The 123,025-nt window shown below is 40.6% G+C and overlaps 1 protein-coding gene across 4 annotated transcripts; it reads left to right on the top strand.

Moving 5' to 3' along the window:
• Positions 1 to 3,273: 3,273 nt before the first annotated feature.
• On the top strand, positions 3,274 to 81,168 carry OPA1 (OPA1 mitochondrial dynamin like GTPase). 4 transcript variants are annotated; one of them, XM_058662102.1, is made up of 31 exons: positions 3,274 to 3,510; positions 9,966 to 10,284; positions 10,846 to 10,942; positions 11,675 to 11,782; positions 12,219 to 12,272; positions 12,958 to 13,025; positions 21,575 to 21,685; positions 26,299 to 26,352; positions 29,727 to 29,831; positions 31,960 to 32,046; positions 33,102 to 33,215; positions 34,817 to 34,897; positions 35,028 to 35,102; positions 35,417 to 35,488; positions 35,575 to 35,674; positions 35,995 to 36,125; positions 37,686 to 37,758; positions 37,865 to 37,937; positions 38,916 to 39,031; positions 40,041 to 40,105; positions 40,858 to 40,934; positions 44,635 to 44,800; positions 46,610 to 46,762; positions 47,970 to 48,078; positions 48,528 to 48,607; positions 50,777 to 50,917; positions 53,690 to 53,806; positions 55,992 to 56,085; positions 59,354 to 59,464; positions 79,335 to 79,409; positions 80,784 to 81,168. In XM_058662102.1, the coding sequence occupies exons 1-30, from the start codon at positions 3,479 to 3,481 to the stop codon at positions 79,397 to 79,399; spliced, it is 3,048 nt and encodes a 1,015-aa protein (XP_058518085.1). In that variant the 5' UTR covers positions 3,274 to 3,478; the 3' UTR covers positions 79,400 to 79,409; positions 80,784 to 81,168. The 4 variants fall into 4 exon arrangements, with proteins under 4 accessions (XP_058518085.1, XP_058518086.1, XP_058518087.1 ...); XM_058662103.1 differs by lacking the exon at positions 12,219 to 12,272; XM_058662104.1 differs by lacking the exon at positions 21,575 to 21,685.
• The last annotated feature ends 41,857 nt before the right edge of the window (positions 81,169 to 123,025 follow it).

Genomic DNA, 123,025 nt, shown 5'->3' with positions numbered 1-123,025 from the left:
GGCAGGAAAGAAAGGCCTGTGAACTGGGGTTTCTTTGAACAAAGGTCATTTACGTTTTTTTCTCTACTTGGCAGATATGTTCCTTCCCCATAAATATAATCCAAGTCAAAACACATTCAAGTTATTATATGATCATCCTAATTGGTCTCTCTGCTTTTAGTTTCCCTCCTTTGACCAACATTATATCCACAGGTACATTAACCTCCCTAGAACAGCATTCCAATCATGGTGTCTGCCTACAAGCTAAGCCTACGTGATGGGATTCTTCCAAATAAAAAGTGTTCACACATAATTAGACGTGATTTAAACCCATCTCTAATCTGTGTTTACCTTTTCTGCAGTCTTCTTTTTCTTACCCAGGAATTGATTTTATTACTGAGCCCTAAAAGTACTGGGCAATGGTTTTCCTTTCTCTTCACCTGTTTTCCCAGCGTGCTCTTTTGAAGTATTTTGTTTTGTTTTGTTTTGTTTCTCATCTTTGCCTGTCTAAATTCCACATCTATCCTTTAAGGTCAAACTCAGAGATCATCTAACAACAGCACAATTGAAAAACTGCTCCCGAATTCATAAAAGTACAAGATAGAAATCACGGCATCTTGACCAAGAGCTCTCGCCATTGCTCCGAAATACCTAAAAGATGAGTTCTACAGCCACTGTTCACATGACTCCTTTGCCGGTGCAGGAGGATTCAAGTTCCTCCTTGATCCCACAGATCAGCATGTTGTAACTTAGCATCCTGAAGCCTCCAAACCCAACTCATGCTGCCAGGATTGATGGGTACTCAGGCATTGTTCAAACGAATGATTGGTATTTTTGAACTAAGGTAAAGTTAAAAAATATTTCTTTTATACAGATTTTCCTTATTTATTTGAAAATCAGATTTACAAAGACGACAGACACAGAGAGAGACTCTTCCATGTGCTGGTTTGTTTCCCAAGTGGCCACAACAGCCAGAGCTGGAACAGGCTGAATCCAGGAACCTGGAGCCTCCTCCGTCTCCCATGTTTGTACATGGACCACACCCACATACTTACGGTATCTTTCCCTGCTTTTCCCAGGTGCATTATCAGGATGCTGGATTGGAAATGGAGCAGCTGGGTCTAAAACTGACATTCATTTGGGATGCATGTATTGCTAAAAGAGTCTTAACTTGCTATTACACAACATTGGGTCTTAAAAATCATTAAGTTGCATCTTTGTAGTTTTGGACAATGTTTTTGTCAGGGCATACAGAGATTACAAAAAGATTTTCATGGAAAGTATGAATATAATTTATTTAAATAACTCCCATCTGTGGATAAGTATGTGATTTAACCTTTTACTATTTTGTACAATAATAGAAATAAATTTCATCATGTATGCCTTTTTGCACATGTAGAAATTATTCAACAGGATAAACACCTTCATATCACGTAAAGGTCACCCATATAAGAAAGGTGTTGTTATTTGGCCTCTAGTTTTAATTTATGCATATATTTGAAAGAGAGAGAAACAAAGAGGTTTTTTCATTTGCTGGCTCTCTTCCCCAAATGCCCATAACATTTAGGGCTGTGCCAGGAAAACAGTTTAGAAGTAACGGTAACAAATCTTTGTGAGGCCAGTGTTGGGGACAGCTGGCTAAGCTGTGTCCTGTGACATCCACACAGCCTGTAAGAGCCAGCTGCTGTCTTTGACGCACTCCTTCCAATCCAGCTCTCTGCTAATACTTCTGGGACAGCAGAGGAGAACAGCCCAAATGTTTGGGCCCTTGCAAATAAAATGGCAGGCCAAATAGAATTCCAGGCTGCTGGCTTTGGCCTAGCTGTCCTAGAACCAGTGGATAGAAATTCAGATAAACACTTTTTTTTTTTTCCAAAAAAAGAAAGAGATGTTTGTGTACACCAACAATCCCAGAAAGGTGAGTGGTCTTCAAAGAAAATGATCACTTTCTTGCCTTTGGGAATTTTACCAACAGTGTCTGGGATCATACTTGGTGTTACCAAGTGGATGGATCCAGACTTGTCATTCTGACAGCTATGGGAAACACAGTTCTGTTTAGGCCGTTAGGTGTCTCTGGAGTGAAGCACTCTTTGAGTTTAGTCCTAGCTATGCCACCATTTGGTTCCATAATCATTTTCAGGTCACATCCCTTCCACGGCCTACAGCCTCCTCACAAAACACACAATGACTGGGTTAGAATGTTACAAGGGTGTTTAAAGTCAAGGAACTGACAGAGGATCTGGAGACAGAAGAAAGCAGAGCGCTGGGACTCTTCTGCAGGAGACCAGCCAGTAGAATTGGGTGGTGAGAGCTGGAGCAATGGCAGAGACTGTGCAGTTCTCAAGAGGGCTGAGGAGGAACGCAGATGGAGTGTGGGGCTCAGCTGAATGCCCCTGTGAGGCTCAGCCACCGCCGGCTGTGCCGGAGCAGCCACAAGGGCTGATCCAACAGCGGGGTAGGATTAAAAACCAGATGAAAGTTGGTGAGGAGCAGACAACCAAAATCATTTTTTAAAGGTCTTATTATTTCTGTTCAGAAGTCAGATTTACAGAAAGAAGGAGAGACAGAGAGAAACACCTTCCATCTGCTGGTGCACTCCCCAAGTGGCCTCAACAGCCAGTGTTGGAACAGGCTAAAGCCAGGAGCCAGGGGCTCCTCCAAGTCTCCCTCGTGGGTACAGGGCCCCAAGGTTTTGGACCATAATCAACTGCTTTCCCAGGCCACAGGCTTGGAGCTGATGGGAAATTGGCTGCCGGGATGTGAACCGGATCCCTTGTGGAGTCCTGGCGCATGAAAAGCAAGGATTTAGCCACTAAGCTATCATGCTGGGCCCACCAAAATGATTTTTTTTTAACAATGGTGTAAACTGCCCGAACTTAATCTAAACCCACACACAGCTGGCCTGGCTGACTTGGAGGTTCTTCCGGGTCTGATCTTTATTCCAATGCCCTGAACTTGCTCATTGAACATTCCGGTATTTCAGGATTGTTTTAAACGCAGATCGACAAGAATAGGGGCAACGGGAGCTATCGTTAGCTTTTATTACTTTATTACTGTTCATTTTGTACGCCGTAGGCACCTGCATACCTAAATGCAATTAAATTGTCGTGACCCTGCATCCTAACCAGCTCTCAACCCTTCCCCTCTTCAACTTCCAGACCAGGAGACTGCAGCTCCCAATTCCAACCCGGAAACACTGAGCGCTCGGAGAGGCGGGGTGAGCTGAGCCTCGGGGCGCATGCGCTCCTCCACCGCGGACCGTTCGCGCTGCCCGCCTAGGGGAGTGTGGGGAGACTGTTTCCTTGACGGACCGAGTACGGGTGCCGGGTCGGCGCCTGCGGAAGTCCGTGCGCCATTGGGAGGGCCTCGGCGGCTGCTCCGTGCCCTTGTTGCGGAGGGCCTTCTCCTGGGTCATCCCCGTGGCCGGAGCCGGGCTGGGGCTGACACGGGGCCTCCCACGTGGCCATCTCGGCGCCTAGGTGACCTCCCGGCTCGTGGGATGTGGCGACTACGCCGGGCCGCCGTGGCCTGGTAAGTGCGGGCTCCCCCTGGCCCCGTTATTTCTGGGGTGTTGCCCCATCACTCCGTCCTCAAGGGGAGAGGACGGCTCTCAGGCCGGGCCGAGGGCTGTGCAGTGCCGGCCCCTGTCCAGCTCGGCCCGGCTGCACTGTCCGTTTGCACCCGTGTGTCCTCTGCTCTTCCTCCGGGTCTCTGTCCGTCCTCTGCCGGCGGGGCTCAGCCCTGTCTGCGGTGGTCTCCAACTCCCACCTGCACCCCAGGTCCGTGTTGCACCTGCAGGTCCCTGGGCTCCTCTCCCAATCGGGGGGAACCTCTGCTTGCAGTCAGATCCGGAGCACCATGGCGGCTTTGGTGTTCAGTGGTCAGGCAAGGAGACCCGCTCTGGGCTACCAAGCGATGATAGCGACAAACACACTGTCATTGTTCCCCTGGTCTGCTTTAAACCTAGGGCAGGAAATCAACAGCAACCTTGTCATTTTGGCGGGTTGCAGTATGCGTTTTTAACGTGATTAGTTTTGACCTTTACGTGTAATATTGTTCCTGTGTCCTTAGATGCCTTCAGGCCTATCCTATTGTAGGCATTTGGGAGGAAGCAATGTACAGGAGCAAGGTTGGAAAACCTTGGTTTGCCTGAGTAAGCTCAACCTCCCAGCCTGTGTCCTGAACACTTTATTTTCCAGAATTTCCTTAAGTGATGTAGCTACTTTACAGAGTTTATGAAGAGTACAACCACGTCCATTTTATGAAAGTTAGTTGGAGCGCAAATGCAGATAATATGCATAGTAGTCAGCATTTGCAAATCAGTTAGAATCATGGCATAATTTAATCGGATTTTGATTTGGAGGTAAATTCACAGTGCTTGGAGTTGAAGTATGTTGCCTGCAACCCATGCATGTCTGCTTCTCAATCGTTAATGGGGAAGCAACTCTGTCATTTTCTTTAAAAAAGAGAATAAATGGGTAGGACCCAGCTTAGTTGTTGCAACAGTAAGGGTCATGAAAATACTTTGTGGGTGAAGTTTTAAAGCACACTGGTTTATAGTTAGTATCGTTTGTCTATTCAATTGGATACTCTTGGACTAAATTGCCTGTGAACTGTGTACTCCGTGGAGTCCTGACAGAAGCGCCATGCTCGGGGCAGTTAATCTACCTGCGGAAGAGGGGGTGTTGGCAAGTCAGCCTCGTTTCAGTGTGTCTTTTACTTTAGTTCTTTTCCAGGGACAGTTAAAATACCACTGTTTTAAAGAGATGAGAACATGAGCATGTTTTAAAGATATAAACACATGCTTATAGGTATAATATTTGTATAAAATAATTGAAAAAAGTAGTTTCATATTAGGAAGTGGCACACATTAGGACACATAGTAGGTGAGGAAGAGAATAGATGATTTCTGAGGGCAAAAACCTGTCTTGCATCCCACTTGATTTTTAGATTTGCTTGAATTCAGAGGCTGTCTTCAGGTTATGTCCTTTTCAAAACTGTGAAGTCATTGCTGCATTTGCTTCTGGAATTCTTTTTTGGAAATGAGAATTCTCACTGAAAAAGTCCTTTTTTTATTCTTGAGCTTGTCATTGCTATAATTTCCCATCATGCATTCTTACAGGATCTTAACCTTATCATCTACATTAATTTTTTCAGTCCCCTATTCACATGTGAGTCTTTTTTTTCCCCCAGCATTCACGTGTCTTGGCACTCTGGGCTTTTCCACACCAACGTTCCTCTCTCTTCAGTTCTGGGAAATTTTTCTGATTTGTTTGTTTGTTTGTTTGTTTCTTCAGAATCTGAATCTTTGATAACATTGGTCATCTATGCTTGGGCTTGCATCTCTGTGATTTCTAAAATATCTGTACCTTTTATCTGTTAAAATGTGTACATACATAAACCTCAAAAATGTGTACATACACTCCAGTTTGCATATTTGGAAATTTGTATTTAAATTTTATACGTACCCCGGTAAGACATACTTCATTCTGTAAACTTTGTTTTTTGATTGTCATTTTTGAATGACAGTGTACCCTTGTCTCTGCAGTGTTTTCAAGAATGTTTCTAAGTATGTTCCTAAAATGAGGATTTAATACCTGCTTTTCCGAAAAAGGATTCCCCAGTGCTGTGTTAAAGATTAGTTGCTGAATTTCCCCAAAAGTCTGGGAACGGCTGACGTAACCCCTTAGGCAGTTTACCGCTGGATGAGAGGCTGGTTTGGCGGTTGTGTCTTCAGTGTGTGATGCATCAGCTAGCAGTCTTCAGGAAGCAGGTAGCTGATCTGAGTGGATTCCCTACAAGCACTGATATAGTCGGGAGCTCAGGCCAGGAAGGCTGTGGTGTCCACCTGCGAGCACACAGAAGCCTTAGCTCACAACTGCTATTGTTGACGCCCACTTGGATTGGGTCTCCTCAGATGGCGCCTTCAGTAAAGTTTTCTTTTGCTCTAACTCACGTACCTGCATCTCAGCAGGACGTTGTTGTGAAAAATTGTTCTCTCCTGTGTGAACATTGATCTTTAGACTATCTCCCTGAAGTGGAAGTTCTGGAAGTAATCCTTGAGGATGCCTTTGGAGTGCCAGGATTTGGGCTGTGAGTCGGACTGAGTACCTGGAGCAACGTTCTCCTGCAATTCCTGACCTGAAGTGCTGGACCAGCATCCTCCGTTTGCTTGTCCCTGACTCCCACCCAGCAGTATTGCTGCCAACATGAGGAAAATAGGCATTTCAGGGATTTGGAAGCAAAGGAAGGAGAAAGGTGAAAAGCATCTTAGAGATGAACTTAAATCTGAAATACTTCAAATTATGATATGTGTATACAGATAATTTCTGAGGATTAATGGATTATTCATCCCTTCATACATTGCTGGAGGTTAGCACAAATTAATATTTGACAAATTAATAAATGGCATTTGTTGAGTACTGTGTCCTAACTACTGCTAGGTTCTTTCCATTGTTTGCAATTGAATTTTCCCCTTGACATTGCCTGTCATTTGTTAGGCACTGGGATAGGCCTTGGAAATAAAACGTTAAGAAAACAGTACCCCAACTTTAAAAAGATTGCAGTTTCCTGGCACAAACAATATTACTGCAATAAACACACTATTATGTAATGCAAATTTTATAAGCTCTACAAAGAACTGCGGCAGAGGGCCTCCCCTTGTAATGCAGATTCAAAGAGACCCAGTGGTGTCTGAGGGGAGGCTGACTGTAGGAAGCCAATAGTTTGTCACCCAGCCCTGAGAGATGGAAGGAGTGTGTCACAGTTGAGGATGAAGACTAGGCTGGGTTGAGCTTGGAAGCCAATAGGAGAGAGGCAGGGATCAGACTGGTGCTGCTTTATAGACCAAGGGATGCAGATTTTATTCTTAATTCAAGGAAAGCTTTTTAAGAGACGGGTGGAAGTGAGTGACAGTGATCACAGTGTACAGTGTGTAGGTAATTGCTGAGGAAGTGAGTGTAGCTGAACAATGGGAAGTTGGTATATAAAGGCCTTGGTTAACCCCCGAAGTTGAGAAGGAGACTGAAATAAAGTACACTGGGGTAGGAATTAAAGGTTGAGAGGAAGCTTCACTCGTTTGAAATGTCAGCATTGTCAGACCTTGCTAGAATTCCAAAGACACCCATTGAAGGCCTTTGGTGTGATCAATAGTAGCTGCTCACTGAAGTGTAGAAATAAAAATGGATGGAACTGGAGGACATCATGTTAAGGGAAGTAAGCCAGACTGAGAAAGACAAATACTGCATGTTCTCCCTCATGTGGGAGCTAAACAAAAAAAAATCTAGGCGAAACTCAGTCTGAACAGAGTGTACTAACTAGAGAATGTGCTAACTAGAGTAGGGGTGGGAGAGAGGTTTGGATTAGAAAGTAAGGAAGCTGAATGTGGTTCATTAATCGGGACTTATATACCAATGTGAGATGTTTCTGATAGTGGAAGCTGAGTGTTTATAGATTCTAATAATATCATACTAATAAAAGATGTTAATGGTAGTGGAAGTTGGTTGTATGGTGAGCAGCGACTTGGTACTACTGCACAATTTCTGTCTTGTAAGCCTAATACATCTGAAATTAGGTTGGTTTATTTTTTATAAAGTGGCTAGAGCAGAGCCTTGAGGTGTTTTGTTGTATTATCTTTCCTGTCTTTAGGAACTGTAGGTCAAGATGAGAGACTTAAAAAGCGAATAAATAAAATAAAACTTAAAAAATGATGAGACTTGCCCTACAGTTTCTAAAAGGTCTGGTGAGGTGGGAAAGAATTCCAAACAAGGAATTGCCCTTGATGGGAAGAGGAGCCTTTGCTGGAATCTTTCACGGGGAAGAAGGTGAGTGTAAACGCTATAGAGAAACAGTTCCCATGTGAAGAAGTTGCATATGTTTGCTCCTGATGGCTTCCTCTAAGAAGAGTAAAGGCTGAGGTCATGTGCCAAGCACTGGGGGAGCTGTGGAGAGATGGGGTGTTAGAGGAAGAAGGGAAACATCAAGAACAGTCCTGACAGGGAGTGGACGAAGGAATGGGTAACAGAAAGGAAGTGGAATTGTCAGGCAATTGTGAAGACCCCTTTGATGTTTCTGTCCGGTTGAGTATAATTCTGTCTGGTAGTACTTCATCTCCTTGGCACGAGCAGAGAGAAAAAGCAATAGTAAGGTTCATCCAGTGTTGGTATTTCGCCAGACAAGTTAAACTCTGAGCATAGTTACGCCAAGAGGAAACTAACAGATTTGGTGGAGAGAATGTCAGAATCAGACACTTAAATTAGTGATTATGGGCGTTAACTCTATTTCTGCTCTTTTGCCATTTTAGTGGACTAAGAAATTGAGGTTTCTCCAATTTTACCTCCCAGTATGAACCTTCTGTGCAGCCTGTTGGGGTTTTTTTTTAGAATTGTCTCACCCCATGCTCTTTTGCTGACCTGGAATTCTCTGTTTTGACTTTTCACTTTCCTCTTAATGTTTAAATTTTACTTTTTCTGCTAAGTTTTCATGGATTGTTTCATCCTCAGTATCACTTGTTTTCCTGTGAACTCTTGTATCACCTAACTATGCCTGCTGCCCCATAGGTGTGGGAGTGTTTGCAGTGTTATTTTCATGTGTGTGTGTGTGTGCGTGATTGGTAGTCTAGAGGCACTTTTGAAGTCGAGGAGTTTGCTGAGTTTGAGGTCAGGAGATTTCAGTCTTAGTCGATAAAAGAAGATGTGGACTGGACTTGTTATATCACGGTAGAAATTATGTTGTTTCAGAGACTGTGCTGTGCATTAAAAGAAATTGTAATATGTTTGCTGGTTTTTGCAAAGAAATTAATTGATTTTGTGTGCAGAATTAACATTTATATATCAAATCGCAAATGAATGGTGTGCCTAATCCCTATTAAATCCTATTTCTCTCAGGTCTCCTGAATTAGAATATTCCTGCAAAGTCTTAATGAGAGCAAGACCCTGTGTGTCATCCTGAGCATTCTAGATTCTCGGAAATGTTGCTTCAGCCTCCTGTTTGGGCCACACTGGTCAGGCATCTGCTGTTTCCACATTCTCGCCCACTAGTGTCTGGAAAAGAATGATCTTACTGTCAGGCCGATTCTCATTTCAAACTCTCTCCCACCTTTGCCTGGGCATTCTATCTTAAGCAAGGCATCGTTCTAAAAAACAGATCTGGAAAGAGAATAACTGGCTCTTCACTGGGTGTTTCTGAGCTCTGACAGTGGCTTTTATGAAAACATCCAGCCTCATGCCTGGCACTGACCAGGAACACAAGAGCTGCCCCATTCTCGCCACCATCCTTCCTCACGGCGTTGTTTCTCTGTTTCTTAATCTCTTTTTCCTAAGAAATTTTCAACCCTACGTAGTAAAGTCATGTAATTTTAAAAATTGTTTAGAATTGGACCTGGCCCATGGTAAGCAGTGGTGAATGTGCCATGTTAAACATGATCAGACGTGTGGCTGTTATTGGTAAGTCTTCCTTCTCTGCAGTGCCTCTGTAGATAAGGAGAGAGAGGATAGCTCTTCTACACTGCTGAAATTTCTGCGAACAGTAAGATTGTATACAGTTTTATTCTCAAATTTACTTACAGTATCTAGTAATCGACTAAATAAATAAATAATCCCCTCCACCTCTTCTCTTTTTAGTTTCAGTTTCTCAGGCCAGGATCACAGCCCGCCTTCAGCACAGAAAAGCACAAGCCTTGGAGTGCCAACTCAGATGTGACTCTTTCCTTTCTTCCTTTCAGGAGTGTGTACTTTGTGCCACAAAGTCTTTGTGTCCACAGTGAGGAGAATTCTAGTCCTTCGAGCATCGTTATTAGGGTTAAATGAGGTAGCATGTGCTAGCAAAGTGCCAGACATAGTGGATGGTTAATGAACGTACAGTACTGTATGAAATACTTTGATACATGTGCATAAGCGTGTTTTCCTTTGAATATTGCTCTAATTGTCATTCCCTTTGCATTTTGTTGTTATATCTGACCTTTTCTCCTCTTCTCATTTTTCCTTCAGTGAGGTCTGCCAATCCTTAGTGAACCACAGCTCTGGAGTGAAGGGAAACTTACCACTACAAAAACTGCATCTGATTTCACGAAGCATTTATCATCTACATCACCCTTCCTTAAAGCTCCAAAGACCACAGCCCAAGGCATCCTTTCAGCACTTCTCCTCTCTAACTAATCCTCCTTTACGGAAATTGAAACTTTCTCCAATTAAATATGGCTACCAGCCCCACAGAAATTTTTGGCCAGCAAGGTTAGCTGCAAGGCTCCTGAAGCTTCGGTATCTCATCCTTGGCTCTGCCGTTGGGGGTGGCTACACAGCCAAGAAGGTGAGTTCAATGTCCCTGCTGCTATTCCAGTTATTCTAGCATGCTTGCTTTGAATCTTGACAGTAGACTTTTTTTTTAACCACAGTATGTAATTAGATGTTAGAATGTTTATTGTTTGTATCTACCATAGTAGATTGTTTTAACAGTGGTTATAAGAAAATACCTCCCATGGAAGGGGCCCTGGGTTAGGGATGATATTAACTAGCGTTGATGTTGAACTTTGCCATTCTGTGGCGAATCTCATGCAGTCATCTCTCGGACCAGAAGGAAAGCATTCTCTCTCAGCATGTCTTTCTTCACGTCCATAGAACTGCTGAAAGCCAAATCATAAAACCTGTGAAAGCAGGAGTGTGTTTTGAATTTTACACTCTTCTGTATTTAGTAGAGGAAGGCTTACATGTTTTGTGTTTGTCTACTGTTTAATTTTTAGAATAAATTAAATTTGTTTCTTAAACTGTTGGTCATGATACATTGCTCTCAGTAGACGAATGTGCTTTAAGTAAGTAATTTTTCTTTGCATTTTTATTTGGCAAAACGCCTGCTAAAATTCTTATTTTTCAGACTTTTGATCAATGGAAAGATATGATACCTGACCTTAGTGACTACAAATGGATCGTGCCCGACATCGTGTGGGAAATTGATGAGTATATTGATTGGGGTTTGTATCATCAGTGTTAAAATACACTTTAGGGTCACTTCCTTAGGAAAAAGAAATAGTTACATTGAGATAGTTAGTAAGCTTACGAGTGTGATACTACTCAGTTATTTTCTAGTGACAGAAGTGATAGGCTACCCACGTAGAAATGTATGTGAAGAGTACATCCTGTAGACAATCATTTGACACAGCTCTCACCATCTTTATTGAATCTTTTTGTCTTTGTTTTATGCTTATGCTTATTTAAGTCCACCTCTCAAAATTGTGCTGTCATAGTGAACAGACACTTTTGGCATCTTGTGTCTTACCGTCTGACAACTTTGACGTTTCTGCTTCCAAGCAACCTCTTTAAACATCATTTTCAGTGTCATGTAATATTACCCAGAACATATGTATCATGATCTACCTATCTAGCTCTTTTTGATTAGATGCAAGTCTGCTACTGTCCTCAATGATTTCTGCACTTAGCCACTGTCCAACATCTTATAGGCATGTGAGAAAAAAGACCATTCGATAGCTATGATTGCCTGTAACTCATGTTGACCTTTTAAAAATGTTTTGTGATGAGATAGCTTCTTCACAGTGTGCCCCAGCTCCGCGGCTGTGAGATTAGTAAGAACAGTAGCTATTTTGTGCAGCTGCTGTGAGGATTCAACAAGAATTGTATAGTCCTTCTATGATTTCTGGCACATACTCTGATTTTGAAGGTTGTGTATGTGTTTTGATCTTCTCCAGAGAAAATTATAAAAGCTCTTCCTACTTCAGAAGACCTTGCAAAGGTAGCACCAGACTTGGACAAGATTGTTGAAAGCCTCAGCATACTGAAGGACTTTTTCACCACAGGTAGGAAGGAGCCTGTTAGATCTAATAAAATGCACTTGTTTATCATCATATTTTAAATGAAAACACTTAGTGCAAAAGAAAAATAGGGTTTTTTTTTTAAAAAATTTCATCACACAGTAGTTTGAAAGCTCCAAAAAGGGCAGATTTGCAAGAGCTTACAAATGCTTGGCTTTGAGTTAGTAAAGGAAAAACACACTTATCCTTGACAAGTAGATGAGACTTCCTATGTATTTGCTTTTCATAATTAGAGCCAATTTGGTGGTTTTAAAAGGAAATTTAGCTGGATAGACCATGCTGAGACAGTTTACCAAGGTCAATCTGAACATACTTGCCCAGTGACATCCTGGTCGTGTTATGACGAGATCTCAGACGTCTGTGTGTGCTCATTCCTATAGAATTTTACAATTCTATTTCCCCTTTTGCTGATTCTTCACAGGTCACAAATTGGTTAGTGAAGTCATAGGATCTTCTGGCCCACTTCTCTTGTTAGGTGTGTAAACAGACATTTCTGCTGCCCTTAACATGCCTTTTAAATGCTGCTAATAAACTAGCTGCAATTACAATTGCAGACCAAACTTTTAATGCTGCTTGTGCTGAATTTTAAAACCCCAGAACTGTATTAGGAAAACTCATTATCCAATAGGTAAAAATAATAAAATAATAAAAGTAATTCCTAAACATGAATATGTAAGTCTAAAACTGTTTTAAAAAGAAAATTTGCTTAGTTGAAATAATTTGATGTGCATCTAATTATTTTCAATGAATGAAATGAAAAGTGATTTTTTAGTTTGTCTCATCTGCCCTGTCATAGTTGACATTGTAAATTTGGTTTTATCTTATGTGTGGTCAGTATTGGCAGTGATACTGGCCCAACTATAAGTACTGTCATGCAAAATAATTCTTACTAAAGATTGTCTTCTTTTAATCATAACATTCAATTATATATACTTTTAAACAGTTGAGCATGTGCTATAATTTTCCTTTAAATTTTCTGTATCAGTTATCAGTAATGTCATAAAACAAAATAAAATAAAAAAGAAATGTGTTGATATTTTGAACCTGAATTATTCTAAAGCTTCATTTCCTTTTAACTGGCTAGTCATAATTTGGTATTTAAGTTAGACTATGAGTAGACATGACTGGAGTATTTGAAAGAGTGTTTATTTATCTTTAAGGTTCCCCTGGAGAAACAGCATTTAGAGCAACAGACCATGGATCTGAAGGTGATAAGCATTATAGGAAGGTAAGTATAAGCAAGAATTCCTTACATATGTAGCCTTGAAAGATTTCTTTCAAGTTTTTGCTGTTTTAGGCCATTTGAAAATGGTAACATCTGAGGAGCAAATTCACCCAAAAGTATCTAAATAGAGGTATTGTCACTAGTCTTAGTATGTGAGGTATTAGTGGCAGTTTGTGAACTATGACTAGAGAAGCTCATTTTCTTGAGATGTGTTCTGTGAAATATTAATTTGAAAAGTTATCCCCATGAAAGGATTAGGTAGGAGGATACCTCAGATTTTTTGGAAAAAATCTATGTAAGGAATAAGTTTGTTTTTGTGCCAAAATAAATTTTTGAAATTCATAGGTTTTTATATTTCACCTTTTGCACAGATTTTTTTAAGACCCTTGTGTTTATGGGGAAAGCTGATTTAGATAAAATAAGCAGACTTGGTTTTCCTGAAACTTGTCGGAATTTAATATATTCAAGCACATCATGAAAATCCAGAATAGCCTCCCATTTTCTCTTGGTTCTCCTGGGAAGAAAGCTTCACTTAGGGGAGTATGTGAGAGGAATGGATGGGTTATTAAGAAATAAATCGTATCTCTTGTATTGAAAGTCAGAGTTATTTATAGAGTTACTTTGGGTGTGTCAGGTTTAGTACAAATTCATGTGCAAAGTCCATATGAAAATTACAGGGTAATTACTAACATAGAACAGTATATATCATTCTGTTTTTATAACTACACACGTATTTACCTGAGAATTTCATGGCCTTCATTTCTTTTTCATTCTTTTGGAATTGAAAAAACAGTGATTCCTTGAAAATTCTAGACATGTATATGTTTCGAGAAGGGACAGCATTGTGGCTTCACAGATTAAGTTGCCACTTGCCATGCCATCATCCCATCGTCACAGTGCCAGTTCAGGTTCGAGCTGCTTTCTTTTGATTCAGAATGGAAAGGAGCAGATGGTAGAACAAAGTCTTAGACCTCTGCCACCCACTTAGGAGGGTGTTCCTGGCTCCTGGCATCCACCTGCTCTGAACTGCCTGCTGCAGCTGTTTAGGTAGTGAACCAGCAGCTGGGGAATTGTCTCTTTGATTTTCTTTTTCTTTCTCTCTGCCTTTCAAAATAAAAATAAGAAAAGAGATTTATACAAAAAATGTTTTATGAACATTTTAATTTGAATATTGAATATATTTTATGTTGAAGCTTGTTATAGTATTGACACATCAAAGGAAATAATTTTTGTTTATTTGGGGCACAAGAAAATGTAATTGCTCTGTAAAGGTTTCTACCTCTTTCCCTATCCTTCAACTTTTTATGTGATATTCCAAAATTGTTTCATCCTTTTTCTTTTGCATTTACCTTTATAATTTGAAGAAAATATATGTTGAGGTGTGTGTATGCGTGTGTGTATTTTGCATTTTAACTTGATCTGTTTTGCATTAGCATTATTTTTATAAAAAACAATCTGGATTATTTTACTTGGGAAAAATAGGCTGGTTTAATATATGTAGCTTATTTTGAGCCTAAGGCAAGTAAGTTTAAATGTTCAGAGACAGAGCTGATCTAAGTGGGGAAAAAGGTACCTTAGCGTGGTTCTCTGAGTGACAGGATTTTTCCTAAATCGCATCGGGATGTCTGCAAGCCTGTTTTCTCTCTGATGTGGCTCAAGATCACTTTGGTGCATGAAAAGCCTGTTGGATAATTACCTTAAAACCTTAATGAAGTGATAAGTGACCTAGTAGGTATAGACCAGGTGCTCTGTAATACTGAAAGCAAGAGAATGTATGTTGGGAATTTAATTATAATTGCAGTACAATAGACAGGAAAGTGAATGTACTGTATTATGTTGAACTTTACTTTTTGCTTACTTCATAATAAATATCCAATGAACTATTTCCTTTGTACACTTTCTTAATGTATTATGATTATCTTGTCCATTAAAAAGCTAGCAATTTTTCCCAACTTTTTTTCTCTAAATTTTAGATCTAGAGTTACGATTAAACTACTTTCATTCCAGGTTAAATCAAATTGTAATGGATATAAAAAATTACTATCAGAGAAAAGCTTCAGGGGATGGTTTTTAATTCTCTTGATGTGAAGCCTTATGTTTTCAGGGATTGACTATTGCCTGTGGCACATAAGAGTGAAGAACATGCAGGCAAGATGCAGATGAACTGATTTTAGGAGAGTACTCTGCAGATTGATGGTTGAATATAAGCATGAAGGAGACTTTAGGGCCTTTTTAAACCATCCAGACTTCAAGTTTGGAGGTTTGAGCCGTAATCAGAAGTAGTAGACTAGATCCGGATTTTAGCTGATACACTTCTGTGATTAGGTTAGTCAGGTGTCTGTGTGAGAGTCCCGAATTTTAAGCAATGTTTATAGTTGGGAGTGCTCACCTGTTTGTTGACTGGCTGTCATATTTTTGGCAAAGTTTCTCATTGGAAACTAAAAAGTAAATTTTTATAAGTGTAAAAGTGTATGGGAATCAGTTAATTTTTTAATAAGATGATACTTGAAAAGCATTTCTTCAATTGAGACTAAAGGTTCCTCATTTCTGTAGGAGAATGTATCTATAGAAAAGTTCTGGAAAATTAAGGAACAGTTAGCATTTAGATCAATTGAAGTTAAACTGGTGGAAAGTTGAGGGGAACAACCGTGTTAGATGGCTTGACTTGGTTGATCTGCATGAACAATGCAAAGAACTTGATGAGCTGGAATGTCTGGCCTGGAGCCACCAGACTTGCCTGTGCTGGAAAGTTGTAATAGTCACAAAGTACAAAAAACATCTATATTCCCACAAGATGCTGAACGGGCTAACTAATCATCTGTTTTCTTTGGTTTTACCTGGATTTATATCCATTCATTTTGTGACATTAGTTATTATGTTGATCAGAAATTTTGATAACTGCTTTGATTTAATCAAAACCACTTCTTGCTACTTTATTAAGACATAATACAAAGTAAAACCATATTTTAATAAATAATTTTTTAATCAAAAATGTCATTACTGGTCCACTGGAGGAAAGAGGAAAATAAAAATATTTATAACAGCCATCAGTATGGATAAGTAATATTCTTGAGATCTGGAGACATTAAGAACTATTTGAAGACAAATTTGGAATTGGAGGTTTTTTTTAAGTAAATTAATGGATTCATTTGATTGATAATCAGATTTCTGTCATCCTTAATATATGCAGGTGACAAGACTACTTAGTATATTTCCTTTTTTAGGTTCTGTAGATTATTGTGTTCTAGCGAATATTGACTTGCAAAATGAAGCATTATTTATGCTTTGTCTTGTCATCTCATGTCACAAAAGTAAAGATTATGACCATTTTGAAGGTACAAACATGTTTAGATTATAAAAATATTTAAATGACTGTTACAGGTACAACTTACAGAAGGCATCATTACCGTTTTAAAAGTAATTGTCAGATGGTGATGCGTGTGCTAGTGTTAATGCTCCTCTTTCCAACATGTTAACTCTACTTCTTATTTTGGTGGTTTATTTTGTGCCTCCTGGCTGAAGTATTCTCTCTTCCAGTATTGTCTACCAGCCTGATCTCTACTTCCCCTTAAAGAGCAGTAGAGCTGTCTGTGACCATTTTGGCTCTTTTCATCTGTACTTGGTTAAAGCCCTTGCCATGTGAGACACCATTGTCTTCAGCTTGGATCCTTACTATTTAGTGAGTGATTTCTGTCACTTATTTTCTGTCTTCACAGCATGTAATGTTGAGCCCTCAGCAGGGTTAATTGATTTAACTCTGTTGAAGAGAGACTGATTTAAAAGGAAGTGAAGTTGGTTGGTGCCAGCCATGATGGACTGAAAAACTTTTTGCTTTGATTACCTGTAAACTGTTCTTGGTCTCCATGTTTGGTAACTGTTAACAAGAACAAGGTGGTAAAGGCTCGTGTACTCAGTATTTTGAATTGGGCTGAAGCTGTCTTGCTTGAGTGTATATTTGTCCTTATGCGACAAATAATGGTAACTGTGGCAAAATTAAATTCTCAAAACCATCATCATAAAGGAACCACAGAAACTCTTATGTTTTATGAACAACTGACTAGTAACTTTACTTGGTTAGATTCTTAGCAAAAAGATAGATCATTTGTGTACTTGAGTTTGGTAGAAGGGATGCTGAGGGATCAGAGGAAGGTAGAAGGAATTTTCTGTGTGAGGGAAAGTAGAATGGAAAACAGACAGCCTTACATTGGAATAACTACAACACACAGTACTTACATGCAATTCAAGAAAGTGCTTTCATATGTACATATCTATATCCCACTATTTTTAGGTAGCTTATTAAAGCAAGGGGTGTAGTAAAAGTGATATGTTTAAAATGATTGCTAGTAGGCCATTTTGTTCATTTCTTAAAATTACTTGCGGAAATTGTCTAAATGGTTTTTCTGGATTGGAGCAAGTTAATTCCAAGTGGAAAAATCTATTTCCTTGTAAGAACCAATAATACACATTTTTTTCAATAGGCTATGAATATTTTGAACACTTACATAGTACTGCAAGGGGAGAAAGTGAGAAAAGAATTTTAAGCTACTAAAATAGAATTGTTCAAATTTTACAACGTAGTTTAGTGCTTAGCAGTTTTTTTAAAAAATGGAAAGCAGAAGGTGTCTTCACTTGCATAAAATTCTTTGAGCAGATTGAGTTTACTACAAAAATTCTAAAGCAATGGTTGTGAACTTTTCCTTACGAAAGTCATAAAGTCAGTATTTTAGACTTGCAGACCGATAATATCCCCATAGACTAGTCCAGGAGCCCACCATGTTGGCCAGTTTTTTCTGTTGGAAGCACTGTATCATGGTATTATCATTTTCTTTTTTTAAAAGAGCAGATTGATATAATGGCCCAGGGGCACTTTGAATATAATAGCATGACCATGTGCAAAGTGATTTCAGATACAGACTTTGGAGTCACAAGTCACGGTACTTGGCCTGGGGTCCTGCCTTTCCTGCTTTCTAAACTGCAACCTTAGACTGGTTATTTAGCCATTCTGAGTTTTTACTTTCTTCTGTAGAAGGAAAAACTCGACTGGGTAGGATTGTCATGAGATCACGTTAAAGACCTTTAGTACCAGACCTGGCTATGTAGTTTTGTAATAAAACCAAATAAGTATTCTTTTAGGAGGAAGAAGAGGAGTAGGAGAAGGAGCATTATTTTCTTCCATTGTGAATTATTAAATGAGGTAATAGCATACTAATTTCTTCTTATCATCTGTGGAGTCTTCTGAATATTACAAAAAAAAGGAGAAGTTTGTGAAATTTTAAGACAGGTGCAAAATAGCCTATTGTTACCAATGAACCTTTTTGGGTTCTTTCCTTAGCTTAGCAAAAAATAAAACTCAGGAAAATAAAAATCAGGCATAACACAATCTTTTCAAACCAAAGCAGTGCAGTAGCACTGCCTGTGAAGAAATAAGGGGGCGGAGAATCCGACTGGACCCTGGCTTTAGGGGAAACTGGTTAGGCTTGTTAACATTTTTTTTTTCTTTCTTTGAATGGTGGGAACAGGATAGGAGTCCCCAGGTGTCTTAAATAAGAGTATTCAAGTGACTGTCTTGTCCTACTCTGGGAGCATTGCCTGCAGCCTCCCTCTCCTTAGGTCTGGGCAGAGAAGCAGAGGGCAACTCCAAGGTGTTGCTTTGCAGTCAGTCAATCTAGTACGTGCAGACAGTGAACTGTGAGATGAGGTCCAAGAACTTGGTATCTCCTCCAAGGCCCTGGACCCAGCCTCACCTATTATCAATAATTCTGAATATATGGCTTTCACTAAGCCTCCTGCTTTAAGCAGTTATTTAAAAACAGTGTCAGGCCTTATACTAGGGGCTGGATTTAAAACTGAACAGGCTATTGGCCATGTTCTGCTGTAGATTTTTGTATTTAAAAGTATTTTAACTGTATTCACACAAAGAACTAATTCATCTATTCAGGGTTCTCCAACAAAGATATGCTGTAAACCGAGGAGCTTGTAAACAGTACATTTGGGGGCTGAAAAGTCCACAACCAAGGAGCTGACACATTTGGTGTTTAGCACAGATACCTGCCTCCCCAGGAAGATGGCGCATTCTCCCCTGTCCTAGGGCCCCTTGGGACACTAACCCCAGAGCCCGCATGACCTAAGCACGTCCCAAAGGCCCTGGCTCACATAGAGCACAGACATTCAGACCGTAACATATATTGCACGATTATTTCAAATCTTTTCACTAAACTTTTGAATAATTTGAAATTGTTAACAATAAGTAATAACTACCTTTTATGTGTAGCAATATTTTTTAAGTAATTGTGCTGTTAATAGAAAAACGCATCTGAAGGGTGTTCTTTGCACGGTAGATGTGCACATTTCTCCCCTTGCCTGTCCTAGGCAGCTGTGGCTTGGACGCTGTGTAGCATGCCACCTAGGCTGTAGGGGAAGATTTGATACCTGATATTCTAGAAAAAGTAACCTCTTACAAGATTTGTAGCATAATATGTAAATACTTTTTTCTGTGTCTAATTTTAACTTTCTTCCTACTTTTCTAGGAGGTAACAGTTAATTTCAACTATCTTCACATAACAGTACTTCAGTAACAGACTTGGAAGGAAAGTGAGGTGTCACTAGAGACTTTTTGTTTTGTTTTGGGTTTTTTTTTGTTTGTTTTTTGCTTTGCAATCTAGTGGATATTGGTGTATTTACCATATAGTTGTACATAGGTGTAAGCAGTGAATTAGGGAAGGGATGTGTGTAAATAAGGATGAACCACGTACCTGAGGAACTAGAGGAGTTAAGAACATTTGGTAAATTAGAACATTGGTGGTATGAAAATAAAGCAGGGGTGTTTACCCTAAGTAAACAAGCCAAGAAAGCCTTCTATAGAGGGAAGAATTATTTGAGAAATCTGAACACTATAATGATTAAAGAAAGTGATTATGATAAATGACCAAATGAATGAAAAATAAATCAGATTTCTTCTTGACGAAAAGCAATGATATTTTTAAATACATGAAGAAAATCGTGACATTCTGAGGGTAGTGAATGAGTTAACAAGCACTCGTTCATTGAAAGATTTATCAGTGATCATCAATCATTTATTTAAAAAGTCTTCAAAAATAACTTCATCTTTTCATTTGATACTTGGCCCTGCTGTATCTGTAAACAGATGGTACAATTTCACTTCTCATGTGGAAAAAATTGGTTGGTTTCATTCCTTGATGTATAGTTTTATTCATTAAATAAGTTTCTGGGTGAGTTTACTAATTACATTTTGAGTTTAATGTTACTGAGTATTTTATTTTGAGATGGAGTAATTATACAATATAAAATATTTTGATGGTCATTTTATACAAACTCTGGGGCTGTTTTAAAGTCCTTAGATTATTTTAATAAATTCTGATTTTCCTAACTCTTTATTTTTGTGACTAGGCAAAAACCAAGCACATTGCACTCCCAGAACACGTGTGCGCATTAGCTTGTTGGAACGTTACCTTTTAGGGGTAGCTACTTGAAAATTAGGCTTGTGATATTATTATTCATTCCTAGTTGTCTTTTCCTCTACATTTTTCAGGTTGTTTTTTCTAATAGGCCAGTTTTTGTTTCATTTTTAAATTGTTCATTTTATTTTCTAATAAGCCATTTTCATTTCAAATAGACTGGTTTTTGTTTTATTTTTGAATTCATATAACTTATTTTCATAGCATAATTATATACATACTGATGTATAATGCTGTTTAATGATTGATATGTGCTTGTTATTCATCAGATAGTTTGTTTTATGTCAAAACTCTCAAATTTGAGAATTTAGATGAGTATTTGATGTTACATAGTCTAAGCAAATCAAAATTTAATGTTTTAATTTATAAAATAAGATCTCAGGTTTAGTTAAGTAAACCTGTGTGTACAAATGCATGCAGAATTTATGAATTGATGTAAAACCTTGATGAACTTGATCCTAGAAAACTCACAATTTCAGCAGAATTTTGAGGGATTGTAATCTTGAGGAAATCAGACATCAAGGAAAGATAATTGCTACAGAGTGATAGTGAACAAATAAGCTGTTGTCCTCCACAGTCCCATGAGGACGAGGACAAGGATTAGAATAGACAAGCCTATAAGGTCAATACTTTAAAAAAATTACTTCTTTTTTTCTTTGCTCCATAGATAATTATAAATACTAGTTTGTATCAGAGATGGATTTGTTTTCTACATTGTCATGTACCAGAAAATTTGCTGAACCAAAGTGCTGCCCTCCTTGAGTGTTCCAGTTAGTGTGCTTTACCTGTGTTGATATTATGTGTCTGGCTTGTTTTATGAATCATTTACTGTTGCATTTCCATTTTAACTTTTTAAAAGACACTTTTTTCCTGAGGCATCTAATTTGACTAAGGGGAAAAATGGAAACGCAGTACAAAGCCCAATTATATGAAGGCTTTAAAGGTGCACCAGTTTCCATTTTTGTTTTAAGCTATCCATTTCTCCTTATCTTACAGCTCTTCCTTTGTTGTACCCTTCGATTTAACATTGTTCTCCTCCCCAATTTTCCTCTTCTCCTCGTTGTAAACTCATGGCAGGGTCTGCTTGGTGAGCTCATTCTCTTACAACAGCAAATTCAAGAACACGAAGAGGAAGCACGCAGAGCCACTGGTCAATATAACACGAGCTATGTCCAACAGAAGCGCAAGGTGATGGATGGTTCAAGGGGGCTACTGATGTATTCACACTAATCAAACATTTCTGCCAAGATCATGTCACCTTAATCCATTCGTGGATTCCAATTATGACTTTTTAAATAAAGCATAGGGATTTAATTTCTGAACATTAGATTGTCTGTGAGGACCTATGGATTTGGATTTGGAATAGAATAATGACTTTCTTTTTGTGTGGTCCAGTTATTGAGTCACAAGTGTGACTCTGTAAACAGTTTATCTACCTGTTCTTCAAGTTATGTTTCTAAAATGAACAGGGTTGCTCTAGATTTGCCAATCTATAGTATTTAAAGAATGAAGTTTGTTTTAGCTAAAATAGATCAGGTAGGGAGCAATTTTTTTTTTTGAAAAAAAGCTTGAGACTTCATTTCTGTGAAAAGACAGATAGTTCTTAACAAACATTTACTGAATTTATTGCATAACTTTGTTGCATTAATCAATAGGGTGAACATAAATAAATTTTTACCTTGATCCACCGAGGGATTGGACATTGGAAATATGTAATTATGATCAGTAAAAAAATTGATTCTAATAAAAATCATGATATCTCTATATCAACATTACAGTATTGGTGAAAATATTTATAAAAATAAAATATGAATATATACACAATAAATAGGTTTATATATATGCTTTTGACTGTTAAAGAACCCCCAGAGAAGATTCCCAAAGTTCCTGTTCTAACAGAAGTTTTAGATCAAAGTGAATAGATGTGGTACTAGAGTTACAAAGATTTCAAATCAAAGAAAATAGATGTGATACTAGAGTCACACTCAGAGCTTTTGAAATCAGCTAATTTTATTACATTCAGAAAGATTCAGCCATATAGTCGACTGCCTGTAGATTGTGATTTTTAGATCAGACCATGTTATAGGTGCTGATTTGGTGTGCTGATTCTGCTAACCTTACCTGATTTGGTGGTGGTTAATACTTCAGAGTATTCATGATAGGTCCATTTGTTTTTCATGTCGTTTCCTGGTTTTTCTCAATTCCGTGGCTGTGGAATCAACTCCTTCCTATATGTTGTTTAGCTTTCAGTAAGTGAATGAAATAGGAAAAAATCATTTTTCTCCTGCATGGCTCAGTTACAACAGATGTGTTAATTATGCTAAGGAATAAAGTTATTTAAATGGTACTTTAACAATGTCTGTTTGGTAAGCCATGAGTATGCCATTTAAATAGTTTAGCAAATTAGATGCTTAGCTTATCCATATTTTATTTCTTATAATGTAAAGAAGGCTGAGGACCTACTACCTTCTGGCATGTTACTTAGAACCAAAACTATTGGTCTAGTTACAGTTGTTCTTAAAAATGATTAGAGTCCATGAGACCTTCCACTTCAGGGTTTCTAACTTTCAGGACTGTGAAGTCTAGTTACCATTGTGCTTTTTCATCTGATGATTCAGAGGATATTAGTAATGAGTGCTAGTGGCTGATGATACTGCAGTGCCAAAGGTGGTTGTTTGTATAGGTCTACTTTAGTAGCCTTCATTCAGGCATAGTTTTATCATTCTTATTTCTAATACTTATTAAATAATTGATTTAACCTGTTGGGGCCTGGCTTTTCTTATTTGCAGAATAGGGAGCGGCAGGTCTGTGCCTCCATGGGTTTTGTTTACTAAGGTGTACGTAGTGGAACACTGCACAGGCTTGTTATTACCCACCCTGTAGTGACCTTCTACAAAAATAAATGAGTCTTTTAAAAGAATCTGTGCTCTTCTACAATGAAATCTTTTCCTGCTCTGGAAGAGTGTTTCTTCACAGTAGCCTCCCCTGCTTTTCCCTTGTAGTTAATACAAAGGTGACTAATTCATATCATTTCAAGCTTTTGAGGTTTACTTGAGCCACTAAATCCTAGCTACTTTTTGTTGCTTTCAACTTGTTCTTTCTCCCTTACCTTCCAGAAAATGAAAATAGGTCTCCATTTTTAGAATATGAGTTGTAACTTACGCATTTTTCCTCTTAGGAGCAAAAGCGCACAGCAGAGATATTGGAATAAAACTGCCATTAGTAGTTTTCTTCCTGTGACTATGTACACATATATGGAATTTTTAAGAATCTTTCATGTGTATATACGTATATGTGTACATAAATACATATACATATGTATGTATATACATATATGTGTGTATACATATGCATTTCCATGTTTCAGAATAGCCAAACAGGCTAGAGAGAAGTACTTAAAATTTTAAAAGCAGGCTTGCTTTTGTGAGGAGCTAGTAAAGGTTTTTCTCTTTCAGCTTTAGCTTGTTTCTGCGGAGGCTTCCGCTTTTTCTCCATCAGTTTCACAGCCCTGGAATTGTAGAAAAGCTCTGGTTTCAAGACCATTGATATCCATTTCTAATCAGGGTGAGTTCAAACTAATTTCTTAATGAAAACTAGATGTATTGGACAGTAGGAAATGAACTTATTGTTGTTAAGTAACTGGATTTTACCAGTAGAGCACATCAAAATAAGACACACCCGAATTCCTAGGTAAGATGTAGAGTAACATTCTATTTTTAAGAGTATGTACTGCTTCTCTTCAATTACATCTGCTACATAAGCTTAGAGATTTTCGTCTTGTTAGAGAATATTAGATTCTTGGCTCCACCACCAGCACCTGGCTTTATAACATTAAGATTTATTTTGATGTTCTATGAACGCAAAGGAAGTGTGTCTTTGCAATCATGACAGAAAGGACGATGATGAATGTGAATACACATAAAAATCTCAGTTTGTAAAAATCTAAACAGTGCTGATCAGTTAGCATAAAAAATGTACTTATGCTATTCCAATACCCTATATTAACATCTTATATAATTTCTTTATTTTACCAAATTTCAAAGTTAGCATTTTATAACCTTTGGTTTACAATAAACATTCAAAGTTTGTTTGCATTATTGATTAGATTCTTCATTGTTGCCCCAGATGTTGAGTAATGTTTGGTTTTCTGTAACCACCAATGATAGATTATATGAAATCAATAGATATTCACATTCAAAACCAAAATGGTTTATGCTAATGCTTTTTATGTATTTCATAGTAACTTAATAGTAGCTGGGTAAATATTTAGTAGGACAAATTTTATAGAAGTACCTTTGGAAGTTAGTTACATAACACTTTTTTTAGACCCACAGTTACAAAATGTTGGCATGCCATATGATCATAATAAGAAATTTTATTTCTTCGTTGGCCTTCAAGAGTTTGCTCTTTGGGTTGTGGACTCCTTCCCAATGTGCTTGTCTCCTCGCAATTAAGGAGGTTGTTAATAATTCTTGTCCATCCTACACTAGCACACTTAGCTAAGAAGTTTTCCATTGCCAAGTGTGTGCTTACTATACAGGACTGCGAATACAATGATTAAACTTTGTATTGTGCTGCCTTTATTTCTGGTTACCAAATCATTTTTGGAGATTTTCAGGCATAGGTTTTTAAAGAAAAGTAAAATTCATTACCTATTGTTTCTGGCAGCCACTGTCTTCTGTATTTTGTAAGTAAAATTTTGGGAACTTTTTGAGAAAGAATTTAGAAATAGGGATTAAAATCTGAAAATAACATTCCATAGCATGGACAAGACTTATTAATGTCTATTGCAATAATCAAATCTAAATTTTTCATATGTGTTTGCTACCATTATATCTTGATTACTTAATCAACAAGAGAAAATGAAGATAAAAATAAGGATTTAAATGGAATAAATTCATTTAACTTAGATTTTTCTTGTATGAATAAATTCATATTTACTACACATTTTGGTTTTCAGAAATTAAACAATTATTTGGAAAGGCTAAGGATAACAACTTGTATACCTCACCAGGAAATCAAAGCGCAGCTCTGTGGATTTCTCTTAAATGACATCATTTTCATTATTATTTAATTGATCATTGTTTTTTATATTAACTGTTGTATTGTGACTACTTTAAAGCCTGCTGTGCATTTCATCTGAGAACTATTAGAAACCGTTTGAAGTAGTTTGCACAATACCCATGGGTTTAATTCTGTTTTTGGTTTATGTTCAGATTAATTTTTGCTTGGCTTTGCTGCAGATCCAATCTCTTTATTTTGGGTTGGCAGATCTTATGTTGGAATTCAATTTGAAAACAAGTATCTGGCTCTACTGATTAAATATCTGGGAATGCAATTTGTGGGTTTTTTTTTCTTGCATTATTATGCTGTATAGAAATAGATATTTCCTTGAGAGATACACTGTGACCAGTGAGCTTTTTCAGTAGTTAAAATGATAGCATGTACCTGATACCCCAGAACACATTTCTGCTGGGAGATACTAATGCCTTATTTCTCCAGGTATCTAAATCCCCTTTCAAAAGAACTCTGAAGAATGTAGTGATCATCTGTGTAAATCTCTTATTTTCTAACAAGTCTTTCCTGAGAACTGTCTAAAATTTTCCAAGGAAAAAGACTACTAAAGGATTTTAACTTTATATATATATATATATATATATATATATATATATATATATATATATATATATATATGAATGAATGTATTGTTACTTTCTTAAAATTTGCTTTATTTAACTATGCATTATAAAGCCAAGTGTAAAACATTGTTCAATTAAAATTAATTTATTTTAAATGTTTAGGTGTCAGATAAAGAGAAAATTGACCAACTTCAAGAAGAACTTCTGCATACTCAGGTAATTTTAATGAATAAAAAAAAAAACAGGGACTTTTTAATTTTAATGTGCTTTTGGTGGTGTGGAAATTATTTTTCAACAAAACAAAATTGCCATGGTAAGATAATGTAGAATTATTATCATTGAGTACAAAAGATAACAGAATAAGCAATAAAAAAGAAACCATTAAATAAGTATGAATTCACTTGTTTATTGTAAAAACTTATCTTGAGCAAATTTTATGCTTATACTTTTAAAGAAAAACCATTAAAGGAGGAAACAGATTTTTTTCATCTACAAACTTACATTTGCATCTTTATAATAGATGAATTGATAGTAGATAAGAAATTTGAGTTAACACATAGTTATTGATTGGTCAGGAATTTTTTTCTTTGCTTCTCTGAAGCCTGAAATCAGCTGCAGCTTAATGGGAATTCCCTGAATTCCGCTTTGAGACTAGATGCCAACCCAGGATCTTGTGTGCCAGAGCTGGCTGTCATGTGCCCTCGGTGGTGCCACAACCTTGCCCAGCCCGTTCCCTACCAACTCTAGTTCTTGCAGTCACAGTGGGTGATGGGTCCTAGACCAGTCCAGCTCAGCCCACATGCAGTCAAAGAGGATTTGCAGCCATGTTCGGACTGGTCTGCCCCCACATTTTAAATAAATACATGTATATACCAAACAGTGGAATTTCCTTAGTTCCCCCACCAGGCCCTCTCCCAGCCTGGATCTTGTGCATACCAGTGGTGTTCCAACCCAGCCTAGCATGGTCCACCCCCAGTCTCAGCACACTCCCACCCCCCAATCCTAACTCTCACCAATAGGTACAGCAGTAGTAGCCTAGCCCTGCCCAACTTGTCCTCATGCTTGGCTTTCATGTGAATCGGCAGGTGGAATAGCTTAGCCCAGCCCTGCCCCTATCTCATCCTAGCACCTGTGTGTGCTAGTGAATGGTAAGGTTTGGCCCGGCCCAGCCTGTCCCTGAGCCATTCTACACACATGCCAATGAGTGTTACAGGTTGCCTGACCTGGCCTACCCTAGCCCTGGCTTTCATGGCTCACCAGTGGGAGCTGTGGCCTACTAAGAATTTCCCAACTTCTCCCACTAGGCCTGCTATAAAACCCAGATCTCACATATGCCAGTGGGTGCTAGGCCCCTACCGGATATAGTATGCCCCTCCAGTCCCAGTCTTTGCATGTGCTGGCAGGTGTTGTGACCCAATCTGCTCCCAGGCCCAATTCTTGTGTGCGCCCATGAATGCTGCAGCCTGGGCTGGCCCATCCTGCTCCCAACCCCTGTTTTCGTAAGTGTTGGTGAGTTCCATGGTCACACCTATCTCAGCCTATCACCATCCCCAGCTCTTGAGCAAACCAGCAGATATTACAGTCCCACAGGGATGGGCTCACAGAATCTGTCCCCCGGGTCTGGCTCTTTTGTGTGCCAGTTACTGTCATGGCCCAGCCTAATGTGGCCCACCCATTTTCCTGACACTCACTGGTAGATACTATATGGCCTGGCCATGTCAAGCAGGCCCCTCAGCTCTAACTTTTGTGTGTGCATGTGGGCAGTGATCGATGTCAACTCTCATGTGTGGGTGCATTGATCTGACCTAGACAGGTCATCTGGTTTCCTTCCTACAAACCACCTGCTTAGTCCCCTTGTTTACCTGCAATTGCAGTAGGCCAGTCATTCTTACATTTGTAAGTCCCCCAGGAGTCATTCTTCACTTGAAATATACTCCCTCAGTGGTTCTTCCTTCCCCACAAATCCCCAAATCCCATTCCCTGGGCCCCTCGCCCCCCACTAGCATGGGCCCCAGAATCATTTTCCTGCAGGGTTCAGTGGCACCTTCCCACATATCTTTAAAAAAATGGGAGCCCTACTGGCACACCGGCATAATTAACACAAATTTGGCATTAACCAGGCCCAGAACACCCATTGGCTGCTTTTTTGCCAACAGTGTAACACTTGCCTTGGTACGAGGCAGCCTAGGCGCTTGCTACACCTGGGGCAGATAGTGCTTTTTAAAGGTATTTCTGATGCTAGCTACTTGGATGAACTGATGATTTATAGTTAATGATAAAAAGAATTATTTTAAAGATTTGTGAAGTTATGTTTAAAGTTAAAAGACATAATCTTGTGTTCTCTGTAGGACAAAAATAGGTGATTTGGATGAAATTAAAGTAGTATATTTTGAATCACAGATGCCTTGATACCTCTGTTTTCTGTCTTACATCTGACTCTACTAAAATCACCTATGTTCTTGGTGGCATTATGTATGTTTTTGTCTTCCCAGGCAGTTGGTTCCAGTCTTCAGCCAGAGGTTAAGAATCACTAGTCTGTGAAAATGTTTAGAGTAGAACGTAGTTTGTAGCTCTGCCTGTCTTACACCATGTCGTTCAGCTCTGTTTTTCTGTTATGACTTAAGTTGCCTATTTCTGAGGGTAGAACCATTAAATCTTGCTATTTATTTTGTTTTTGGGATATTAAAATCGAAATTTTTTCTAAGGAATACTTTCCACTATGAAAGGAATGTTATTATAAGTTGTACAGCAACATAATGCTTATTATAGGAAGGAATAATTTTGTTTGCTGTGTATGTTGATGTTTAGAGAAGAAATAAAAACTTGGAAGGTCAATTAAAAAGGATCGAATTAGTTTATGATGGAAAGTGTGTGACCAAACAACTATTTTGACAAGATATTCTCTTACTCTTCTTTGAAATTATTTTATCAATATCTAGAATATTAGTATATTATCTCTGGATATGTAAACTTAATAGAACTTGAAAGGACTTCAGCCATTGATGAATAGACCTAAATTCAAAATTTATCCTCTTCTACCTACAAGCTGAGTGACTTTGGTCAGGCTGCCAAACATCCCTGATCTTAAAATCTTAACCTGTATGACTCGTGCCTCATTGGGTTTATATAAAGTTTGAGGAAGCTAGTGCTTAGTGCATTAACACTGAGCAAACACTAGTGCAGGGTCTGTCTGTTACTGCTAGCTATTGTTGTATCATCTTAATGATAAACTAAGGTAGAGAATGAGAGGAATTTGAATTGGTCAAGTGGCTGTGTAATGAAGACTTGACGCTTTGATTTCATAGGAAATAATCCTCTTCAGAGTATACATAAAAGCTCTGAATTCCTATATTTGTCATATTTTTAATTTATTTTCTTCAACATAAATAGCAAAGAGTTTTCCAAATAAAATGTGACACTAAATGTAATGAATTGTTTTGAGATAATTTAGTTTATTATCAACATTTTGTAGAAGTTTTTAAGTGTGATAATTCTTAAATAGTCCAGATTTGGGAAGTTTTAACTTAGGTTTAATATTCTTTGAAACCTGTGTTTTTTCTCACTAGCTTATGTGTATTGTTTTATTGCAGTTAAAGTACCAGAGAATCTTGGAGCGTTTAGAAAAGGAGAACAAAGAACTGAGAAAATTAGTGTTGCAGAAAGATGACAAAGGCATCCATCATAGGAAGCTTAAGGTATTTTAAGATGATCTTAAATTGCTACTTCTCAGAATTTTGCTTAACATTGTGTGTCCCTTAATAATAATTTTTAAGGAAGTATATTCTCTTACCTTTTTCTAATATCATGTCCATATTTTGCATGTTGTTTTATACTATGCTTATAAAATGTTCATACTTTAAGAATCACTTCTTAGAAGTGTATTTTTCTGAAATACGTTGCGTATCCTTAGACTTCATTTGTATATCTATTCATATCAGCATTACTAGTTGATGGGTGGACATTTAACTATGAAGATCATTGCCTTACTCATATGTGCAGGAAATGATTTGATCACTTCAATTTTAAGAAAACTGACATTGTTTTTTAAAAATTATTGATTTACTTGAAATGCAGATTTATAGAGAAAGAAGAAAAGAAAAAAGATCTCTGCCATCTGCTGGCTCATTTCCCAGGTGGCCACAGTGGTTGAGATTGGGCCAGTCTGAAGCCAAGAACTGCATCTGGTCCTCCATGTGGACAGTGGGGGTCCAGGTAACTTAAGGACCATCCTCCACTGCTTTATCAGGTGCAGCAGCAGGGAGGATCAAAAGTGGAGCAGACAGCACTCAGCACTGGTGCTCTGATTGGAGACAGTGCCCTGACGCGCTGCACCACAGTGCTAGTCCCAACGTTTTTCTTTTAATGACACTTTTATTAGGTATCTAAAAGAAGTTTTTGAAATGAGTTTATGCTTGTGTTGTTATCATTGTCACATTGGTAATTACCAATATTAATACATTCAATATTTTTATTTCTTGCCAAACCATACTGTATATGCTAAATCTGATTTAAATGAGTGTCTGAACTTAAATCTCAGAAGAAGTATACATGATGTAAAGAAATGTGGCAGAATCATGGTGGATTAAGTCATGGTGCCGGATGCATTCTGTGACCAACCATACAGTTTTCATTTAAACAGCTTGTGTTAAAATCTTTGACTCTATTTCATGACTGCATAAAACAGATAAAGCTGTATTTTTGGCGTTCCCTAAGATGCCACTTGAGACACCTACATCCTGTATCAGAGTGCCAGCATCCGAGTCTAGTCACAATCCCAGCATCCTGCTAGTACACATCCTAGGAGTAGCAGGTGAAGACTTGAGTGATTGGGTCTCTGATTCCCATATAAGAAACACCTCAGAGATGGTATTTTCTCTTCCAAAATACAATCATAATGAAAATTTATTGTTCATTTTTATGTACATGGGTTGGTAGCTGCTTGCCATTTTGTCTAAATATTAAGAGATTAAAGGTTTCATTTTGTTCCACCTTTCCATTAAAGCTCATCTTGGGGGCAGGCATTATGGTGCAGGGGGTTAAACCTCCACCTGCAATGTCAGCATTTCAGTCATAACTGCACTGCTTCCCATCATCAGCTCCCCGCTAATACACCTTGGAAGGCAGCAGAAGATGAACCAAGTGCTAGAGTCCCAGCCGTACCGACTGGAATCCTGGATGGAGTGTCAGGCTCCTTGTGGCCTGGCTTTGACCACCTGGGGTCACAGAAGGAAGATCTATCTGTTCCACACATTTAGAACCAGCAGATGGAAAGTCTTTCAAATAAATAAAATAAATCCTAAAAACAAAACAGAAGACTCCGTATTGAATTATCCATGCTTCATCAAATACTTGAAGCAAGGAACAATGTTCGATCCTGGTTCTCCAGAAACAGCACAGGACTTGCCCTGATGCGCACACTTTTTAGCCTGTCCAGAGGATGTTTAACCAGTCTTCCTGGGAATCATTTCTGCAGTTTAGCCTTGCTTCAGTCACTTACTTGTGTATCTTCTCTGTCCTTTCTTCTCTGGCTGTGCCATACACACACACACACACACAAAGCAAATTTGGGGTAGAATAATTTCCTTCTTAGTTGGTCACCTGGTTACTTATTTGGTTTTATTTTACATTAATAGTCTTTCAGTGTTGGCATTTAGTATTATTAGTTCGACAATATTAACTTATGACTTCCTTCATTTGCTATTTAATTAAAAGGGTAAAAGATAAATCCTGATGAGTGTATCTCTGAATAAAATCAGCTAAGTAAAAAATGTAGTTTTAATATATACTGTTTTAGTTTAATAATAATATTTCAAATGTTTACAGAAATCTTTGATTGACATGTATTCTGAAGTTCTTGATGTTCTCTCTGATTATGATGCTAGTTACAATACCCAAGATCATCTGCCAAGGGTAAGTGAAAAAAAGTAATAATGAACTTGTCCATTAGCAGTGAAGCACTTTAACATCTCAAAAATTGTGTACACATACATGTGTTTTTATAGACACACATATATATACAGAATAGATTTTTGTAAAAACTTACATAATCTTATGTGTTCTAGATGCTGTCTTGAGGCAGTGAATATTATTTGACTTTTTACCTTGGTTCATATAAATAAAGAACTTTATGCTTTTGTTTCATTATCTCTTCTGAAGGAAGCCTTTCAGATAATTATATTATATTTATAAAATACAACATTAAAATGCCTGAAAGGGGATTCAATTAGGCATATTATGACATTTCACTTAATAGAATTGAAAATGTGTTTGTAAAGTGTAAACGAGTCATTAAAGGATTTGTGTAAAGTTAGTGATCTGTTTTTAAAAGTGCTGGCATTCGTTAAACTTTTTTTGAATAAAAACTTGAATAGGTGGTATGTACAATAATATCTTGTTGTTTATATTTGCTATATATATGTGTGTTTACCATTATTTTTTGTGAATTCTTAGAAAATTTTCAGAATAAAATGAATGCAATTGAAGGCCATTGTGCTTAGTAACGAAAACCAGTCTCAAAAAGACAAATTTAATGTTTTCCCTATTTGCAGCAACTGATACACAGAATACAAAGAGTGGGATGTCTATAGGTGAAATTGACATTTTGTGTATTGGTAATTGTCTATAGCCTTTGTGCTCCTGAGGATCAATTCTTTATTTAGTGTAGGGTTACTTTATGATTATCAAGTAAATTGAAGTATGTTAAAAGAAAAATAAGAAAGGAGGAGGTTGAACCAAAGGAGGGAAGAAGCAAAATGGGGAGAAGTGTCACTTTGTTCTTATAATATATACAATACATGAAATTTTACCCTTTATGTAAATTTTAGAAATTAATTTTTTTGAAAATTTAAATTTTAAAGCACTGATTTTTTTTTGTTGATATTTTAGAAGATTTCTCAAGCAGCATTCCAAATCTGAGTAAATAAGAAAAATATGAATGAATGTTGGTTTTTTTTTTTTCTGGCAAGGTTGTTGTGGTTGGAGATCAGAGTGCCGGGAAAACTAGTGTGTTGGAAATGATTGCCCAAGCACGAATATTCCCAAGAGGGTCTGGAGAAATGATGACACGTTCTCCTGTCAAGGTAGGAAAATGACAAGCTCCTCAAAAGAGCAACTGTTTCAACAAAGTCTGTGCATTGTATTGAAGAACTTTGAAGAAAAAAGTTTATGTAACATTTATTGTTATTCCTAGTTTAGAAAGTAATAGTAGTCATGAAGCCAGTGTTGGAAAGTGAGAGAAGAGCAGAGTAGAGCACAGCAAAGCAGAGGTGAGAGAGGAGTAGGGGAAGAAAAAGAGAGGAGAGGAGAGACGGAGAAAGAACATGAGGATAATGGAAATGAAGTTAGAACAGATAGATAATTTTCTCATTTTATTGTCAGAAGAGCAGAACAATGGGTTGGTAGTAGCTGAAAGATTCTGTATCAGAGGAACGTTTGAAAAGGTATATGCCGATGGTAATGTCATAATGAAGGGAAAGGCTGGTGCGAGAGAAGAAATAAAGTTGCCAAGGTGAAGAGGCTGTTATTTATGACACAGGCTGTTCAGAAAGCATTGACAGTTCATCCATGGCCACTGCAAGAAAGCACATACATGGTGTTAAATGAATATTTATTGGGCACATGCTATGTGTCAGAACTCTTAGAGCCAGTGTGCCGATAAACCAAAAAAAGATCCCTGTCATGGTGGAGAAGAGGAAAATAGACCATAAATAATAAACTAAATAAATAACTAAACTATGTAGCCAAAAAGTCATGGTGTTCAGCTAACAGGTTAAATAGAGTCAAGCAAGGAGAATGGGGGTGCCACAGCATTGGTAGGATACATTAAGAAAATGGCGTGTGAACCGAGATTTGCACAAGCTGAAGGAAGTGGTCATGTTGCTACCTAGTGCAAGAGTGTTTCAAGCAAAGAAAGCCCTGGGGTGATTAGGTATAGTCAGTGCTTAAGGAATAACAAGTAGGCCAGTGTGGCTAGACCAGAGAGGAGTAGTGGGAGATGAGTTCTTTGTATTGACTCCAGTTTTTATTGTCAGTAAAATGGAGAGTCATTGCGGAGTTTTGAGTAAAGTAATGTTTAAAGCTTACTGATGCTGTATTGCAGCCAGACATTGATAAGATAGGTGGTGGTGTACCCAGAGACCAAGTTAGAGAGATTAAAGTATTCAGGTGTTGCTTGGAGCAGTGACGGTGAAAAGAACGGTTTGGTATGAATCTGTTTAGAAATTGGAATCAGTATGAGTTCTTGGCAGACTTAATGTGGAAAGAGTGAGTATGTGTCAGCCATCAAGGATGCCTTTGGCCTGAATGTGCTAAAAAATGTAGTTTACAAGGGAAACCAACGAGTGAATCAAGCTTGCATGAGATGAAGTCTAGTGTTGGGCTTACTACTACCAAGTATTAGTGAATAAATACTCTGTGTAATATTGATTCAGAGAAAAGAAAGGGTAGAACTACTTCAGATTATAAAAGATAAAAAGTAACTAGTAGTCTTTTGGAGAAATCACAGTACTTATTAGATATGTATCCACACAGATAACATCATTATGTCCTCAAAATGGCCCTGATGGACCTGCATGGGCTGCCCCTGAGTGTAGCATGAAGGGATTGCTGGATTTCTACAGCGTCATGGCTCAGTCTAGACTGTCAGTTTCACGGTCATATCTCTGTTTTCTGCGAATTTCAGGTAACTCTGAGTGAAGGTCCTCACCATGTGGCCTTATTTAAAGATAGTTCTCGGGAGTTTGATCTTACCAAAGAGGAAGATGTAAGTAATATTCTAATTTAGTTCCGGTGTATCATGTCACTTTAGAGCTCTTACAGACCTAAGTCAATTAATTAGTGGTTTTTTGTGAACTAAGATTTTCTTAAGGTTTTCCGGTTTTTTCTGTTAATAGCTTGCAGCATTAAGACATGAAATAGAACTCCGAATGAGGAAAAATGTGAAAGAAGGTTGTACTGTTAGCCCTGAGGTAAATATTACATTTCATTTCAACGAGGTTTTTTGAAAATTTGGTGTTTGTGGTTTCAGATAAATCGTGATATTGGTGTTGATGTTTTGATTACAACTATTCCAAAATGCACAGATTGTTTTAAAGGATTTTAAATTATGTTATTCTCTTGTGGGTGATTTTACAGACATTTAAGATTGGAAAAAGATCAAGTTTTTTTCTGAGTACTGTACATGAGTAGATAAAGTACAGATTTTCAGAGTACATAACACCAGATAATTCATAGAAAACTCCTCGCTTACCACCAAAATTAATAACATTTTTCCCCTGACTAGACTATCTCCTTAAATGTAAAAGGTCCTGGACTGCAGAGGATGGTGCTTGTTGACTTACCAGGTGTAATTAGTGTAAGTATGTTTTTAAAAAGATGTATTTTATTTTATCCCTATTGTGGAAAACCTTTTGAATGAAATTTATGATATTTTTCTTTAAGACTGTTACATCAGGCATGGCTCCCGATACAAAGGAAACAATTTTCAGCATCAGCAAAGCTTATATGCAGAACCCTAACGCCATCATACTGTGTATTCAAGGTACATCATGTCAAATGATGTTCATTACTGTTGAACTGCTTCCTTCTGTGCCAGCCTAAGCTTTACTCTAAATAATGCACATTATTAAATCACTCAGATAAATGCATTTTTGCTTTCTCCTCCAGTTCATTTTATTAGTAAATAGAAGTGAAGTAAGAAATATTTTGAGACATTTCATTGTAGACAGCATTGAAATTCTTATTGCCTAGAATTTTTATATGTATTAAGGTAGCCTTTCTTGCTATAATCTGAAGATAAGAACATAGCTTGTGCTAAGCTTTTAAAATCTACAGTCTCATTTTTTAATTTTTTTTTCTCAGATGGGTCTGTGGATGCTGAACGCAGTATCGTTACAGACTTGGTTAGTCAAATGGATCCTCATGGGAGAAGAACCATATTTGTTTTGACCAAAGTAGACCTGGCAGAGAAAAATGTGGCTAGTCCAAGCCGGGTAAGGGCAGATGATTGTGAGAACAGATCCCTTGTACAAGCTCTAGTTGCAGTAGTCTTTGATTGTGGGCGGGGATGGGGGAGGGCCTTATTGGTTCCCATTGAAACCAAAGTATTAGAAAATTATTGTAAGTTGCTTAAATGGAACTTGGGGATGTAAATAAAGTTAATATGCCTCAGAAGTATTTATTGCTAATGTTTGCCCAAATTCAAATCATTTTAATATGCTAACAGATAGTCATTAACTTCATTTGTTGTGTTTCTTTTTTTAAGTTGATATCCACAAAGTAGCAAAAACTTATGTATGCCAATTTATGGCAGATAAACATTACCTTCCCTGACCCATCAGTTTTCATAGAAAAAGCACTGAGTTGAGAGTCAGGCTACATTGCTCATACCAATGCACCCCTGTTAACCAGTTCTGTGCCTGCTATGCCTGCTAAATTTAGTCAGTACAGAATTCATCCTTTAGTTTGGTTAACTAAACTAGATCTGAAGTCATTGTTGTTTATAAAACTGTGAATTCAATATGTACTGTTAAGTGTCCCTTTACTTTAGGAAGTGTATTTTTAGAATTATTTCACAGAAATCTCTTGATACCTTTCTTTTCTTCTTTTTTCTTCCCAAGGAAGATTTTTATTTTAGGTAACAATGTGAAGTCTTGACTAAGGACATGCCTTCTTCCTAAATACAGAAAATGACAGTTAACAATACAGAATCTGTAGCCAGATGGCTTAGTTTCAAATCCTGGACCCTACCATTTGCTAGCTTTGTAACTTTTTAAGTGCTTTACACTTCTTCAGCTGGTAGAGTTGAAGATAATAATGAAACAGATTAACTGTCATAGCTTATGAAAGTTTAATCAGTTAAAACATGTATAAAGTAATGCTTGACACCAAAGCATGTTATGTGTGATGCTTGTCATCGGTGGCTTTTATATCAATACTCCCCATAGAATAACAACTTGGATTTTGACTCAGAGTTTCTCTCCTTCTTGCCTTGAATTTTATGAGATGATGCCTTTGTAGGACCAGCCCTTGACTCCGTAAGTCTCTGGAAGAACTGTAAGACTTATGATATAGCCAGACTTACATCCAGAATTTATTAACAATATAAATTGCAAGGCAAAATCATGAAAAGGTGCTTGAAATAAAGTCTAGATGAACCAGGTTCCGATTTCCAGGAGTCCTCTCACAGTAGTCAGGAAGAGCACATTCGGTCGCTTCAGTGGTGTGTTGCGCATAGAGGCTGGCGCTGCTGGGCTGAGGATGAGAACTCCAATCTCCCACAGGGCGCTTGTCACTGCTGCACTGGGGCCGGTTCTCTGCTGTGAGGTGTGGGGATTTTAACTGGCGTCTCAATCACTAGGCTAAATGCCTGCCCTAGTATACGTACTCTGGTAATAAAAGTACATGTGTTCACACTTGTATGCTTTCCCTCAGATGGCAGTTGAAGTATTTTTAAATACTTTTGTACAGATTTAATATTTAATAGCACACTAAACTTTAAACAATTATGTAAACCTACAACTCATATTTATTTTTCTCACTTTTTAAAATAGATTCAACAAATAATTGAAGGAAAACTCTTCCCAATGAAAGCTCTAGGTTATTTTGCTGTTGTAACAGGAAAAGGTATGCAAAGAGGATTACTGTCATTTATTTTTTAATCTTTTGCTGCTCTGGAATAATAAAGATGAATTGTCTTGGTTAAAAAAAAATATGACATATCTTTCCCTAGGAAACAGCTCTGAAAGCATTGAAGCTATACGAGAATATGAAGAAGAATTTTTTCAGAATTCAAAACTCCTGAAGTGAGTGTCTTGTTAAAAAAAAAATTCTACAGTATTGCTTAAACTCAACTATTTGTGTTTCATTCAAAAGTTCATGTTTTGTGGCTGTTAATTTAACACTGAGTAATTTCCCAAATAGTGATGTATGTTTATTAATTAACTACTCTGACAGAATTGGAATTAGATGATCACAGGATGTAACAGATACTGATACACCACTCCTTTGGGTATGACACTATTAACAAACACCTTGTGTGCCATTTTACTTGGAAAGCAGAGAGTTTTTGGAAATAGAAGAATACATTTGTCTCTGGGTTAACATAGTTAATCAACACAGCTTTTAGAAAGATATGCAAGTATTGTCTTTTGGGAGTCAATTGAAAAGCATTTAGAATATACTGTTCAGTATGACAACCAGTCCAGTGTGGTTATTAAAATTTAAATTAGTCAATAATCAAATTAAAAATTGAGTTCCTCTACCATACCAGCCAATATTTCAAGGGATCAGGAGCTCCATGTATGACACAGTTGTTGTGGCACATCAGGTTAAGCCACTACCATGATGCCAGCATCCCATATGGGTACCACTTCAAGTCCCTAAAACCCCATTTCCAATCCATCTTCCTGCTAATTGCCTGGAAAAAGCAGTGAAAGATGGCCCAAGAACTTGGGTCCTTGCTCTCATGTAGGAGATCCAGAAGAAACTCCTGGCTTCAGTTTGGGCCAGTCCTGGCCATTGCAGCCATTTGTAGAGTGAGCCAGCAGATGGAGGATCTAGCTTTCTCTTCTTTTTGTAACTCTGTCTTTCAAATACACAAGCAAATAAATTGACCTGTAGCTAGTAGATGCCATAGTAGACAGTCCAGATATTGGACATTCTGTTTACAGAAAGATTTAGGATAGTGCTGATATAAAACAAGATGTAAGTGACTGTTCTCTTATAGTAATGTTACTGTCCTTTTTGTCATTTTAATACATATAAGCTCTTATTTTTTATAGGACAAGCATGCTGAAGGCACACCAAGTGACTACAAGAAATTTAAGCCTTGCTGTGTCCGATTGCTTTTGGAAAATGGTACGAGAATCAGTGGAGCAGCAAGCAGATAGCTTCAAAGGTAAATTGGATTTTTAAAATAAGCAGATATATTTAGATGTTTTATTAGTCGGTGGTCCTTAAGAGATATCAGAATCTTTACACAGAGATAGGAAACTGTTTTTGTCAAGGGCCATTTGGACATTTGTAACAGCATTCACTGATCATTCAAAATTGCCAGCTTGAATTTCAGGTTGCCATGGCAAGGCCAGATTAAATGATTTTGTGGAGCTCATATAGTCAATGGGCTAACATCCCCACTCCTACAAAGCTGGTTTACTGTTTATTACTGGTAACATAGAGAAAGTGGAAATATGCCACCCCCTTTGTTGAAATGAATGAAATTTTCCCCTTTTTCAAGGGAAACCTTGCTAGGAACACATGACAAACTTTATTGATGCTAGAAAGTTTGCATTCATGTTTGGGAGAAAGCTGAGTAAACAGAGAACTTGGATTTACCCTTTTCAGAGAGAAGAGAGCAAATATCGTGAGAAATGGAGCAGTCCGTGCTTTAACTGCACTGGACTCTTTCCTAAATCCTGCACTTTCCTGCTCCATTGTCTTTGCTTTCATAGTTTCAGCTGATGAGATTCTCTCTTTCCCATTTCCTTTAGAAGTCCTACTAATTTCACCTAGTATTTCAGTAACCTTGTAAGTATTATTTGTATTTCCATGTTACATGAGAGAAAAACAGGCAACAAGTTACCTAAATGACCTGTGGGGGTCATACAGCCGTGGGTAGTTAACCCAAGATTGGAATCTTGATGGAACCCATTTTTTTAGCAGCTTATTAAGCTGTTTCAGTTGTGTGCTTTTGGATTGAAGACTGAGACGCTAGAATCAAAGCAAATGGTAAACAAAGCTGTTGCAGTAATGAACATCTGTGAAGTTGAGCTCAGAGTTCTAAAGAGCCATCAGTAAACTCTCAGAAATTCAGTTTCCACAGGACATGTGCTAAAGTAGCATAACTTTTAGCCATTGTATCTGAAAAAGAAAATCATCAAACTTGAACATTTTCCCTTTTTTTGCAGCAACACGTTTTAACCTTGAAACTGAGTGGAAGAATAACTATCCTCGCCTGCGAGAACTTGACCGGGTAATATTTGGATACCTCATGTGTTTTTTTCTATTTTGTCATCTATTGTTGTATCCTTGTAAAATTTGCATGAATGGGAGAATTCTGGTAAGACAGATTAATTTTGATCTTAAATATTTTAGAGCTGTGAAAATACATTTCTAAGTTATCTCTTCATATTCAGTTAAATTACTTTATGGCATTAAAAATAAATTGGAATTATGATTATCAAAATAAGTACTTAAAACATTTTCTGAGAATGTAGACTTTTCTTTAAAGAAGCTGTAAGCTGTTCAGTTAATGTGTTGTGTAATTAGAATTTTTTAAATTGTACGTTAAGCTTTGACCTTTTCAGCACTAACTGACCTTAGAGAAGTTTGTTGTAGTTCAGTGGAAGCCAAGTGTTCTTTCTCCATAATTAAAAAAGGCCATTATTTGTAAAACAGAGCATTAATTTGCTGTTACTGATACTGTAGGTATGTTTTGATGCTTTCACAAAACATTACGTGGAAATCTTAACGTGTAAAAAACTGCATGCGGAATGGAGCACATCAGGTGGATACTTGGGTTGGTTTGGTTGTCTTTCTCTGGATAAAAGGATTCGACAAAAGAGGCTGTAGAAGAACTTTCCCGCTGGTGTTGGATATTTAAGCCTCAACCCAAACTAGTGATGTGTTAGAAGCCTCCACCTGCTTGTGATTGCATCTGGAAAATCAAAGTGGAAAAATCACTGTTGTGTGAAAATCTTACTTTCTTGTATCTGTGTTTTCTAGAATGAACTGTTTGAAAAGGCTAAAAATGAAATCCTCGATGAAGTCATCAGTCTGAGCCAGGTTACACCGAAACATTGGTGAGTGTTCACTTTGATGTTAGTTGCCTTGCTCAGAAATGATGTGTTATGATGCAAAAGTAAAACTTAGAGTTGCATTATTGTCCTTACTCATCCTTTAGAATATTAAGTAGAAAAAAGCAGGAAAGTATAGTTTTTGCAAAAGTAATCACTGTGATAGTCTAATCAATTGAAATTGTAGGAAATAACTTTTTTCCTATATGGTCCTTTTAAATACTAACTCATCTTTGATTTTATCTTAATAAGTAATTGGCTTATTTTTTAAAATAAAATCATTTAGGCAAAATGTCACCAAGTGCTGTAAATAAACAGCAAAAGGCTTAATTTTCCACTGAATGAAGATTTTTAACTAAATGCTGCTTACAAATTTTTATTCATTTATTTTAAGGATGACAGCAGGCAGGAGAGAAACGGAGGGAGAAATGGGCAGGGGCTGACAGAGATCTCCTGTCTGCTGCTTTACTCCCAGATGCCCACAACAGCCAGGGCTAAGCCAGGTCAAACCAGGAACGTAGAATTTATTCCTGAGCTGCCAGGGTGGCAGGCCCTCTCAGATGCTAGAGTCTTCCATCACCTGCTGTCATTCAGTGTATCCATCAGTAGGGACCTGGAATCGGGAGCAGAGCGGGACCTCCAACCCAAGCATTCTCTATAATATGCCTGTGTCTGATGCTTTGTAAACCTAAATGTGTCTTGTATGTAATTTTCCATGTCAGCATATTTGTTTTTCAATGGCTGCATAGTAATCCAATTGATGTGAATAAATAAATAAACCAGTACATTTATTTGATAAACCAAATAGGAACCATAGGTTACTTTTTTTCAAGCATCAACCATGCCACAGTGAAACCCCTGGGAAGTGAACCAGAGGATGGAAGATTCATATTCTCTCTCTGTCTCCTTTGTCTCTCCCTCCCTCTGTAACCCCACCTTTCAAATTAATAAGTTTTTAAAAGAAAAAAGTTTTGTTTAAAAAATATATATATTAAATATTTTTAAATATTATAGATATTGAAAATATATATTTTATTGTTTTTATTTTATATATTTATTTTATATCTTTTTTATATTTTATTTGTATAATTTTATTATATGTTTTAGTATATAATATTTTAGAATATTATAGATATTATATATATTATTAAAATATATGTATATATATTTTAAAGTTTTTAAAAATATTTTATTTGAAAGGTAGTTACACAGAGAAAGAGAAAAAGCTCTCTTCCATCTACTGGTTCATGCCCCAGGTGGCCAGTTTCCACTGCTCGGCCAGGTAGGAGCCAAGAGCTTCATCCAGTCTCCCTTCTGGGCGGTTGGAACTTACACAATTTGACCATTTTCTGTTGCTTTCTCAGGTCATTTATCAAGGAACTAGATTTAAAATGAAGCTGCCAGGACATGAACCAATGACCATATGGAAAACCGGTGCTGCAGACAACTGCTTTACCCACTGTTCCACATTCCCAGCCCCTTAAAAATGTTTGCTTAAATAAAATGGGATGTAGGAAAAAAGAAACTACAGTGTTAAATGTAAATTTATGGAGGTCATCCCTGGATAGTGGTGAAACCTAGGATAGAAAAGCAATCTGTATTGTATAGGACATGTTGGGGTAATTGACAGAAGATAGCAACAAGTTGCAGGTGGCATAACCAAATGATGAGTCACACTGAGGGCATTCCACGGGAGGTCGGGTGTGATGATTTAGAGGTTTCACTGTACAGGAACCTGTACAGGTCCCACTCTGGAGTTGGAGAATCATTGTTCTCCATAGGGGAGCATCAAGGCACGGAGAAAAACAGTGAGAATGTAACATTTTTATGGAACAGGATGTTGGGAGCAAATGAAGATTATTATGATCCAGGGAAGCAGTGAGGGTCGCGCAGTGCACCGCAGCTTGGTGATGGACAGGCAGGAGAGGCCGAGTAACAAGAGGTGACTGCTAGGCTGCACAGCACCAGCCTCCTTCGACAAAGTTACTTTAGGCTTTCTGTTATGGTTTCTTTGCAAGAGTATATAGGGATAGAGATTGCTGTTGCATTCTTTATTGTTTTTTTAAATATTGGAGTAGCCTGTTACAGTTTACGTTTTGGAGGAAAGTCAAAAATATTTTCTTGAGATTCTTTTTTTCTGAATTGGAATAATTCTTTTTCTGTCTAGAGACCTATGTTGTTTTAAAACATTTATGAAGGTAGATTTTTAGCTTGACTGTGCATCTTTTCTATTACTTTCTTTTTTAAAGATTTGTTTGAGAAGAAAGTGACAAAGAATGAGACAGATAAAGATCTTCCATCCCCTGGTTCACTTCCCAAATAGCCACAACAGCCAGGGCCTGGCTACACTGAAGCCAGGAACCTGGAGCTCCATCAAGGTCTCCTTCATAAGCGGCAGGGGCTCAAATACTTGAGCCATCCTCTGCTGCATTCCCCAGAGCATTTGCTGAGAACGGATCAGAAGCAGAGCACCAAGAACTCAAACTGGTTCTCTGGTTCTGGGTTGCCAGAATTAGAGGTAGCAATCTGCTTCACCTCTATGCCAGCCTCACTGTATTACTTTAATGAATGGAATATTGAAAAAATGTTATCTAGCAGTATCCCATAATATTTTATGCTCTGTGCTTGATCAAATAAATTGTAAAAATTATACCAAATGGCCCAGCACAATAGCTCAGTAACTAAATCCTCACCTTGCATGCTCCAGGATCCTATATGGGCACCGTTTCGTATCCCAGCTACTCTGCTTCCCATACAGCTTTTTGCTTGTTGCCTGGGAAGGCAGTAGAGGATGGCCCAAAGCCTTGGAACCCTACATCCACGTGGGAAACCTGGAAAGAGCTCCTGATTCGTGACTTCAGATTGGTTCAGCTCTGGCCAGTGCGGCCACTTGAGGAGTGAACCAAGGATAAAAGTTCTTTGCCCTTCTTTCTGCACATCTGCCTTTACAATAAAAATAAATATCTTTAAATTATGCCAAAATAATTTTAGCCTTGGACTCCAGAATAAGGAGGTACAAAGTGTGTATCAATATTGCACAGATGTTTGGAATATTAGTTGTTAGAGCAGTGCAAGCCTACATGAGGATCTAGTCCTCTCATTCTCAGCTAAGAAGAATATAAAATGGCATGGCCACCTTAAGAAAGTTTGGTAGTATCAAAAAGTGTCAAAGTTGGATAGTATCTTAAAAAGTTAACATATAATCACTCTGTCACCCAGTCATTCTGCTCTTACTTGCCCAAGAGGAATTAAGTGTGTGTGCAAAGACTTGTACATCAATGTGCATAACTTGATTTGTAATAACCAACATGTAGAAGCAGCTTAAATGTCCATCAGCAGGTAAATGCAGTAACAATACCATTCAACGATAAGAAGTAAAATGTTAAGACATGATGAATTTCAAAATGATTATGCTGTATAAATGAAAATAGATAAAAGAGAAAATATATATTAGTGGATTTATATCAGTTCCTGGAAAGTACAAACTAATCAGAATGATGGAAAGCTCTGATCGTTCCCACTTTTTAGGTGATGGATATGTGTTAGTATCGTGATTATTGTGACTCACAGATACATAAACACTTCAGAACTTATCCAAACCTTAAAAATGTGAAGTTTATTTACATTAATGATACCTCAGCTAAGCTGGTTTTCAAAAACTTAATGTTAGCTTTGGTGATTTGCAATTTTTGTTTTTTAATTTCAGGGAGGAAATCCTTCAACAATCTTTGTGGGAAAGAGTTTCAACTCATGTGATTGAAAACATCTATCTTCCAGCTGCACAGACCATGAATTCAGGAACTTTTAATACTACAGTGGATATCAAGCTTAAGCAGTGGACTGATAAACAGCTTCCAAATAAAGCAGTAGAGGTTAGGATATAATTTAATTAAATGGGTAAGAAGCATCAGCTGAAGAGAGTTGGAGCTGTGAAATTTAGCTTTTATTCCTATCACAGCCACTCTTTCCTTTTGGCCCTTATATTCCGTTATTCCTTAGTACTCTTCTGCATGTTGGAACTAACCATAATGCTATGACCAAATACTACTCTTTTACAAATTTACTAACTGTTATAGTAGCCTGAGGATATTGGTTCTTTCAAACATACCATTTAGCAGCACTAGCAAAAATTTCCTCAGATGTAAAATATCTTAAATGTGTTCTCTAGGCACAGGTTGTTTAAAACGTTTGATAAACCAGACATTTCATTAATTTTATTCAAAACTCAGTAGTACTTGCATACGCTCCCCATAGGATTCAATCTGTTACCCGTGTATCTTGGCTGTGACTGGATAGCTGTGGACTCCTTGGACTAGGGTTTAACCTTTCTGTTTCATCATCTGTAAAGGAATGGCAGCTGTGCCCACCCCGCAGGGTTGTTAGGAGGATCAGATGATGTAGGATCTCTGCAACGCTTAGCTAGTCCCTGACCCACAGTAGCTGCTGAGGAACCGCAGCTTCTGTGTTCTCGTCTTCTGAGCTGAGCTGCCCCGCACAGTGCTCTGTAGTTCCCTGAGCTTCTGTATGTAATTGCTCCATAAAACTCAAGTCAGGGTTAGGAATGTTTTCATCTCTACCTTAGAAACGAATGTCATTTGCTAATTATTCAGGTTTGATTTCCACTCCTGCCCTCCCCATGTCCCAGTTTCTTCACCTGTCTTCCCAGTTCCTTCAAGCTGCTAAGGACTCTCTTAGCCTGTCTGCTCAAATTGTGTGTTGCTGAGCCTGGGTCAGCTCTCCACAAGGCCACCCTAACACAGTTGGAGAGCTACTGTCAGCACTTCACTACCTCTGCTCACTACTGCCACCGACAGGATAGGAGGGTTTTATATCCAAAAGTTGAGGCAGCAGAAGTGCTCTTAAAGATGGCAATGACTGCATCCTGCTGTGCGTCCTCCTCCTGGGGTGGTGGGAAGGGTGGGCACCTGCTGAGGCTCAGGCGGCACAGAGGTTGATTCCAATCACCCACTGTGTATCTTTACAATCATCAATATGACAATTTCTTTATGTTTTAAGTGGGAGAGGACTGAAAGATAAAATCCAACACTTAAAGCCCATTTAGTCGTCAGTATATTTACTTTTCAATTATGTCTGACACTGTGCTATTTCATTGTTTGGAAAATTAGAAATCAGCTGTAATGCAAAGCAGAATAATAGCCATATGAAAGTATTCATTCATTGTCTCTGATCTTTGGTTAATTGCAAAGATGTGACAAGGACTGAATTGTTAAGACATTTTAAACTTTTTGCAGTGTAGAAGAAGTAGGGAAACTCAGATGTCTTACAGGTTGAAATAAATAAATGAACTGAAATGAATGCATACCTTCCTTCATAGAGGCAACCCCCATTGAGCTCAAGAAGGCACTGTCACGTAGGAATGCGGATGTAGCTGAGGAGAAGCTGGGAGTGAAGATTGTTACAAGAAGTCTCCTGGCTTTTAAATGCTGCAACAGTGGTGTTTGTTTTTTTAAACACTGTGCATGTCTGACAAAACATGTCAGGAGGCCACGTCTGTCCCACCAGCGCCCCGTGTGAGACCTTTCGGTCATAGTGCATATACTTAGTGCTCTTCGTTATATGGTTTGTGATAAGCTGATTTATTGAATCTGTTTAGCTTGAATTCATGTACTACTTTCCATATGTGTAGCATACACATAGCTTTTTATCTTAAATGATTTTAGGTTGCTTGGGAGACTTTACAAGAAGAATTTTCTCGCTTTATGACAGAACCCAAAGGCAAAGAGCATGATGACATATTTGATAAACTCAAAGAAGCTGTTAAGGAAGAAAGTATTAAGCGCCACAAGTGGAATGACTTTGCAGAAGACAGCTTGGTATGTTGTCTTGTATTTGTATATAAGTGTCATATTTTTTTATACAGTTTCTTAAGTTGATACTTTTTCATAAAATTGGTGTAATTTTGTAAAATACATACTGAATTTAAAATAATGCAGAATGAGATTAATGGTCTGTAATCGACATTTTACCATTTCTCTTCCTAACATTCACTATACCTTTCCTGGCTTTTATTTCAGAAAAAAAAACATTCAGAGTTTTCAGATTGTCACCTGGTAGGCATTTCATGGACCTTAGATAGGTGTTTCTAATGTTACCTACCATCTGTGGTAATGAAAGGAACTAGATGCATCAAATGTTAGTCTCCTAAAATTGTAACACTAATCACCCTGTTTTGAATGCTCACTGTGTGTGTCAGAACTCCTGCTAAGTGTTGTGCAAGCATTTCTGATTTCATTTCTAAACCGTTCTGTTACTGTCATCGGCAGCTGGGATTCAGGCCTTGCCCTGTGACTACAGAGCCTGGCTTCCGACCACCCATAACATGATACATCTTTTGTTCTGTAGAGATTTCTCACCAGCATAAAACCAAACCTTTCTTAAGTACCTGCTTTGTTCAAAGACTGTTGAATGACAGGATTGAACAGTTTTCTAGGAAAATACCTCTCTCACTGCAGGCTGATTGTAATTAACATTTTCCTTTGAATGAATATTTGTCTTCATGTTTTAAAACCATATGTTCTTTAATGTTTTAAAATTGGCTTTCTGGTGGGTTGATGTCATTTTCATTCATTTGGAAACCATTTTCAATTGTAGTGAATAATATGATGACCTATACCTTTTATGCGTCTGTCCTATTTTTCATTGCTATTAACAATGACACAATGGTTATTAACTTTTTCTCCTTTTTTCAGAATGTTAATGCATAAGTATAAATTATTAATCCCTGAAAATTAGGGTTTGGGGTGTTGGATTTTTATGGAGAAAGATGTGTGAAATTCCCCCACCTCCACACTCTCCTCTGCTTAATTTAAGATAGGGGACAATATCCATTGTTTAATTTTTAGGCAGAAAACCAGCAAATCAACAGGCAAAATTTAACTTCTGTACTTTTATGGGAGATGTTCTTTTAGGCTGTTGTAGATACCTTGATTATTTTAGATATTAACGAAGCTGTTGTTTTAAATAAAGTTGTGAAAGTGATGAGAAAAATGAGATTATCTTTTTCTTTCCTTGTTTTTGCAGAGAGTTATTCAACACAATGCTTTAGAAGATCGCTCCATATCTGATAAGCAGCAGTGGGATGCAGCCATTTCTTTTATGGAAGAAGCGCTGCAGGCTCGTCTGCAGGACAGTAAGCACCGCCGTGGGCTGCAGGACTCTGGGGATTCTCACTGCTGAGGCAGTCATCTAATGGGATCAATAATTGCAAAAGTATAATTAGCATTTCCAAATCTTTGTCATTAATAATGTGCAAAAAGTAGTAGAGCATTGTTTTTGAGCTTGTTCAGTCAGCTACTCTGTAACTGCTTAAAAGAGCCGATAGATGGGACACATGATGCTTATATTACTCAATTTTTTAAAAAGTCATAGTTCAGACTATTTTAGTATTTTTATAAGCATTTGTACTTTTCGTGGATTCTAAGCACATGTAATTAAACCCTTATATATGGTCTTAGTTTTTTTAATTACAACTAACTTCGTATTGATAAAGCAACATGGAAGTGAAAAACATGAATTACAATTTAGGTATTTGGGAAATGATAAAATTCTGGATAAATAACTGTTTAAAAACTTTTCTAGCTGAAAATGCAATTGAAAACATGGTTGGTCCAGATTGGAAAAAGAGGTGGTTGTACTGGAAGAATCGGACCCAAGAACAGGTAAAAGCGAAGGCATTCTGTCAGTGCTGTGATGCTGCGGTTTTGTTCATCTTAATTCAGATGCTGAAACCGAGTGTTTGCCAAGCTCGTGGAGTCCTGAGAATTTCCACTGTTTTATATTAACCTTTCTAAAAGTTAATGACCAAAAAGAATACAGGAGAAAGTTATTTTTTTTTCTTAAGTGAAATAGTTCATATTAAAAGAAATGGGAAGATGAAATGTAATCCTTTGCCTCATTACTGTGCTCATTGCAATTCTCTAATTTGAAGTAAGAAAAAAGGTATAAGCAGGAAAAATGACTAGCTTCCAGGTGATTTGGCAGTGAATACAGTTGGGACAAAATTCTTTTGATTTTTTTTCTTGCCTTACATTTTCTTATCTGGCTTTTTCACTTGAAGACTATTTATTTAGCATTTTTTATTCCTGTTGTCACAAAACAAGTATAGAAATTGAGACACAAGTAGGATTGTAAATTTCAGTTTGTAAATAAACTCGTGATGAAAATTTGGAAAACATGGAATGATAAAGTTGAGTATTTTACAACTCCCCAACACTCACCACCACCTGTTTTGACTCTGACCATATTCTTTTATTTTTAAAATCAGGTTTATGGCACTGCCACCTTCTTAACATTCATTCTTCTAATGAAGGAGTCAAAATAGAATATGTACTAAAAATACTGAAATGAATGAAGTAATAAAAAAGGGATGACATCCAGTCCACTTTTTGTTTTGTTTTGTTTTGTATTTGTTTGTTCTTGCATTCATGTAATTGAATGAAGAAAGCCAAGAAGTGGAAAAATTAATGAGACAAGATAAAGAGAATGAACAATTACTTCTCTATATTTTTGCTTTCAAGTACAGTTACTTAAATTATGGAGTCAGAGTCCTTATTTTCCCTAGTTTTTGTTTCATAAGCTAGCAGATATGTCTGAAATTTTCTCAAAATAGAAAAGACAGTCTTCCTCTTTTGTCATGATTTAAAGTCATTAAGAGACTGAAGACCTGAAGAGGGACAGTTAGAGATGGACTGTGGCTGTGTTCTGGAAGTGTTACGCGGGCAGCCTGAGAGAAGGCATTCTGTTAGCAAAGCATTTCTGTGGAATCTGTCCGATTTTCTGACTTTGGGACAAGAAGAAACATCAGTTAGAAAGCTGGTGAAATGCAGATAAACTCAAGGCAGAAAGTGTCTAGCTCAGTGAAGTTAGGCCTAATGAGCCTTTGCAAATTGGCTCAGATACTGGAGGTAAATGTGCTCCAGCGAAACACTCAAAAAGAAATGATGTCCAATGTCTAGGAGATCGTCTCAAGAGAAGCAAAGTAGTTAGTTTTAAAACCAGTGCACAGAGTCCATAAGCCTAGAAGAATCTGGAAACTTCTGAGAAGAGCCCCTCCCTGCTGGGTGTCAGGGCAACAGATCTAAGTCCCAGGCAGGTTACACAAAGAAAACGTCACTTGGAGTGGAGGAGAGACATGAAAACTGTGGGTTGGCGAGGTATGAATTTATCTATGTATGCTTTTTGTTTTTTACTTCCAATGACAGCCTCATGTCCACTCTCCTTCTCTAACCTGAATGACTCCCACTTCCAGCTGAAAACCACTGGGCTGGACCTCGCACCTGAAGGTTAGGAGGGCAGACAGAGTCTAGGAGAGCTGGAGAGTAACTTCCGGTCTCGCATTGCCAGTTTGGGTAGCTGTGTTCCATCTGTCTTTTTAGAGTGACTGGATTTGACAGGAAAAGAAAGTTAAGATTATTCTGTGTTGAGAATGATAAGTCCTGTATTAAAAATGAAAGCTATTTTGTGCTTTTTTGTTACTTTCCTCCTGGTTTTCTAGGGGGAAAAAAATCCTTGCCTTTGAAAAAAAAATTTTTTTGGTCTGAATTAAACTAGTGGAGACCTAGGACGGTGCTACAACTTCAAGAGTGAAACATTTCAGAAAAAACAAAATGACACAAAGGGGCTGAGTTTCTTTCTGCTCTCCTGAGAGAAGTAGTTCTGTATTCATAGGCCAGCTACTTATGTTCATAAACCAAGGAATTGCGTTCTTTTCTTGTTGGGATTAAGTGTCTGTAATGTGTGAGATTGCATAGTTATTAAAACTGGGAGTGTGGTAACAAGTGCCAAATCATGGGCCATATAAGCACAGTCTTCTTTTCAACTTTTTTAAGTGTGTCCACAATGAAACCAAGAATGAATTGGAAAAAATGCTGAAATGCAATGAGGAGCACCCAGCGTATCTTGCCAGTGATGAAATAACTACGGTCCGAAAGAACCTTGAATCCCGAGGAGTGGCAGTGGATCCAGGCTTGGTAATGAATGAGTGTTGTGAAAAGCAGGATTTCACTTCCATCATCTTTACTTCTTGCAGCAAAATATTATTACTCTTAGTGGATTATTTGGGTATTTAACTTTGGTCATTTGAATAGTAGCTGACAGTAAATTTTTGAGTGAAGAATGGAAATTTTATTCTCAATGTTGCTATGTTAAGGGTATCACTTTAACTTATAAAAGGGGAAATTGGGGCTTAAAAAGTGAATTTTCTTGGACAAGTTAAGTATTTATTGCAGAAGAAAATGAAGTTTGCCCAGACCTTGCACTGCATCTTACTATTCCAAATAGCAAGGCTGAATTTCTGCTCACATGTGCTTATGAGTGGAAGAAATTTAGATAAGTATGAGTAACTTTTCATTAAATTGGGAATATCTTAGAGTTCTGTCTTGTCTTCCTCACTTACAGTAAAGTTAAACATAGCCTACATTTTAGGCTATGTTTTGCTTTTCTTCATGATGCTTATTTACAACAGATTTTTTTTTTTAAATTTCAAGCCTACACTCACTCCTATTTAACATGATATGAGGATTCAAGCCCTCATTTTATGAATGAAATCCAGTTTGAAAAGTAAATGTCACTAAGATAGATAGATAGATAGATAGATAGATAGATAGATAGATAGATAGATAGATAGATAATTCTTGGCCATACATCTATTCTTATATTCTTTGAAAGATTATCTACTAGATATGTTTCTAAATTAAGGAATAAATATACTTAAATTCCACCAGAGAGCTAACTCAACAGTTAAAGCTGTTATATTTCTAACATTGCTTATAAACTGAACATGAAATTTTTATGTTATTTTAGGGCCCAGCACAGTAGCATAGTAGCTAAAGTCCTCATCTTGCACGCACCAGGATCCCATATGGACGCCGGTTCCCAGTGGCCCTGCTTCCCATCCAACTCCCTGCTTGTGGCCTGGGAAAGCAGTTGAAGATGGCTCAAAACCTTGGTACCCTGCACCCGTGTGGGAGACCTGGAAGAGGTTCTGGGCTCCTGCCTTCAGATCGACGCAGCTGTGGCCATTGTGGCCACTTGGGGAGTAATCAATGGACGGTAGATCTTCCTCTCTGTATATCTGACTTTCCAATAAAAATAAAATAAATCTTTTTTTTTAAGTTCTTTTTATTTGAAAGGCAGATTTTTACAGAGAGGAGAGACAAGAAGGTCTTCCATCCACTGACTCACCCTCCAAAAGGTTATACTGGCCGAAGCTGAGCTGATCTGAAGCTGGGAGCCAGAAGCCTCTTCCCAGTCTCCCACTTGGGAGTAGGGACCCACGGTCTTGGGCCATCCTGTGGTGCTTCCACAGGCCACAAAGAGAGGTGGATCAGAAGTAGAGCAGCTGGAGCATGAACTAGTACCCATATGGAATGCCAACAGTTGCAGGCAAAGGATTAGCTTGCCATGCCAAAGCAGCCCCAAACATGAAATTTTTAATGTAACATAGGTGTAAATTTATCTACATTGTTCCTAGCTCTTGATACTTTTAGTGATTATACATTGTGTTGGTTAGTACAATAGGAAGATTTTTGTCTTGGAAGTAAAATGGAAGAAGTTAGTGACTTGATTTTTGCCATGGGAGAGGTCAACCTGTATTTTAGGATGCATATTAACTATATCTTTATTACTCTACAAGAACAAGAAAAATCTGTTTTTTTAAAGTAATACTTTGTCTGGCACCCTTTGCAAAATTCTAAAATAAGCAACAAAATACCATGATAAGGATATCAGATAGAGAGGGTGTTAAGAGATGTGTTTTCTAGTACAGTCCAGTACATGAGCTAGTAATACTACCTTTGAGTAGTTGATTTAATGTCTCTGAGCCTTAGTTTTGGCATATGTCAGATGGTATGATGATATTTATTCCATTTTTTCATGTGATTGTGTTCAAAAAAGAGAATTGGTGTGATTGAACATTGAATAGAAACATAGTATTAAAGCAGTGGGGCTAACATTGCTATGGCTGCGGTGATGTTTAATATTAAGAAAGGAAGACCAGGTGTTTTGCTAACAGTGATTCAGATAACATGCTTTCAATTCATGTTAGAGCATTTGGGTTCAAGTCCCAGCTCCTTTTCTGATTCCACTTTCCTGCTGATGTAGCACCCTTGGAGACAACAGGTGGTAACAGAAATATTTGGGTTCCTACCACCGTGTGGGTGACACAGAATAAATTCTAGTCTTCTGTATTTGGTCTGGCCCATTCCCAGTTATTGTAGGCATTTAAGGAGTTGAGGAGTGAATCAACAGATGGAAACTGTTCTATCCCTGCCCTTTAAATGAAACAAAAGTATTAAAGAAAAACAGGAATATCTTATTTATGTTTAAATATATAATCACCAGAAAGAAGATAATGTTTGGCCGGTGATTATGGTCTGAGACTACTTCCAAGCATGAATTCTTTCCTTAATCAAGATTTTCAATCTGATTTGTTCTGTAATAGACTCACCTCAAACTAGGAGATGGTAATCCCCCACTCTATATAATAGCCTACAAGATAATTGCTTGGATATAACATTTTTTTGAAAAAAATGCTCAATTTTGAAGTGCATAAACTAATAGGAAGTCAGAATAATAGTAAATCAAATCTGTCTTGAAAAAATGTTTAACACTGGTAGAATAACAATACAACATTGCTGTTGCTTCTAATTAACTTTTATAAAAAATGTAGAAACGTCTCAGTATGGTGGATCAACAAGAAAAATAGACACTAACATTTTCTTTGTTTTCTTCTCTTGTTTGAGATTAAGGATACTTGGCATCAAGTTTATAGAAGACATTTCTTAAAATCAGCCCTAAACCATTGTAACCTTTGTCGAAGAGGCTTTTATTATTATCAGAGGCATTTTGTCGACTCTGAGGTAAGCACTACAAAAACAGATATGTTTTAGCAATAGTTGGTAAAAGATGTTGGCTTTAAACTTAATTTTATATCCTGTGATCATCTAAAAAAAGTGTATCCTTTAAAATGATTAACCTATTTTTTCAAAGATACTTGTCCTTTTGGTAGTAACTGCTCTTACATACATGTCAGACTCAGCACCTGTAAGAATGTGTTTGTGTCTAAATGTAAAAAATAAAAATATGTAAAAGGAAGTAAAATCTCCTGGCCTAGAAACTAATTTTAGTTAGCATCTTGTGTCTCCATATAACATAACCAAACATTTCATGATGAAAATCATCCCACACAACATTGAAACTTGTTTCAAATTAAATAATTCTTTTTTAAATGTATTTATTTGAAAGAGTCACAGAGACAGAGATCTTCCATCTGCTGGTTCACTCTGCAGTTGGTCACAGTGGTTAGGTTTGAGTCAACCAAAAGCCAGGAGCCAGGAGCTTCTTCCAGATTTCCTGTGTGAGTGGCAGCGGCCCAAGTGCTTGGGCTGTCTTCACTGCTTTCCCAAACCTTTGGCAGGGGTGCTGAAGCAGAAGTGGGGCAGCTAGGTCTGGAACCGTATGTATGGGTAACGGCATCACAGTTCTCACCCTGACGTAATTCTTGAAAAGAACCATGCAACATTGTTATGCTGGACTGTTTTAAATGATGTCACTTTTTACAGAGTAACCCCTAGGGGGCAGCAGATTGCTGTATTTGAGCATTTTGTTACAGGCAAAGAATGCTTTACCTTCGGGAAAAAAAACTTGTAATCAGCAGTCGAAAAATCCCTAAAATACTTTTGTTTCCATAAGCATAAAAGAAATTTGTATTTAAATTCATCTATGCAAAAAAAACTGCATAACTTAAATTGTTGAAAATTCTTTGTATAGAATATTCTTTAAAATAAACGCATGAGGGATGGACATTTGGTGCACTGGTTAGGATGCCACTGGGCTGTCTGCGTCCCGTCAGAGTTATACATCCCCAGCTCCAGGACAAGACTGATGTGCGCCCTGTGCAGCAACAAGCGACAGCTTCGGTAGCTGCTTCTGCCCCCCAGCTGAGACACACGAGTTGAGTTCTTGCCTTGTGGCTTTGGCCTGGCCCAGTCCTGTCTGTCACAGCGTTCGTGGGAGTGAACCAGTGGATGAGACTTCCTTCTATCTCACTGTCTATCAAAACAAATAAAAAATATTTAGAAATAATTATATTTTAAATATCAATTTGTTTTCTTATATAACTGAATTAGAAAGCACACACTCCAAAGTGGTTCACCTGGGTACAATACTAAAATAACCATGGTTGTTAACTGATACTAAGTATGAACTGAGGGAATACTTTAGAATGCTCATAGAAAATGGGATCAGAAGATTATTTTGGTTGCAGAACATATTGTGACATCTGTATGCGTGTAGTTCACAGACAGTGCATATCACAAAACTGGGATGCACTGATTTAAAGTATTTTTTACACTAAGATAAACTGATTTATTCTTCATAAACTTTTGAAGTCCTTGCATATGCCATGAATTTCTGTTTATCTATAATTTAATGAAATTCTATACTTTCCAACTTTATTTGCTGGAATCAAAGCAAATCCACCAGCAGTCATTTGGCTCAGTGACTCAAAAGCCACTTGTAACTCCTGCTTCTGTTATCAGAGTTCATGGCTTCAAGGCTTGCCTTCTCCTCTGATTCCAGCTTGCTGCCAGTGTGCACCGTGGGAGGCAGGAGGTGACGGCTCAAGTTCTTGGATCCCTGCCACCCTCGTGGGAAACTCAGATTGACTTCCAGGATTCTAGCTTTGTTCTGCCCATCTCTAGCTGTTGTAGGCATTTAAGAAATAAACTAGACCATGAAAGATTTCTGTGTGTGTGTGTCCCCGTCTCTGCTTTTCAAATAAATGAAAATAAATTCTATATTTAAAAAAGAAGCTATGTAGATGTGGAGCAGATAGAACAGAATATAGTAAAAACAGGCAGAATTTTGTGAATATCCAGAAAAGAACCCTCCACTTGTAACTGTAGGATTGTATGTATTAGAATATGTAATAATGTATATGAAAGCTTAGGATATAGGTACTAACTTTGATGCTTATATGTATGTAAACACTTAGTTCTCACTTATAAATTTTCTGCTGGTAATCTGACTTATTTAATATTTCAGTTGGAATGCAATGATGTGGTCCTGTTTTGGCGAATACAGCGCATGCTTGCTATTACTGCCAATACTCTGAGGCAGCAACTTACAAACACTGAAGGTAAGCCACAGTGGTTACTGCTTTCTAATTTTGGCATTAAAACAGTAGTAGCATCCGTCTTTATTAGGAGGACCACAGTACTTCATTAAAACTAGATTTGTTAAGAAAATCAAAAATTCTAATTTGCCCTTAAAGTATTAATTAAAAACACTCAGTAAGAGTTAAAACATACCAAGAGTCTCTCTTCATTATACAAAAGCTCCATCAGTAATGGACTGTTTGTAAATCTAGACTTCTACTTGTTAGAGAGTTTGGCAAGGTAGCAGGGCACAAACTAAATGAACATAAATTGATGGCCTTAGTGTTCACAACTCTATATCTGAGAAAGAAATTGTAAGAACATTCCCCATTAAAAGAACCTTAAAGAGCTAGGGATAAGCCTAACCAAAGACACGAGCAATCTCTACTTCAAAAATTGCAAAATATTGGGCACAGCGCCATGGCCTAGCACCTAAAGTCCTTGCCTTAAATGCACCGGGATCCTATATGGTCGTGGTTCTAATCCCGGCAGCTCCACTTCCCATCCAGCTCCCTGCTTGTGGCCTGGGAAAGCAGTTGAGGATGGCCCAAAGCCTTGGGGCCCTGTACCCGTGTGAGAGACCTGGAAGAGTTCCTGGCTCCCAGCTTCGGATTAGCACAGTACCGGCCGTTGCGGTCACTTGGGGAGAGAATTATCGGGCAGAAGATCTTTCTCTCTGTCTCTCCTTCTCTCTGTATATCTGACTTTGCAATAAAAATAGATACATTTTTTAAAAATTGCACAATATTAAAGAAATAGAAGATGACATTAAAAGATGGAGAACTTTACTGTGCATGTGGATCAGTAGAATCAACATTATCAAAATGCCCATATTACCAAAATTGATCTAGATTAAGTGCAATCCTAATAAAAATATCCCGGGCCCGGCGGTGTGGCCTAGCAGCTAAAGTCCTCGCCTTGAAAGCCCCGGGATCCCATATGGGCGCCAGTTCTAATCCCAGCAGCTCCACTTCCCATCCAGCTCCCTGCTTGTGGCCTGGGAAAGCAGTCAAGGACGGCCCAAAGCATTGGGACCCTGCACCCGCGTGGGAGACCTGGAAGAGGTTCCAGGTTCCGGGCTTCGGATTGGCGCGCATCGGCCCGTTGCGGCTCACTTGGGGAGTGAAACATCGGACGGAAGATCTTCCTCTCTGTCTTTCCTCCTCTGTGTATATCTGGCTGTAATAAAAAAAAAATGAATAAATCTTTAAAAAAATAAATAAATAAATAAAAATTAAAAAAATCCCCACAACATTCTTCTCACAGCTAGAAAAGATAATGCAAAAATCATCTGAAACACAAGAGACCATGAATAGCTAAAGCTATCTTAAACAATAAAAGAAAAGCTGAAAGAATCACAATTCCAGATTTCAAGGGCAGTAATAATCAAAGTGTCTGATACTGGTACAAAAACAAAATAAGATCATTGAAACAGAATAGATACCACAGCAATAAGCCCACACGTGTACAGCCAACTCATCTTCGACAAGAGAACCAAAAATAACCCAGGCAGGAAGATTAGTCTCTTCAGCAACTGGTCCTGGGAAAATTGGATCTGCATATGTAGAAATATGAAACAAGATCCCTACCTTTCACCTTATTCAAAAAATCAGCTCTAAATGGATCAAGAAACTAAATCTCTCCAGACAACATCAAATTACTGGAAGCAAATACAGGGAACACTCTACAAGACACAGGCAAAGACACCAAAGGTACAGGAAAGACACCAAAGGTACAGGAAGTTGAAGTCAAAATAAACAAATGGGAATACTTGGAACTAAGAAGCTTCTTTACAGGAGAGGAAATGATCAAAACAAGGAGGCAGCTGACAGAGTGGGAGAACATCTTTGCACACTCCACAATAGATAGGGGACCGATATCCAGGATCTATATACAAAGAGCTTCAAGACCTCAACAACAGCAAGGCAAACAACACTGTTTAAAAATAGGCAAAGGAAATGAGCAGGCATTTTCAAAAGAATAAATTTCAATGACTAATAGACATAAAAAAAATGTTCAGGCTCTGTAGCTGTTAGGAAAGTACAGATAAAACCACATTGAGATTATGTCTAACTCCAATGAGAATGGCTTACATTCAGAAATCAACAAACAACTGATGGCAAGGATATGGTAGAAAAGGTTCCCTGCTAGTGGAAGGTAGGCTAGTGCAGCCACTATAGAAGTCAGTATAGAGAGTGCTAAGACAATTGATCTACCATGGGCCACAGCTATTCCACTCCTGAGAACATATCCAATTGAAATGAAATCTGCATAGGAGAAAGCGACCTGCAACCCTGTATTTGTCTTCACCGTAGTGAAGACATGCAGACAATGCAGATGTCTGTCAGTAGATGAGTGGGTAAAGACACGTACGTCTACTTCATGGAATACTACTCAGCCATGAAAAGAGTTAAATCCTACGATTTACAACAAAATGGTCCCAACTGGAGACCATTATGCTTACTGAAATGAATGAGTCCCCAAGTAATAAATATCATGTCCTAGGTGATACAAGCAGGCTTTTTTTGCAAAATTCAAAATACATATGTCCTTATAGATGAACTGTATAATGGAGACTAGCATACTGGGAATTGAAGCTATGTTGTAGTACACATCTCTACTCCCAAATAAAAGTAGGACTCCCAATAAATCATGTCTATACCTTTACAGTATGAGTCTAGATTTCCTTACCTTATCTATATGTAGCATGATACATTTAAATAGCAAAATGTTAAACTAAGGTACCATACTACTGTGATAATATGGAGGGAAACAGGAGAAGGGAGTATGGAGAGAAGAGGAAAGAACCCTATAACTGGAAAATTGTATCATGGAAAATAATAAATATGCTTGAATAATAAAATAAAGTACATCAACATGGAAATTTTTTTTTTAAATCTAGACTTTCATTAAAGTATTTTTAATTAAGAATATGTGGTTCTCTGAGATGAGGTGTAAGTTTCATGCTGATAAAAATATTCTGTAATGCCAGAAATTCTATAATTATGACAATTATAAACCTCATAGATCTGATATCATGAGAAAACATAAAGGCGTACTATCCAAGGGAAAGTACTTCAAGAGGATCTTGGAAAAGGGGAAAATAAAAAATAAGTTTATTTTGGTACAGAATAGTTGAAATCTAAGCTTTCTGTAATACATTTTTCATGACTGTTTGAAGAGCACTCCTATAGTTAGTTATGTAGCATTTCCTAAGACTCCTCAAATATCTTTACTTACTTTAAACAGTTAGACGACTAGAGAAAAACGTTAAAGAGGTATTGGAAGATTTTGCTGAAGACAGTGAAAAGAAGGTTAAATTGCTTACTGGTAAACGTGTTCAACTGGCCGAAGACCTCAGTAAGTAGTCCCCTGTGCCCTGCACCTCCCCACCCGTCTGCCCTCCCCGTGTCCATGTGCTTATCCATTCAAACAAACTACAGAACAGTTATCTACAAAGAACAAAGCGTTGGTTTCTGACTTGCAGTCCTGTCACTTCCATGTACCTTACTGTTTATATCTTGGATAAAATTTTTTCCAACGAATGTAATGTAGTCACCAAAAACAGAATGTTAACAATGGTACTTCGCTGTATCTTAATCTCTCACCCCAGTGTCCCAGTGTTGTCTGCCTATAACCCAGCTTCCTTTTCTTGGAAAATGCTATTTATAAATCAGGATGTAAGATCTAGATATATTCATTGTTACTGGAATATTAGTGCTCTCAGGCCCTCTAGTAAAAAGAACCACAGAATTAATGTTCTGTGTATTTATGTATAAATGTGCATATGTATATATACATGTTTGTTCAATCATATGTATATATTATATTGAAACCCCCGAGTTGATTTTGATACTTCCAGTTTTAGTCCAAGGGTGTAATACTGGTATTCTTAATTTGCATATTTGTAACTACCTTTTCTGTTGGTGAGATACCTGGCTCTTGATGTGATGAATTTACTTACTCTGATTAGTACTTCTGTATGTGACCAAACCTTGTCACTGTCCCCTCACTGTGGAAATTTCACCAAGTTCAGACTCTCAGTGTCACACAGCAGGCTACCGTCAGAGTTCCTAACCCTGAGTGGACACGCTTTTCACTGGCTTATTAGGAGAGTTGGTTCCACAACCGATTGGAAGTCTCTGGCTCATAATTTCATGCTGAATTAGTACTATTATAGGAAGAGGTATGTCATTCCCTTGATATATACAAGTGTATTTCTTTTATACACTCAGGATGTGATTTTCAGATAGTGAAATATTTAAATGAATTTTACTACAATATACATTTTTATTGGTTGAAAAATCTCTTTTCATGTTTGGTATTAAACCTTGTATAATCCATCGCTGTCCACTCCTACTTGGCTTATTTAAAGAAAGAGTATTACCAACTCAGATATGTACACTGTCAAAGATTTACCGCATCGGCACATACGAACGTATGGTGGTGTTAATGTACCAGATAATGTCCTTGGAAGGAACTGTCTCACCGGTGACGCAGCTTCATCAGTCACACCAAAGGCAACTAACCATGACTTTGTCCCCCGGTTGAAAAGGAGTCTTGAGTGCCTTTTCCTTTCTGCTGTCCCTAATGTGATACTGGGAAATATGGTCATGGATGCTTTCAGTTACTACTGTGCTATATAAGTACATAAATGTACTGTATGGGTACATTTTCCATTAGAATATGGTGTGTTTGCTCATAGAGTTTGGAGAAAAAGGGAATCAGGCAGCTTTACTACAGTTTCAGAATAGTAGACAGTAGAGTGGTTAAGGGATTGTTAAAATTCTGGTGCATTCATACGTTTGCCAGTCTTAAACTTGCCCTGTTTTAAGTCACTGTCATTGCTTTGGAGGTTCACTAACTGCTGTCCGTTAAGATGAGCACCTAAGAAACAGTATGTTGTTCTGTTCTAATCTAGAGAAGATATATTTTAAAGGTAGATTCCATAGCTGGAGCAGGGTGAGCCTGGGGCATCTTAGATTTTAGAAAGGAAGAACATGTCAACAGGACAGAGGCTATCTTTTTTTTTTTTTTTTAAGATTTTGTTTTTATTGGAAAAGCAGATGTATAGAGAGAGACAGAAAGGAAGATCTTCCATCCAATGTTTCACTCCCCAAGCAGCCACAATGGCTGGCACTGAGCCAATCCAAAGCCAGGAGCTTCTTCTAGGTCTCACACGCAGGTACAGGGTCTCAAAGCTTTGGGCCATCCTCGACTGCTTTTCCAGGCCACAAGCAGGGAGCTGGATGGGAAGTGGAGCTGCTGGGACTAGAACCGGCATCCATATGGAATCCTGGCGCATTCAAAGTGAGGACCTTAACCGCTGCGCTATCACGCCAGGCCCGAAGGAGGCTATCTTCAAGAGTCTCCAACTGACCAAACCTGAGAACATCTGCACATCAAATAAATAATGGCAGGAAAAGCATTTGGTCCCACTTGGAGATACCGTTATCCCGTGTTGGAGTGCCTATGTTACAGTCCTGGCGTTGGTTCCCGTTCCAGCTTCCTGCCGATGCACTCCCTGGAAGATTGCAGGTAATGGCTCAAGTTTTTGAGTCCTTGCCACCATGTGAGGGACAGAGGGAATACTCAGCTCCTGGCTTCAGCCTGGCCCAATCCCAACTACTGGGGCCATTTGGACAGTAAGCCACCACTTTGAAGCTCTGCTTCTCATGTTCTCTCTGCGTTTCCAATAAAAAATAATAATAATAAATTTCAAACATTTAAATACGTCATGATGCTAACATTGTTATTCACTGAGTAAAATAGGAATCCATGAGTTGGTGATTATATACACAAGTAAATAAATGTAGTAACTGTGGATGGAATATTTATATAATCAAAAAATATTCACAAGAAGAGAGAAAGGAGAACTTTATGCTGGAGAAGTCTGGGAATCATCGCATTAAGTGGGCAAAGTTAATGTTACAAGTTACTATCCTATCAAAACTATGTTCCACCTTATAGAATTCAAGTAGAAAAATGTAGTGTCACCTCTAGAATATTATTACCAAAGGTTTGTGTCACAGAGCCAGCACTGTGACAGAACAAGTTACGCTGCCGGCATCCTATATTGTGCACCTTTTCAAGCACCAACTGCTCCACTTCCAGCTTCTTATTGATGCACCCAGGAAAGCATCAGGAGGTAGTTCAAGTCCCTGGGACCTTGCCACACACCTGAGGGACCCAGATTGAGTCCCTGGCCCTGATTTCAGCCTGACCCAACCCTGGCTCCTGTGGCCGTTTGGCAGGTGAACCAGCAGATGGAAAGAACTATTTTCTCTCTCCTACTCTTAATTCTGCCTTTCAAGTAAATAAAATTACTTTTATTAAATAAAGATCTATACCTTAAGTTCAGTCAAAACAATACATCAGAGAAGCCCAGATCAAGTCACCATCTACAAAAGAACTGTCCCGTAGTCATCTATTGAGTGGTTCACTCCCAGATAACCATAATGGCAGGGCTAGGCCAAACCAAATTGATGCCGGAAGCAGAAACTGCTTCTCTGTCTCCCACATGGGTGGTGGGGGCCCCCAGCACTTGGGCCATCTTTCACTGCTTTTCCCAGACGTGAAGCTGGTTTGGAAGTGGAACAGCCAGGACTTGAACAAGTGTCCATATGGGAGCCTGCACCACAGGTGGTGGCTCTACCTGCTTCGTCACAATGCTGGCTGCCAAATAATTCAAGAAGTTTATGTATCTGTTTATATACAGTGTCAACTTGGATTAACTCTAATCAGGTATCCATTGTAACTTTTTTTATTGAACTAAATCAAAGAGTTTTTTGAAGATTTGTTTATTTTTATTGAAAAGTCAGATTTACAGAGAGAAGGAGAGACACAGAGAAAGATCTTCCATCTGCTGGTTCACTCCCCAAGTGGCCCAAATGGCCATAGCTGAGGCGATCCAAAGGCAGGAGGAGCCAGGAGCTTCTTCTAGGTCTCCCACTTGAGTGCAGAGTCCCAAAGCTTTGGGCCATCTTCAAATGCTTTCCCAGGCCACAGGCAGGGAGCTGGATGGGAAGTGGAGAACCAGGATATAAACCAGCACCCATATGGGATCCCAGCACATGCAAGGTGAGGACTTAAGCCACTAGGCTACCGTACCATGCCTGAAGTAAAGAGTTCTTTCTAGGGCCCCGCACAGTGGCCTAGTGGCTAAAGTCCTCGCCTTGAACACACCAGGATCCCATATGGGCTCCGGTTCTAATCCCAGCAGCCCCGCTTCCCATCCAGCTCCCTGCTTGTGGCCGGGGAAAGCAGTCTAGGTCGACTCAAAGCCTTGGGGCTCTACACCCACATGGGAGACATGAAGAAGCTCCTGGCTCCTTGCTTCGGATCAGCATAGCTCTGGCCATTGCCATCACTTGGGAAATGAATCATCAGATGGAATATCTTCCTCTCTGTCTCTCTCTCTCTCTCTCTCTCTCTCTCTCTCCATATATATATATATATATATATATATATATATATATATATATATATCTGACTTTGCAATAAAAATAAATCTTTAAAAAAGAAGAAAGTTCTTTCTATTGTAATTTACTGTATGATTTATAGAATTTATTTTGTATTTGTTATCATAGAAGACAAGTGAAAAATACTAACATCTCATAGACTTTTGCTGTAATTTGTTCCCTGGCTCGTTCTGAGATATCTCTGTTGTGTTGCTTGGGAGTTTGAACTTGAGCTTTTTTTTTTCTTAACTGTTGTTCATTAGGATGCATAGTATACTTACCATTTTCTATGCGTATAATTAGAAACTCACTGATACCCAAGAATAAAAGGTTCACTAGTAGTCATTTAAGATGTTCTTGCTAAGGTTTAAGGAATTTATTCCTCCTTGTTTTAAAATACATTTTTTTATTTTTGTATTAAAACTTGACATTTTAATAAATACTTGAATACTTTTTGTATGCCGGATATACCGTTAAATGCTTTCCTCTTTAACTTGTTTCTCCTGAACCTAGGTGTAGTTGTTTTTCTCATTTTACAAATGAAGAAATAGGAGCTAAATCTTTAGAAATACAATTACATGAAATTGTTCTTTATTTTGGGAGGTGTCCTTCACAGCTGGGTCAGAAAGACACTATTAGTGATGCTGGTGATATTCATTGGCATTCTGGTTACTTCCTGCAATATGAGAAATATTGAAATTCAAACTTTTAAACTATGTGAAAACTGTGACCAAGCATCTCATGAAGGAACATTTGTAACATTAAAGTAGATAAAATCACCAAACAGATGAAAGGAAGTTCATTTTGTCTTTATGAGTTTTAAACATGTCTCCAGATATACTGTCAGATTCCACCACAGTGAAGTATATCTAGTTACCCAGAACTGAGAGATTTTCAGTATTGTGTCCACCCTCAGAGTCCTAAGTTTAGCTGTTACAACTACAACCGTGAAATCCTTTATGAGAGCTGAAAATATACGCCAGTGAAATCTGAGTAAATTCATAGCAACATTTGATTTGGCAGCAAAATCTGAACAGTGGCGAATTCCTTTACTTGGGCTACCGTTGTGCAGATTTATTTTAGTGGTGTAGTTTGATATTCTTAATATTAAAAACCAGTTAGCTTAACTAGGCTCATAAATTAGAATTTTCCAATATCTCTGGCCTTTTCTCTTCCTGCAGTTCATTTGCTCTGCTGACTGCCTACACGAGGTGGCAACAGCTGGCCTTTTTAGCAGAGCTCAGAGGGATTAGGGAGAGTTGCCCACAGCCGCGGCGTGCTCGGCCTCTTGTCTCTGTTGGCCATCCTTTATTGTTTGATGCCTGAGCATCTCCCAGACAGCAAGCAATTGTTTCTGGAAACGTAAAGTTTGTTTCTGTGGGAGTGTACAATGCCATGGGGGCTTGTCTTTGTGTCGCTTCGCTTTCCCAGTCTGCTCTTACCCTCTGTCCTGGGCCTTCTCTGGATGTTTAGAAAGCAGCAGTGTTACAGCCTTTATGTCTTCGTCTGCATGATATTCAGTTTTAATTCTAAAACTCAAAAGTACAGACTATACCTAGAAGTTTTTTCTTCTGAGTTGCCAGATTTCGATAATGAAGATCATTTTTTAAATGAAACCTTTATTCATAATTAATACTAGCCATTTGACAAAAACAGATATATTTGTAGATTTTTTTTTAATTGTAATGAAGAAAGGAGCCACAACAGAATGCCAGTTTAAATAGCTAAGATTAGAAGCTACACATACCATAGCTACTTGACTCTGAGAAGATTCTTTTACAGACTCAAAAAAAATTTTTTTTAAGATTTATTTTATTTGTTTGAAATGTAGGAGCATCTGCTGATTCACTCCCCAGATGCAAAAGTCAGAGCTGGACCAGGCCAAAACCAGAAGCCAACAGCTTCCCCTGGGCCGCCTAGTGCATGCAAAGACCCGAACAGCCCGTCTCCTGCTGCTTTTTCCAGGCATGTGGGACAGGCAGGACATGAACTAACTTCCATATTTTATTGCTTTGCAGGCAGAGCATTCTACCTCCACCCTGGCCCCTCTAAAACATAATCCTAATTTAAAGTTACATGAAGAATATCTTCATGCTGTGTTAAAATTAGATTTAGAAATAGTCCGGACCTAGCTAAATATATACCCTTAGTTAACCAAAATGATTTTGTTCTCGTATGTTTAGAAAGGGCTCAAGCTTCCAGACCTGCCAGATCCTTGGGGACATGATAGATTGAAAATGGTGTCCCTGAAGTGGATGAAACTGGATATCAGCCTGAACAATTATTATACTCATAATTTGGAACTTAAAAATGCATGAAAGGGAAATTCTGTGCTTCAGCCTTTTTCCTCAGAGTTGGGACTCTAACGTCGATGTCTTGACAAGGCTGCATAGGTGAATCTTCCGTCCCCCGTTATCCCCTGTGTGCCTGCTCCTGCACTGGTATTCCTCACTGCAGGACAGCTTGTCATCCCATTTAACATGTGCTTTTGTAGAGTCTGATATTATGACTGTTGGAAATGTAGTCTGTTGTTTGAACTACAACCACAGTGCTGTGTTGATTTTGTTTCTGTGGACTTACCAAAAAGATAGATTTTAAAGGAGGAAAAAGTCATACTAAGTTATAGAAATCTAGGGACCTAGGTTTAGAGGAGTTTTTAAAAATGAAAACATTTTTTCATGAACAAAAATAACCACCAAGGAGTAAAAGGAGGTACCCTGGAGAAAAAGCAGGAACTGTTAAGATTATTCCTGTAGCATCCGTTATGCATCTCAGTAACTGGCTGTTTTCTTGGCTAACCAGATAAGGCCTCCGTACCGTTTCATCTCTCAGTTTCTAGCACATCTCTAAGCTATATTTCCCATTTTTCTCTTGTCTTGCATTTTTTTCGTTGTGCCTCTTTCATTATTACTTGAATTTAAACTGGGTTTTTTTCCTCATACCTACTTATTTGCCTTCCTTCATAGATTAAAACCTTATTCAGGTATTATGTAGTGTTGCTGAGTTCAGTACAGTGCGTGCAGCCCACTATAAACAAAAAAATGTTCAACCCCCAAAACAATTTGGAAAAGGAAAATATGTTCATGTCTTTCTGGTTGATCCACTTTGCCAAAGTGATTTGATTTCACACCTAAATTCACCATGCCTTGTATTATACATGTTCAGTGAATGTCTAATCATGATCTTTGGATACAGAATCTGCATTAGCCCCCCTTCTTCTCTTTGTTTAAATTTGAAAAGGTCGAGCGGGAGAGGAGGTTTGGTGTAAGCTAACTCATCCCAAATAACCTATCCTAGTATGTCTCTCCGGAAAGCCAGTGCCAGCATCTCCTTTCTTTCTCTCTCTCTCTTTTTTTTTTTTTTTTTTTTTTTTTTTGTAATTTTATTATTTTTATTGGAAAGTCAGACATACAGAGAGGAGGAGAGACAGAGAGGAAGATCTTCCATCCGTTAATTCACTCCCCAAGCAGCCACAATGGCCAGAGCTGAGCCAATCCAAAGCCAGGAGCCTCTTCCAGGTTTCCCACGCAGGTGCCTGGTCCCAAGGCTTTGGACCATCCTCAGTTGTTTTCCCAGACCTCAAGCAGGGATCTGGAAGGGAAGTGGAGCTGCTGGGATTAGAACCGGCACCCATATGGGATCCTGGGACGTTCAAGACGAGGACTCTGGCTGCTAGGCTACCGTGAGGGGCTCAGCATCTCATTTCTTACAGAGTAGCTTTCACTGGCTGGCTTTACCCCGGAAGCTGATCATTTCCTCTCTCAGTGTTGCAGACTGACTTCCTCTATATCAAAAGCGCTTATGTGTAGGCCACCAATGATTTCTTATTTAGCAGTCCACCCTGCTCACCAAAAAACCTTAATAAGTAGAAATAAATATTTATGTTTGAAAAAAAGAAAACTGATATTTCTACAGAATAAATAGTCATGTGCTTGATTCTTAAAAGTATTTTTTTCTGCTTTTCAGGGTAAAGTGACTGAATTCTTTTAATTCTGTCTTCTTAAAAATAGCACTTTTCATAATAGCGTGGCATTGACGAGGTAAAGGAGCTAAGGAAGGTGTTGAAAAATTGTCATATTCTTGAATCTGCCTAGATGCAGTGAACTCTGATTTATGGTGAAAAAACAACCGCAAAAAAAAAAAAAAACAAGCCACAGTTGACACAGAACAAAGCGATGCTGGGGGTGGTCGGGCAGTGGTCGCTCAGCGGTAGTGTTCTCATGAGGCCACAGAGGTGCTTGGAGCTGCTGATGGCCAAGTGCACAACTCCAACGGAGCTTTTAGAAGGAAGCACAGTTTTCATGGCCTCAGTCTATCCTTTAAAGTCATGCTTGAGGATGTTGATTAAATACAAGCATAAGATTAAAAGGATATTTACTGCTGGAAAATGGTCGAGACTACTGAAACTAAGTGCTTTATTAGGAAGCTTTTTTTTTTTTTTGCTCTGAACTCGAGTTTTAACTGATGAAAATTTCTTCAGTAATTTATATATTGTATTTCCTGATGTTTTAAAGTGAGGTTTACTTATATATTACAGTAAAGATATTTTTGGTGTTTAAAAGGCAAGTATACATATTTAAACCAGAATTGGAGATTTTTCCCCTCCTTCTATTAATATTTACTATATCCTAAGTGAAAAAGATTAAAACAAAATAATGTTTTTAAGGCTAGAATTAATCTTTGTTTTTAATAATCAAACATTTTTTGAAGATTTATTTTTATTGGAAAGTCAGATTTACAGCAAGAAGGAGAGACGGAGACAAAGATCTTCCATCCGTTGGTTCACTCCCTAAGCAGTCACAATGGCTGGAGCTGAGCTAATCCGAAGCCAGGAGCCAGGAGCTTCTTGCGGGTCTCCCACGTGGGTGCAGAGTCCCAAGGCTTTGGGCCGTCCTTGACTGCTTTCCCAGGCCACAGGCAGGGAGCTGATTAATGGTGGAGAACCAGGACACAAACAGGTGCCCATATGGGATCCCAGTGCACACAAGACAAGGACTTTAGCCATTAGGCTACCGTGCTGGGCCCAATAATCAAATTTTTTGTTCTCTCTACTTGCAAGATAGAAAAGTGGAATCCAGTAATAGAAAACTGAATTTAATCACGAAACACGTTATAGGTCTATGCAACAGTATAGACTTAACAAAAACCAGGTACAAGTGAATTTTTACACATCATGGTTCTAAAAGTTACATAGGAGATAGGGTAAGAACATAAAGAGTTTTGGTGTTTTTTTCCCTGGATAGCACAGTTCGAAGTTATTCTAGAAATTTCATAATCATAGTAACCTGTCCGTGGAAATGATGAAGCTGTTATATACTATGCTCTATCTAAAAATTGGCAGATATTTTCTCAGATAATGCCTTGATGCTGTGATGTAAGAGATGTTTCAGACTACATTGTGAACTCGCGGGGAGGGTGATCGTGGACTCACCAGTGGTTAAAGCAAGCATTCAGCTCCTGCCCCCTGCAACTACCTGTTACTGTCTTCAGTGGTGTGTTTTTAAATTGGAACCGCTTCATACTCTTGAATCACATGAACAGATTTGTCTCTACACAGATGCACTGCACTTGGTTTGTAGTATTAGTTTGGTTCTTTTTAACACTAAATCCCCCTTTACTAGAAGAACGAATGCATATGGATTTTGGGAAAACTGAACAATATAGAAGGCAGATTTGAGAAAAATAGTTATCACTACCCGTAGATTACCATTGTAAATAGTTGAACAAAATCCTGAACGTAGCTCTCAGGACCCGATTGTGGAGGACATTTTTTTTTACACAAAGCCTCTCAGGTCAGCTTCATTTTATACCCCCATATCTCCAGTCCATTTTCAGTTCCATTATTTCTATTTCCCAGCTCCTGCAGCATGTTGAAAGTCTCTTTATGTAAGTGAATTTCAAAAATGTTTGTTAATAGAATTAAGCAAAATTAGTGAGAATAAAACCTATGGTACCAGTTACTTAGTGTAGCTTGAAGTGTTCCAGACACCACGTTGTAACATAACATCCTGCAAAACCAGTCTCCTTTGAAAGTCATTCCGCACCGCGGTCTGTATAAAGTACTGTGGCCTTCCTGCATGTGCCTTCACCACATCTCTCCTTCTTCAAAGATGGCCACAACATCTGGTCTTAAAGCTGATGGGTCGATCATTCCATATAATCCAGCTATTTTTTTGTATCTTGTTCTCTATTACACAGAGAAACTCTTGCCTGCTTCTTCCACTTTTATCCATCGACTTCCTTCTTAACTCTATAATCTTTATGCTCTATTTTTTGTAAAGCTATTTCCTCCCAAATTACTAAAAATCAAGAGAAGCAGTGATCCAGGCAAGCATTCGGGCCTGTGAAGCTGTACCATTTGGTCCTTTGAAATGAATATCCTGCTTTCCAAACGCGGCCACGCATTTGCATAGTGCATTGCAGAATCATTGGAGGCTTATAATACATTATCCCCATTGTTCACATGGGGAAGTCATGGCCATTGGAGATAAGTTAAATTAATATTTATGGCAAAGCAGGAGTAATTATCAGTTTAAGAGACAGTAACTTTTTAGGACTGTTTTGGAATTCTACTCGTTTTGGTCTTGAATGAATGTATGTAAGTAACGTTTCATGCTTATGTAATGTAACCTCCTTATTTGTGTTGTTTTTAATATGTGTTTGTTTTAAAACATGTTCTCCTGGTGTAAGTAATCAGAATCTGGACCAGTGTTGTCTCCTAAAGGTGTATGCGTAGTTTCACACCTCAAAAAAGATAACCGGTTTCTCAATGTATATAATTATATTGTAGTTTTAATTTTGTGATTGTCCTTTTCCTCATAAAACATTTAAAGTTAAACTTTTTGGTTTAAAATTGGAGGGTGGTTTTCCAATTTAGTGAATATGAGAAGTTACTTCTGAAGTTGTTTCCATTTTTCTGAGCTGTAATCTGGCTTTGTAACCAATATAGGAAAAATTACGCTAATCTGAAATGCTCTGAAATCTGAACTTTTTTGAACAGCTACATAAAACAAAAAATTTCAGCTTTTGGAGTGTTCCGATTTTAGGTTGGGAACATCCAACTGGTAAGGTCTAAGGAAATACTGCAGTACCTGAAACATTCTGAGCCCAAGCATTTCATGTAGGGGACACTCATCCGATTTCAGTAAAAACATCTCCTTACTGTGCTAAGTATCAGAAAACTTGGGAAATCAGCCTGTTTTCCTTTTGATAACTTGATAGTAGTTTGTCCTAATGCAACATCTTATTTAAGAAATAGAACTGCTATTTCATTTGTACATTTCATCTCTCTTAATTAAAGCCTTCACCTTTTAATTCTACATTTATTTCATAAAATTTTAGTATGGCTCATGAGTCTGTTACAGTCTTCATAATCTTTTCTTTCTCTTTTAAAATTTCATGAATGAGCTGACTGCTTAAGAATCATTCTCATGATACATTCATGTGTTGGGCCTCCTTTTTAAAGCTTCAGCACTGAAGGTCTTTTGACAAACCAATATTTATAGCAGTTTGACAGCAGGATGAGAAGCAGCGTTTGTAACAGCTTGAAGAAAGACCTTTTCCAGGGCCCAGTCATGCAGTTACAATCTTGACCTATTTCTTATGCTGGGAACATGCAAACAGCAGCACCGCCCATATGTTTTCTTGTCCCATTGACTGTCCATTCACTTCCCATCTGTTTTGCAGTCTTAAAGGAACAGAAGGGGCCCTCTTCTTATAAATCTGTCTTTGCAAGTGATAAATGATGTCCTGTCTCTTTAAGGGCTGCCTGGGTGGTTTTCTATTTCTTAAAATATTTCAACTTTCCTCCCAGCAAAATTCAGATTAAAATGTACTTTTACAAGTTAAGAAGAAAACAAAAAAGAAAAAGACTGTATTTTCATAATGACATTTTAATTAGGAAAAAAATTTTAATGATCTTTTCTGCTCCTCTCAGTCAGTTCCCTAAATCATGCTTTTTAAAAATGTGTTGATATTTAATTTTTCTGTATGAAAAAAGGAAATGTATTGATTTTTGAAGTAGTGTAGTTGAACCTTTTTTGGAGAAAAAAAACCAGTGTATTATAATAAGATATACTGCATCTACTAAAAAGTTTTTAAAAATAAATAACTTTTTAAAAATAATCGAAAGTAAGTTTATTTTTGTGCAGAACATTCTGAGATTTATGCATCTGAGAATTCTTCCAAAGTTCCATAGAAAATGTTTATCATGGAAGAACTATTCCAATAAAATCCAATGCATGGATTATAAAATAAACTTATCAGATTATGTTTTCCATAAATTTTTTGAGTCCTTCCTGTACAATAATGTGACTGTATGTAGTTAATAAAACTACAGTATACTTGAAATTTGCTGAGAGTAAGTCTTAAATATTCTTATCACAGGAAAAAAAAGTAATTTCATGAGGTAATATGTGAATTAACTTGATTGTAATTATTATTTCATAACTATGCATCTATCAAAATACTGTGTTGTACACCATTACAATTTTTGCATATCAGTCATACATTGATAAGTTGAAAAAAATAGTAAAAACAACCTTTTTTGGCCATAATTGGGATTAATAGATGCTATTAAGTATGGAGCATGTAATGCACTAGATTCACAATAAAGTAATTCACAGTAGACTAATTCTGAAATAGATCTAACTTTTATGTTTTGTTTTAAAATAATTTCTTAAGAATAATATTTTTTACTTTTATTGCTAAAAGGAAGTACATAAGTGTGCATATTTTAGTCATTAAGTTTTCCTAAATTTAAACAGAAATAAAAGTAATTTTTTCTGTGCAGGAATTATTTCTAGAATGTTAAATATGACAGGTAAGTTACCTTCCCTTTCTACCTTGTAGTGTGTTCTCAGATTGCTGGTATAGAAATCATTGCTGGGGCCGGTGCCATGACATTGTAAGCCTCAGCCTGTGGCACCAGAATTCCACATGAATATCGAGTTGAGTCCCAGCTGCTCCTGTTCCAAACTGACTGCCTGCTGACGTGCTTGGGTCCCTGCACCCACATTGTAGACCCGGAGGAGGCTCCTTGCCTTTGGCTTTGAAATGCTATAGCCATCTGCAACCAATGGATGGAAGACCTCTCTTCCTCTGTCTCTCCTCCTCTCTGTAACTCTGCCTTTCAAATAAAAATAAATAAATTCCTAAAACAACAAAATAATTACCTGTATACTGTTAGTATAGTGTGCTATATTGTGTGCATCAATGGCTGTATACACCTTCCTTTTTTTTTTATTGGAAAGTCAGACTTACAGAGTGAAGGAGAGACAAGATCTTCCATCCACTGGCTTGCTCCCCAAGTAGCCACAACTGCCATAGATGAGCCAGTCCAAAATCAGGAGCCAGGAAGTTTCTCTGGGTCTCCAACACCGGTTTTGAGTCCCAAGGCTTTGGGCTGTCCTTGACTGCTTTCCCAGTCCACAAGCAGGGAGCTGGAAGGGAAGTGGAGCAGCCAGGATTTGAACCAGCGCCCATATGGGGTCCCAGCGCATGCAGGATAAGGACTTTAGCCACTAGACTACCACCCCAAACCATATATATGCCTTCTACAAACTTACTAGAACTGGTGTATTAATTCCCTGATTTATTAAAAAAAAATATTTGAGACTTCTTACAAACATTCGTCCCTATGCAGAAGATAAAAAAAATATTTAAGTGGAAGGAAAAGAAAATCCAGGCAAGTGAAATAAAGCAAAATCTTGGGTTCAAGATTGGTAATCCCTTCAAAATGCATGCCCAAAGGTTTTGTTTACTTTTCTAGCAATATACTCCAACCTTTTTAGCCATGGACTGCTTTGAGATCACTGCTTGTCTGATGGTCTTCAGTCAAGCATGCAATTATTACTTAGAAGCATAAATATTCCCGAAAGTTCTCTCCCTAGTCCCCCTTGCTGGGCACAACAACAGTCCACCAGTCCAATGGTGAGTCCATGTAATCATGAATTGCATGGCACAGTGTATTTTAATATTCCGCACTGTAGACCGACAACCTAAGTAGTTCTGGTTTGACTTATCTAAGAAAAAAAATAGGTAGGGTCTAAAGATGATTAATGTAGGTAGGTAGCAGTTACGACGCCACCATAGCTGCCTGCACTGCACATTGGAATACCTGGATTTGAGTCCCAGGACCAACTTTCTTCTAGTGTGCACCTGTCCCTGCCACTCCCTTGGGAGACCATACTGAGATGCAGGCTCCTGGCCGTTGCCGTTGGGCTAGCAGATGGCTCTCTCTGTGTCTGTCTCTCTGGCTTTCAGATAAGTAAGTAGAAAAAAAGAAAGAATTAATGTGAGTACATTTTTAAAGTTCGTGGGTAACAAAGACTAAGTTAATTTGGGTACCAAAAAAGTTGAAATTCTTGCAAATAAATATTCTAAAACTTCACAACAAATGTGTATTGTGATAAAATTCTGTATGGATTTTTTAAATTCTTTACACCAAAACAAGTATCTTTTAGTTCATTTTTAAGACTTTTATTGAGACCCCTGATATATCTCCCATATAATCTTCTAGGTCATTGTTTCTTTTTTACAGCTGAACCTTTAAGTATCAGTACCACAAGTTCAAAGTTTTATGTGGACATTGACAGCACCTAAAACGATACTACTCCTTAGTGTTTGTTAAGGTCGATCCATTATCGTTACTAGTTACCTAAAATGAAGGTTGCCATCTATATATGAAAGTGGAAGTATCTGAGAGGTAAAGAAATATTAACTAACTATGAATGAGCAAATACAACGTTTAGGCGTTGATAGATGAACATAGATATTTAAGTCTTATGTTCAGTCTCTTATATATCTTTAATCCTTTAATTTCTGGGGAATAGGCTTCAAAACAGAAATTATTTAAAGATATCTTGATAGCCAAGAGGTGGCTTGCAGCCATGGTTATACTATAAAGAATGTCTGACTTTATCCACAAATTGCTGGTGAGCTATTTATATATTTAGCAGATAAAACATAATTTATAGACTTTCTTAAGGCAACTTCTTTATTAAATCATATTGATTTGGACTCAACTTTTTCTGTAATCATCTTTTTAACGTTTGAATTAAGTATTGATGGCGTCAGGTCACTCAACGATGAATGAGTGAAGAATGAATGAATATTTATGAGCATCTCTTACACAGCAAGGGCTGCACGGGGCTGAGTGATCTTAAATGACAGGGTTTTTTTTTTCTAAATAGATAATTCATATGAGCAGTCCCTGCTGTTCCTCAGACATTCATTGCAAAAAAAAAAAAAAAGTTCCTCCCAAGATGAATTATGCAGCCCTGGGAGAATAGCACTGCAATTTGATTATATGTTTTAGTAAAAAGTAACAATAGATAATAAAATGATACTGAGAAATAAGTCATAAGGATGCATATCATCAGAGTAGTATATTTCAGTCCTAACTTTAAAATAAATTTTGATTTCTGGATAGATTTTCTTCGTTCTGTATGTTAAGAAACTAGGACTGACTTGTCCACAGTCACACTTAATGACAGTACTCATTGATTGTTAATGAAGTTAGACCAAAGGTGGCCGAAAGGGCCCAGCACAATAGCGTAGTGGTTAAAGTCCTCACCTTGCACGCGCCGGGATCCCATATGGTCGCTGGTTCTAATCCTCACAGCCCTGCTTCCCATCCAGCTCCCTGCTTGTGGCCTGGGAAAGCAGTCGAGGACAGCCCAAGGCCTTGGGACCCTGCACCTGCATGGGAGACCAGGAAGAGCTCCTGGCTCCTGGCTTTGGATTCTCTAAGCTCCAGCCGTTGTGGTCACTTGGGGAGTGAAACGTTGAACAGAAGATCTTTCTCTCTGTCTCTCCTCTTCTCGTATATCTGACTTTCCAATAAAAATATAAATAAATCTTTAAAAAAAAAGGTAGCTGAAAAACAAATTTTGGACAAGAATTAATTATGTTAATATATACCCCTAGGAAGTGCATGTTTGAGAAGATTTTGCCTGTAACAGTATGCTTTGTATTATTTTGAATTAAACATGGAACTACAAATTAAAACTCCTAATCAGCATGACTAATTTTCAGGGTATCAGATATAATTGTAGCCCTAACAGAGATTTCCATTTAAATTTCTGGATAATAAAATTAAACTGGCCTTCCCACACCTCAGAAACCTGGGATCCCTAGCTTTGCGTTTCCTAATTCTCAGTGTTTTCCAGCATGTACAAGTTAACGCCACCTTCTTTCATAACAAGCAGAAATTGCAGTTTGTCTGTATTCATGCTTCTGCTTGAGAATGACCAAGCCTTTCTAGAGGAAATAACAACAAACCCAGCAGGGTCACAATGAGGAAGATAGTTGCTAGATTTAGTTGTGCGCTTCTGACCGATTGATTCTTGTGTTGATTGGGAAATTGCACACTTTTTTTGGACTAAATAGAAGATGTTTTGAGAACCTTGAACCTTTTTGTTTGCTTTCCTTGTTTCTGTAATGCCCAAAATTACGTAAACGCTGAGCTTCTATAGGTGACTTGCTCAGAGTCACTGTCTAATAAGGAACAAATTTGCTAGTAACAAGAAGTATTCTTTAATTCAGTTCTCTAGTGAACAGCTTTCCACCTCAGAGTCTCAGCTACAGAGTGTCTTAAAATTTCATACCAGATGCGTATACAGCATGTTATGAAACGGTTTAGCTAAGGTACATTTGATTCTTTGGATGTGTGTTTCACTTAAAGTACCCTACATTAGTAAGCCTGATGCTTTTTTCTTGATGCTTGTTGAAAAGCATCAAACGTTGTAGGAGATTTATTTCCGTGCATGTGGCAGTGTTTTGTGGGTGCCTCTTTGTTCCTGTTCTAAACTGTTATTAACCACTGAAGTGAACCTTCTCCCAGGTTTGGCCTTTTGGTATTCACAGTGTATTCAGAACCTAATTACAGATTAGTCTGTATTGGAGACTTTTAGAGCAGTATCACAAGACTAAGAAGCAAAATGAGAGTCGCAGTGTCATTCATGTGGAGATCAAGAGACCGGGTCAAGTCATGTGAAGGAAGGAGAAAGGACAAGGAGCCTCAATTCCCTGATGCTCCGGTTTATGAGTTGGGGATTATTGGAATATTCATGACTCAATCAAGGAGCACAATGAATTGATGTTTGAAATAGCTCATCTTTTAAGTAAATATTGAGTAAATGGAAAGTAGACTCAGTATTCACTACATGTAGAATTCTGTGTAGCAGAAATAGCTGTTTGCTAATCCCTTCCTGAGTTAGTTTATCAAGTAAATCACAGATGTTATAAGAGTTCTCTAGGTATGAGCTTTTAACTCAGATATTTACTGGAAAGGGAAGTATGCTTTAATTAGATCATCATTAGTGTCTATTTGTGCAGTCCTGAAATCAACTTTTGGAGTTCAAAAACACTGTGATACTGATGCATTCATTAATTTGAAGGATTAAAGAAGTAGAGTTTTAGTTACTAAATTTCAACCTCATTTTTTATCAGTAAGTCAGTTTTGGTGCAGTCATATGGCATAGTTAGTATGCAAGATGTCATGAAAACCATCAAAAATGTAAATGAACTCAAGTTTGCAGAATAATGCTGCTTGTTGTTTGTAAAGTAGCTTCCATGCAGAACGTGAAGTCTGAGGACAGTTTCACAGCTACAGGTGATTATGCAGTCAGTGTATTTCGGCCTTGATGATAAGGTACCATGATTAAGTTAAAACTGATCTCTTCACTGTACTGTGTTGTCAGGTCTGAATATTCTCTGGGCTGTCTGTCTGGTTCAGGTGTGACCAGACAGCTTTCCTTGACCTTCCGTGCTTATGTGTTCCCTGCTTCCTGATCCAGGCTTGCTCTTACAGTTATCCACCAAGTGTGCTAATAGGTTTCTTCTTATTATTAGTCCATAATCCCTTATTTTCTGTGCCATGTGTTAGGGGGACTTCTGAGTACCTCCAAAGTATGTACCAACCCAGACCTTACTCTAGAAACTAAAGATGCTGAACAGTTTTTGTCCAGTTTTATACTTAGTATTGTTTTTCCTAGAGTTTCTCCAAATGTTTGTAGGTTTAGTCCCCTTAAGATCTAGTAATATCTGTCAGACTGTGATAGTGTGTTGTGCAATGTTTCTGTCATCCTTTGGCATAGGACTGCTTAGAAGGCGGCAATGACTATGCTGGTCTGTGTTTTTTACCAAACATGTTTCACGTAAAAGTTCTCTTTTACATGATAACAAATAGACTGAAAATGATAGCCTTTGCTTGATGACTGTTAGAATCAGTGTATGGCAGTGGATCAGTATACTTGTGAATCAGAAGAAGGAGGACTAAGCCAGCCCTCCAGGCTGTAGGAGCCTCACCTTCAGCACTGCCACTTGCAGGACTGTATGAGGACCAAGTGAAATGTCAAATTTGAAAACACACAGTTGACACACCTAGAGTAAGAGAGAAGCATGGAATGCTTTCTAAATATAGGATAGCATTTCTGACATTGTATCAGTGCATTAAGTGGGAGAACAAATGACAAAATGATTGTTTTAGTGTTAAAGGAATGTGTTTATCACAACTGCTGTTTTAATATTTATCTCCATTCTCCTATTAACTCAACTAAATGCCCTCTCCAGCATTCCTGAGGCTTGAAGATGTGATAGAACTATGTCTTGATAATCAAATTGCAGAAAGTATAGCATTTCAAGGGACATTTTGCAGTTTTCTGTTTATTAGACTTTGTAAGTTAGACACTTGCATCCGACTGGCTCTTGTGTCTTCAAATACACGTGGATCTTGTTCAAGACAGTCCCTTATGACAGTGGTAACTACTGTACTGCAGTCTGTCCAGGCGAGGAGAGCGCTCAGCGATAGGGCGAGAGGTTGGCGAGAGCTCATTTGCATTCCCCATTGGACTCGAAGGACACGCCAAGTGGAGCTGGATTCCCTCCCTTCGTCTGAAACAGTGTTATTCCCAATGAAATACTTGGAAGAGCTCCTGAGGCTCTGAGATTTCTGTGTGTTGTACTACTTAAGTTAGATTATTTTTCAAAGACTTCATTAATTTGCAAAATTCTGTTGAAATTTGTTGGAAAAAAAATGTTCCTCTTACCCTCTTATGCTTATTAAAGTTCTTTAGCTAATGAGCTGCACTTATATGGAACTCTGAAAATTTATTGGAAAAAATAGGGCAGGCTGTCTGTCTCCAAGCAACTAGACAAATTAATGATAAAACTAAGAATGTGGCCTTATTCAGGAAAATAAGTATGTTGATTGATTTAACTGGTATTTTCAAAAATGGAAGTCAGGCTGTCAAAAATACACTGAACTTCCAGGAAATGGGTTGTGAGTTTTCTAAATGTCTCTTTAAAAAAAAGTCATTTTAACACTACCTGATTACCCATCTGTATTTCCTTTTGCTTTTGTAAAAAATGTATTGTTTTACATTTTTTCTATGTTCTAGACATTACTAGCTTTGAGTTCCTGTTTGGGCTTCATGAGTGTGAGAAATCTTTACAGTTCAGTACATAAATGTATATGTATCTCTGTGTGTGAGAGTCAGTAATTTTGTACTTCCTTCAGCAGCGTTATGTGCTAAAGAATCATTAGCTTAATTAGGTATTATTCATTCCTTCCCCTTGCAAGAAATGGCTGGGTTGGCATTCCAGTCCACCTGAACATGCTGCGGTGCAAGGTGGGATGGTGAGACTTTTTCTCTAAACAGATAAATACATATTACCAAACTGCTTAGTGAATAAAGGTCTTCTAGGCATTACATTGCCTTTGAAAAATTAATTTTTTATTTAACTAATGCATTGTTTTATCTCCACAGAGAAAGTTAGAGAAATTCAAGAAAAACTAGATGCTTTCATTGAAGCTCTTCATCAGGAGAAATAAATTGTATTAAGTAAGTAAAACTGATCTGACTAAATCCACAGTTTTGACTTTATTTGTATGTTTTTAAGATTTTTTTTTATTATTATTGGAAAGGCAAGTTTGCAGAGAGAAGGTGAAACAGAGAGAAAGATCTTCTCTCTGCTAGTTTACTCCGCAGGTGGCCACAACTGCCAGAGCTGAACCGGTTCTGAGCCAGGAGCCAGGAATTTCTTTCAGGTCTCCCACACAGGTGCAGGGTCCCAAGGATTTGGGCTGTCTTCGACTTCTTCCCCCAATCCACAGGCAGTGAACTGGAAGGGAAGTGGAACAGCCAGGATATGAACCAGCATCCATATGGGATCCTGGTGCATGCAAGATGAGGATTTAACCACTAGTACCACAGATTTTTTATTTTAAACCAAATAATTTACTGCTTAAGTGAATACTTACGTAATAATTTTCATTGTGTGGATCTGTGAAACTAGCTTCCGAATCTCGTAAGTATAATATTTTTAAATAATTTCATTGCTTTCTGACTGACCTAAATTGATCTGCTAGGATTTATTTTGAATATAAAGATGAATGAAGAATCAAGATGATTTGTAACATTTTCTGCATGTAAAGCATTATACTGTAGTTGGCATTTGTTTAATGCTGATTGCTCATAGTTAATGAATAATTACATATATGTTACATATTAGACTTGCAAAAGTATTTTTATTTGGATTGACTAAAAGTGTTAGTAATTTGTTCTCATGGGGACATGCCTTTTTCTGTCTAAAGAGAAGGTTACCACAGACGTAACAGCTTGGTCATGGTTATTTATGCCCGCAGGGGTCCTCAGTTTTCCCTTGGTTTCCTACCTGTCTAGGGTTTCTAAGGCACTCCCGAACCTCTTGAGCTGTGAGTCTGTAAACTACTGCAGAGTATCTGTGGATTGAACAGGTGATCCTGGCTTTGAACCCTACAATCCATTGAAGAATAAATGCGCAGAGTTGCAGCCTTGCTGCCTTCAGGCCATTTTGTAGAGGTTACCAAATATCCAAGGGAATAATTTCTCAGTTGTAGATTAAACATGCATTTTTTTAGCTGGTAGTTTTGCTTTTTTAGGTAAATTTTTAAGTAACTGTGATTCTGGCATTTACTCCAATACAGCCGTGCACAGATGCTTCCCTACCACTTATGTAATGTTTTAATTCTTTTCATGAAAAAGTAGTCCCAGTATGTTTTCTGTGCTTACATCATGTTTGATAACAGTTTATTAATGTTACAGCTCATAAAGAAACTACAAAACTTTAAACAGTTACGTGTCAGTGTTTTTATGATGATGACATAGTAAAATTGTTTTAAAACAGTGCATTTCTCTCCCCAGACCTATACTGACCAAGTGAATGTATTTCTACAGAACCCTGCACTGCAACTCGCCACCTGTGCATATGTTTGAAGAAGAAAGCATCGAGTTTTGGCCTGCCTCTTTCCTTGCGCTTGTCCACCTTTCTAAATAGTCCTTGAGGTCACAGGGTGAAGCTGACGTGTGTTCTGGGCGCTTTGACCGTCAGCTGTCTTTGGAACGGAGAAGCGGTTGAAACGCCATGGTCATCTCACTGTGTCAAAGGGAAATTGGAATAATACAACTGGTATAGCCACTAGCTTCTGTCACCGTCTGCTTGTTGTCTCGTTTGTGGTGGAACTAGTTTAATTCATCAACTATTGTGTCAGTGTCATTTCTTTTCCAAAAACATAATGCAAGATGTTTTCAAATAAAACTTACAGCAATTTTTTAAAAGTTACCATTTGTATATAAAGTGATGGTAGCTGCTCAGTCTTCATCTGTATGTCTGTAAATCCAGGAACTCTTTGTGACAATTCAGTTTATATTCATCACATAAAAGGAGGCTGGTTAACAGGAGATCCCCCTCAAGTAAGTTTATTGGATCTTAAAACCCCAGCGTACACCCAGTACATGAATGATCAGTCCTTCATCGACAGATTGGAAATGTCCTAGCGGTCTACGGCCATGCCACCCTGAACGCGCCCGATCTCGTCTGATCTCGGAAGCTAAGCAGGGTCGGGTCTGGTTAGTACTTGGATGGGAGAAATGTCCTAGCGAAGCTTAAGTCAGTAGCTGTGTACCCGCTTGATTCAGTTGCTATTTTGGCACATACTGTATCCATCTAAAATTAATTTTGGATGTTGTATACTTAAGTTAGTCTATTAATACTGCAGAATTTTGTTAATCATTGTTATTATTCCTGTTGGCAGAGCTGTTGTAGTAAGATAAAAGATAGGAGATTAAGAATAGTCAACCAATTTATTCTAATTTATTTAGAAGATTTTCAAGTATTTCAACTAGATATCAGGAAAAGGATTTGTTTCATAAAACTTTTAAATAGAAATTATTTCAACAATTAGAATGATCTTGTCACTGAAATTTTTTAAAAACTGCAGTGTAAAATAATACTCATAACATTTTCATGTGTTTTTTATTGGTAAAGGACTTTATTTCATCTGATAATAAAATTTATTTGGTAAACTATCTTAGAGATTCAAATAAAACAGTTTTTACTTAAATAGCAAATAATCATCCCATTCTCTCCCATTGTAAACCTCCATAATTGAAGTACCAAAAATCCATGAACAGTACTGCTAAAGACAAATGGGCAGGTGAAGGGTGTTGACTGAGGAAGATCTGACTGTGGTGGTGGGTTAAGCCCACATCTGCCTGTACCCCAGAGCACTGCTGATTCTCAGAAATGCATGCAAAAGCTGAACTGAATTCAATTTTTTTGTTCTTAATAAGGCTCGGAAAAATATCATGTGTTAAGTATGTGATATAATGTGCTTATTACATTATGTAAATGGAGTCAGTCAAAAAAAAGTGAAGCGGACAACCTGGATTTCAAAACCCTCATAAGTAAATCAGTGAATGTAAACAGCAAGTTTTACAAGCCGTGCTTTGTAAAGCTAACAATCAAGACTGGGATCCTCAGAAGTTTCTAGGAACTTGAATTTCTGTATCATCTTATCAGGCCTGAGGCATTCATCTAATCAACGAGGTGGCTTCGGTGTAGTAATAACTCAAGATCTTTATCACTAATGACGCACTCTCCGGATTAACGCCAATAAATCGTAGGAGCCAAGATTGATTTAATCCAGTTAGACCATTTTGGAAAGGATCATTGTCAATATTTCCAGTTTTGTTTTAGCAGCTGCTGCTTAAAGCAACAAAATACGCTATTTTTCACTTAAAATGACTTTTCCATTTCTGTCTTTTCATTCGGCTTTCGTTATGCTAATAAAAGTGTCCATCATATGACAGTTTTTATTTTATAATTTACAGTTTTCTTGGAACGAATTTGTTGGTAACATTTCCCATGCAGTTTCCATTATCTTCCCCCAAGATCTGACACTTGGGGCACAAGGTTGAAGAATATCACAAAACATTTCATGGACTGGGAGTTCGGTTAATACTTGTTTTGTATTTGTTCCCACAAACTGTTTATACAGTTGATGAGAAAAGTAGATCCAGCCTTAAGCAGCTGCTGGCCAAGCACGATATTTGGTAGACGAATGGTTAGAGTGTTGGGTGTTTCTTCTGGGGTGGGGACAGTTTTGAGAAAGGGACTAGATCTCCGTGGTATTCTCTACCAAGATGAGGAGAGGACCTCACTGATGAAACCCCTCCAGCCAGTGCTGAGAATAGCTAATCATGCAGTGGTACTCAAGATTTTTACAGTTGTAAGGCATAACTGTTACAACTAAACATGTGCTTGTAAAGAAAGAGGGTTTTAGTTCTGTGACCTATGGTAGCAAAAAAAAACAAAAAAATACCCTCACCTGTGTTTCTCCCAAGCAAAAGACTGATGTTATTAGTATTTCTTTCACAACTTTTTACATAAATTTTTAAAGGAGAGTGAAGAGGTTCTTGATTTCTTTGATGAGATCCATATAATTATAAATAAGTAGATGGTGACAATTAATATTATTAAAAATTCCTTGAGAGCCTGATGTTGTCTCCAGACCTCTCAGTGATGGAGTCTCTTCGTGGATTCTTTTTTTTTTCTTTTGAGCTGATTTCTAAGCATGATTTTTGTTGTTGTTGTTGTTCTTAAAAGCTAAGTATTTACTAAATGCAGGTGTTATTGAGAGAGAAAATTCAGTCTCAACAGTAAACCTGTATGTTGTGGCTGCAGTTTAAAAATTAGAGATTCAAATTCAGCTTCAGATGTACGATATGCAAAAGTTAAATTGTAACTTTACAAGAAACCTTGTGTTTTTCATTCCAGAGTTTCCCAAAGAAAGGAAAGCTCTGAAAGGAAGACGGAACATTTTGCATAGGTTATACCCAAAATTGATTTTGTCGGGATATTAATTTGAAAAATCAGCGTACGTAGGCAATGCACAATAGGAAGCAAGTGATTCTTGCTCCTTCCCTGTTGATTGGAGTGCATGCAGTTCCACAGGCCAAACAGTTCAGGTATATTCTCAGTGAGTATCTCCCATTTTCCAGCCTTCCCCAGCAGTCTCCTTCCCACAAGCTGTTTAGCTCCCAGAAGCAGAGGAGTAATGTAAAAAAGAGTGGGAACATGGCAGACTGGCGTTCTCCGTCCGTAAGATTTGAGAAGTTTGCATCCTATATCCAGCGTGTAGGTTTGAAATATAAATTCATTATCTTGTTGATTTTGTATTTATTTATTTTAGGTGTTTTTCTGAGAGAAACATGGAATTTTCTTTTTCCAGTACAGGGGATCAAAATACTGGTTTTTATCTCCATTCTCTAAGCTGATCTATGTAATAATGTCAGGTACTTTAGCAGTATGGAAATGTACTTTAAAACTATTCTCCTTGGAATGATCATGACTATGTGATGTTTAAATATTTAAAACTTAGCATTGTTTTCACTTGTGCACTGTGAATGGACTTTGTATTATTTTAAAAACCTCGCACTGTGTATGATGTTCCATTCTTCTTACATTTTCGCCTGTGCTTGATCTAAGGTCATTTGTGTAGATGTGTAATTAAAAGATACTCAAATCGTGTTATAATTCTATTATTAGAGAGCATCCTTTAAATTTTCTGATCTAAGAAGGAAGAGAGAGAAACCTACATACCCCACGGTGAAGCCAGATCTTTATCCAACGAGCTGTTAATGTGGCTTTTCTGAATGGTTGAATTTTACATGCTTTTCACCTTCCGCTGGCAATCCATGGGCAACCATTGCTTTTTTTTTTTTTTTTTATGATACTTGTCAAAATACTTGCAATTGTTTGTGTTAGTTTATTTAGTAAGCAAGTTCTCTAATTGTACTTCTTTTTTTTATTTTTGGCCATCATTTTCCTCAATGATGCTAGTATAAGTAGTCATATAAGGCTTACTAGAAATATATGTGTTGAACCGAAAGGAGATTTTTTTAGGTCATGTAAATTCATCTACTACCTGAATAAAAACTCTTGTAACTAATTTTCTTTTCCTTACCTGAACTGGTTCATAAAATGATGCTTACTAAATAGTTGTTGTTCGTTAAATGCGTAAAGGAAGGGTGGTGTAGGTGTGCCTTCAGGATTCTTACACTCGGCTCAAGTCCAAGCTGAAAAGATAAAAGTCACGAGTGCTTTAATAGCACCGGGGAGCTGTAAAATAGGTTAGAGTTGGTCAAGATATATCAAGAGGCTTTTAATTTCTTTAGAAGGTGCGTTACAAGAGCACGTTTCAATCTTATTGGCATGTGTAACCCATATCAGTGCTACCAGACTGATGCTACCTTGATACCCAAAAAGAGCTGTATTTTAAATTATTTACCCTTTGCACATACAGTGTGTTATGACTAAGATATATCATGTTCTACACATACAAGACCAGGTTCACAAATGTAGAAAACTAAGATTAGGACAAGTACCAAAAAAGTTGTTAAAGTTTAAAAAGCTAAAAATGCTCTCAGGAAAGTTTTAGTGTGGGTGATGTTTAGCCTAAAAGGCAGTTTCTAAAACTAAGGGCCTGCATCGTAAGGCAGTAGGTTAAACCTCTCTCCATACATGGTGGAGTTACTAAGCATGGCGAGTGTGTACAGGATCCCTGTTCCTCTGAAGACCAGTGAATTCTGTATCCCACAGGACCTGTGTCCTGGCCCATTCAGATCAAGTTTCTGGCAAGGACATAGCTACATTTGCTAGTTCTAAATGTTTTTGTATCAAAGATGTCCCTGCGTTCTAATGATTCTTCTTGCTGCCGTTTGGATTTTGGTGTTTTCTGTTTGCTTGCTTGTTTACTTACTTACTTATTTATTTTTGTTTGTTAACTCAGGTGAAACTGGTTCCAAGAATTGTTTAGAAACATAGTCTCTAGTCACCAGAGAAGACCCAGTCATTACATTGTCAGTGTTGCCTGCAGCCTCCCACAGAGTTCCTGGCAGTGTTAAGAATATATGTTATAGGATGGGTGATTGTCATAGCTGTTAAAATGCCTAAATTGCCCACCTCCCCTATCAGAGTGCCTGAGTTCAAGTCTCGTGTGCTGCTAACTCCAGCCTCCTGCTAATGTGTACCCTGGGAGGCACAGCTGATGCCTCAGTAATTGGATCTCTAACATCCACATAGAAGACCCAGATTGAGTTCCCAGCTGCTGGAGTGGCCTGGCCCAGCCCAAACTATTGTGTATGTACATCTGGGCGTTAAGCCAGTAGTTGATGGAAAATCAGTCTGTTTCTCTCTTTCTCTCTTTCTCTTCCTCTCTCTTTCTCTCTTTCTCTCTCTTCCTCCCTCCCTCCCTCTCACCCCTTCCTACCCTTTCAAATAAATAAACATTGGGGCAAGAATACACATTATACTCCTTAATGTCAATACAGAATGTCCACTATCCAGTTACAAAATCACAACAATGTGGAACTTAGAATTTTAATCATTTGTCAGAGAATGCAGTAATTGTAATCTACCAGTTGCCAAAAGTTCATGAGACCTAGTATTTGAAAAAAAAAAAAATACATATGTAGCACATGGGTTAGCTCCATCTTCTTTGTGGCTAAAGTTTATCAGAGAATTAGGCTAAATTTTCGAAAAGTGGTATTGCCTGGACTACTTACCTTTTTTTTTTTTTCATCTGATACATTCTTTGCTTCCACAGGCAAATACTTTGATACATGTGTTTAAAAGAAATACTATTTTTGGTGGAAATCTAACAACATGTCTCTGTTTTCGCTTGTGTTCATTGATGTCAGGATTGCCTGATAATTCCATGCCAACAAAGTTTCCTATCTGAACAGCTGTCTATACCTCTTTTCTTTTGACAGCGATAGCTCAAGGCTTTGCTCATTGCTTTGCTATGGCTGCCAGGAAATGCTGAAACGAATTTACCTCTCCACTGAGGTTACATTGCTTTGTGGGTGTTTTGTTGTTGATCTGTTTTCTATACATTGTAACACAGAAATAGTCCTGCATCATTAATAAAATACATTGCTTACTGTTTGTCCTTTAAGAAATGTGTTTGTCTAGAGCTTTCGCATTAGCCTGAAAGCTCTGGGTGGTGGACTATCAATTCCCCCTTGCGTGACCAATATGTAGAATTTCTCTCTTTAATAATTTAGTTTAATACATAGTAAAAAGCTGAAGTCACCTTATAGATGCTTCAAGAATATGGCACACGCCCAGCCCATAGTGTGCCTGTTTCTCCATTGCCCAGAGCAAGACAGGAAGTAAGGGTTGGATAGATGCTTAAGTTTACAGCCATTCTAGAAAAAGACCATTAGCAGGACTCAGGACACTCAAAACAGTGTGCTGTAACTGGGATTCACATCTAGAGATTCGGCCACAGATTCCTAAAACCATTTTAATGGTCAGTACACCCTGTTGCCAGAGGTGGGTCCCATGAACTATTTGGTTTTCTGTTTAAATTTGGAAGATGAAACCAGAACAGAGAAACATAGTTCCCCCCGCTTTTTTTGTTCATTCGTATGGTAGCTTCCATTTTCAAAGCATATTATTTCCATTTTATAGATGAAGAATTAGGCACAGAAGATTTTTGAGTGACTTATGCAAGATCAGTCCAATAAGTAGCTAAGTTGAAATTTGGGAACAAGTCAGGTAAAAAAATCTTTGCACTTTCCAAAATGCCTTCTCAAAAATATGAATTTCAAATCAAAACATTTTTACAAAGATATATTTTAAATTCATTTTTTCATGAATTTAAGAACTGTCCTTGGGCTTTTACACCAATTTACTATTTTTTTAAAGATTTATTTATTTATTTATTTACAAGTCTGAATTACAGAGAGAGAGCGCTAACATTCACTGGTTCGCTCCCCCGATGGCTGCCGTGACTGGGGCTGGGCCAAGCTGCAGCCAGGAGCTTCCTCCAGATCTCCCACGTGAATGGCAGGAGCCCAAGGACTTGGGCTATCTATCCTCTGCTGTTTTTCCTGGGACGCTAGCAAGGCAGGGAGCTCAATCGAAAGTAGAGCATCCAAGGATTCATCTGGGATGCCAGCATCACAGGCAGTGGCTTTACCCACTAGGTCGCAATGCTGGCCGCATCCTAGTTTTTGAAACTTTGGTAATTTTATTTCACCAAATTACTGTTTTTCACAGCCTTTTTGTTTCTAATATACTTAGCACTTAAAAAAAAATCATGCAGTGGGATTAGAGAAAGCCTTTGCATCTCAATAAAACTGATTTTCAGGAAACACCTTCATTTTCTTTCCTGGAGATATGTCTAATTTCCCAAGACTATCAGGCTGGAAATAGCTACTTCGCCACTGGAGCTCTTAGCAATTTATCTTGGAGCATATTAGAATGCTTCTATTAGAATGAATGCTAACACCCCAGCCATGCACTGCCTCCACCGTCAGAGCTTTCAGCATCGGCACAAAGGCACTCCCATCTTCCTACAGATTCCTCTCAAAATCTGAGACATTTACATTCTTGCCAATTATACTAATTGTGGTGGACATAGGTGAATCAAGATTGTGAGAGAGTAATTCCGTTCATGTCAGAAGCACTGTGTTTTGTCACCCTGGTGGAGCAAGGCATTTGTCCTCCCCATTGGGCGGCCCCCTCCCCTCAGTGTGTTCTGCCAGCTGTGTACCCTATGATTGGCTGAGCTTTTGATGTGCAGATACTACAAGTTGGTCACAAACTTGCGTACAATGGGCCTGTTCTGGTTCATGTGAAAATCAACATCCTTTTTTGTGTTTGCTGGTGACAGGATGCTACAATACTATTAGCATTTGCAAAGAGTATGCCCTGTCCAGGGGTGTAGCCACAGCTCGTGTGCTGCTCAGTTTGTGTTTCTCTATTATGTGAGAGACACAAAGAAGCTGAAGGCTGGCAAAGGCCTGTCAAATCTTGTCATGTAGCGCTCGACCCCCAAACTCCACTTGGCCTCCAGCGGCTCTTGTTCCCTGTCCCACCCCTCCCTCTGAATGGGCTCTGAGGTAGGTAAATGAATTCAGCGGCCTGGTGGGCGGAGGGATTCCTTTCTGACCTCATTCCTGTACCATTTGTTTGCAGGCTTGTAGGGGGAGAGGAGGACATTTTGGAATCCTTTGTGTCAAATCATTTTCTTGCAGGTTGGGGAGTTAATGGTAACTTTGTCTGAAGCCAGCGGAGCAGAAAGCCTCCGCAGATGAGGCGTGGCATGCTGAGCCTCCTCAAAGCCCCAAGATGAGATGATGGAAACAGGGAATTTTCTAGAGCAGATGGGCATGCGGCCTGCATGCATGTTCAACATCTGCTAGTGAGAAGCTTAAAACTTCTCTGCAGTTAAGCAGCACAGTTCTTCATTTTAAAAACTTTTCCTGGTTCTGAATTATATCATGGCTTTTACAATGATGCCTACACTTAGGGTAATCTTTTGTGCAATTAGTCCTTTTATATATTCTGAACTGTTACCTGGCTGAGTGTATGTGGCATGGGTGACCTCTACAGGAGTTAACATCATTCTTTTATCCTCAGCCCTACTTTGTTCACCTGACTATGAGTGGCAGCTTTCAGAACAGCAGTAGCTTTTATTTTGCAGAAAAAAGAAAGCAAAGAATAAAAGAGGCCTTGGTGAGGGAAGGCACGATTTGTTCAGTTGGTGTTTGAGCAAGAAATTTAAGTCTCCTGATTTGCAGTCATAGAGTGTTCCTGTTTCGTAAAGATGTAAATCCAGGATCACAGCCAACAAAGTGAGGTGTTTGTATAAAAGCACAGGAGAGAGAGGATACTCATCTGAAATATCCCTGTTTGAAAAGGTGGGATCTGTATTGTTGTGCCGTGGGTCAAGCTGCTGCCTGTGAAGCTGGCATCACTGGGATTGTTTGGAGTCTTGGTTGCTCACTTGCCATCCAGCTCCCTGTTGAATGTACTTAGAGAAATTGCAAGAGATGACCTGAATACTTGGGACTGTGCCACCCATGTGAGAGATCTGGCTAGAGTTCCTAGCTCTAGGATTGGCCTGGCCCAGACCCAGCCTTACAGATGGGAGATTTTCTCTCTCTCTTTCTGTAACTCTGTCTTACACATAATTAAAGCTGAATCATAAAACTATTAATTTTCAATGTTAGCACCTCAGTTTTCAAGTCCTACACACTGTGTATCAAACATTTAAAAACTGCAAGCTGCCCAGCCATGAGTCAGTCGCTATGCAAACCCTCTGATTTAAGCTACAATTTTCTGTTCATCTCTGGCCTCAGTGAGTTTTGGATATAATCCTAAGGTCTTCTGAAAAATAACAAGATTTCTGGTCATTTTTAAGAAACACAGAGATTTTTCTTTCAGTGCTTTAGCCTTATTTATTATGAGTCTAGACTGGAAGGAAACCTGGATTTATTAAATACTTACTCTATTCCAAATGCTTAAAATGCATTGCCTTACATATCTTAACAACTTCCCAGGGTAGGCAGTATCGCTGTCTAACCAGTAGGCCACCCTGGCTAGAAGCAGCCCGAGTCTCCACAGCTGGCCAGCTAACAAGACCTTTGCGGTAGTCCGGGAGAGGCTGGTTGCACAGTCTAGACAAAGGAGGCACGTAATGGGCCCGAAGTGTGCTAGCAACTCCTTTCTTGCACCTGGGCAGTGGTCCTGGGATGACATTTTGCTCTCAAGTCACGAATCAGGTGTCAAACAAGCGTGTATTCATAAAGAGATTCCTACATGCACTAATTACAAGTAAGTAAAGTGCCAAATGGCAACCCCTGATGGATTAAGATGCGTGTTCGTGCACAAGCCTTTTGTCTTAAAAGATGTAGAAGGCACATCTGTGAACCGTAGCAGAGGAAAATGACGTGTCACTCCAATTTTACTCATGTTAATGAATTCTTTTTTAAAAAGATTAATTTTTATTTTATTTTTATTTCAAAGTCAGATATACAGAAAGGAAGACTTTCATCCGATGAGTCACTCCCCAAGTGACTGCAACAGCCAGTGCTGCACCGATCCGAAGCCAGGAGCCAGGAACCTCTTCCAGGTCTCCCACACAGATGCAGGGTCCCAAGGCTTTGGGCTGTCCTCGACTGCTTTCCCAGGCCACAGGCAGGGAGCTGGATGGGAAATGGGACTGCTGAGATTAGAACCGGTGCCCAGATGGGATCCCAGTGCATTCAAGGTGAGGACTTTAGCTGCTAGGCCACTGCACTGGGCCCATGTTTTAATAAATTCTAAATGTTGGGAGCACATTTGTTTGTAAGGTTTACTGAGAAAGAGGTGTCCTGGAATTGTAATTATTTGCTGTTTGGACAGCTTACATGAAATTATCTCACCATCGATGCTTTATCCTAAAGGAGAATCAGGTATCTAGTAAATTTTATGTGTGTGTCTAGAACTTGTGCCAACATTCTGTTACTAGTTTCTCCATGCCAGCTTGACAGCTGATGGGCATCAAGTGCTTATTATGCACCATCAGCATGAAGCCTATATGAATGTTGGTAAGTCCCACAACTGGGTGCAATTTGTACTGCTATTTTACCCCCATTTCACAGAATTCATCAAATGGAGCCTCTGTGATGTTTATGGTGTCAGAGTTTGCCTAGCTTGTACATGTCAAAGCTAAGATTTCAGCCCTGGAAATCTGGCTGCCACTCTGTGTACTTTACCACTGCACTATTAAGCATTCTGTTTTGGTTGTTTTTCTTTTAAGATTTATTTATTTTTATTGGAAAGTCAGATATACAGAGAGGAGGAGAGACAGAGAGGAAGATCTCCTGTCCAATGCTTCACTCCCCAAGTGGCCACAACAGCTGGAGCTGAGCCAATCTGAAGCCAGGAGCCTCTTCCTGGACTCCCATGTGGGTGTAGGGTCTCAAGGCTTTGAACCATCCTCAGCTGCTTTCCCAGGCCACAAGCAGGAAGCTGGATGGGAAGCAGGGCTGCTAGGTCATGAACTGTAGCCCATATGGGATCTCAGCATATACAAGGTGAGGACTTCACCACTAGGTTACTGTGCTGGGCCCTCTGTGGTTTTGTTGTTGTTGTTGTTGTTATTGTTGTTTGTTTTGTTTTGTTTTTAGTTTTTTACAGCAAAGGCATGCATAGCCCAGGAGGAGGTGAGAGGAAGAGTCCCTGCTGGCAAAGGGAGGCACCCTTTAGCGGTTATATAGAGCTCACAGGACCCCTGCTTCCTCAGGAATGTTGGCAAACACAGGCAGCTTAGCTCCCTGCTTGGCACAGTCACCAACCCCCAGCCTTGATAGCCTGCTGAGTGCCAACACACAACCATGTCTGGCAGCTCTTCCTGTTCAGAGGAGTTCATCTTCACTGAAACAAGGACGAGCAGAGATCGGAAACCAAAGTTAGTTTTTAAAGATTGTATCTATTGGTTTTCCAAAGAGCCCCCCTTTGCCAGAGAGCAGCCAGAGTGTGAGACACGGGAATGCTCTGGTCCAAGGCCAAGTAGCAAACAGCACAGCTGCTCAGTAACGGCCCTCTTTCTGGGCCGTGCTTTGCATTTTTCTATTTTTGACATTTTAAAATATGCAGTATGGTTGCATTAACTATTTTTACATTTTTCAAACTTGGACAGGCTTCAATTTTTTTAACCTTATTAAATCAGTATTGTAAGTGTTCTCTCTCCCAAAAATAAGGCAAATAAACTTTCAGGTTTTTTGAATCCTAGCATGTAGAAGTCAGTTGGCATCTTCTGTAAATTCTATGACCTACTGGCCTGTCTTTGCTTCCCACATTACAGTCTGCACAGATCTACCGGCCCATGTATCCCAGCTCTGTGATTGCCATGCACTGTCACATCTCTTGGGTGCAGGCTTCCCAGAAGAAAGGATCTAATGTCAGCATGGGAGCTGGTACTGTGGGAAAGGACCAGCTGGTTAGGTCGCTGCTTTTGACATCAACATCTCACATCAAAGAGCTGGTTTGAATCCTAACTGTTCCACTTCCAGTCCAACTCCGTGCCTAAGCACCTGGAAGACATCAGATGGTCACCCAAGTACTTGTGCTCCTTGGAGATCAGGATGGAGTTCCTGGCCCCTGGCTTCCATCTGGCCCAGCCTATCCTTTGTGGCTATTTGGGGAGTGAACCAGCAGATGGAAAACTTCTCTCCCTCTCTTTCTCTTTCTGTAACTGCCTTAGAAAAAGATATGTGGGGGTTTTTTTTAAGTAGAATGTAACTTAGTCCTCTAATTTTAAAAAGCTCTCTGCAGATAACTTTATTTCCCATTGATGAGACAGGACTTGAGGCCGGCACTATGGTGTACCCAGTAAAGCCACCACCGGTATGACCCATATGATCTATGGGTGATGCTTTGAGTCCCGGCTGCTTCACTTCTGATCCAGCTCTCTTCTGATGCAGCTGGGAAAGCAGTGGAAGATGGCCCAACTACTTGAGTTTCTGCACCCACGTGGGAGACCTGGATGAAGCTCCTGGGACCTGGCTTCATATTGGCACAGCTCCAGCTGTTGTGGACATCTGGGGATGTAAACCAAAGGATGGAAGATAAGATCCCTTTCCCTCTGTCTCTGTCTCTCCCTCTCTGTAATTCTACATTTCAAATCAAATAAATAAATCATTATCCCCAAAATGGATTTAATTAGATGTTCTCTGAAGGTCCTTCTAATTTGTGAAGGCTTTTTTTTTTACCTATTATAAATAAACTCCCTTAGTTAAGCATACAGCTTTTAAAGCTATTTCATCTTGAGAATGTATCAAGAAGGTGGATAAACATCGTCATTGTTCCAGCATTCAGTTATCTTTTTTTTCCCCCCCCCATTTCACTGAAATATTCTGCAAGCCTTTTGGATGGAAATGAGACTTTATTTACTGTAAAGGATGATCCTATCCTACTTATGCTGGAACCAGTGTGTGGCCTCCTGTTTATTCATTCTGACCTTCATGTGGCTTTCCCGTGCTTCTTGGCTGGGATGCTGAAAGCTAGCCTAGCCAGCACCAGTTGGAAGTGCACGCCACACATGCCAGTGCTGGAGTCCCATGGGCTCTCCGGAATGCTGTTCCCCCGCATGCCCAAACCAAAGTTTTCAGTATCTGAGAAATCCTCTTAACTCCCACTCGTGTGCCTACCAACCTTTTTCCAGGATTTCTTCTGCTGTGGCCTGAGGAACTATGTAGCGGCCAAAAGTTTTCTCCTTCTATCTGGTGCCAAAAAAACCTGACAGTCCATCTAGCCACAGACACTGGGGTCTGGCTGGGAGGCACAGCAGAGCCTTGCTCACCCACTCTTCCCGTGCGGAAGGGAGGCAGAGGTTGCCCGTCAGAAGGTCGCTGCTCAGACCTGCACTGTGAGGAAGAATACAAGAGTTACTCTCCTACTTTAGCATTTATCTAATCTTAGAACAGTTTGGTTCCAGCACTGCATTTCTGACACACTTTTTACGACCACACAGAGCACAGCTGTAATTCCTTAAGCTAGCAGAGCTGTAATCAACTTTGAAGACATTTTCAGAAGTAAATCCTCACCTCCTATTTTTTGGCATCCATACAGTCTATCCACAGGCCTCCTCAGATGTGACCCTTCCCCAGCCACAACAGTGGCTAAAAGCTGGTCTGGGCGCCCTGGCAGATCCTCAGGCTCCGAATCTCAGTAGCACACAATGCAGGAGGTTTTTGTCATCACGCTAACATGGACTTAACCATTTTCACTGTATTGACACTCACAGGTTGTGCAAGAGCAAAGACAGATGGCACTGGGACCTTCACACGGGCCAAGGCAGTGGCATTTAATGGGCAGTATGTCATGTTTACTATTTTGCACTCACCACTAGAAAGTCAAGTCGATGTGACACATTGGGAAGATCACATAAATACTGCACCCAAAGCATAATTGTGGTCTTGAGGGAACACTGATGAGGTATGCCCCTAAACTACTTTTTTCAACTAGGAAAGTATAAGAAGATTCTTGTTGGAAGTCACCCTTCTGTCCAGATTTATGCAAAAATGAGAAATTTTCAAAAACATGTCTGCCATCATGAGCTTAACAGCTTCTAAGTGTAATTATTTTTTAAAAAATGTATTTATTTTTATGGACAGTCATATTTACAGAGAGAAGGAGAGAAGGATATTTCATCTGCAGGTTCATTCCCCAAGTGGCTGCAACAGCCAGAACTGAGCCAATCGGAAGCCAGGAGCCAGGAGCCTCTTCCAGGTCTCCCATGCAGGTGCAGGGTTCCAAGGCCTTTGGGCTGTTCTCCACTGCTTTTCCAGGCCACAAGCAGGGGGCTGGAAGGGAAGAGGAGCAGCCAGGATACAAGCCAGCTCCCATATGGGATCCTGATGCATGCAAGATGAGAGCTTTAGCTACTAGGCTACCATGCCAGGCTCATCAGTGTAATTATGATGAGATGGACAGTGATTATAATGAATGGTTTTATGGCATTTTAAAATGAACTGTTTCAATGGTTGGATGATCTGCAGAGTGCAGGGAACCAGAGCTTTCCAAATGGCTAATAACAGTCCCCAAGCAGGCACAGCTCCAGGTGTCTGCAGTGTAGAAAGTTGACCGGTGGATCATAGATCAGGCCATAAGAACCTCACGGACGGGGCTGCAGACTTCACATGCAAGGAACCTTTGTCAGGTGTTGGTCAGTGTCAGAGCAGAGTCACGGTTACCTGAGATGACGATGAAATTCTCTTTTTTTGATTCTATAACTGTGTGAAGCCAGGCTTTCTTCACATGCTTAAACCAAAGCCACAGACTGTATTAAATTGAATGTAAAAGTAAATCTGAGAATCAAGTAGCTTCTGTCAACCAATAATTCAATAGAATTACATAGATGAAAAAGCAATGCTGCTCTTAATCTGTTTTTCGTAAGACATGTTAATATATAGTGGCTTTATTATTTTTGAAGTATTAGATATTTTTTAAAAATGATTATCTCTAGTACCATTAGATAGCGCACATAAACAAACTTCTATTACTCAATAATTTTATTGGAAAATAAAAATCGGAAGATCATGACTTAAAATACAAAACAATATGTATTTAAAATACCTGTAGAACTTCAGTTGATGTTAGAGTACCATACATTAAGCTGGCACTTCAGATGTTGGCATCAAATATTGGAACGTTGCTCCAATCCCAGCTAATTCTGTTCCATCTCCTTCCTAATGTGCTGGGAAAGCAGTAGAAGATGGCCCAAGTGCTTGGGGCTTTGCTACCCTGGGAGAGAACTCGATGAAGTTCCTGGCCCCCTGGCTTCAGCTTAGCCCAGCTCTAGCCAATGCTCAATTTGGAAAATGAACCAGGGAATCCAAGATCTCTCTCTGTTGCTCTTTCAAATCAATCAGTTTTAAAGATGATCTCTATAACTGCATGTCCCATGAAATTTTCTCTTGGTTCCTTCAGTGGAAATCAAGATAAAATTTATATCAATGGCCAAGTTTCAGAAGGCAGAATGACAAATGTATCCCACACTTAAATCATTTGTATCACTCTACCAGAGTGGTTTCCCCTGAGGACACCTGTGGCGCCTATGGCATCACCGATTGGACAGTGCACATCTGACCCATCGTTGTGTTCTACATTGCTGATGCCATGTCGTTGAAATACTTCCATCTCTTGGCTTCTATTACTACACTCACATTGGATTTTCCTCCTCTCTTTCTGGCTTGTTGTTTAGTACCTCCTTGCCAATTCTTCCATCCCTGTTCAACCATGACGTAGTACAGTTCCTTGGAACCCTGGCCCTTTCCAGACTATGAAATCTCTCTAATTTCATCTATTTCCAGAGCCCAGGTTATCATTAATTGCCAGTGGTTTCTAATATCTGTTTAACTTTGTTACTTGTGCTTGTCAAAGCTACCTCATGGCGAAACACATCATCTACTTCAACCTGCTCACTCCATTCTGTCCTATTTCACTAAATGGAAGTCGCATTTATCTTTTTAAACAATCCCAACGATAGGAGTCATCCTTGAGTCTTTCCTCTCCCTCAGTATTCATATCAAGTCATTCACCAAGATGTCTGGAAAGACCCCTAAATATCTTAAATCCATCACGCCTCCCAGATCCTTGCCCTAGCCTTGAGCTCCTACAGAACCTTCTAACTCAGGTCCTAATGGGATTGTACACACATTTGATTCTTAGGCTATTTGAAAACATTCTGTAAATTGGCACCATCATTGTGATTAATATCTGAAATCAACAGCAAGCTGCTCTAGGACCTGGTGAGAGCCACCTCTGCCTTTTCCACCCTCCCTCTTTATGCTTCAGGCACATGAATTTTCAAGTCAGTGGAAATACTCCCAATGGATACACTCTATGGCACCTCAACCCTTTGTGATTTCTTCTCAGTCCAAAAGCCCTGTTTGCCCAACCCACCACTGCTTATCCTTAGGGCTCAGCTTAAACCTTAACTTGCTTTGGGAGTTCTTCCCAAACCAAGCCCCCGAATCACCCTTAGTTCTTCTTGCATTGCCTCTGCAGTCTCCAAGCGTTGTCTTCCTGGTACATACCACATATTTAGCTGCTTTTTCATATTCTATCTTTCCAATTAGACTACAGATTTCCAAAGTATCAGAAAGTGGTTTTTCCACAAAGCAATGCTTGGGATCATAAATTATTATCAAATGAATGGATGAATGAGTTTATCTGAATGTAAGAACTGTGAGGGAGTTTAGACACCCACTCTATTTGAAATGGCTCAGTGGCTAAATCCTTGCCTTGCACATGCTGGGATCCCATATGGGTGCCAGTTCATGTCCTGGCTATTCCTCTTCCCATCCAGCTCCCTGCTTGTGGACTGGGAAAGCAGTCGAGGATGGCCCAAAACCATGGACCCCATATCCATGTGGGAGACCTAGAAGAAGCTCCTGGCTCCTGACTTTGGATCGGCTTGGCTTCAGCCATTGCAGCCACTTGGTGAGTGAACCAGCAGATGGAAGATAATTCTCTGTATTCCTTTCACTGGGGAAGTCTACCTTTCCAACAAAAATGAAGTAAATGTTGAGAAAGAAAGGAAAAGAAAAGAAAAGAAAAGAAAAGAAAAGAAAAGAAAAGAAAAGAAAGAAAGAAAGAAAGAAAGAAAGAAAGAAAGAAAGAGAGAGAGAGAGAAGGGAGGGAGGGAAGGAAGAAAGGGAGAGAAAGAACAGAAAGAAAGGCATCAGAATTAAGGATGGAGTCTCGTTCCTCTCCCGTCATGTTGACCCACTCACACCAACAGATGATTCCAACTAGTTCCTAAACACTTCCTCTGCCAAGCCAATGATGTGCCTTGCTCTTGCTGTTTAGGTTGCCTGGTTTCCCAGCTCCTGCCCCGGTGAGGTCACGAAGCTGCCCAGGTCCAGCTCTGCTCAGCATTTGTCCATCTGGGGCCACACCACCTGGAGCACATCCCAAGTATTCTAAAGTGTGTATGCTGGGTGCTACAGACCCCAGCCTCCACAAGTCAACAGTGCAGTTCCCAGCCTAAGCCTCTTAGAGCAGACAACATTCATGACCATTCCCTGAAGGCTTTTAATGTGTGGCATGGACTCAACGGGCTGCACTTACATCCTGGTCGCTTTACAGAGCTTCTCTTTTCCTGAGAATATACCAAGAATCCAATTTCAATCCATTTTTGTACAGACCTAGTTGAACCCACTTAAGCACAGTTTGAGAACACATCACTGTAGTGCAGGGCCAGTAGTGACGCTTCGCATTTATATATACATAGAAATATATTACAGATTTGTTTTATTTTGTTGGAAAGGCAGATAATGCAGAGAGAAGACAGAGAAAGATCTTCCATCCACTGGTTCATTCTCCAAGTGGTCACAACAGCCAGAGTTGAGCTAATCAGAAGCCAGGCCACAAACAGGGACGTGGTGTGGGGAGCAGGGTGCTAAAGCCGCTCCTGGGACTGGGAGGGGCTGTTGCAAGATGGCGGCTGGCCCAGGGCCAGGAGGTGGAGCTGGTCTCACCAGCAGATAAGCAGGATAGGCTAGTTCCCCCGTGGTGATTACTGGCCTATCATGTAGCGCCAAGTGGACCCACGGGGAGAAGTGATTGGTGGAGAACTATATAAAAGTAGTGGGCAAAAGCTAGTGGGAGGACAGACAGACAAAGACGGACAGAGGACGGACGGAACAGACGACGTGGAGAAAGACTGGGGGGGTGACGAGGAGACTGGGGGTCGAGGAGGAGAAAGACTGGGGAATGAAGCAGAGAATACGGGAAGAAATGTGGGAAGAAGGGTGGCGGAAAACAGGAGGAAGGGTGGCAGAAGAAGCGAGTAGGAATGTTTAGACCAATGGGTACAGGCGCAGCGGAGAGAAGGTTTTACATGCAGCCGCTTTTGGCATTGAAGGGTCTGGCTGACAGCTTTTCCCAGACCCCCAAGAGTTTGCTTCGGCGTTTTTAGTGCCGCCGCTGCTGGGTGGTAGCGACAACCTAGATGGGAAGTGGAGCAACTCGGAAGTGAACCAGTGCCTATATGGGATCCTGGCGGAATAAAGGCAAGGATTTAGCCACTAAGCTATCATGCTGGTCCTAGAATGACACTTTGAAGGCCACATGCAATGTTAGGGTTTGAGGCTCCTCCTTCACAGGGGCTCAGCCCACAGGATCAAGGGGACGGCGCCTGGATGCACTCCAGGATAGTGTTCTTCAACCTCTTCTCCTTTCCATTGGCTCCTACGAAGCCCAAAACTAACTCCTAAGCCTATCCTCACATCAATGGGACCTTACCATTCGTGAGTCTCTGGGAACCAGGCTTTCCCCTGATTGTGCTCCACTTTGCTACTTCACTTTCCCCATTTAACTTTAATTTCTTCATCTGAATTTCTGGAGGTATTGCCAAAAGTGTTGCGGGGTGCGAGCGAGATCACACCAGACATGTCTTAAGGTTTATTAAGGAGTCTTTATTAACCAAGCTTGGTGATAATAGAGCACACTAGAAATAGCAAATCACAAGTCCATACGGCAATCCAATCAATCATAATCCAACCAAACAATAATCCAAAGAGGAACAAATGGTTATTACCCTTAAGTCCATCCATTAAGCTGAAGACCTATGTCCCAGCTTTGCCAACAATGTAAGTTATCCTAAGAGACATGCAACGAATAACCTGGACACACTTACAAAGCTGCAGACATTCACCTTTGCCTGGCCTCTCTGTCCACATTCCATCACTGCTAGGCCTCACCTCTGCTGGAACTCCTGACAGCACACAGACCAGAAACAATACATTATATCCATTGTACCATCTAAGCAGTACACAGGGACCATGCTCAAGGGATTACCTGTCCTAGGTCAGCCAAAAGTTGAGGTGCCAGAGTAACAGAAGCACCTAACCACAAAGAGAGAGAGCTCCTCCACCCCCTTCGCTTCACAGGACTTTTAAAGGGGCTTGTGAGGGGAGTGGTTACACAACAATGCAATACTATCCCCTCTCAGTAGAGAGGTGAGTCACAGATGGGCAGAAGCCATTACTTAGGTGTTGTGGGCTAAGATGTTGATTAGTGCTCATTAGGATGGGGAGGAATAGGAACTGGGCTTATAGCTAAAAACACCTAGACTAGTTGGACTTATGTGCATCCAATATCCTGGCTAAATTAGGATGGGGGTGGTGGTGGTTGAGGATGGAATTTCATTGCTGTTAGGACCTACCTTCAGGACAGAGGTTAGGGGACACAGCCACATTTCATTTGCCCACTGTCAATGGGTGCTGGCTATCACTGGCTGCACCCCATTACAAAAAGCTGCGATGCCTGAATCTTGCGTTCCAGCATCCTCAAGTTTTTGCAAGCAGCAGGTTGCGTGTGTGTAACTTCTGTGTGGTTATTTCCTTCCAATCATCCAGAAAACAGGGACGAGGATTAGCGGCAGCAAGCCCCTGGTAATATCTCAGGAAACCTGACTTCCCCATCCATCCTCCCCAGGGGAAGGTTCTTGAAGCTGCTGATCAGGGGAGGCAGTGCGTGGGAGGGTGGAGGCACCGTGGCTACACTGAAGGTCTCCTGGACAGAGTCCGAGGCTCTATTGAATAGGCCCTTCTTTTCTGGGGATTAGAATATTCATGACCCTTGAGATCAGCAGGTGAGGCTCAACCCTCCCGACTCATCCTTTGGGCAAATAGTGCAGAAAACCGAGGTTGCCAGGATGGGAAAGGAACAGTGGGAGTTGGGAGCTTCCCTCCCCCCCCCCGCCCTGCCCCGCCGTCCTCTCCTCCCCTTGGCCCTCAGCCCCCTTTTCTTTTCTGAGAAGGCCAGGGTGGGAGGCACTTGTCCCGAGGTAAAATCAAGGACTGTGTCTTTCAATTTCTAAAGAACAGGCAGCGAGACCCAGGCAGAAGTCCCGTGACATGACTCGAGACACAAAATGGTATCTTAGCATCGAAGACCCCTTTTGACAAGAAGAAGAAAAGCCCTTTTCTTCACCACCGGATTAGGCGAGGAGGGGACTCCGTGGAACATGTGTGCATTGTCTGGGAGGGCAGCGGCCAGGCCCCAGGGCTTGCCTCCCGGAGGCCGCCCCAGGAAGCTGGCCCGCGCCTAATTAAAAGGGAAGGGAAACAGCGGGAACGCTTGTTCCGCTGCTGCCCACCAAAGTGGGGTCCTGGGGGTGGGATGGACCGAGTGGCCCAGGAAATTGGCTAAATTGATGGTTGTGGGAGGCCTCCCAGAATGTTTGGGCCCCGAGGCAGAGCTGGGCCAGGCCAGGGCGGCTCCTCCCAGGTTTTCTCAGGAACCTGGGCCTAGAAAGTGGCTTGGAGCGGGGTGACCTCACTTCCTGGCCCTCGGGCACTCAGCGCCTGCGCCAGGGGTGAACCCCACTTTAAGGTGAGGAGACTTAAGGCGGTGTGCCGGACCCTGGCTGTCCGGCTGATGATTCTGGCTGGCCCCTGGCCTCCCCCAGCTGACAATGAGGCCTGGAGGGAGGGAGTCAGAGGTCAGAGGTCAGGCCACGGCACAGGGACCCTGAGGTCCCTGAAAGGGGTCGGGGTAGCGGCTCCCCTTGTCAATGTGAGTTTGTGGAAAGCAATCTCTTGTATTTGTTCATGGTGAGACGCCTCTGGGAAAGGATTGGGGGAAGTAAAAACCCAAACAGGAGGCCAAGGTGTTTGGCATTTCCCAGAGAAACACTCTCTAAAGGCCTTATCCTGAACATTTCGATGTGCCTCAGTTTCCCAACCGCTTTCTTGGTTGAACGTGGTAGAATGGTAGAAGGTTTCCGGCAGAGCTAATCAGCAGCCTGCAGCCTGGTGACCCCCTTCCTGTAGCAGGTGCACCCCTTCTGTACCTCGCCCTGGATCCGCTGCCAGGCTCATAGGTAACAGTGACAACAACTGCAAAACCAAGGGGCTTTGTGTCCCCTTGGCAATCCCCCATCCCCAGCCCGCACTGCCCAAGGCCATGAGCCTCCCACAAGGCACCACCGCACGAGCAGGCAGGTCCGAGTGCTCAGCCTGTCCCAGTGAATGATGAATCTAAGTCAATTTTGCAAAGGAGCTGTGGCTTCTCTCTCACTCTGCAAATATTGGCCCAAAGACTCGAGTGCGGCCATGCTGTTGACAGCTACGAGATGCGGGCGTTGTGGTCTTTGTTAGCATGAAGTGCAGCCCAGCAGAGCCCAGCCTAACCCCCTGTGTACACACAGGGGGCAGTGTGCAGGGAGGCCCATGTGTTTGCTCTGCCAACACGTGCCAGCGGCAGGCCCTCCAACAAGGCGGTCCCTGCCATGGTTACCACGGGGCTGTTTGGAATGCGTGACCCTGGGGTTGCCGGTTGGTGGCTAAGCCACACACACACGTTTCTTTTCATCTCTCGTGGACTTCATTTCTCTGAGGCATATTTGGATATGAGGGGTATGAGCACTTCACATCCAGACAGCCCAATGAACATCCAGAAGCTGTCACCTGCTGGTTCAGAGCACCAAGTCCGACATCCATTCCCGGAGCCCACCTGTGCTCCCTGCCTGACACGCCCACTGCAGATATATACAAGCTCCAGCCTTCTGGCATAGGGTTTGCTCTACCTGTTATAAGCACCAGAATTTTTGGAACTTTGCCTTGGCATTGGAAGCTAGTGTCTTTGGCCAGTGAAAAGACAGCTAGAAAACCACCAAGTACAGCTGGAACTTGTTCTTCCTCCTTGCTCTGGCATTAGTGGCTGACGAAGGACTGAGTTGGTCTTCGTATATCTCAGAGCCCTTCCAGGGCCAGTATTCAATCCCTGCATGCGTGATGCAGTCTGGCAGACCAGAGGCGTGAGTGGGCCTGAGCCCCAGGGGGATGTGCCTTAAGCACGTGGCTGCATCAGATTCAGGTGTGTGTTCTCAGCAAGGGACCACTGCCCTGCCTCTCACCCTGCACCTGCTGCCTCCACACCACCTCTGGAAGCATCAACAAGTACGTGAGTGACAAAGCCCTCCATGTCACTAGGAGGCCTGGTTTGGTACCATCCTAACTATCACCCACACCCTCTTCTCACATACACACAAGCACGCACGCATACACACGCATACATGCACACCTTCCTAGAGGCAGATATAGGAAAAGGGGGGCTGGGCACACCCCGAAAGAGAAACCCTGCTGCCAGACTGCCTGCTCCTGGGTGTCCCAGTCCCAGAGCATGGTCTTCACACACCAGCGCTGGCCGTGAAAGGCTTAACAGAGAGGAACTCCTCACAGGTGGGGCAACTGAGGCATCCAAAGGGGAAGGGACTTGCTTGAGGCTATGCCACTCCCACCACAGAAGCAAACATACACAGAGCACAACTGTGGACATGAGTGTTTCTGGGCCTCAGTGTATTCCATTTCCTCTCCTTGTCCCCTTGTTCTCACTTGCATCAGCAGGGGTATGGCCACCACATGCCCAGAGATGATCTCTCCATTGGATAAAGAGGACCAGAAGCCTGCCTACAATCTAAAATGTGTTGCCCAACACCACATCTGTGACCCAGCAGGGAGCTCGGGCAGCCTTCACCAGCAGCCCCTACACTTCTTATGCACTGGGACCCAAGGCACGTGGTCCACTGAGCTGGCTCATGCCATCAGCCAGCTAGAGATTTCACGGCCTGGAGGAAGAAGGGCTAGAAGGGCTTGGCAGAGCTCCCAGACCCATGGCCTCAGCGTGGAAGTCCACGTGCCCTACAATCTTGGGAAATTTATATCTTCCCCTGGGACTTAACTTCACTTATCTCCAAGGCACAGTGACAGCAACAGCCCCGTCCTAATCTGATATCTAGCAATAGATGGGCAGGTGCCAACTGACATGAGGTAGTTTGCAGTCACTTCCAGCTCCTGGCCCTGGGCTATGGCCTGTTTGGGAGGATCACGTGATTTGCTAGATACTCAGCACAAGGAAGAAGCACAAGCAAATAGTAACTGTGGCCAACCAGCTCTGTGGAAATGGGTACGGAGTGCTATGCAGGGACAGAGCAGCTCAACCTAGGTGGCCTTTGTGGAGGAAGTCACACACACACACACACTGAGTTGAGGGACAGGCAGGGATGAATTGCTGTCTTTGGCATTATAAGCCCTCGCCTAACTGTGGTAAAACTTAAGAAAGTTGAATAAAAATGAGCCTATGGGCCACCACTGTGGCACAGTGGGGTTAAGCCATCATCTGTAATACCAGCAAACTATATGGGAGTGCCGATTTGAGTCCTGACTACTCTCTTTCCAGCCTGGCTTCCTGTTAATACACCGTGGAAGTCTATGAAAGATGGCCCAAGTTCTTGGGTTCCTGCTCCCCCATGGGACACTCTGATGGAGTTCCAGGTTCCTGGCCTTGGCCTGGTCCAGCCCCAGCTGTTATGGGCATCTAAGGAGTGAACCATCATTTGGAAGATCTCTGTCTTCCTTTGTGGCAATTGTATGCAGAATGGTGTGGGTCTGGAAATGAGGCGGTAAAAGACAGAATAAGACTGGAAGCTGGGAGACCATCCAACAGTCTATGCCCAGAGCCCAGATCCCAGACCAGCCAAGGGTACAAAGACCAAGCCTCAGGAGCCACACAGGGTTTGTTTTTTGTTACTGCACTCCAGTGTAAGGTCTGGAGGAAATGACATTGATAAATGTATGATTCCCAGAAAAAGCTATCAGGTAAGATGCCCTCAGGGTGCATGTGGGCAGCAGGGGGTGAGGCAGGAGCTCACCAGCAACCACTCCAGAATCGTGTGGGATCACCTTGGCCTTGGATTCTGAAATAAGGTCCTTCAGACTGAGTTAGAGTCAAGGCCAAAGTGCCTGAGTTTGGGCTCTTGTGGAGCAGCAGGCCTCTCCTTGAACCCTTAGGCCTCGCCGGCCCAGGCGTCCCTGCACCCTGCTCAACACTCTGCCTGTGCAGTAGGCTTTAGGTGTTCATTTTCAGACAGAACACTGAAGCCCCCAGAGGCCAAGAATCTGGTAACGGCTGCTCCACCAGCCTCTCCTTGACTGCTCCAATGTTACATTTTGATAACTGAATGTGATGCATAGTTCTGATCTGCTTTTGAATTTGCTTCTTTTTACAACTGGTTTTGAACAATTGGATGAAGACATGGTTTATTGTACTTTATCTTGGGGAGGGGCTATTAACCTTCTTGGGCTGGGGGTATATACTTTTCATCAGACTTAGAAAACCCACAGCTCTATTCCTTCACTATCTTTCATGAAGCAATCCTTCTGCATTGGCAACCTCAAGCACATGTGCATGAGGCTACTGGAGATTGTCTCTCAGCTCACTGATGACTTATCTGTATTTCCCTGGAGCCCAAAGATGGGGAGTGGACCGGGACGTTATAGGGAAGAGCTCTGAATGTCAAGCTTATTCTCTTACGTTATTATGTAAAATATATTAGGCTGCCATTGGAATAGAAATCCTGCCAGGAAGTTCAAACCCAAACAAAATCAAGACCAATCTTCCTAATTGGGGGTGGGGCGGGGGAGGGGGAAGCTACAGATTCCTTGCATTGAAAACCACTTCCTCTCCTTGGTAATGAACTCAGATCTGAAACAAGGCGGCTGAACATGGTTTCTCCATTGGTTGGTAAACACAAGCTCTCGGGTTTCTTTCTGCTCTAAAAATGCATTTGTTCTGAGTCAACACAGTTCTGGTAACACCAGAAAGGGACTGTGCCCAAGCAGGAGAGGAGCCTGGTGCAGTGGCTGTCAGGCTGCCCCCTTCTTCTCGGTCTGCATGGAACCTTGCATGTCCACAAGTTCCGGCCAGCGGCATGGCTGGTCAGCCTGGTCTACCCCTGCACCCCCCCCCCCCCAAGGCAGAGCAAGCCCTTTGGAGGAGGGTGGCCCTGTTGTCTACAAGTTTTCTTTGACCACAAAGGCCCTGCTGAAATCTTCACATCTCAGAAACAAAACTGGGACTAGAACTTTCCTGCAAGAACAAGGCTTGCTCTGTATGGCAGTAGCAGCTGAAACTGTAGCAGGGAGAGCTGGAACAAGCAACCTACTCCCTTCCCCCGCCCTGCCCTGCCCTCTGTCCCGCCCTGATTCTTATCCTGGCAAAAAGAGGGCCCTCTTCAGGGTTAACCTTTCTTTGACAAAGGAGCTGGAGACCAGGGAGCTGAGAGGAGCCGTAGCCAGGAGTAGTGATCTGGCTTGGCAATAAAGGGAGTTTATTCAGCTGTGTATGAAAGAGCTGTGTTTGGCTTGTGGCAGGTGATGCTGCTGGTTTTTCACATCTGATTGTGCTCATAAATAAGCCCTACTGGAAAGTGAGCTGTGCTCTAAAGGCCACACCTCCCGCAAAGGGCCTCTGTCATCTGGGGCTTGAGAATTCTGGAAGGCCCCAGGTTTGCCAGACACACCTCTGGGACCCATCTTCACCTCTTCCTCCCGAGGCTGTCCCACGGAGCTTGCATGGATCAGAGAAGGCAGTGGAGGCTGCAGCTCAACCTGAGCTTTTCATAAATCTTCTTAAAATTTATTTATTTATTTAAAAGGCAGATTTACAGAGAGAGGACAGATAGAGATTTTCCATTCACTGGTTCACTCCTCAAATGGCCACAACAGCCAGAGTTGATCTGATCCGGAGTCAGGAGCCAGGAGCTTCCCATATGGAATGTGAGAACAGCAGTGAGAGGTTTAAACAACTATGCCATGACACTGATTCCATTTGAGTATTAGAATAAGAGGATCCTTGTTTCGTTACTGTAAACAACAAACGCTGGAGCCTGCAGTGTGTGGGCCAGGAACAGAGGCAGACAAGTGAATACAACTGAGGCCCCTCTCTGGGAGTTCAGGGTCTCATGATTTGGATCCATCATGTTTGGCCTTGGGAAACTCACTGAGCTATTTTGAGCTCCAGATCCTCTTCCTGCAAAGTGAGTTTCCAAGAGCCAGATGCGCAAGATGAAGTGAGGTGACAGGCGGCAAAGCCACAGCAACACCCCCGCAGGCAAGGCTGGGATGAGGGGAGCGGTGAGCCACACAGGAGAGCAGGCTGTGCCTGTGTTCGCTGGGAAGCAGCTGTGAAAAGTCTGGGAGGGTTCCTGGCACCTGCCCCAGCTGAGGGGTCCACACAGCTCCTGCCTCCCCTGCAACAGGGGTTCGAGGAGGTCCTTCTGCAGCACGGGGCGAGGGGCACGGGAAGGCTAGACAGAAGCAAAAAGGAGAATCGTGAGGGCTTTCCGGGCTGGAGCACCCCCTGCTATCTGAATTCTCTCCATGCCTCTCCTACTGAGGCTGAGACTGCTGGTACTTCTGAGGGAAGAGCCATTGCTTCACAGTTCCTTGCTCTTCATTTTGTGAGAAGCTGAAAATTTGAGATTTTTCAGAACGGAAAAGACTAGATTATATCACATGTATGTGATCCTTCATGGAACATAAAAAAGGAAAGATAAGAAAGAAAGGATGGAGGGAAGGGAGGGAGGGAGGAAGAAGTAAATTTCCTTGTTACTGCTCTAAAGCGACTTGACACTCACAATGAATTTCTGGTCACCAAAGAAGGCACGCAAAGGCAATAGCCAGCCTCTTCCGGGTTCTTAAAAAAAATCTATGTGTATATATATATATATATATATATTTTTTTTTTTACCTAAAATGTTTGAGTCACATGTAATATTTAAACCTGTTTATGGGGCACAGAGCACTACTTAGAACACAGACACAGCCTAAACCAGTCCTGCCATGACTGTGCATGGTACTGCTTAATCTGTCCCCTGCCTCCCGCTTCCTCTCCATCCTCCCAAGACTGTAAGAAGCACCATTCTGACTTCAGATCCACTGTTCTTGGATGTCTGCATGTGAGAGCCAGGGATGTCCGTGTGTGAGAACCAGGGCAGTTATCTTTCTGTGTGTGCTTTATTTCACTGGACGTAGTGATGTCCAGGTTCATCCATTCAGCTGCAAAGGCAGGGTTTCATCCTTTTTTATGCCTGACTAGTATTCCAATATTTATATATTTGCCACTTTATTTTATGGACACCTGGGTTGACTCCATATCTTGGTGATTGTAAACAAAGCCACAATGGACGCGGGAGTGCAGCTAACTCTCTCATATGCTGAATTCATTTCCTTCAGACACACACACCTGCAAGTGGCCTAGCCGGGTCACACGGTGCATCTCTGCTTAATGCGTCAAGGTGCCTGCCATCCTGTCCTCTCTGGCAATCTTGGAGGACAGGCCGATTTCTCAGCTGCTTTGTGCCTGGCTTGCACCCCCCTGCTGCTGGGAACATGCAAAGCCCCTGGGGAAGGTCCCTGTGGCTCGCTGTTGCCAGGAGGAGCAGCAAGGCCTCTGTGGAGTTAATAGTAACTTCCTTGGCAGCAGTGCTGTCCCCTGGGGGCTTCCCCAGCCCCTTGGGCCTTGGCGGGAGCTATTGACCTCTAACTGTGCACGCCCACGCGGGCCATGCGCAAGGCATGGGAGGCACTCTGGGAGGCTCCTTTGCCTTTCTTCCCTTTATTTTCTCTTTCTTACTTTTTTTCCTCCTGCTGCTAGAATAAAAAAACAGCATGCATCATCTACTGCAGCCCGGGGACTTAGGGGTCTCTGTGTGGTGTTATTGGAAAGAAAAGACAAAACCCCCAAACAAAACACAGTTGTATGAGCACAAAAGTCCAACTCCACGGTTGAAATCTCCCTTTCCATTCCCCGGAATGGGTTTCCCAAATGAGCTCTCCTCATCCATGCAGACAATGGGGTCCCCAGGGAGCCGCTTGTGATCAGAACAGAGGGTGAGGACTGGCAGGTCAACAGCCAGGTCTCCGTGCCTGGGGGAGGGTCTTCTGTCCTCAGCCTGGTCTTCCATGATCAAACATGGTACCAAAGGCACCATATTCAAGGAGCAGGCATGCCCCGGTCATCAGAGACCCTCATCAGTCCCGCACCCCATGGATGGTGGCCTTGGCACTGGGCACACACACAGACACATGTCACCGAACAAATCTGTAGCAGTATGATTCACGATGGCGGCTGCAGCTTCTTGCACATGGGTTAATCCTGCAGCCAGGACACCAGCATCCCATATGAGCTGTTCAAGTCCCAACTATTCCACTTCCGCTCCCTACTAATGCTCCTGGGAAAGCAGCAGAAGATGGCCCAAGTGTTTGGGCTCCTGTCACCCAATGTCAGAGATCCAGATGGAGTCCCAGGCTCCTGGCTTCAGTCTGGCCCAGCCCTGGGTATTGTGACCGTTTGGGGGAGTGAACTACTGAATGGAAGACCTTCTTCTTTTTCTGTCTCCTTCTCTCTGCAATGTTGCTATTCAAACACATGAATAAATACATTTTTGTAAACACACAATATTTCTTATATGAAGAAGGAAGAGGAGGAGAATAGGAAGATGACACCTTTTAGCGCTGCAATTTGGAGAGTAAGCAGAATCCAGCCTTGGGACATATCATCGACACTTTCAGACCTGGAGGGATGCTCAAGGCCAAAGCCTGGCTGCATCCCAGGAGAAGTGTGGGAGCAAGAGCCCAAATGATTACATCGTTTGGATAGCTGACCACAGCTACACAGAGGGCACAAGCGCGCACTCTGAGACCATCACAGACAAATGATACTTTCTTGTTTCTGACATTAGCAACTGCTATAAGCAGCGTCTCTCTTGGGAAAATTCTCAGGTTGTGCCTGCGTGGAGCTGCTGCAGCTGGGGACATGGCACGATAAGGAGCAGGAGGCAGATGAAAATCCCTACAGCTGTTTTCTCCACAGACACAAAAAGAGGCCCCTGGAAAAGCCACCCGTGCACCTCATGCTCCAAGGTTGTCCATCATTGGAAAGTATAGGGTCACAGACAAGAAGTTTCTCATTTTCAGGGTTTTCTTAGGCTGGGGCCACATGAGAACCATTCCAGAGGTGATTCAGGGCTCACTTGGACTCTGCATTAGCCACAGTACAAGATGATGCCTTTGTGGGTGCCTTCCTTGGTAAGGCTTCTGGGCCCAAGCACACTTTGACATCTACCACCTACCAGTAGAATTCTGGGGTTGAGACTACAGGTGGAATCCAAGCGAGCAATGGGGGAGATGCTCAGGTCAGCTCCAGTCTCTTGCACAAATTGAAAGCCCAAGCCATTGCAAATCTAGGGACAACACTGTTTTCTGTCAATGATGCTGCTGCATGGAGCTGCTGTGTCCCATCTGGTCCATAACCTCAGCTTTTCCTACCTGCAACCCCTCCCTTCTCCCAAGGTCCGGTGAGGCCTCAACATGAGCATGGCCAGCAGGGTGAGCCTGCTCACCCTTTCATTTGCTGATCACTCCTTGCCATAGAGCTGAGTCCAGAGCTAAGTCTTCAGCAGGGTAGTTAGGGCACACTGCTTGACTCTTCACGACCAGACCCCCAGACTCAGCCAGGACAACCTGGGCTTGCACAGGATGCAGTTAGATTTGCTATTGCTTCCTGTGGACCTTTCTACTGAACATTCTACATTCTACTGAACATTTCTTTCTTCTTCTTCCCAACATAAGACCTTTCCCAGAATACTGGAATGGTCAATATTTGAAGAGGTAAGAGCAGAATATATGGGAATAAGGGAACTACTCCAGAGCAGGTAGACCAGTTGAAGCATCCCCTGGGATTGCTAGGAAAGATTTGGTATAAGCTCACTAGTGTCCCATGGAGCTGTGAGCCCTAGGCAGGATTTTTCTCCTTCCCTGCCTCGGTTTCCTCATCTGTAAAATGGAGATCCAAGTGGGTTTACTGTAACATGTGACTTTGGCGGAGCTTCACACAGACATAAGGCCCAGATCTGCAGGCTTCTGTTGGCTCACAGAAACTTCCCTGGCAAAAGTGATGCTGACAAACAAGGTGGGCCTTCTCGTTATGTTAATGAAGTATTTAATAATATTATTCCAAACCTCCCCCTACGTAGTGGTTGTAGAGATGAAACCTGACTCCCTGTATGGCTGGGAAGGGAACAGGTGCAGCGGATGGGTGTGGCCATCATCAGAATGTAACAAGCACCAAGGCCGACTCTTGGCAGGTCCAGAAAGAGAGGATTATCTCAGATTGTCCTGATTTGCATGTATAAAAGATGCTCTACCAACTCTTGGGAGTTTAGGGGATTTTTCTGGTGACAGACTTGAGAACCTTCAGCAGTTCCAGATTTTGAGCTTCCTTTCCATAGAGGATCTCAATCACTGAGATGATGGTATCTGAGAATGGACTAGCAGGCAGTGGGCAGATTCCTGCCCACCCAATTCCTCCACTGTCACCTACCAGCCTGCCATGCTGTTTGGTGCACCACCCTGAGATGCAGACCCCTCCAGCTTTTGGAAGCCAATTAGCCAAGGAACGAGAAAGGCCACTCTGGGAAGTCTCCAGGCTGGGAAAGGCAAGTCCTGTTTTTATGAGAACACATGTGTTGTCCTGCAGCTTGAACTTTTCCATTTGCTCCACCCTGGATATCTTGCACTCCAGTCTATGTAGGCTTCCTGCAGGTTCCTTTTGATTGCTACCTAAAGAAACAAGGACCATCCAAAATCCCAGAGTTTCTCAGCAATAGCCTGGAAAAAGGGAGTTTCCCATCACTTGAAGTGGCCAACCAGACACTAGTTACGTGTTCAACTTGAGGAAGATTCCTGCCCTAGTTGAGCAGGTTATAGAAATAATAATCAAAATAACTTGTTGAACAGCTACTCTGTCCCAGGCACTACTACTACAAATAGCTTTCCATTCATTATCTGATGTGATACAGGCAACTATGAAATACGGATCATTACTGCTGATATAGCTCAGAAAAAGAAAGTGTGGGGAAATCAGAGAGAGGCATGCCCAAGATCACAGAGCCAATAAGAGGCCAGAGCCTGGGTTCCAATGTGGGGGTTGCCTCCAGGGCCCAGCTCTCAACCCAATGCTACAACACCCGCTCTCCGGGCAAACATTTGTCCAGCAATTCCAAGTTCCAGGATTCTGTGCTCTGCCAAGGGTTACTGCTATTGGTGTTCCTGTTAAGTTGGACCTGACAGGTTGATACCTTCCTCTGTTCATGCAGAGTAAGGTAACTGACTTGCACATCTCAGAGGGGTGGGAGGCTCCCCCTAGGGGAAGGAGACAGTAGGAATTTCAACTCTGGGGCGTGGGTAGCCTAGGAGGGGCAGGGGGACTGTCAGTGGGGTGTGCCAGCTCCCTGATACTGTAGGGCCCTGTCCCAGGGATGACAGAGACCCCATGGGCTTGCCTGGTTCTCTGGTTCTCCAGTTCTCTGGAAAGTACAACTATGGTTGGGGATTTTGACGTGATTCTGTACTGGTCTGTGTGCACGTGCCCTCGAGGGCCTGGGGACTGCGAAGAGATGAACCCTATAGGCTTGCCCTGTCTTGTCTTGGCAGCTGAGGGCACCTCCATGGCAAAGTGTCTGTAGGAGTGCCACAGGAGCCTATTTGTGCCAACGAGAGCTCCTCCAAAAGGTTCCTGGGTTCCTCCTACAGAAAGAAAGAGCAGAAAGAGCAGAAAATAAATTTCTGGCTACGGATTCTCAAGCTAAGAATAACCTAATAATAAACAATAATTACATAAAATAACAATTTAAAAATAAAGTTCTATCTGCTACCTCATTATTGACTTTCTGTTGTAAGCCAAGTTCTTGATAAACTGTTGCTTTGCTGCTTTTGGGGCTGCCGCCACTTGCACCAAGCAACCCAGGCTGCGTACCTGAATTAGTGCTGGGCTCTGAACACAGCACAATGAGCAGCCAGTGCCAGGCTCAACTGCTTGTGTCACCTCCTCGTCCTTCCACTGTTCCTTAAGATTTATTTTATTGGGGCAAGTGTTGTGGTGTAATGGGTAAAGCCTACCACCTCGGATGTCCCAATATGGGCATTCCAGTATAACTCCCTGCTAATGTGTCTGGGAAAGCAGCAGAAAACTGTCCATGTGAGAAAGAGACCTTCATCTGCTGGTTTACTCCTGCAGTGGCGGCAATAGCTGGGGCCAGGCCAGGAAGAAGCCAGAAGAAAAGAGTCTCTCACATGGGTAGCAGGTCATCCTCTGCTGCTTTTCCCAGGTCATTAGCAGGGGGCTGGATCAGAAGTTGAGCAGCCAGGACTCAAACCAGCATCTGTGAGGGATGCTGGGGTCACAGGTGGCAGCGTACACTTTCTGATGGGTGCTTTAAAGAGCCATCCTGTGATGCTTTTTTTTTTTTTTAAAGAATGGTTTATTTATTTATTGGACAGGCAAATATACAGAGAGAAGGAGACAGAAAGAAAGTTCTTCCATCTGCTGGTTCACTCCCCAAATGGCCACAACAGCCAGAGCTGAGTTGATCCGAAACCAGAAGCCAGGATCAACTTCTGGATCTCCTATGCAGGTGTAGAAATCCAGGCACTTGGGCTATTCTCTGCCACTTTCCCAGGCCATAAGAAGGGAGCTGGTTGGAAGTGAAGCAGACAGGACATAAACTGGCACCCATACGAGATGCCAGCACTTGTAGGTAGAAGAGGCGGGGAGAGTCTGGCAGGACCTGGGTCACATGGCTTGGGTCCTGGGGTTCACCTGCATGGTGAATGCTGGGTCCATGAGCCCTGGGGGTGGGAGTTCCAGTGGGTCCTGGGTCACCTGGTCTGCGTCCTTGGGCCCACCTGTAAGGTGGGTGCCGGGTCCTGTGGGGGAAGGAGAGGGTCCGGCGGGGTTCGGGTCACCATGCTCAGGTCCTTGGGCTCAGCTGCAAGAACTGGTCCTCCTCAATGGAAAAAGGGAATAGTTGATGACTGGCCCATTTGGGGCCTTCAGAAGACATCTATTACCATAGCAGAGGAAGGAGAACAGAACAGATTGGACAACAAATATCTGGCAAATGGACACTCTAAGGTGAACTATGTCAGCCAATGGGCATTGAAAGTGTTTCCTCATCCTTGGGTTGGCCAGATCTATAACATTTCAGAACTATTGAAATCACCGGGGCAGAACCATCGGAGCATATGCCACATCAGGATTCTGAGTAAATATTGTGAGGTTTTTCGTAATCCCTGGGTGCTGGGGTGGTTGGGAGGCTGGGTGTGGCTTCTCCTCTGGCCTCCCCCTTTCCCCCAGATACAGAAAAAAGAAATGGAAAACTTGAAAACAATGATCACACCCACTTTTCCCTGACCCTCGAGTCTTCCCACCCTGATCAATTCTATAAACATCATCTAAAATAAAAATGATTTTAAAAGAGAAAAAAAAAGCAAGACACAGAGAGGACCGGAAGTATGCCCAGCGTGATGGCCTAGTGTCTAAATCCTCACCTTACGAGCACTGGGCTTCTATATGGGTGCTTGTTCATGTCCTAGCTGTTCCACTTCCCGTCCAGCTCCTTCCTTGTGGCCTGGGAATCAGTAGAAGATAGCCCAAAGCCTTGGGACCCTGCACTCATGTGGGAGATCCGGAAGAGGCTCCTGACTCCTAGCTTTGGATCGGCTCAGCTATGGCTGTTACAGCCACTGGAGTCTCTCTCTGTCCTTCTTTGTCCCTGTAATCTGCCTTTCTGAGAAGAATAAATATACATTTTTTTTTTAAATTGTGCAGCTTATCCAAGCCAGAGTCGGCATAAAAACCCAGGGGAGGAAGAGAAGCAAAGGTACACAAGGTGTAGATCACCCGGAAAGTGGGGGCCTCAGCGTCCCATCAAGACCCCGATTCAGCTCAGAGGCCACGTTGGTTTTCCTGGAAGTAGGGACACTTCTGTTGGGAAGCACAAGGTCAAGTAGGATGACATGGTTGGTAGGAGAGGCAAATTTTTTCCCAGAGGAGGGGTTTGCGGATTTGTGAGCAGGGTTCATTGACGAAGTGAGTGAGACTCTTTTGGACAGACCGCAGCAGAGGTGCAGGTGGGGAGCTGGGCAGACTTGGACAGCAGCTCTTGGCACAGGCTCAGTAGAGGAGGGTGACGGCCTGGCATGGAGTGTAACCTTGGAGATGGAACGGGCAGGGCTGGGCCTCTGGTGGCCACTCTGTGCCATGGCCACCCCAGGGCCCTCCCTGAGTGATGTCCACTGTCTTTTCTGCTAAGCACATGAGACCGTATCCTGTCATTGCATCCCCTTTCAGTGCCCTCTGCTCAAGCCCCAGCCTCATGTCTGGCTCCTGAACATCCCATCTCTCTGTCCAGTTGCCAGTGGGGTGTCCTATCCCCAAGCAACACAAGCGCAACATGTTCAGGGAGCATCCCTCAGTCTGTACCACCCACATCCCCTCCTTTGCCTCTGTCCCCGTTTATGCTAACAGCACCATGCTCCCAGCAGCCTCCTTGAAAACAGGCTATGAAAGCAGCCATAGGGGAGCAGAGATCACTGCACGTAGCTGAGACATGGGGTCTGGCTTAGCGGGCAAAGGGGAGAGAGCAATTAGCCGCCTCCCTCCTGGCTCTTTCCTGGGTGTCAATGCAGGTGCAGGCTCATTTTTCAGTGTTTGCCACTGGCTGTAATTGCACAGGCCCCAGAGGCCCTCCAGAGAGTCCCCACCGCTCCCCATTCTCCGCTCCCAGGAAGGCTGCATAGATGCACCCCAGGCCATGGATCATGTTTTTCACATAACCCGTTAATGACTAAATAAAACAACCCAGCTTTCAACCTGATTAGCCCAGATGAATGGCTAGCAGTGGGTTTCCCGTGCCTGCACAATTTATCACCGAAAAGAATTGTGTCTTTAATGATTTAGCTACCTGGCCTGGCAGGCCCTGCTCTGCGCTGCCGGCCTCAGTGAGAGCAAGCGGTTAATTGCTGTTCTTGGTTTCTGACCTGGAAAGGGCCAGGTGACAGCCCCCATTAGCCAGGCTCGGCCTCCCTGATGACAAAGGAGGAGGAAGCCCTGCCTTCCCACCCCTGTTCAGAAGATAGATGGAGGTCAAGTGTCCCCAGCCCTGCCACTCCAACTGCAGGCCTGGAACAGCTTAGAGCAACTTGCACACTGGCAGGCTCGGAGTCTCTACCGCCTCCTCTCTGTCCCGTTTCTTTCCTTGCTCTCTGTGTTGGAAAGTTGTTTCCTTATGATTTTTAATTGCTAAATTCCACCAATAATTCTAGGAGATTTCATTAAAAAAGAAAGGGGGAGGGAAATATATCTCCAAGTTGCCTTCTGTTATATTCCGCTGTGATTTGGTGCTTGAGGGGAGACAGCGTGGTAAAGCTTATTTCTCACGCGCCCACAGGGATGCTCTGAGGAGCAGAAGGGATCACCAGGGTTGGATCCACCCTTCTGTTTTCCAGACAGGCATGTGGCAGCCCACAGGAGAGGAAATGATTTTGTTGACGTGATGCTGAAGGCTGGTTGTGTGAGTGTGGATCACCAACCACGCTCTTCTTCCCCTCAGCCGCATGCAAACCACCCGAACACTGGCACAGCTGACTGACTGACCGAGCACGGTGTGTACCACCGCTGAGCAGGCACTATGTGGAGACGTCCCCTTACGGGACCATCACAGCCACTGGAAACCAGTCCTGGCTTCTAGGCCCATGCTTCGTGCAGAGCAGTGCTGTCTGAGCGAACTGCTGGCAAGGCGAGGGATGTTCTGTGCCACAGGGTGTCCTCTTGCAAGCATTTGAATCATGTCCACAGGGACTTGGTGGTTGTGCTGCTCATTGCTGTTTTGTAATAGAAATTCAAATGAGCTTTCTTTTTTTTTAAAAAAAAGATTTACTTATTTTTGTTGGAAAGGCAGGCTTTCAACCTGATTAGCCCAGATGAATGGCTAGCACCTGGCCCTTTCCAGGTCAGAGAAAGCTCTTCCATCTGCTGGTTTATGCCCTGAATGGCTGCGGTGTCCAGAGCTGAACCAATCCGAACCCAGCAGCAAAGAGTTCTTCTGGGTCCCACACTTGGTTGCATGGTCCCAAGACTTTGGACCATCCTCTACATCTCAGGACATAGGCAGGGAGCTGGATGGGAAGCAGAGTAGCCAGGACATGAACTAATGCCCATATTGATGCCAGCACTAGCAGGTGGCAGATTAGCCAGTTGAGCCATCATACTGGTCCCCAGCTTACATGTTGAGCTCATTAAACTTGTTAGACTTAATAACATTAGTCTTAATGGTGCTTTTCATTGAATAACATTGTTTTACAGAGTGAGTGCTTCGCCTGTTGAGATGTCTGTGTCCAACACTGGAGTGTTTGGGTTCCATTACCTCTGGCTGTGACTCCTGCCCCTGGCTATCGCAGGCTCTGCAGTGACAGCTCGGTCATTGGCTCCTGCCACCCACAAGGCGGAACTGGCTTGCATTGGTGACACCCAGCTCTTCTTCTGATCTATTTTCGGCTGATGTGAGCATTGTGGGAACTAAACCGCAAATGGGAGTGCTGTTTCTTTCTCTCGCAAATAAATAATAAATGAAGAAGCATAAGTTTACTTTTAAGGCAGTTTTAAATGTACAGAAAATTTTCACAGAAAGTACAGCGCTTTCTCTTTCAATCATGCCATACCCTGCCTCCCTTTGCACCCAGTCCTCCCTTTCTTAAAGCTTCCGTTACTGTTATGTGTTTGCTCAAACTGATGAACTATGGGCCCACTCTCCGGGTTGTCAGTACTATGAGCATTGAGAAAGCCATGGTCCTATGTATCCATGATTGCAGGAACAAATAGAACAGTTTCTCTGTTCCCACAATCCTCTGCGCTCTGCGGATTCATCCCCGCTTTCCTTAAACCCCTGGCAATCACTGATCCTTGCACTGTCCCTGCAGCTTTTCCCAATCCAGAGTGCCATGTAAGAGTCATCATTCAATGTCTTTTCATTCTAGGTTTTTGCCAATTAGCCGAATGGATTGAAGGTTCTATCATGTCTTTGTACGTAGTAGTTCTCTTCTTTTATCACTCAATAGTAGCATTCAGTCACCTGGGTGTGCTGGGACCACTGCTTGTTTATCCACTCACCTGATGAAAGAAATCTCAGTTACTTTCAAGTTGTGGCAATTATGAATAAGGTTAGTATAAACATGTGTGTTTAAGTTTTTCAACTTATTTAAGCAACAAGGAATGTGATTACTGGATTGCAGGGAAGACTATGTCTATAGCTTTGTAAGAAACTGTCAAAATGGCTTCCAAAGTGTGTTCCATTTTGCTCTCTCTCCGATAATTAATAAGAATAAACATTGTTTCGCATGACTGCCAGCACATGTGGTGATGTTTGGATTTACATCATTTTATTAGGTGTGTGGCACCACCACAAATTTTTTTTTTTAAGTTTGCAATTCTCCAAGGACATAGTAAGTCAAAATTTCATGTGCTTACTTGCCATTCTACAGACCTTCCTCAGTGAGGTATCTATTCAGAATTTTGCCCATTTTTAATTGGGTTGTTATTTTTATTTATTATGAGCTTGAAGCTTTCCCTGCATAGTTTGGATATAAGTTCTTTATCATATATAGTTTTATTAAGTATTTTTTCCAAGTGTTTATTTTCTTATTCTTTTGACAGGTCTTTTAAAAAACAGATATTTATAATTTAATGAAGCCTAGCTTATTGATTTATTTTTTCAATCATGGTATCATGACAAAACTCTAAATTGGTCATCTAGAATTTCTTCTATTTTCTTGGAGTTTCGCTGTGCTGTATTTTACTTTTAGGCTTATGATCCACTTCGAGTTCGTTTCCGTGAAGGATCTGACGTCTGTTCTAGGTACATTCTATTGTCCCAACGTGGTTTACAAGACCCTCTCTTCTCCATTGTGCTGCCTCTTGTCCTTTGTGAAGCATCGGTTGACTGTTTTTATGTAAGTCTGTCTTGGGGGCTCTCAATTCTGTTTCACTTATTTGTCTATGCATTCACCAAAGAGCTTTCTTCCTTGAGTACTGTAGCTCTACAGCAAATCCTGACGTTGAGCGGTGGCAGGCCTCCATTTCTGCTCCTCTTTATATATTGTTGGGTAGAATTGAAATAAAAGTTCATCTTCCTATCCATGAATATGAACTATCTCCCCATTTTCTTCATCAGAATTTTGGTTTTTTCCTTCCATATATTTTGTACATATATGTTTGATACGGTGCTGATACACATGGTATTATGCATTCAATTTTATATTTTAGTCATTTCTTACTGGCATATAGGGAAGCAATTGACTTTTTTGTATTGACTATGTATCCTGTAAGCTTGCCATAATCATCTGCTTGTTCCAGGAGGTGTTCTTGCTTGTTATTTTCTTTGTTGTTTTTTCAAAATGTGATTAATTTGTTTGAAAAGCAGAGTTACACAAAAAGAGACAAAAAATCTTCTATTCTCTGTTTCATTCCCCAAATGCCCTCAATGACTGGAGTTGACCCATACCAAAACCAGGAGCCAGAAGCTTCATCTGAGTCCCATGTATGTGTGGCCATCTTCCACTGGACAATTTTCTACTGCCTTTCCAGGCACATTAGTAGGGAGCTGGATTAGAAAGAGACTAGCAGGATTTTAACATGTGCTAGCATGGGATGTTAGTGTTGCAAGATGCAGCTTAGTCAGTTGTGCCACCACATGGCCCCTCTTTGTCTTGTCAGTTCTCCTGGATTTTTTCCATGAGCATCATGCCAACTGCAAATAAAGGCAATTTTATTCCTTGCTCCCTAATCGGTATCCCTTTAACCTTCAAACAAGCATTTTAAAAAGTGATATACTCATGGGCCCGGTGGCGTGGCCTAGCGCCTAAAGTCCTCGCCTTGAAGGCCCCGGATCCCATATGGGCGCTGGTTCTAATCCCGACAGCTCCACTTCCCATCCAGCTCCCTGCTTGTGGCCTGGGAAGGCAGTTGAGGACGGCCCAATGCATTGGGACACTGCACCCGTGTGGGAGACCCGGAAGAGGTTCCAGGTTCCGGGCTTCGGATCAGCGCTCACTTGGGGAGTGAATCATCGGACGGAAGATCTTCCTCTCTGTCTCTCCTCCTCTCTGTATATCTGATTTTGTAATAAAAAAATAATAAATAAATCTTTAAAAAAGTGATATACTCATTTTTATTATTGCTAGTTTTTTTCCACTTTATTTTTTTTTCCAGAGGCTTAAATTTTCATATGCAAAAGGAGAAAAAGGCAAAAAATCTGGAAAAAAACCTCTAACATTTTTCTGCTAATACTTTTCTTCAAAAACACTGCATCTAAGCAGGCACAGTGATACATTCATATTTAAACTATGAGCAGTAATGGACTAAGGAATCATTCTGACAAAAATTGTTTCTGTTCACAGTTTAAAACTTTCTGTAAGGGTTGTTTATTTCCTCTGTAATACTTCTCAGGAATGCCTTTGATAAGACTTACTTATTTGTTTGAAAGACAATGTTACAGAGAGAGAAGGAGCAGCACACACAGAGAGAAAGAAGAGAGAGATCTTCCATTTGCTTCCCAGATGGCCACAACAGCCAGGGCTGGGCCAGGCAGAAGTCAGGACACTGGAAGTCTATCCTGATCTCCCATGTGGTTCTAATCCTGACAGTCCCACTTCCCATCCTGCTTGTGGCCTGGGAAAGCCGTCAAGGGCAGCCCAAAGTCTTGGGATCCTGCACCCATATGGGAAACCTGGAAGAAGATCCTGGCTCCTGGCTTCGGATCGGCGCAGCTCTGGCCATTGCAGTCACTTAGGGAGTGAATCATTGGACGGAACATCTTCCTTTCTGTATATCTGACTTTACAATAAAAATAAATAAATAAATCTTAAATATACATATATACATTTTATGTATTTCTTACATATATGTTCTAGTTCACTAATTCTTTCTTTAGTTGAACCTAATTTCATACCTAACACACATTTATTATCCTCACCTATTCACTGATTTTAACTGTAATAGCTATATTTTCCCACATTTACCATTTTTTTTTGTAAAGATTGACATATTTGTTTGGAAGAGTGACAGATGAAGAGGAAAAAGGAGAGGGAAGGGAGAGAGCAAGAGGGAGAGAGAGTCCATGCTCCAATCCAAGTGGCTGGAATAGCCAGGGCTGGCTGGGCCCAAGCCAGGAGCCAAGATCTCCATCCAGCTCTCCCAGGTGGTGCAAGAAGCCCACGCACTCTGCTCATCTTCCACTGCCTTCTCAAGTGCATTCGCAGGAAGGTGGATCAAAAGCGGAGTCTCTGGGGCCAGCATTGTGGCGTAGCCAGAAAGCTACACCTTTAACTCTGGCTTCCCGTGTAAGGCAGTGGTTAGTGTCTGGCTGCTCCACTTCCAAACCAGCTTCCTGTTAATGGCCTGAGGGAAGCAGCATGGAAGATGGTCCAAGTGTTTTAGTTCTTGCTTCCCAAATGAGAGGCTTCTGACTTCAATCTGGCCCTGGGCCAGCCACATCCATTGAGGCCATCTGGGGAGTGAACCAGCTGATGGGAGACCTTTCTGTCTTTCCCTCTCTCTCTGTAACTCTTACTTTCAAATAGATTAATAGATCTTGAAAGAAGAAAAAGAAAAAGAAGCTGAATATCTGTGACTTATCAAGACAGCACTCTAAAATGGGATACAGATGTTGCAAGAAGTGACTTAACCTACTATGCCACAATGGCTGTCCTTTATGTTCTGAATTCTATTTGGTTGTTTTTCACAAGTGTCTATGCCTTGTTGCCCCTGGTTTATATTTTATTCTCGCTTTTGCTTCCTTAAATTGACTTATTTTAGTTCTTTGTTTAATTTCCATAATTCATTTTAAAATTTTATTATATTTTCTTGATTTACTTTAAAATTTTATTAATGCACAGAGAACATATTTCATGCATTCCACACAATTCCAAGGAGACAACCATACTTCCTTCACTCTCTGGAGTCCTCCCTTGCAATCAATCCCCTTACCTTCCTCCTCTCTCTTCATCAGACATAATTTTTTAGACAATTTCTTTTTCTTCTTCCTCTGAGGGAGAGAGGAATATAATGGGAGAGACCATGTCCAGCCTCCCTACTGTCTAAGGTCCCTGTTGTGGAGCATGTTCTGAGGAGGCGTCTCAGTTGTTTTAATAGTTCTGAGATGCTATTGATACCGCTGCTCCAAGGATGAGGAAATACTTCCAAGGTCAATTGGCTGACATAGTCCACCTCAGAGTCTCCATTCACCCAAAAGTTTGTTGTCAAGTTTCACTGGGCTAGTTGATCAATTTGTTCTGCCCTCCTTCCTCTGTCCTTGCATTACACCAGGGGGAGCTGCTACCCAGTGACAGCAATTCCCAATAACCCCTACTGGACTGGTTCCTATGCCTGCCAGCATGTGCAGTGGACTGGTTCAGTCGGTCCCACATCCCATTCAGATCTCATATACATCATTGGGCATCAAAGCTTAACTCAACTCAACTGACTCCACCCTCCATTTCACACTTATGCTGCTGGGTGACACCGCCTGTCCAGCCAGGCCCACCCCGCAGTCCTGGTTCTCATGCTCACCAGTGGGAGTTGCAGCCCATCATAGAATTCTCTCAGCCTCCCCATTGGACCCACTCCCTGCCCCAGATATCGCTCTCTCAAGGTGGCTCTGCAGTCTAGCTCAAGAGGACTCATCCCAGTCCTAGCACTTGCCAGCTAATGCTGTGGCAAAGTCCAACCAACCTGCCTTAACTCTGACTCATGTCTGTACAAGTGCATACAATTGGATAGTCCAGACTAGTTCTCCCCCAATCTAATTCACATGTAGGCCAGCAGGTGTTATAGCCCTGTTAGCCCTAGTCTGCCCCCAGTCCCAGCTTTCACACTCACCAGCAGGAGCAGTGGCCCAGCAGGAACGTTTTCATTACTCCCCTACTGGGTTCACCTCCTCGTCTTACCTGTTCTGGTGGGTGCTGCAGCCCAGTTTGGCATGGCCTGTCTCATCTTGGCATTTGGCGGTGGGTGCTGTAGCCTGGCTCTGCCTGGTCTGTTCCCCTTCCAGTTCTTGCTGGTGGGAACTGCCACTCAACCTGGTACAGTCAGCCCCCAGTCCAGACTCTAA

This window comes from Ochotona princeps, chromosome 3 (genome assembly GCF_030435755.1).
Source record: "Ochotona princeps isolate mOchPri1 chromosome 3, mOchPri1.hap1, whole genome shotgun sequence".
NCBI classification, from domain to species: Eukaryota; Metazoa; Chordata; class Mammalia; order Lagomorpha; family Ochotonidae; genus Ochotona; species Ochotona princeps.
Note: the sequence above shows the minus strand (reverse complement) of the source record. Positions and strands in the feature narration are given on the sequence as shown.

What these genes read in the sequence shown, in the direction of transcription:
- OPA1 (XM_058662102.1), top strand. Translation starts at nt 3,479, where the DNA reads ATGTGGCGACTACGCCGGGCCGCCGTGGCCTG. An exon ending in GTGATAAGCATTATAGGAAG is followed by an intron (nt 13,026 to 21,574) that starts GTAAGTATAAGC and finishes AACTCATGGCAG; the next exon opens with GGTCTGCTTGGTGAGCTCAT. An exon ending in AAGAACTTCTGCATACTCAG is followed by an intron (nt 26,353 to 29,726) that starts GTAATTTTAATG and finishes GTTTTATTGCAG; the next exon opens with TTAAAGTACCAGAGAATCTT.